The sequence below is a fragment of the Rhamphochromis longiceps genome, linkage group LG23, assembly GCF_057381845.1.
Source record: "Rhamphochromis longiceps isolate RC_006_pf linkage group LG23, R_longiceps_female_GT1.1, whole genome shotgun sequence".
Taxonomy (NCBI): Eukaryota; Metazoa; Chordata; class Actinopteri; order Cichliformes; family Cichlidae; genus Rhamphochromis; species Rhamphochromis longiceps.
In genome coordinates this window covers 14,388,540-14,532,718 of record NC_140578.1, presented here as the reverse complement: position 1 = coordinate 14,532,718, position 144,179 = coordinate 14,388,540, and the positions used below count along the sequence as shown (strand labels likewise).

The following is a 144,179-nucleotide window of genomic DNA, read 5'->3' as shown; positions in this document are numbered from 1 at the left end:
GTTTGCCAATAGTAATATCCAGTACATACAAATATTGGATTCCCAAACCTTTTTACCCAGCTTCCTGAGGTCCATTAGTAGAGTGAGTAGAGTGACTTTGAGTCAGGACATCAGCCTGCAAAAAGGTAAAGGATATTTAGTCTGTACAATAGTAGATTCAGTTCTGTTTGCACCCCTCAACCTTTTTTAAGAAATATGTTAATTTAAAAAAAAAATAAACTTTTTACAGCTGCACAGAAAAAAACAAATCTGATCTTCTTTGCCAAACTATGCTATTGCAAACTATGTTTTGATGGCGATCGTGGCTCAAGAGTTAGGAGTTCCCCTTGTAATTGGAAGATTGCCGGTTCAAGCCCCGGCTCGGACAGTCCCGGTCGTTGTGTCCTTGGGCAAGACACTTCACCCGTTACCTACTGGTGGCCCGGTGGCGCCAGTGTCCGGCAGCCTCACCTCTGTCAGTGTGCCCCAGGGTGGCTGTGGCTACAATGTAGCTTGGCATCACCAGTGTGTGAATGGGTGGATGACTGGATGTGTAAAGCGCTTTGGGGTCCTTAGGGACTAGTAAAGCGCTATACAAATACAGGCCATTTAAAACATGTCCATATACAGATATGGTACTTTTGCACCGTTTGATCACATTGCATAACAACATTTTTAGGCAGTGCATCAGTGAAGTCTTGATGGAAGCCTGTACTACTTCTTCAGAAATTACTTGTGCTGTGTGTGCATGTTGATTCGCACAGCATGTTTCAATCAGGCTACTTATGTGGCCATAATAAAAAGGAGAAAGGTCATGTTCCTGTATAGAAATATGTTGTGCTTGTCATGAGTCTTTCAGTTTAATACTGTGGATGTTGGGCTTAGTTTGGCTTTGTTTTGTTTTTTCTTATTGCAGTGCATTAACAGTTACACTAACAAAAACCCAGTGAAACTCTGTGGGATATTTCTGTCTCATTCCTTTACTGTGGAATGTCACAAAGATTGCAAACTCAGCTCCTGTGATGCTATAGCAAGTGTAATTTAGCTTGAATCATAATAGTGGAAAGACAACCTTTAGTCAACAAGAGTTAAAGCCAAATCCATGATTTTCTCCAGGTCCATAAGTATTCATGTTAAATAATCTCAATATTTTCCTAATAATTATCAAGATCAAGAAGCCTTACTTTGGACAGATACCTGGAATTTATTTAGTATAAAACTGGCCCAGGTTTTTCCTAGTTTATGATTATTTTTGGCGACAACACAAGCATGCCAAATTGCTATAAGTTTTCCTTATCAGCAACGTTTGCTGCAACTCCGATGCTATGCAAGTTATTTTCCTCTGGGCAAATTACATGTTATGTGTCCAAGCAGCATATCTAAGCATGAAAGCAAAGCGAGGTTATCTCAACCTTCACTCCTTTAATCCAAAATACAGTAACGGGGTTTAGTAGGATGTTGTCGCGTCTCCACAGAATTGTATCGTCTAATTTGCTCTGGCTGTTGGCTTTGCATTACCTCAGGCTACATATTTGCATAATGAGCATTTGGAGTTGGAGTGTTGCATTGTTGAGTGAAGTGCACAGAGGTGAGGCCAACATCGCTTTTGTAAGGCTTTTATTGAGATAGGACAGTGGAGAGAAGGCAATAGCCTGACCGCATATAGGTCACTTCCTCAACCTGATGAACTTTACGGTGCCCTCCTTGGATATCATTTTTAAAAGAGGGGGGCACTCAAAAGAGCACAAATAGGGAACATAATCTCCTGGTTTTGTTTTACAGACTACATTTTTAAGATCTTCTGGCATGACAGAAAACAAAAAAACATTTTTTTATTGAAGTAGTTGCTCATTCTGTTTTTGCTAATTAAATTTCCACTTAATTAAGAAGAACTAAATTAGGTTTGGCCTTTCACTATGATGATTCAATTACTCATTCCTTGCAGGTCAACATAAGTTTTAGGCCACCAAGTAGACTAACAATTTATTTCACTTTAACAATTTTTAAATGCATAAACAAACAAATGAAAAAATAAAAGGAGAAATACATTTTTGTTTGCAGTGTTTTATAGGGTTGCAATGGTACTCCAGTTATTGCTCGGAAGTTAAATGAACTTTAAGGATCTTCAGAAGCCTCGCTTGTTAGCTGCAAACCTTTACTGTTGTGCTGTGTTGATATAATCTAAGAAAGATTGTGGGAGGCAGGCAGAAACAAACAAATGAAGGAAAGAATCAGAGTTGAATCTGGGATGACAGACTGATGTAAGTGGAATGTAAATATAGCACTTGTCCACTCTACTCAAGCACCCAAAGCACTTTATACAACAGCCTTGTTTACCCATTCACACCAGTTCATACACGCGCATTAGACAGCAGCTCGGGGTTCACTATCTTACCCAAGGATGCTTTGCCATGCAGACTGGAGCCTCAGGGATTGAATCGCCAACAGACCCCGACCTTCTTCTTACCTACCTACTGAGCTACAGCCACCCCATGATGTCTGACCACTTTCAGGTGGGAGTCCTTCTCATGAGTGAAAACCATGAATCAGACAGTAGTTTGTGTTTATTAATTAATCCTTGGCCTTTGTATTAAAACTCCATGGCCACAGTGTCATCCCTGGTGAAATACCGGGCAGGAATGCCATTCAGCTCTCAAGACATTGTCTTTGTGGTTAAGCATGCGTTGCTTCTAAGTGAAATGTATCACTCTAACAGTTTATAAACAGGCTTGAGGAAACTGGTGCCAGCTGTAAGGTTGCTAATAGTGTGCTGATTACAGTGCTTTGCTTGCTACAGCAGCTTCGTATCAGGGCAGTTTACCCTGCAGCTCTCTTTCGCTGTCTCAGCTCAACTCCATCCTCTATCTGGGGACAGTCACCTGCAGAGGGGCAGATGGTCTCATTTCTCCCACTGGGATAGTCTCTCTCACGTGCGGCAGTGTTGCGGTGCTTTCTTTTGCGAAATCTTGCTTAGAACAAATAATTTAACTTACAGTTTTGATGGATTCCCTGGACTGTGTATCACCTGTGAAAATGGACTTGGAAGCAGTTGGTGCAAGGGCTGACCTATTTTGGCAAGCATAAAAAATAGGCTGTTGGTCAAGTCAGCTAATGTTGTAGGTATGTCCCACAAAATACTGCATGCCAGCAACATGACCTGCAAGTATATCCATCTCAGAGAGAGCGTATGTTCCCCAGCAGTAAAGAAGCACTCTGCTGTGATATTGTTTTTCAGCTTCCTGTCTGCACCACGGTATTTGTTTTATTAGGCTGGTATTTGTTGCCTGTGACCTCTTTATGCTTATATTTGATTTAGAATTGCATTGCTTTAATAATTTAACATACAGTGAAGTGCAGAGATTTATTGTTATTTTGTTTTTCACAAACACTAACCGCTGTTACAGTGTTGTGGACTGGCCTGGGACCAGCTCATTTTACTCTGACCGGGTCACTCATGCCCACAACTGTTAATTGTTGTTTGTGTGTTTCCCAGTGTTTAGTGTGTTAATGCAGTATTTCTGTTCAACACATCACTTTCATGTGAAAGTTCATATTAAACTTTTTTGGGATCTAAAAAAACACAAAATCTACATTTCGTCAACGTTTCATTCCCTTAAATTTTTCTAATTTTTAAATAAATAACACATGAAAAGAATATGTTCTTGTAACGTGTATTATTATTTTCACCAGATCTCTACAGTGAATGGAGTTAATGGGAAGATAACAAAGAAGCATGCTTCTGTGCTATCTGCTATCTTCTTTCCTCATGAATGTTTTCACATCTCTTTTGAATTCATCCTTTCAAAGAAAAAAAAAAACACGTTGATATAAATTTATCTTGATTTTTGACCTGAGCAAAATAAAATTTTAACCCTAATAAGTTCATTCACTCATTTTCTTCTGCTTATCCAATCCTGGTTTCATGGTGGGGTTGGAGTCTATCCTAGTTGCTATCCGGTCCTAAGTCTGACGTCATTAGCCATTTCCAGGTCCAAACTCCGCTTCAGGTGCCAAAGTCAAACAAACACTGCGGAGTTCAAAACTATTTCAACTAGTAAAAAAATTCCTTCTTGTTGTGCAGTGACAACCCATCAGATGGAATTATTTCCTAAAGTCAGAAATGAAGAAGAAACTGCTGTTTGAGGGCAGCTGGAATTGTTGAACTGAACTTTTAGAATGGGACAGGTGAAAGGAGATGTCTTGGAGAAAAGTGTGCAAAACTGAAGGACTTAATTGCAAGTTTTCAAAATCTGTTTCTGTAACTTGATTTTAGCTATTGGTTGTGCTCCTCCTCGGGCTGATGGCCATCAAGGGCAAATATTTGTGTTTCCGGTGTGACTGAAATTATGTTAGTAACACTAGGTGAAATTTTGCTTCATGTTTGTTGCAAATGCACCTTTACACGCCTCATTTCAGAAATGGCTTAAAGCTTAATAGTTTACCTCATCATTCCTAGTTTCTCTAGATCCAGACACAAAAATAATCCCCCCTCTTTTGCAAGCTGGACAAGAACAGGAGACACAAACCCTCACATATTTTTGTGAAATCAAAATTCTTGATTAAAATATGATTTTGGTCTACATGCAGTGGCCAACTTGCCTTGCATGGGTCTCAACGCCTCATTAATATTGCATGATCTTGTTAGTGTCTACTTTTCCCCTCTGCACCACCCCCTCCAACCTCATCAGTTGCAGAAACTGGAGGGTACATCTGAAAGTCAGCTTGCATCTCCTGCTTTTACTAGACTTGCCGACACGGGATAGGCTCATATCCATCCAAGGATTATCCTCCACTGTCTTCCTTCCTTCCAAAAAAAAAAAGAAAATACATATATGGAAGTGTCAAAGAAATGAGATTAGTTCCTGCGTCTTTCCTCTCTGTGGTGGAAAAATACATTTTATGTGTGATTTTCCCCCAAATAAGCCGGGGGTACAGATGAGTAGCTTCTTGACAGCTATGAATGAGGACCTTGCTGCATTAAGGCAATGACAGAAGGAGGAGCAATTGCAGGTTTCAAAGAGCACTGGAATGAGTCTCCGTCATCTGTGTTATGGGCTCAACACCCAGTCACTTGATCCCGGGTTACCCTCGTCACTATAGATGGAGGCGTTCGTTTAAAACATTTCCCACTGAGCTGTTGTCGATGTAAAAAGCTTCTCTCCCATTACAGCAGGCAGTGAGGGGAGCAGCATCTAAATGACCGCACGGAGGCCAGGGGATGAGGCTACAGAAGAGCAGGAGGAGAGGAAAAACAGGTGGAGTGCTGGGAGAACAAGGTCAATACTTGAAGTGGAATAATGAAAAGAACTAACATCAGTGTTATTAAATAACATCTGCTGAACAGTTTCAAATACACAGTGACTGCTGGAGCCTTTTAAAGTACCCTGGGCATTACCCTGAACATCAGTATGCATCTGTGTGAGTTATTATCAGTGCCTAGCCAATCATCTGGCTAAGATAACTTGTATTTCTTCAAATAAGATTAAGCTGAAAGCTCCAATCTATAGCTATAAATTGCAGTTGTTAGCATTGGGTGCAGACTTACAACATTTGGCAGGATCCTGTGGTTCATGGGCAATTAATTAGTTTTACACTTCAGCCAGTCTTCCAAAGAAGAGTTCCTGACAAGTGAAACTCCTTTAGGATTGGCTCTTCAGCACCACAGTTACGTACAGTATGCTGATATTAGTTTTGATAAAAGAAGACTCCGATTTTGCATGAAATCAAAAAGTATTGAGACAGAAAATGTTGTGTGTACGGTAGATTCATAATTAAGGGGTAGTTTTGTCAATGATTAATCTTTCAATATTTGTCTTCAAATGTATTGTTTTGTTGGACCAAACTGGGCAAAACCCCCAAATATTCTATTTGCAATCACATAAAACTAAAAAAAATCTTAAACCCTCAGAAATAAGAGGCTGGTATCAAAGAACAAAGGACATAATTTGAAGCTGGGTACTGACGATTGAGCTGCTTCTTACACTGTGGCTACGGAAAATGTGCAGTAAATGCAAATCGTTTGTATGTCAGACACATAGCATTTACTTTTTAGTGGTGTCTTTTACTTTGACAAACAATGTTGTTTCATTTTCCTTCTTTTTTAATGATAGTGACATTTAATGGCATTACATTTCCAAAAACTGTTTCTTAATAACTAATATAGAGAAAAAAATGAATTCATGAGGACACGGAGAGAAAAGATGACCAAAAACACGACTGTATGCTCAACAAAGCTTGACCAAACAAGACACCACCTGTCCAATCAAGCTACGACAGCCGAAGATATTTATATATTAGGTAATGTATATTTTTGGTCAAAACATATTATTTTGGATTATGATTGCATTTTATTCCCACAATATTTCAGCCAGAGTTTCAGACTTGGGAAAATTTCTCCTGCAATATGATCAGAAGTCATAAAAAGTCTTCGAATGGGTGACTTTTTCGTCCTACTTCTAACCCAACAATGCTTACCAGTACTGAATGTGAATTTATTGTTATAGTAATTAATCTGTCCTTGTTCTAATCTGTCAAAATGGTGTTCAACCTTTATGTTCTTCCATCATTGTTCATAAATGTGGCCTGTGTGCATCAGCAGTGATAAGGCAACGCAAGACGGACATGTGCGCTGCTCTAGCACCCTTCATTGATTATAGTGGAACTGTAATTGGGCAGGATACATTAATGTTTAGCGTAGCAACGGTGTTATTTGTGGCAGCTCTAGAATCATATAACAAAGAAAGTTTGCAGCATTTAAACTTTTTATAATCTATCAAAGAGAGAATAAAATAGATTTTTGAAATCACAGTGTTAAGACTCAAGTTCATAATTAGCCCCAACTGTTTAAAGTATACGCAGTCGTTGGGTTGCTTTTTCTTCACCCAGAGGCACATGTGCATTTTTTATTTGATAAATAAGACAGTGTTTTCTTAATGGTTTCTCTTTATTTTTAATCTCTCAGCACTTTGTTTTATGCATATTGTGTTTTTGTGTTATTGCTTTATTATTTACTTTTCCTAAACTTTTTCGTTTTGTTGGTATGTAACTTTTTATTTATTAATAGGTTAAAATTGTTTTAAATTTGTCTCATTAGCTTGTCACTGATGTATAAGGCACGCTGAACTGAAGTAATCTGCATGAAAAGTTTGATTATTAGTCCTAAGAGATCTTTTTGTCAAATATGCATTTGTAATGCAGAACAACAAATTTTAACCCTGTGAATGATTTCTGCTGCGATGATGTCCTGCTGCCTGTTTTAAAATACTTTTGTTTACTCTGATGGTGTCTCCATTCTTGGTTTCTGTAGATATAAAATCCCATAAAGAATGTGATGGACTGGTGACCTATCCAGGGAGCATGCTGCCATGCACTGGCGTGGCAAAGAAAATGGATGGATGAATGGATCATGCCATTAATCTTTAACAAAAACATATGCATATACACTATGTTACAGTCTGCACCTTTAGTATTGAACATAATTTACTGTTTTTGTATAGTGAGTGTTGATTAATGACTGTAGACCATTAGTGTCTCTGGACACATACTGCAAGATGAAGGGGCTTATATGACTGAGATGGAAACTAGCAGAAAAGCTGTTTTCACTGGCACAAGGTGCAAAACGTGAGACTGCTTCATTAACTGTAGGCTCGGTCGTTTCTAACTTTGGCTTGTACAAATATCTGCTTTGCTAGAGCAAACAAACTGGGTTCAGGTAATATTTAAAAATGACTCTTAAAGCACAGTAATTCTTTTATAACTATCAAAGCATCAGTGAAATGATAAGCACTGAAGGACAGCACACCAAACAAGGTATTACCTTTTCCATGAGCGCATGTTTAAATGTGGGGGGAGAATTCAGAGAACTCTTTGGAGATTAAATTTTGTTAATTGCCATCATCCATCAAGTATAACATTCATAAATGGAATAGCCATTGGACATTTAAGATAATGCTCAACTATTATGATGGATCACAGTTTCAGTGCTCGTGTTCAATCTGGTTAATGTCTGAGATAATCATTTGGCTTTAATCAGTCTCATTTTGTATATTTGAAATCCCCACCACCTCCTGAGGCACAGTTGTGGTCCACCACTAATAACGCAATGGCTTAAAGCGCACATAATGGACTTCGGTATTTGCTGTAGAAATTTGATCCCCCACAGCCTGATATGATAAATAATAATATATGTTAATACATCTCAAATGACAATGCAGTAGATAATGTTGAACACAGTACACAGGGTCAGTTTGCCTTTATAGTGAGAATATTTACACTTAAATATGTGCAAAGGATCCCCTCCAGACAGGTTTTAATATAATTTGTATTTGAGCTTTTTCCACATTTAATTACAAGCACTACTTGTTCCTCCCTGGAAAAATCTTATAGTCCAATATGCAAAAATTGTTCATTTCAAACATTGGATGCACGTGTTTACCTCACCGATTAATTCTTAGTATATGGGTTCTTTAGTTTTCCACATTATGCTGGTCTAAGTTGCGTATCAGACCATGACTGGCTTCAGACTTATCATGTTTGTGGGCATACATACAGCACAAGTATTAAGTGTTAATTTTGTATTTTGGACAAAAGGTTTATTGGTTTTAAAGCAAGGCAAGTTTATTTATATAGCACAATTCAACAACAAGGTGACTCAAAGTGCTTTACAGAGACATTAAAAAACAAAAACAATAAAAAGCATGATTTAAAATTGATTTAAAAAAACAGTAGATAAAATCAGAACAGTAGATAAAATCAGTAGTTAAAATGTAAGTTTTGAATTTTAAGCTTAAAAGTGTGGATTTGGTGTTTTATTCAAATGCAGCTGAGAATTAAATAAACTGAGTGTTTCAGCTGATCTGAGGCTTTCTGGGAGTTTGTTCCAGATATATGGAGCATAAAAGCTGAATGCAGCTTCTCCGTGTCTGGTTCTGACACTGGGATCTGATAAAAGACCGGATCCAGATGACCTGAGGGATCTGGAAGGTTCATACTGGGTCAGGAGGTCACTGATGTATTTTGGTCCTAAACCATTCAGAGCTTTATAGACCAGCATCAGAACTTTAAAGTCTATCCTCTGACAGACAGGCAGCCAGTGTAAAGACCTCAGAGCTGGACTGATGTGGTCCACTTTTTTGGTCTTAGTGAGGACTCGAGCAGCAGAGTTCTGAATGAGCTGTAGTTGCCTGACTGATTTTTTTAGGTAGACCTGTAAAGATGCTGTTACAGTAATAAAGCCTAAAGATGAATGCATGGACTAGTTTTTCCAGTTCCTGTTGAGACATCAGATCTTTTATCCTTGATATATTCTTGAGGTGATAGTAAGCTGATTTTGTTATTGTCTTAATGTGTTTTTCTAAGTTTAGGTCTGCATCCATCACTACACCCAAATTTCTCGCCTGGTTTGTGGTTTTTAGCTGTATAGATTGAAGTTCTCTGGTGACCTGCAATCGTTTTTCTTTGGCACCAAAGACTATTACTTCAGTTTTGTTTTTGTTTAGCTGGAGAAAATTGCGGCACAAACAGTCATTAATTTCCTCAATGCATTTACCAAGAGCCTGTACAGGGCCTCGGTCCCCTGGTGACATTGTGATGTATATTTGTGTGTCATCTGCATAGCTATGATAGTTTATTTTGTTGTTCTTTATAATCTGTGCCAGTGGGAGCATGTAAATATTAAACAGATGGGGTCCCAAGATGGAACCTTGGGGAACTCCACATGTGATACTTGTCTGCTCAGATGTGAAGTTACCTATTGATACAAAGTATTTCCTGTTTTCTAAGTATGTTTTGAACCAGTTTAGTACAGTTCCTGAAAGACCTGCCCAGTTCTCCAGTCGTTTGAGTAATATGTTGTGGTCAACTGAATCAAATGCTGCACTGAGATCCAGTAAAACTAAGACTGACATTGTTCCATTGTCTGTATTCAGACACAGGCAGAGTTGGCTTGCTGAGGCCGGGTTGATTGCCAGCCTACTACTTACAGCAGGCCTGTCCAAAGTCCGGCCCAGGGGCCAATCACAGGTCAGATCTTATATGGCCCCTTTAGTCCTATCTTAAAATGTTTTTTGTTTTTTTTATCCAGTCGTTAAGTCTAACGTCACTAGCCGTGTCTGGGCCTACACTCCGCTGCAGGTCCATATATCAAACGATCACTATGGCATTACTGAGAGTTGACAAACTGTCTAATGTCTTTCATCTTTAATAAAATGATCAGCGTTCTGCTCTACCAGGTGTAACAATTGAGTTTAACATCCAGGCATCCATGAAAACGGAATTTATGACATTTAACGGAGTTAGAAGTTAGCAGGAAGTTAGCTTGCTAGCTTCTATCTAAATACAATATAGCATGTCCTGACTGCGGGGTTTTTGAAACAAATTCAAACGTACAGCTCTGTTATCACTTCCAACATAAATGAAGACAGAAAACTAAACAGCAGCGACGTTGATGTGCTACGTGACCGCTAGCGACACAGCTATGTTAGCATAATATAAACAAGCTAACTTTTTTTGCACTCGATAAAAGTTAACGTGAGTGTTCTCGGTGGTCAGGAACAAATGTAATCGCATGGCAGGATGCTGTAAAAGGACCAAAGGACCAAAAAGGACCAAACTTCTTTTTGAGCTTTTTGAGATTAAATAGAAGAAAATACAAAACATTAAACATGTTAACAACACAAAAGCCATATTAAACGCAGACTACTTTAGGCCCGGAAGTAGGATTTGTCACGTCATCACTTAACGACTGGATTGCCCGCTATCACAAAAACAATTAATAAAGTGTAATTTGTCTTTTCACCTCATGGTGGCAGCACCATGTGGCATAACAAATGAATGTATAAAAGTTCTATACACGCTCACAAGAGTACATCTCGTTTAAAATGAACCTGTGATACTGATATTCAGCAGCTTCACTGAAGTTTCAGGCATTCCGGATAGTTTGATCTTTGTTATTTTTTTCTCCATATGTGAATGAAAAGGAGATTTATTTTATAATGACAACTCTCATGTTACTCAAAATAAAATTTAAAAAAGCATAACATTTATGCTTCAAAAAAAGGCACAAAGAATTGTTGGGCCCTGGGTGATATTAATAAATATGGCACTCTTGAAAATAAGTTTGGACACCCCCCTGACTTACAGGGGCACTGAGTCTTGGAGGACAACTGCTGTTCCCCGTTGAAGTTGTCAACATGCAAAATGTAACTGATTTGTGGCATAGCAGGCCCTGGCCTGTAGTTTTTCTTTTTTTTTCTGCAAGTTGGCTATGGATATGGTTATTGTAGCAGATTATTGAATGATTATTTTCCTTTTGATCTGCACAATTTAACTAATAATTTACATTTTAGGATTTTAGCGGTTGTCATCTTTTGCCCACAGCTGAGACTGTTTGTCAAACTTAGTATCTGTTTGTGTTACAACCATGTTTTACATGCCATCCATCCATCCATCCATCCATCCATCATTCCATCCATCGTCATCCAATTCTGGGTCACATTTGGCTGGAGCCTTTCAGAGCTGCCATAGGGCGAGATACAGGGTATATCACCATGCCACTGTGCTGCCCATAGTACACCCCATCAGACTGTAAGCTTACCCCTGCCTGCTGTCGGCTTCGAGGTGACAGGAAGATGGACCTCTGCTGTTAGTGTGGAGCAAGTTTACGCTAAAGCTTGTTGATCAGCTTGTGTGATTATAGGACTCTTATCAGTGTTTTCTTTTAATATAATTACAGTAAAACAAAAAAAATGGTGTTTATTAGCAATGTTTTCCTTCAGTCAGTTTGCTTAACAGGTGAACTCATAACTGCTGTTGGCAGAAAATCCATCACTTACCCCAACATGCCAGAAGGGGCCAATCAACTTGGCCTGCATACTTTTTCACTGGCCGCAGGTTATATCGAACCTTGGAACATGAACAACATTAATGCAGTGACATTTCTTTTGCAAATGTCTTATGGATGGTTTTGATGGTGCGCAACAACTAAACCTGGAAGTGAATTATTCCTTTGGTTACAACGTGAAAGCTTTTAAAACAAGTAAATGTAACTTTGCCTGATAATTCAACTTACTCCTGAATAAACTCCTGCCTGCATCACCCCCCGTAAAGTTGATTCTGTTCATCTGGACGTAGCGTTTTCAGTTAGAGAAACGTCTACTTACGTGTTTTGGGGTATTTTGTAGCTGCCTTTTCGTCAATTTATCTAAGTTTAGTTACAAAACCTGAAATGAATGATACAATTCAAGACCCAGTGACATCAGTCAGTTTTATAGAGAGAATACTTCTGAGTGCAGGATGCTTCTGATAAATGGGTAAGCAGAAGAAATTACTTCCACTCATGCTGTAAGTCCCTCTGAATTGCCTTAATGTCAATTCATTCACCTTAAACTTTTGGTTTGTGTTAAAAAAAATCATTCTCATCACAAAGTATTAATCAACTACTATTTTTGAATAAATAATACAGAGCACACATAGAAACTTTCCACTTTCAGTAGATTATTTCTCAAAAATCACAGTAAAAATAAAAACAATAAAACACACATTTGTTTGTTTACTTGCAATGAAGCTGTGTTGTATATGTTAAAGTGTAAGATTTGTATTCATGTGAAGGATCAATGCCTACTTTTAGGGGGAAAAGCACTAGCGACTTACTGATTTAGTGTGTATTTGATGGAGCTCTGAGCGTCTCAGTTCTTCTGTCTGATTTATATGTTAAATTTCAAAGCTGAGCAGTGAAACACACTTTCCTTTTAGGCATCAAACCTCATAGTATACATAAATCCATCATTTACCTCTTTGCATTTTCTTCTTTTGCGTCAGTGCTCGTATTTCCCTCTTTGACTTCTTTGTCACAGGAAACATAATGCACTGTGCGTGGTATATATAATAGGGTGTCAAAGGTTACACATACAGACATACACCATTGCAGTTTGACTTTCAAAAGATGTCAGTGTCGATAAATGACAAGCAGGTGGAGCTGTGAGCAAAGTAAAGCTCAGAAAACCTCCGGCAACATTACTTTTAGGTTTTTTTTTCCCTCTTCTGAAGAGGGACGTGTTGGTGCTTTATTCCTGAGAAGGTTCCTCAGAGAGAGATTATTACTGCGCAGCCTTCTTCCACATAGATAAGTCTGTGTAACATCAAGACCTCCACTCTCCACACTTAGCCCATATCTATTATAACTAGAGGCTAATAGTCTCATTCTAATTGATGTTACTTCCACATCTCTGCTTCTTCCTGTGTACTCCGATGCTGCTGCTGCTGCTGCTGCTGCTGGTTGGTAGTGTAAGTGACAGCGTGGAAAGGCACTTCTAATCCGGAGGTGGCAAATAATCAGAATAATTTGGACTCTGTGTGTGTTTGTGTGGGGCGATGGCCTGTATGTACTGCTTGTCATTTTTTCAATTACTCGAGCTGTGGTTAAATGTTCATTTTCAGCAGTCAGCCCGGAGCGAAAAACTACTGAGCCCCATTAGGTTTTACCCACAGCCTCGCACTCATTAGTTTTCTCCGGTCAGACGAGAGTGAGGGAGAAGCTGGGAAGGCCTCTCTAAAGAGGTCAGGGTGGAGTCTTGTGCAGCCACAGTAGAGATTGTTAAGGAGTTTTCAGCCAGTATGCTACAATGGGAAGATTGCTGTGAAGACTCGGGCGACCTTTTTAAGGCCAATCGCACACGCAGCCATATCTCTTTTCTCTTTCTCTCACACATGCAGGAAACTACTGACCTATGAGAAAACTCAATAAACATGACAGCACAAACATGGGTATTATACTTATGTTTAAATCTAGATTCTGGGAAATGTGCACTGTCCTCACTGCTAATAGTTACAAGGCTTTTATCTTCCCTGTTGCATCATTAACCAGCGTCCTCTGTTTCCATTGACCTGAGGGATCCTGTCTTGATTTTGTGCCGCTACGGCTCTGCCAGCTAAATGGAGGTTGCAGGAAGATGGCATCCATTATTGAGGTATTCAATTCAAATGTCACCCGTTTCCACTTGGCACTGTTTTCTCTTCCCTAATGTTTGCTCGGGGCATGTGGGAGGGAGGAGGGGCACTGGTTTTTCAGTGTTCTCTCAGCACTTGGGAAGGACTTTTCACAGACATTAGCAGGGAAAAGATGCAAGGTGACACTGTTGTAAGTCCCGCCACTTCACCTTGCACTCTGACACCTGGACGGTTTCTCCCTGCATTGTTAGTATCCTCCTGAGCACAGGCCTAAAACAAGGCTGATTGTAACTATTCATCATCCAGCCTCTGCTTAATTGGACCAAAAGTAGATTGCATGTAGGGCGCCATGAGTCTCTCAGGTGGGTGTGGACAGAATACAGTTCAGATAAGAGCTGGAAATACTTCAGGTGCTCACATGGAATAAACCCAGTTTCTCTCTAAGTGCAGGTTACTTATTTGGCCACTACAGACTCGACTTTCATTACCCGGTTACCCTCCTGTCAGTGTAATTCACTCCTATCATCCCTCAACCCAGTTGAAATTAACAGGTAATTTGTAAATGTCACTTTGGGTTAGACACCTCATTTTCTTCCTTTTCCAACAATCCAGCACCCGTGAGCTATTTTTTTCTCGTCTTTTGAATAAGGTTTTCATTCACAAATAGAGTTATGGTCCACTAAATAAATGAGAGTAATTGATGAGGGGGAAAAAACGTGATTTACCGTAACCTATTAGAGTCAATCAGTGACATACCACCCAGGATTCTTTTAGTTACCCTAATGCTGCATGTCAGCTGAAATTCTGAAGAAGTTCATTTTAGGAGTGAAATGAACTGTGATGAGATGGTAAAAAAGCTGTATTATGTATATTGTTTCCACACAACCCCACAAAAACACTCAAAGATTATTTATATAATTTCTTTTTTTTTACCTAAATAGAAAAAATATTGTTGAGCTCTTTTTATACTTACATACAGTCTATATTTGCAAAGTGATCTTTAATTAAAAAACACATTTATTTACATTGGAAGTAGTTCAGAAAAATCACCCTGCCCTCCCAAATGTTACAGTTGTTATCATAAAGTTAAATAAATAAAAAAAAATCTAGTTGCTTGCCAGTCATTTAATACACATATATATATTGACTATTGACTGTTTTATTGTATTTTTTTAATCTGTATTGCTCCAAATGTTTTAAAACTCTTGACTGTTTTAGTCTGAGTGTTTGCTAGAAAGCAGTGCTGTTCTGAGTGTGGTTTGGCATAAGCAAGGTTTTCTGGCCATAGGATATGTCCCTCCAAATATGTATCATTTAGCTTTAATGGTGTCTTCACAGACATGCAAGTTTCCATTGCCATGTGTATCACGACTCTGACATACCATCGCACTGGGTGACTTTTGAACAGTCTGAATACAGTCTGTGTGTGAGTGCCCTGAGTGATGGGGGTTACTCAGACCGTGGCTCAGATTGTTGAGGTGGGCAGGGGTAAAGTGTGGGGTGATCGTGTTTGTTAACAGTTTAAATGGCCCAGGGGAGGAAGCTGTTTGTGAGTCTGAAGTTGTGGGACCTGATTTACCAGAGGGCGGCGAGTCAAACAGATGGTGGGCGAGGTGCAAGGGGTCACCTATGGAGGGCCCTGGTTTTCCTGAGGTTCTGTCCTCCAGAACATTCCTGTTCTCAGTAGTGGCACCTCTGTACCAAACACCCAGGCAGTAGGAGAGCACGCTCTCCAACTTCTTCTTTACCAGGGTGTTGGTGTTGTGGGCCCAGGTAAGATCAGCGGCGATGTGGGTGTCCAGGTCTTTGGGGATCCGGTGATGAGTGACAGTGGGGGGAGAGAGGTGGGAGCCAAGTCTGACTGATTGAGGTTGGTTTGTGAGGAAGTCTTTGATCCAGGAACAGGTGACTGGGGGGATCTGAAGGTGGTCCAGTTTGTTGGCCAAGATGTCTGGGATTATGGTATTGAACACTGAGTTGTAGTCCACGAAAAGCATCCTCACGTAGCTCTTCCTGTTCTCCAGATGGCTCAGCACTTTGCTCTATCACAGGTGGGGGTCGAGGGAAGGGGCTAAAGAGTCTGTGATGTGCTGAGACACTATCCACTTGAAACACTTCATGACTACAGATGTGAGGGCTATAGGTCTGTAGTCACTGAGGCTGTATATTCCAGTCTTTTTAGGGATGGGAATGATGATGGTGGCCTTCAGACAGGTGGGAACGGTGGCACGAGTCAGGGAGAAGTGGAACAGCCTGGTGGAACAGCCCTACCAATTCAATTCAATTCAATTTTATTTATATAGCACCAAATCACAACAAAAGTGGCCTCAAGGCGCTTCATAAGCGGAAGTTGGTCCTCAGAGGCTTTAACCACAACCCCAGGGATGCCGACAGGGGTTAACCTCTATCTCCTCCTGACTTTTAATATTGGATTAGTTTTACTATTTTTTTTTTAAATTAGTTTTACTATTTTAAAATTAAACCTGTAGTTGTGGATTTTTGTATTTTGGTTACTTGGTAAAACTTTATTTTTGTAATTTACACTTTGCCACCATCATAGCTGGTCTTGCATCTCAAGATACTGTATATAAGAAAACTTGCCTTAATGTGTCAGTGAAGTATTACATCGATATAGTCCCAGCAGGTCCCTGAGGTCATGTAATCAGGGCCTGCTGGCTGTGCATCATACCAGGCTGAAAGGTAAAGGAGACAGAGCTCTTGGAACAGTGCCCCCCTCCCCAGACTGTTGAACCCTTTCCCTCTGAACTCTGGACTGTTACCTCTTACTGGCACATACCCTCTATTGAACGTTACCTCAGCTGTTCATGCAGCATTGAAGAGTTATTCAACTTTTTGTTTTAGACAGCTTGTTTCTGGGGCATTTAGCTGCTGAAAAGCCAGATTCTTCCTCCAGGACTTCTTTGGTTTTAAGGAGGTGGAGACCCAAGGAGAGTTAAGAATGTGAATCCTGTACTTTTTTAGGTGGCCAGGACCACCGACTCCAAAGTCATGTTCCTGCTTTTTGACTGTTAAACAAGGGCATCCGACAAAAATTTCCAGAACCTTTCTTTTTTTCTTTACACAAAATTAAAATTCCTTAGTCTCCCAGCTGAGATTTCCTCTACTGTTTCTCAAACAGGAAGTAACTTTATTACTTCAGTGATGCATTTAAATGTTATGCTTTTACAAAGCCCATCTTCAGAGTGGTATTGCTGAGTTGTACTGTCCCAAATGTAGGACATACCTGATTATAAGGCATTTTGAAAACAGTCACTAAACCACAATATGCAAGGCACTTTGTAAAAGTCTGTAGTTGGTTCTTTACAATAATATTGGTCTTATCAATATTCTTCTGAAGGAACTGGCCACAAGTGGTGCAAATAGGTTTGCTCAAGATTTTTGGACAGTCCTGTATTTAGCATCACTCTTCCTCCCAAAATCTGATGCAGATTCAGTTTAAAACTGTGGCTTTAACAGGCTTATAAAACATGCTGAGATGGTGGCATTGAGTTACACAAAGCTAAGTTGATATAACGCTGGTTTACAATTTTTCAAAAGTCGTCTACTTTGGAAATACAGTGTAGTATTTATCAATCACGCTCAGTCCAAACATACACTGTGACATGGACAAACACTGGTTTCATTTCATTCATTTCACATTATAGCATCTGAATATGTTGGTTTCATCACTTGGCTACATTTCTGCCTCTGGCTGTCACCACTAACATAATATTATTTAATTATTTAACAACGAAGGGCACCAGTTGAAAGAATGCAAGAGCTTTTATAAGTCACAGTGCCAGCATGTTGTGAAAGAAAAATAATATAAAACTTGTTGGATATATTAACACAGTTTTTGAAAACATGTTTGACCTTCTAGAAAGAACAAATCTATGTTGAAATAGAGTCCAAAAGTTCAAGTAGATATAGTATAGGTTTAGAATTTCACACTTGCATTTCTTATTTGGTTTGAATTCCAATTAATACAAGCCCTTTTAAAAAATATATATATAAAAATGAGAGAAATAGTTTTGGAAGAATGACAATCTGAAAATGAGCCCCCACACCTATTTGCCAAATTTCAGGGCTAAAAATATATTTTATTTATTTGGATTTCAGTTATAAAACTTGTGGTTCTAAAACTGACCTATTACGATATCACAGAAACTGAAGCCAACCAATAGTTTTCAACCTTATTCAGTTTCTCAGTTTCAGTGACCCAGAACTGGGATTATGTTAATTTCAGAAGCATTTTGGCTGTAGACCAATATCGACAACATAAAAGCAATATTAACTACAGTGTTAACAACGTTAATTTAAAAAAAGACATATTTCTGCTTTATATAAGAGTATGCACAGACAATGAACATTTGTAGGTATAATGATTTTTACACAAAGGCCTCAGTGCAGGCATCACTGGTTTCTGGTCAGAAGGATATTCTGTATTTCTGTCTGTATGTTTGTGGCTTTATGCCCAAACAGAGACTTTCTGATCAAGAAAAGCAATTTCGTCCGTATATTGACAAAATACAATATTACCACCTTCGCATAATTAATGCGACTGTGTTTTGAGGACAGATGTTATTGCTTTTGTAAGATATTAAAGGTTTTTGAACTGATCATTAGGAAAATGGAATTGAAATGATGGCCAAGCAGGTGGAGGGATTCGTGTTTCATTTGACTCAGCTAGAGGAGTCTAATAAGGAAAATTGTTCCATTAACTGTAATGCAGCCTTTAGTACCAGGAAAAGGCAACATTTAGGATACATCGCAATATTACAACAGCCAAAATCCCTGATAATATCTACTTTCATTTTAGGCTATTATATTACTAAGTCGCAAGGCTCCAGGTGGCATGAGCACAAAAAAATTATAGCAATAACTCTATTAAGACAAAGCATCACTGGCTTTCATACATAATTTATTAGTTATTGAGGGATCAAAAAATTTGGGAAAATTTCACGTTGAAAAGCATGCAGGTAATGTCTGCCTTTTCAGTGGCCAGGGGTGAAATGTAAATAAACATTACACACTTTAATTTATAAATAGTATACAGTTTTAGTTTTGTTCGTATAGCTGTCTTGGCTGTTGCAGTGCCATCATTCAAAATAGCATTCAAGCTAATTCCTCAATCAGTCAGAGCACCGGCTAAGTGGAATTCAAGACTGATTTCACCATGTGATACCCATGTGCCTCCAGCCTAAAAGCCTCTGTGTGACTGATAAAAAGGAGAATTGAGGAGACATTTCGACTGGGAAAAGGCCCCTCTCATTAAAAATATGGTGTTCGTAATGAAGAGGAAATAGAATTAGCACTGAAAAGGATGAAGGGGAGCAAATTGATGTAAATATTGTAAAGACTGATTGGCAACCTCCTCTTCCAGCCACAGCAGAAAGTCATTATGTGGGTTTTGGGTATAGGTTCCCCATGACCGCATATTTATTATCTATCTAAATAGAATCACTTACCTCTGATGCTGCCTCTGATAGCCAGTCACCACAAATATCAGTTCCCCTGGTGCCTCTGCCGGCAGTTTTACATAAGGCCAAATGATTATATGTGAAACCAGACAGGATTGCATTTTGTTGTTAACTTGATTCCTGTTTTCCTGTGAGAAATAACCATTTGTGGGGGAGATTTTTTCCCTTTTAAGAGTGTAAATTCAACACTGTTTGACATCCTCCATGGTGGAAAATGAGGTCAGTGGTAGAAAGGCAGGATACTTTGTAAAAGCAGAGGCAGAAAACCGCTGTGGCCAAAATCCCTATCTGTGGTCCGATATCTTTATTCACTGCAGTCTGCTGTAATTTAGCATGGTTGTTTTTCTGCGCCGCCATTGTTCAGGCGTTAAGGCAATAAATATATGTATTACGACCGGGGATGCGGCACAATGCCTATTCATGAAGGCAACATATGCAGTGCTCAAAAGCATGTATGCACATAGGTATTGGCCCATTTGTCAAGCCAGGAGAACTAATTATCTCATACCGTGTGATATTGTTTTCAAGCCATGCATTTCATTTTGCAACATTAAAACACACGTGGTAGAGGCAGCAGAAATGGTTTCCATGAGTATGAATGCATTAGAAAATTTTGGGAGGGGATGTTGTATTAGAACTCCACAGGGATATCAGCATGCTACACCTCTTTCGGTTTGTCATTCATCTTCTTCCGCGAGGGCGGAGAAAGAACTGGTGGGTAGTGACGCCTTCAGCCAACTTGGCAGGTTAATGAAGGTAATTTGATTTCATGCATAATGGCTGCCCGTGCCACATTGGGCTTAATTGCGCGCGGTGTCTGGCCGTCATTTCGTGGTACCAGCCGAGGCCCTGCGTATTTCCTGAAGGTTGTGCAGAGGCAAACAAGTTCCTGATTCATGTGAGATGGAACTGATAGCTCAGTTTCATCTGCTAATAGTTTATCTTATTTCCCAGGCAGCTGTGAGCTCTGCCGTCACAGTGTGATGGCAGCGGCTCGGTTTTAGTGAATCGCGCAAGTTCATTACTACATGGCAAACAAACACCATAGTAGGTCGTACAGTCCCAGGATGACTCTAAAGGAACATGCTGGTGTTAACTCTGTCCTATTTGTTACACCTTGATATGATATTATCCATGTGGAAACTGATTTAGCTCTTTTTAAGAGCTGATAACTTTTGTCAGCTGTATGGTATAGTACTGTAAGGTGAGATTGTCCTGATACCTTTGTGGTTATTAGGAAATATTTATGGGAAGGTCAGTTTTGCTGACAATCAAATCTTATTTACCGTCAAGCAACCAAGTGACTGAGATTGTTTATAAATCCATTATATTTTATCTAGAGAAAATATTCCAAAATCATAGTTTCTAAACACTTTTATGCAAATACAAGAATGTAAGCACACATGTACCATGCCATAAAAGTCAGATAATCTCAAACTGGTTTGTTGAACGTGTAAACATTGTACTGAAATAGCTTCCACAGTCACCAGATCTCAATCCAATAGAGCACCTTGATAGACCACTTCATATATATATACAGATATACAACCAACAAATCTGCAGCAACTGTGTGATGATGTCATGTGAACGTGGACAAAAATCCACTGGGACTAGCATTGAATATAGCGTTATAAGATTCGATACGGACAAAAATTCAGTTTAATGTAAATCTGAAGCATTTAACATTTAATTTTTAAGTCTTTGCACATTATCAAATCTGTCTTATTTTTACCGTCAAAGTATGTGGAATAGTTTATGTAGACATATATCTGTTCCACGTATTTTGTTGTCATTATTCATTTTACTTTTCTTTTAGCGGTGTTATAAAATAAGAAACTGTGGAAATAGAACACTTTTAAAAGTTGCTTCTTTGAATAAATAAATACAGGGATGCATAAATGTAACTTTTTCCAACATTTGATGTAAATACTTTTGATGTAAAAAAATTATTTTCTTTTTTTTAAATTAAAAATGCCAAGAATAAATAACATGTTCATATATATGTCTGTGAAGCTTCTCCTTTGCAAGCTCCTTTGACATGTTCATATATATTATATATCATATCTATAATACTTATTATGTTATTGCATTATATTAAGCCTGCATTTTAAAAATAAGCTTGACTATATGGGTTGTGCCCATGAAAAACACTCTCTATTGACTCTGCTATTTCTTTACTTCTTTTGCTGAGTTTCTATAATTCTTTTCATCTGTAGTTCTTCATATTGGTCTCACCATTACTTTTTGTACATCTTAAGTATCCAAGTCTTTCTCAGTTTCTCTCTCTCTCTCTCTTTGGACAGAATTTTCTATCTTCTCAAGTGAATGAGAAAAACGATGCATTTAAGTAATGTGGAAAAAATAAAGTATGCATTTAAAATAGTATTTTCAGCAGTTAGCCCTAATCAGGTTTTTCCGAATAAAATAAAAACAATCTGAGAAAAACCCCTGCCTTTCTCCTCCAAACCAGATCAAATCACAAAACAATGGGAACTACAGGCCATTCTAAAATTAATTAGATTTTGTTTCCCACCCTATAATTGGATCCTAATTAGAATTGGGGTTCAATCTATTTTCCTAAGACCTCTTCACTTGATTATTATCTACAAAGCCGGTGTAGATATTATAGGTCATATTCCTTACTCTGCCATACAATCTAAATGGATCTTGTTTCAAAGCCTCAAGGACAGTCTGAGATGAGCTTGACTAGATTGCACTTTCCCCCTTATCTTCATCTGCACAGATGTCTGTAAACAACATAATGCAGAGATCAAAAAAATGTTGTGTTGCACAAAATGATCCTCAAGAAATTCAAAAATTATTCAAATATATTTCCAAGGAAACATCCACAGTCCATATGAGATATTGAATCACGTATAACTGTTTCAATTTGTCTGTGGAGTTATTCTGCCTCAGATGTGGCCTCCTCAGTTTGGGCTTATAAAAACTGCTTTCCAGTGGCAAACAGTGAAGCTGCAAAGCGACAAAAACAATTTGGCTCATTCAGCGCACTTTGACGGCAGCTTTATGACAAATATAAAGCTGTATCTTCCTTAATTGCTGTTACCGGTACATCTACCCATTAATGGGCTCGTAGGCTGTAGTTCCTGATATCTTTCTGTGGTCATCTTGCCTACCAAACAGGTCTGTATGTTCTAGTTTGAATGTTTACATTAGATTGGCAAAAAATTGTGTGAAAATTATATCTTCCATTTTCACACAAAGGCCAAAAAAACATCACACTGAGGTGATAAAATGAGGAGATGGAAAAAGCTCTTCCTACAGGAACGCCTCACTTTAACACACAAAGACGTAGCTCCACACCGTTTTCAAATTACAGGAGGAACACACTGAAAAACAGTAGGCAATTTCGCTTGTAATTATTGCTGGGGAGGGAGTGAAAAATTACCTGCATTCACACCCCATACGGGATTACAATCACTGTCCAGGGCAGGCAATATTAAAATCACCCCATAAAATCTTATCCAAATGGAGCTTTAGAACAGCAGTGACAAGGAGCCTGAATGAATGGCTAAAAAAAGATCCAAAACAACAACAAAAAAAAGACGTGCAGAACTCTTAAAATGTGCAGTCGCTTTATTTAGCAACTTCTGAAAATGGTTGAAGAAAGTTTAAAGTGTTGATGTTTCGTTGTAGTAACAGTTTTGTCTTTGATTATACAGTTTGCTGAACATGCCAGCACGCAGGAGTCTAGAGCTGCTGTATGGCTGCATGTTACCTTTGACCACATCAGTTATGCACAGAAATGCTTCAAAGTGCTGTTTTCATTGGTCAGTCTCACTCTGCTCTGTCTGTAAAACAATTTTCACTCGGTGCCAGAAAGCTGAGTGGAAAAGCGCTCCTACAAATGCTCATAATATGGAGCTAAAAGCCTAGTTCTTCCTCAGCTCACTGCCAGCCTTTACTAGTGGCTGCACAATTAGCAATAATGGTCCCTCACATAAAGTGTGTGCCTGCCAGGATGAACACTGACCACCCACATTTTATAGGTGGGTGTTTAACTGTTATAGACTAAGAGGGGTTCTCAACTACCAACATTATAAGAATGAAGACATGATATGAACCGAGCACCTTCAAGTTTCCCTGTAATTGCAGTAGGGTGACTGTGTAAGAGAAAATACAATAGATGAAGATAAATGGCGTATGCATGTGTACATGTACTTGGTAGTGCTACAGAAGCATGTTGTGGATATTTATTTTAACGTTTTACTCAGTTTGACAAAACATTATGAGTGGTTTACTACTGGACAATCCCCTCCCTCTTATTTTGAAAGCTCAGTTGCTGTTAGCAAGCGAGCTCCTGTCTTTCCTGTCCTGTGTTTCCTTACTAGCACTCTGGTTTGGTCACTGTAGTGGCAGTCCTCAGAGAGGACATTTGGGACTGCAGTGGGCGATACTCCAACCAGAACGTGAAGGAGGTGGAGACCAGAGCTTTACTTCACCAAGGCTGAAGAACAGAAACATTGTTGTCCAACATGTAACATAAAATGAAGTATGATGGAACTTCCTTTCATGCCTTGGACAATATTTAAAGATAGACATGGGTGATGACTCCTACAGCTGCAGAAAGACCTCTGGTTGTGTGGAAGTCTATCCGGTCGTTAAGTCTGACGTCACTCCGCTGCAGGTCCATATATCAAACGATCACTATGGCATTACTGAGAGTTGACAAACTGTCTAATGTCTTTCATCTTTAATAAAATGATCAGCGTTCTGCTCTACCAGGTGTAACAATTGAGTTTAACATCCAGGCATCCATGAAAACGGAATTTATGACATTTAACGGATTAGAAGTTAGCAGGAAGTTAGCTCACTAGCTTCTATCTAAATACAATATAGCATGTCCTGACTGCGGGGTTTTTGAAACAAATTCAAACGTACAGCTCTGTTATCACTTCCAGCATAAATGAAGACAGAAAACTAAACAGCAGTGACGTTTGTAGGGTTACTGAAGTTTGGCTAGCTGGTATATAATGATGTACTACGTGACCGCTAGCGACACAGCTATGTTAGCATAATATAAACAAGCTAACTTTTTTTGCACTCGATAAAAGTTTTTTTTTTTTTTTTTTTTTTTTTTTTTTTGCCTGTCCCATTTGGTTCTTTAGCCATCAGAATTGTTGTCTGAAGACCAACAAGGATACCCAATGGATTTACTTTGCCAAATGGATCATCGTGGCATTGCCGTATTGGTCCATTTGGTCGATCTTTGTTTTTATTATTTATTATATTTTATTTTCAGATGTTACAGACGGGACAGACATGAGTGAGGGATAGGAAAGGGAGAAAGAAAGAGGAAGGAAAGGAAAAACAGAAGGGGAGAGGGACAGTGAGAAAGGGGGGGAGAAAAAAAATAAAAATCTCCTGGATCACCTGTTGAGAGAAGAATAGAAAACAAGCAGAAAAAAAAAACAAAGCAACATACTAAACACAACACCATCGCATTAATCTAGCTAAGTGTAAACAGCAGTAAATACTAAATATTCAATGTTGTTGTGCAGCACGCAGGACAGATGTGCTTCGAAGTAGCAGCCAAGAAAGGTGTAATTTGGGTCTACGAGCAGTGAACACCCGTGTGCATACCTGTGTGGATACCTGTGTGGATCCGCGCGCTTGCATTCCAAAGGTTTCTCCATGTAATGATCTGCTAGGGAGTGTGTGGGGGGGCCACAGCCCCGTCCTCCGGGGTGTGAAGCGGGTATGGAGGAGATCAAAACTCCAGACATCCAGAGGCCCCCAGAACACAAGAGACCATGGAAGACCAACAGAGGGGCAGCCGCGCCACTGTTCCAGTAAGAGCTGAGGAGAGTCCCAGATGAGGGCTCACTCAGCAGCCGCGGAGCAGAAGCCAGGGGGAGTTGCAGTGACGCGCCCATGAGCTCCGCCGGCCCCCAGCTGTGCCTGAGTGACCGAGCCCCAGGCCGAGAGGCCGGGGGCACCCAACCTCCGAAGGGGCCCAAGCGAGCCCTAGGCTCCAGGCCCCGATAAGCGGCCGCCAAGGAGTGAGCCGGTGTGTACCTGGACGCCCACCCCCAGACACAAAGAACCACCAACGCACCGACACCTGAGGGAGTCCGCCACTGGCAGGGGAAGTGGTGGTGGGCGGAGATAGGCCTCCAAACCTTGGAGGGCCTGAGGTGTCCCCAGAGAGGTGGCGTCTGATACCCAACCTGACATATAGACACAGACATACAGGCACACACAGACACAAACATGCACTCGATAAAAGTTAACGTGAGTGTTCTCGGTGGTCAGGAACAAATGTAATCACATGGCAGGATGCTGTAAAAGGACCAAACTTCAGCCAGGAGAACAACTGAGATAATCCATCCACAATACGAGGTTAGTCATTCATATACTGCTGCATGGGCTGGGCTGTAGTTACATCCTAAGGTTTTAAAAACTGAGCTTAAATAAATGATTAGTGGTAATAAAAGCCGAGGGAGGTCAACAGTGATCACTAACTGTTTTAGGAGCTTTTTTAGATTAAATAGAAGAAAATACAAAACATTAAACATGTTAACAACACAAAAGCCATATTAAACGCAGACTACTTTAGGCCCGGAAGTAGGATTCGTCACGTTACCACTTAACGACCGGATAGTAAAGCAGTCTTCTGCTCCATCGCTTTGTGACCTTACTAAAAACTTCCCTGATGATTTTATGGGCTTATTCCAAGAGTTGGGAAAATTATCCAGGATATTGTCATTGGCTGGTGACTTGTCAATCATAAGCTGTTAACTAATAAGCATTCATTTTTAGAGTCAGATCCAAACCTTGCTTGTCACTGGTTTCTAAACGCTAAGATGGCAACAATGAAAATGCTTAGCTCAAGGCATTGAAATGGCTCATGCATGTCACCATGACTACAGCCATCTGTTTCACAGGCGCACACACTAGCGTACAAGTGCAGGCTTTGTCCTGGACAGTGTATCTCTTTCTTTCAGTTCTGTGGGAAATATTTATTATTATTAACTATTTTTGTCTTCAAAGTCTAGTTGAGTATGGCACTGTACACGTTGAATGCCTAGTTATGAACTTTCTTTGATTTTAGCTTAGTAAAACAAATCTCGTCCTTGTTTATGCAAAAATCTTTCATGGCTCTCCTTCTCACTTTGAAATGTGTTACCCTCTCAACTCAGACATTATCTCCACCTTGTTTGAAGAGGTTGGGATGATCCAATTGCACTTGGCTTTAACAGATCGAGGCTATCCAGCAAAAGGCTGCTGGGCAGCTGAGATCGCTGTGGGAAATTTAGATGCTCTGTTTAGATAGATATTATACAACATAATATTAGAGAAAAGAACAGGACAAATCAGCACAGATCTGCATCACAATCACAACAAAATACTCCCCTGCTGTGCATTGATGTGTTTGTCTGTGTTTTTTTTAATATACAGGTTGTGGGTTCTATACACAGTTACTATCTTACCAGCGTTCCTTGTGAAGCTTTGCCTTTCTTCTTGGCCCTGTTACTGGGTAGTCATGTCAGGCTGCCTGCTTTTCAAATATAGAAACTTTCCTTTTATAAGGTCAACATTTATGATTGTTTGGCTCCATAATCTACCATAAAGCCAAAGCCAAAGTCCACTTCTGAAAATGGCTCATTAAGATTTTGATCAATCTTGTGCTTTCGGTGAGACAGACTTAGGAAATGCCATCAGAAAATTGCATTTCCCAATGACATTAGGCGCCCAGTTGACCATCCAATTCCATGTGTTTCTATTGAGATGTTAAGATCTGATATCATTTGGGTCAGAAGACCTGCTTTTTTCTCTAAGTGAGGCAATTAAATTTCCTTGATGGTCTCTGAGAGCACTTAGCTTAAGAGAATACACTTCTAAATCAAAAAGCTTTCAATCATCTCAAATCATATTTGGGAGAAATCTGCCCCCGAGTGTAGTGTCACATGCAATGCCATTGAGCATGTGACAGACTTGTGCTGAGATAGGCGATGTTGGGAAAGGTTATTGTGCGTGTCTCTGTGGGCTGTGCATTGGTTGCGACATGTTGTTTGTCGGAGATCCAGTGTAACTTCATATCAAAGACAGGATGGGAGAAGAGAGACTAACCTTAACTGAGAACAGGCCTGCCAAATTGAGACAGAAGATATCAAAGGACATAAATGAGAAGAGAAATACTTACAGCCTGCTGAATTTATTAAATTTTTTTTCCTCACACACCACAAGTAAATTTGGCAGTTGATGTATTAAGAGTAGCATTAAGAATGACTGCAAGTTTTAAACAGTCATCTAATTAACGATTTAGATTGATTTGCCTTTAAAAGCTCACTACAACACCTGCCGTGGATGAAAGCATAGGCCATAAACATTTATGCCTAAAAGAACATTACCTTGCCAAACACATTTATATGCATGTGCTTATGAGTCTTTATCCTTTGCTCATATAAAACTTCCAAATTGAGTACAAACAGTGAACTTCTAACATACAGCCACTGATTCATGTTCAAATTTAAAAAGCAAAAATTCACATCAATTTTAAAAGATAAATAAGGTCAAATTAAGAGACTAAAATGCAATTGAAGAAATAGTTTAGCAGACAGAGCCTAAATAGACTCAATCATCTGTTCAGGCTCCATCATCTATCATAAAGCTCTGCCATGGTAAAAAAAAATATGTGGATAAAGACTGGCTAAAGCAACAAGAAATATTTTTTAGAAGTTGAGTCTACTTTGGCACAGCATTGTTCTTTTATTGTAGAAGTAGCAGATTATTATAATTTGTTTTTGTTTTTTTTAATCATTTTTGAGTTTGTTGGCCCTTTTTCATGTGGTTTTTATTGTTTGAAAAGGTTATGTTTAGCTTTTAATAGTGTTACTGTTAGTTTAGTCTTTTTAAATTATCTTACTATAGGAAGTAAAGTTTTCATGAATGCCTTGACATATTTGTAACACTTCCAAAAACAGTCAGAAAACTCTTGAACCTTGTTGCATTTGGACAAGTGAAAAGCACTGCTAAAACTCGAGACATAAAATAAGACAAAAAACTAAATACTAACAAAGTTTGTTGGGTGTAATGATGTACTATGGTCAATATAAATCTTTAGCTTGTGGAAAACAGAGGATGAAGGTTAGGTTATTATCAGTTAAAAACAGTAGCATGACTAATTGGAGACGTTGTACATTTGGAAGATGGTAACTGGCGTCTCTTTTTTATGGCTCTGTCACACTAGAATAGAAACAGGACAAAGCACTCTTTACGATTGTGCAATCGGTTGTTCTCTGGTGATTGCAATGACGTTTTTTGTATTTGGTGACCAATTGCAAGTAGTTACCGTGACCGCTTTTGATTGCAAGACAATTGCACAGGTCTGGTCACGGGAGACAAACAATCTTTAAAGAATCGAGGTCCAACTTGGACTGACTATCACTGCTATCACTCTGACAGATTGGCAGTGGTTTGCAAATAATTTCTGTTTAATTTATAAAAGCCCACAGATTGCCAACACGTTAAAGTCAGTCAAAGGAAATTTTGAATGATGTCAATTTTTTGCAGATTATTATGAGTTAAACTGACTCTGTGTTATTGCTCTTTTATTGATGTTTTGAGACAAAGTTGCTTTAAAGTTGCTTTGAAGACAACAACTAACTGCAGCTGGTCGTAGTCCTGGTTCACATCTTTTAATAAAACCATTTCAAAAGTAAGAAGATCACATTCCACATGGTCAAAGTAATTTCGACGGTGCCACAGTCTCCAGCAACTGTTCCCTAGTATGACCTTAGCATTAGAAAGGGATTTCAAATATACTAGGATCATGTGACCAATAAATTATTGGTAACATGAATAATAATAATAATTATTATTATTCACTAAAAAACCCAAGTAATTCTGGATACTTGATTTAAAAAAAAATAATTCAGTACAATTCATTAGAATTTTTAAAATAATTGGTGACTGAATTTTCTAATTCAAAATAGGGAAAAAAATAAAATCTTTGAATATTATAATATAAAAAATTATTTTTCTTTGCTGCACAGTTGAGCATTAGGTCAAATAAATGTAACACATAAAGATCTTTAGTTAATAAAAGTGAAAAATATGCAAGGAGGCCATCTGGAGAGTGAGAAATAAAATCCTTAATTCTTTGTAACTACCTGCTCGCTGGTTTACCGTTCAGCTCTGTTTTACGACAGCTAATTAGGCTGGTTTTATAACCAGGTTTACTTAACTCTGTCATGCAAGGATAAATTACCATTTTGCACTTCTCACTTAATCATTTTAATTACCACAGGCAATTTATCAGGCTGTCTTCAGGGCATGAATAATTGGAAATATTATTAGATGAGAATATATACTGGATATATCAAAGTAAGCTGCATATGTATGCAGAAGAATATATGGTACACTTTAAGGAGATACAATGTATGTTGCTTTTTATATTTATAGTATAAAATGCATTACAGATGGGCAGGTAATAGGTTATGGCTTCATGCTCTTATATATCTTTTATATAGTCATTCATTGGCTCTGTGTTTGGAAGAGGCTGACCCTTTGCTGACTTTGTCCACGTTCATTCTCACACTATATCAGCAACAAAAGTGGGAGGCAGCAGCCACCCCTTCCACACAGATCAAAGTGGGGTGTGCCGTGCTGCTATGGTGCTTACTTGAGAGACTACCAACATGAAAATACCACATCCCAGTTCTCAGCAGGGGGCTGGTCTGTAATTGTGTCTTGTCAGACCTCCAGAGTCGCTCTCACAGCTTCGTACCTGACATTTTCCTCCAAAGAATTTATTTTTCATTCTCTGGTATTTTTGCAGTTGTGCCACTTGTGACCAAATTTAGCTCCTTTTTTCCCCTCTTCACCATGTGCACTGTGAGCCAGTGATAAAACTATGTGTGAAAATTGCACTTTTTATGAAAAGAGAGCATTACCCTCATCAAGAAAAGGTCACATCGTGTAACTGATGAGCGGCCAAATGCACCAGTGTTTTATGAGATTGTAATTCATCACTTTAGATGTCTGTGTGTGTGTGTGTGTGTGTGTGTGTGTGTGTGTGTGTGTGTGTGTGTGTGTGTGTGTGTGTGTGTGTGTGTGTGTGTGTGTGTATTTTATCCAAGATAGAAATGGGCATAAAATTATAAACACTATGGTTTGAAGAAAATCAAATTTCCCACAAAGCCCTTTTAATGTAAACAACCAAAACCACGAAGGACGTGTACGATGTGTTGTCTCTTCAGCTGTCGTTGCATAAAGTGTGCCTTGGTTATAAAAGAAGGCATTGTCCACGACACAGATCCCAACCTCTAACCATCATAACAGACAATTACCTGTCTTTAAAGGCAAACGATAACGGTGATACTAAATACAGATATGCTGTTTTTAGTTTTGTTGAACTCATTCCCTTGGGATCATCCTGAAGAAGGCTGGATCATACACCTGAGTCACTAGCATCCACCTCCACATGCAAAAATCTAGAGCAGCAAAGAACAGCAAACTGGATAGACGAGCTTTGGTTATTTTTGTATCTGTCAGAGTGCTTTTGTGAGGCTGTGCAACTGTGTTATGCTATTGTCTAGTTTAGGTTCCACTTTACCGTATTATTTTGTTTGCTTCTCTTATGCTAATTCATCCTTTGTTTTCATCTTTTCGTGTTAACCTTGCCAGAGAAAGCTTGAAAGGAGCGCTGCCATTTTCCCCTCTTCTCTTTTCTTTGAGTTGCTAGGAGGTTTAGTTGCAGTTTTTCTTTTGTTTAGTTGACGATGATTTTGTTTTAACTATGGGTCTTATCTGTTGCTTTGGTTTGACCTTTGGCTGCCCTGTCACCAGCTTAGGGATAAACTTGGATTCATTAGAATGAACACTTTCAGTGTTGGAGGAGGTCAGGGTTGGACGCAAATGCTCAGAAAGTAGATACAAAAGCACAGAGACTAAATCAAATCAAATAATTTGCCTGTATGGAGACTAGAATATGTAAATATCTGGATAAAACATAGCAGAAGTGACTTTATTGTAGGTTTTTTAGTCAATCTGAGGCTTTAACAGTAACTTAAGCTGTTACTGTTAAAGCTTAACAGTAACAGTAATCCATACCAATCCATACATTGGTATGGATTAGTGTTGGTCCTGTTGATGACACTGGCGATGTGAATGTGTAATATTTATATGATTTGTCCCACTAATTTTGTGCTGGCTAAATGATTGACAGATGTGTGAAGAAGAACTTCTAGACCAGCCCGTTGTACCACTCTAATGTACCGTTCTCTTGTGGTAAAGATAGGGTTTAGCACTAAAGCAACGAACCACGAGCTGCGGCTCATGACCAAAAGGATAAGACTGAAGATAATGTACAAGCTGCATAGATGAGCTTCATCGAAAGGGTGTCTGGGGTCGGTCTTACAAATCAGATGAGGAGCTTGATGATTCAGAAGAAGCTCAGAGTAGAGCTGATACTCCTCCACATTAGAAGGAGGTGATAGATGTAGATCAGCATTTGGCCAGGATGCTTCCTAGGTGAGGTGTTTTGGACTCGTCTAACTGGAAGGAAACTGTCGAACAGACCCAGGAGATGCTGGAAAGATGATCTCTCTCAGCTGTTTTGGGAATGCCTCCCACATCCCCACCCCCACCCCAAAATTATAGCTGGGGGTGGTGTCTCCAGACAGGGAGGTCTGGGCATCTTTGCCCCGACCCATCCCCCGATCTGGATCTGGACCAGGGGCACAGAATTGTTTTGTTTTTTTGTTTTGTTTTTTACAGTGACAATTTGCTCGTTTCCCGGGGACAAAAAGTTAAATAAATTTAAAAAAAAAATCTAAATACTGGGGAAAAAATGGTGTTGGTTATCAGCCAAATTGTTATTTTAAACATCGGCAACGAATTTCACAATCTGTGCATCCCTGCTAATAACGTCTGTCCGACTGGGAAATAAACACGGAACTAATGTACCAATACACTGATGTGAAATACCAACAAAGCATGTGTATAATACACATCATATTATACAGATATGGTTTTCCCTGTGCTGTTTATTATTTCGGTTGCAATTCATTTCATTGGCTTTTTAAAAAAAAAAATTATTTTGTGTTTTCGTATTATTTTCTTATAGATGTTAAAATGTTGTCATTGTGTTTTTTTTATGATTTCAGTCATGTAATGTTATGACAGCCCAAACTGTAGGCAGTCTGAGTTGTAGGAGAACGCAAACACACGCTGTAGGCCGTCTCATAGCACACCTCTTACTGTAGTGCTCCTTGAAAGCTCCCCGTGCTAACATGCTGCATGTTACCGAGAGGACTGAAGATTAGCATATGACATGACAGATTACATTAAATCATGTCTGCGCCGTACTTTATGACATTAGCCTCTTAGCCCAGGCATACAGATGCATGCTAATGCTCCCTCAAACCCTCTTATTTAAATCTGCTGCATGACATGGCACCTTTGATATGATTATTAGTCATCTAAGCGACTTGACTTCACCCTCATCAGATAGAAGGTGTCAGCAAAGGTGAGAAATGATGGCCACTTTGAACACGAACCTTGATGAGCTGCGGAAAAATGGTGAAAATCAGACGAGCGACTGAAGACGTTATTTAACAAAGGACGGCCATGTGGGCGGAGGGGGGAGGGCCTCCGACCCGTCCGTGCTGACGTTATGAAAAAAAATGTTGTTAAAAAAGTTGAGCAGAAAGTGTCGCCACCTCCTCAAATATCACAAAAGGAGAAAGTTGTTGAAAATGTGGTTGTTCATTTCATGCTGGCCAACTCATTAGCAACAGAAGTCAGTCTGTCTCAGTCGTAACTGCTGCCCAGATGGCTCTCCAATCTGCCCTGTGTAAAGAGCGAATAGTCATAATAATACATAATCTTCTGTTTAACACATGCCTTTTGCTTCATTTTTTTGAACTGAACTAGTACAGTAATACATAAATCAAGCTCTCCCTTTTTTTTAACATCCTGAAGCGACACAGAGATCGTGAGTTATCACGCTTTCTGAAAGACGTCAGCGATTGTGGTATTTCAAGCTCATTCCGATTGTCAGTCACACCCAGTGTTTGCATATAGTGATACCCACATTCGCCTGCTCTTTAGGGAGGTAGGGATTGTAGATACTTCTCTCCAATTATTCCCAGTATCATCAGAGAAGCCCCCAACACCACTCGAGTGTCTTGTCTGTGCTCTGTGGTCTTTAATCTTAATTATAAAGCTATCATTACAGCATGAACCCTGGGCTGCCAACAGTGGAGCCCTGGGCTCATCTGCTCTGAATCAATCAAACTAAGTTCTGCACTGGAGGACTTTTTTTCTCTTTTTTTCAATCAGGTCATTTTGATTCTCCCTTATCTCATTTTCATAATTATGCTTGTCCCTTCTCTAATGGAGTGAAAATGCTCTACCTCCTGAAGCTTTACATGGTCAAGTCTGAATATTAAAACCGTGCGGCAACCTTGAACGTCTGACCTTGCTTTAGAACTTTGTGACAATAAAATGCTTTTTTTGTTTTTCAGCGGCAAGCAAAAGCCTCTGTGAGCAATCCGAAAGATTAGAATTTGTTCCCTGCTGCGCTTGTTAATAACGCCTCGTTAATAGAGAAGGATGAGACAAGAACAAAATAACTTCGGCAATTTATTGTTTATGAGAAGGTGTTAGATGTGGAGTTATGTGTCTGCGAAACACCCTCATTCACACTTAAATTGCTGGCGTCTGCTGTAAATCAAGGCAGTGAAATTGGATGACGGAGAGAAGGCTGGCTGCAGCCAATGACAAATTCTCCCTATCTCAAACACAGCTGACATCTTAGAGCTGTGATCAAGTGGAATGATCAAAGGCATTCAGTACTGCATTTAGAGGTACTGCGTGTGTGTGAGCGTGAGAACGGGGTGACAGTGTCAGGAGGTTTATTTAATGTCAGACCGAGACTTTATACTCGTTTCATACAAACTCGTCGTGTTTGCGCACTCGTGGTCAAAACTGTGACTGCCATAAAGAGGAATTCTGAATGTATTTGTCACTTCTGCTTGAATTTACAGTTCATCTGACAATGTTGGTACTGGTAATTGGTAGTTTTATTGATGCAATGTCTGTGTGGGCAAGCACTAAAAATAGTTTGACAGCAATTTCAAGAGCACACAGGCTGTTAATCAGCTTGAGGGGTGATGTTGTTAGCAGCTGCTTAGTCCCATCTGTGATATGAGCACTCTTTGTGTTAGAGTATTGATTTGATTTTTTTTAATGTATGCACCTTTCCTAATTATCGTATATGGAGTGTGTGACAACAATGCAGCAGTATTAGAATTTGTTCAACTTTGAACTTTTGCCAATCACCCGTGACAACAGCTTGAACTGACAGCTAATTAGACTTATTTCGCAGCTCCCAGTCCTTATAGCACTCACTGATGAGCATACTTCTTAATATTAATGAGAGCATGTTGGAAAACACAATTTATATGCTACCATACACTGTATTTCTTTATTTATAGGAAGATATCACCACAGAATAAATAAAATATCACAAAATTTTACAGAAACCAGACCTACAAAAACCAATCGGACTGTGTCATATTCCCAGTAATTATTCTTTTCTAAAATGTAGTTTATTAAATAGTTTCTGACACATAAACTGCAAATAAGAGCTGAGAGCTTCTACACACATACCGTGCGTTTTGGATCACTGTCAGATGCTTTGTCATGTGGCCATTGGAGGAACTGCAGTTTTTACTTTGACGTAGGCGTCATTTTCTAGCTGTTTGATTTTCATAAATCTTCATCAAGATAACATTTTCTTTATTTCACATGTTATTTTATTGTCATGTTGAATGTGGAGTGCCATTTTGTTATGAAAGTTTCTTGTACTACTCCGAAAAAGCAGCAGTCATGCTGTGTACTGTAGGGCTGTAGGCATTTTATTGTGATGTAGGGTATAGCTAGGAGAGTGAAACCAGAGTTTCAGTGCAAACTCCTTTAAAATAGTAACATTAGTAATAATAGTTGTTATACTTTTTTTTTTATTGTGCTCCAATGTTGGGAAGGCTTGCTAAGGTGGCTGGAGTTGGGGACATTTGCTTCAGAAGTTTATCAGTGCCTTCAGAACTGTCATAAGATAAAGGTGATCATGAAGAACAATTACACATTGATTTGCTGTGAGGCCTCTCTCTCATTGGATCACTGGAATCCAAAAATTCAATGTTTTTCATTTAATTTGTCACCAATTTTGAAATGGTTTTATTTTGCAAACACAGTCATAGTTACTCTATTTATTCAATACTTTTTAGTGTATATTTATTTTTTCATGTATATTTAGTGACCGTTATGTATAGTATATATTTTGTATAGCATGTACAGGTTTTACAAAATGTTGGTCAATGGAAGTTGGAACTTACGTGCATTAGATGAAATACTGTCCTTCATTAAAAAAAAATAAAAATGTGGAGAATTAAGATTTCAGTTGAGCTGTAGTGTAACATAATAGCATAAATGTGTATCAACTGCACCGATCAGTTTCTTGTCAAAATTCTTGAAAGGTTCAATTTGCAGATCCAGAGCTAAAGTTTAACCGAGAGTGAACTTTTTGTCTCCGGTGGAGAAATTCAAACAAAATCTTACACAAAGACAACCTGTAAGTCACGTTATTCATCATTAAAGACGATAAAACAGATCAAAGAGTAGATGAATCGAGCTTTTCAACTTTTAACAAGCAGAGCAGGTAGGGTATTACTTCCCACTGTCCGTGGCACCCAATCCTAGCACAATGGGGAAACGAGCCTGACAACTGAGCATAAGGCAGAGAAGATTATGTGGAGTTCATAGGTCACAGTTCTTTAATGCGCAAACCCTCCAGAATACCTTTTTATTGCTGTCTGGGAGAAAGCGAAAGCCTCGGTTTAATGCGACAGAACTGAGGTCCTCATCGGTGTTAAAATATGCAAAGCAGTACATGCTAACATTAACCAGTGCCTACATTATTTATCCTCCTGAAAAGTGTTTTATCAGCACTAGGCCTGCTTTACTTCACTTTAAAATATTCAAATTAGAGCAGAACTAAAATATCCACCTTGCAAAAATCAGCGCTTTTTAACTCTGGATTTGAAAATTAAGCTCACAATTCTCATATATTTGGTTAAAATACAGTTTGGTGCATTGCAAATTCTGTAGCACCGCAGTTATTAAAGGAATTGCCGAAGGCTCAGCGCTCCACAATAATCAATAGTTTTCCCTCTGAAATACAGTCAAGTACTGACAACTGTTCACGTTTTTCACAAAGTTAAAGTTTGACTTTAGACTGAAGTGGAGCTGAAACGAAGTCACACAGTAAAAATGTCTCTAATGATCATTTTTGTGAAATATTTGGACGCCAACATTACTTCATGAAACCAAGGCTGCATTTTTAAAATTATGTTCCACTTTGGGCACTTGGGCTTCAAATCCACTTCATAGTGTATGTTAGGTAAGAGAGCTGCGTGAGAAACATAACAAATGAACATATTAATTTCTCAAAAGTTACTTAGCGTTCATTTCTTAGACTTTGGTGTTTGATTCTTCCCCTGATGTGGTCTTTATTTACATGGCAGGGGGTTTTAGAGGGAGAGGGAAAAGCTTTTACTGTGGTTTACGTTGGCCATGTATCATTGGGCTTACTAAAAACTAAAGAGCTGCTTTGCTTTTTAGCACTCAGTCTCCCCCTCCACGCTCTTTATTCCCTAACACCCATCGCAAATTTGGTCTGGTATGTGACTGCTAATTTATCCTTTCAATGTATGATATCCTGTCATCTCCTCATTTGTCCCTGAGTGTTTCTAATCTGAGATAATCCCAGTCAAATCCTTTGATTGTGTGTTTGGACCAGATCCATCTCTAAAGAAGCAATTTAATGGGCTTCATGGCACTTGGTGTAAAGTCATTTATCTAGTGGATTGGATGTGAATGCTTGTTTTAATAAGTGCTCTTCATGAATAGTAGGAGACGTGCCATTTAATTAGGCAGAGTGTAGACCTAGCTCATCCTCACAACTTCTCCAATGTGTTTTATTTTTTTCCATATATATATTTTTATTACTATTTCTGAAGCTGAGTGCTTCGTTATAACAGGTATGAGACTCTTCAGATTTCTGTATAAAGAAATAAACTGTGTGATCTGGTGTTTTAAAACACGGCTGCACGATTTAAACTATATAAACGCTGGTAAGAAAAATCGTCTTTTTGCCAAACATATTCCAGACATTTAGGAGCCAAGAATGCATTAACGTCATCTGACAACACCCCAGACTACTTGTTTTCTACCAGGTTTAGACTGGGAAAGTAGAAATAAGAAAAGGTGAGCTATAAACGATTTAAGTTTTATTATTTCTTCTTGATTCAAGTTGGGAAGAGTTGGATCGTGTCTGCATCTTGCAGTGAATATTTGGATGTTCTGTATCACGTCGTGCTTTGTCTGGTACTTGTCCTGCTGACCTTTCATTCATACATTATGAAATAAGCAGTTATAAAACCTTTACTAACACACTGACAACTAGCTCATTTTATAATGAGTTTTTGCTTCTCATTCATTTGATGTGCTTCTTAACTTGAAATGTTATAACCTTGCATTTACTTGCTTCTACCCAGAGACACTGACAGATAAACTGAAAATCTTTATTCCCTTGTGTCTGTGACAGCTGTAACATTTTGTGTGTGTTTCATGGCCTGGCCTCACTTTCAAAAAGGAAACTGCAGGAGATCTATCAAAATGCAGCAGTAAAGGGACAAGTAAATGTCACAAACTGCTGGTGAGGAACTTTCCATCGATGAATGTGTTCCGACACAATGCAGAAAGACGTGTGGGGAAATTCCAGAACCTGTTAATCATTTCCCAGCAGGGACTGTACACGACGGTTTGTTGCAACTCTGGTGTTTTTTGGAAAAAGTCTCATCCACTTCATGCTCCTCCCTCACCATGAAACAATGCTCACTGTAAATCATTTTACTCTAAACAAGCAAACAGACAAGCACCTTTGTGCTGTGTGAGTCATCACTTTATCGCCAGCAGCATCTGTTTTTTAGACCTTCTTGAAAGCAACACAATGAAATCCAGCGGAGAGCCCCCCTCTCCAGCTCTCTCTCTCTCTTCCGCTTTCTCTCTCCCCTTTTTTTCTTTCATGTGGCTTCCTGTCGTGACGTGCTGCAGCTCACGGCTGTAATTGGCTGCTCACTTTCACAACTTCCGTTCAAACAAAAACACAGCTTATCAGCTGACCGAGTGCAGCAGCAGAAAGTGGAGCTATGCTGTGCTAAATTTCTGTTCTGACATGTCAATTCGTCTCTAAATGTTCATCCGTCTTCAGCGAGGGAAAAAAGAGGAATGCCAACAGGAAGTAGAGCAACTTGCTGGTATCTGAAAACAGTCAGAGGAGAGTGGAAGGAGTTGTTTCTCAACACAGAGTGAGACATGGGCTCCGAGTACCGACCTCTGTCTCCGGCAGAGTCATGTAGAAGCTTGTTTATAGGTATGTGCTTGACGTTTGATGATATGTTACAATTTTCAGTTTATGTGTTCAAACAGAAATGATAGATTGGCTTTTTTTCTTGGAAATGAAATGAAACAGCTGGCTGTCCATTTCTGACAGCCAGATGTTTCAGAACAGAAACCACAGCCTGTGTCATTGGGCTGTTTCTTCCAGGGAGGGAGTCTATGTGCTGTTGTCAAAGCACGCTGGCACAAAGCGCATATTTGAACACATTCATACAAGTTTTTATAACCAAGTTATCAAAGTTACCTTTAAAGATAATACGTTCAGGTTGTTTAAAAAAACAGTTGGTCTCAGTCTGCATCACTGTGTGAGGTAGCATAACGTAAACAGCATCAGCAGACTAAGTATACTTTATTTCTGGCATCTACCACAAAACAATCAACCTGGTACGCAAAAATCCCACTTGCTTTATACAGGACTTTACCCACACCTGAACCTCGTTAGTCTCTACCATTGAAAGAAATAGGTCAGACCAAACAATACAATTCTAAACAAAGAACAGGAATAAGATTATGCATGAAACTGACAAACACATTTACTCAGCTAAATGGTTTGAAAAGTAAAACACTACATACAATACAACTCAAAAGGCTACTTTAAAGAAAATAAACAATACTAAACAAAATGAAAAACCCTTCATTTGGTTGCACCCAGTGATGCGCGCAGTGACCTCATGACCCTATATAAACAGGAAGTACTGAGGCGGCCCTTCCCATATACTTGCCTTAAATACAGGACCTGAATAAATGGACAAACATGGTAAGTATAACCGAAGAAACATAATTTACCAGACATTTGCCTGTGAACAGAAGAAAATTCAAGTGACCTGATGGTTAGCAGTGTTTGCTTTAAAAAACATGTGCATGGATGTAATGGATGTAACTACTGCTACCACAAACAAACCCGGGATAGTGTGTTAAGCAAAGTTACACCAGCAATGTCTAAATTAAAGCATTATGGCTGACTGTAAAATAACAAGGAAATACATTATCAATATGGTCAAGGGACCAGTGGTAAATGAGCATGTAGCATGTAAAGCTTGTTTTCTTGGTTTAAACATTATAAGAAATCTATCATCACTTTGTCCTAAGCTAAACACAAAAATAAAGTGCAGATTCATTTTTTATAGCTAACTGACAGTGACTAACCAATGCAATTCTCTAAGCTTTATATATGTATGATACACACATATATGATGTGCTGTTTGCATATAAGTGTGTGAAACAAAGTCAGGATCTGCCTTTGTCTCTGTCCTGCTCTGACATCAGATTCAAATGTTTGAAGCAGCAAGAACATGAATTTCATTCTTCTGTTATCAGACTTTTGGAGATAAGTTTTCTAATTTGCCGGAAAAAGCAAATGAAAAACAAATAAAGAGCTTAAATATCATTGACATTTAATAATAAGCTATTATTATTAAATGTCAGTGGGCAGCTTCTTAAGGTCACAGTGAGGAGATTTAAATCAGGTCCTTCACATCGATTTGATTGCTCAAAAGTCTACGTCAGTTAGCATTTATATGGGAGTATAGAGGTGTAGTGGGCAAATTCACTGAAAGGCTGCCTTCTGTATAACTACAGTGGATGTTGTGCTTGATTTCTCTTTTACCAAATTTGGAGGAGTTGCAGTTGAGAAAATGTATTTGAACAACAGCAGAGCCAAAGTTTTATGGCTGTTTTTTAAATTTTACATACCTCGAAGCATCAGTGGTTATTGACTGTTGTGATATTTTTTTTTTAGTTTTCTTTTGAGTTTTAGTTTTGATATTGATTTGGTTTCACTTTTGCTTGTTTCGGTAAGTGTTTACTGTTTGAAAATGGCGAGCTGTCATTGGTTTCACTTTTACTTTTAAAATTCAGAACCCATAATATATTTCAAGCACAGCATTTGACTCAGTCATGTAGACATCCCACCTCACTGAACAAAGCCTCCTTGCACTGGTTGTGTTGAGGAATTTGTCTAAATTTAAAAATGTAAATATAAATGTTAACCAAAATGCTTTTTCCCACCTAATTTTAGTTTTTGGTTTAGTTTAACTTAACTATGGCCACACCCAGTTTGCACCCATTTAGCAGTGTTGGAAACGACACTGCAAAATGAATTTATCATTGAATTTTTATTACCAGAGTCCAACAGCCAGTAATTATTACACTATGTGAGGTGGTGGTCTTCCCATTGCAAAGATTTTGGTTTTACCTGTCTTAGGCCAGTCATAAAACACTACAATGTCAGGTGTTTAAGGACGATACAGTGTTTTTAGGTGTGCATAAATGCACTCTGTGTTTGATGTATAATGGATATTATACTGTATATTGCAATTACCTACAAATAGACCTAAATGCTGAGAAAAGTCATTGAGCTCTTGTCCAGTATTAGTAATATTTTCTCTCATTTTCAGACTTTGGTCACATTTTCAGTAATTAAAGAGAAAAATGTCGAATTTACACTTGTTTAGTAAAACACCACTAACTTCCATCTAGAGGTGCTCTAGGTCTGCACTTGGAAGTTGCGATGGTCGTGGTGTTAGCTTACAAGTTCCCCAACCCCCATCGCAACCCCCCCTAACCATTGTAGCCAGATGGCTGTCACACAGGCGGTTCCTCGCCCAGACCATGCTGATTTCCCATCATTCTTTTGTTAATGAGGTCGTTAGCAATGCAGTGGACAATTAAATTATCCCAATCTGGCATTTTCCTCATTTGTTTACTTTGTAGTGCACTGTACAGTGTTTCAACCTCGAGTAACACTGCTCAGTTTGCCTCTGTTGACATTATGGTTTCCATCCTTCTGTCGTTTTCTCTCAGGTTTCATGTGTGATGCTGAGCAGCGGTGAATTAAAACATCACTGACATGCCTTGCAACTGAAGCTGGTTTCACAGTCAAGTAGCATAAACAGAGCTTTTGACAGAGTGTTGGTACTTTCTGCTTTGTGATAAGATCATCACCCTGTATGGAAGCGCACAGCTGAGAGCTGCTGCTGCTGTACAGAGCAAGTTTTGTTGGCTGTTAAATCGTGCAGAGAGGAGGACTTCAGCCAGTTAGTGGAGCACCCACCTTCATGTGAAACTCTGCTGAACGCTGACACCACTGACAGTTAATTATGGGAGTCACAGATCACGCAGACGTTCCAGCTCGACTACGATTGACACACTGCATGTTTACATCTCTGTTGTAATGTTGTTTTCTAGTTATTTTCCCAGCAGTAGTGCTGTTATTTAGCTCCAGAAGTGCCCCAGGGCTTGCCATAATGATCGTAAAAGCAGCACAGATTCGGGGGAGTGAAATGTTAAAAAGGACTTGTGCGTATAATTGGTGAACCTGCCATCACAGTAACTTTGGCAATATTTTTGGTCAGGCTGTTGAATCACTCAGACTGCCTGTTAGCTAGATTGTCATTCTCTATAGGTATGTCTGTACATGGCTCCATTATTTTCTGCAAACTCTTCAGCACATACAAACTTATTTTGACAGTGACTGAAAACCAACTAAACTTGCTATACTGTTAGGAAGGCAGACTAAAGGCGAGCAAACAGATGAATGTTGACATACTAGTATGTGGAAAGTGTGTCAGTGGAAGCAGTAGGCCAGTTGCTTGCTGTCAATAACAGCGAGTTAAAGCAAGCAGCTAAACACCAGACATTTATCTCGAAGTGCCAGCTTTGGGACTGAATCAAAAATAAAAGTTTAGGGTTTCCTCCTTTACACAGCCTGTCTCAGAGATCTTAATGCAAAGTGAAATATATGCATGGTCAGTAATAAAATCTGCTTACGCAGATCGTGATGGGTTGCATTAAAGACTCTTCCTTTGATTAAAAGATTTTTCATCTGAGGATAGATTTTCACCTGAAGCAATGCAGATCAGCGAGAGGCCCAAAAGAGACAGGAGCTTCTGAGGCAGCAGTTCATCCTCCTATCAGGCGAGAGCACAGATGACAGCTAGCCCTCGCTGCCGTCTCTCAGTGTTTTTCTGGGATGAAACCAGCGGACCTGGCTTCTAGCTACTGTCCAATATTTAGCTTCAAAGCTGCTGCTTGGGAATCATCACTGACGGACGGTCCTGGCGAAGTGTGCTGTTAAATCAGAGGTGCTGGTTGCAGCACAATGGGGCCTAAAGCGCTGGATGGATGTTGTGGCTAACCCCAGCCTAGGGCCAGGACCGCATGTCTGGCAGCTCGCACATGATGTATTCTTCTCTACTTTTATGCCCACCCCTAATTGAACCGGGACGGATCATTTTACTGCGAGACTTTAGGCTTTGCTTCAGCTGTGCGCTCAAAGCAGCTGTTAGGAGTTTTGATGGCAGCAGATGAAGTGTTGTTGTTAACAATTAGCAGCTCCTGACCTTTCTTTACATCCTGTTGCTTAACACAGTCTTGCATGAGGACCGAAGCAATGGAAATTTGGGGTTTTAGAATGTGTGGTACTAACCTCGGCACTACAGGGGGCAAAACACCACCTTAGCTTAGATTAACGTATATTTCCACAACTTTGTTGTATATGTACAATGACAATAAAGGGCTATTCTATTCTATATAAGGGTCGGTTCAGATTTCAGATTGTAAGGACCCGTGGTTGTTGCAAACATATATATATAACATATGAACATAGCAGTTAAGATACATTCACAAATGAAATTATTATTTTTCACCAAGAAGGAATCAAAGTTAGAAGATGAGCCTGCTATCAAAATATAGGGTAAAACGAGTCCTTCCATATCCTGCCTATTGCACATGATGATGCAAACCCTGAAAGTTTACCTAAAATACATTTTTTCAAGTTTTCTCCAGTGAGTTGTGAGATCAAACAATCAGGGTACCAATGCTTGTTTCTGTTCCTCTACGTCATAGAGATTAAACTGGTGCAGTTTTGCTGTTGAAGCTATGAGGTATTCCATGACAGTGATGCTCAGGGTTGGTCAGAAAGAAAAATGCAAGAAACAAAACAAATGTGACGCTTGGTGTAAAATCGATCTGGTTTTAGAAGCCCTGAAAATTTCATGTCATGAGTTATGATGCAGAAAGAAATACAGGAAAATGCTACATTTTGACCCACCTTTACGTACCTTGGGGACATGTAACTTGAAACATATTTGCAGTATGAAAGGAATATTACGCATGGCTTCATTTATTATACTTGAGTTACTACACAAAAACAACATCAGCTGATTCTGATGGGGTCAGGTGGGAGGGATCGGGTTTTCGTGAAATGACCCGTGAATGTTTTACGTGGTATAATCACACTTATAGCTACAGCTGCATCGGGATTTTTATAGTGACAGGAGGTTATGCAAAAGATGCCAGACTCACAGAGTTGTCACCTGACTGCAATTAATGGAGTTTTTAGCATGTGTGAGCTCATTATTTTGGTTTTATGCCTCAGTGCTCTCATGCGCATTGCTGCCAATAGGAAAATAGTGGAAAAAAAACCTCCCTTATCCCCAGTGTATGCTAACTGCCCAGCCCCAAACTGCAGACAGATTTAGCAGCTAGCTGGTGAATTTTGTGGAACATTTAAAAACTGAAATGTTTCTCCAGATATTTCTTTCAGTAGTTCTTCAAGGTGAGTGTATTCTTTTTTCAACTTCAGCCCGGTTTTCCAGCAGTGCTAATATTGTTAGTTCTGAAAGTGGCCAGTGTTCACCTTCTGTATACTTTTAAGCTAAAATCAGTTTTTTTAAATGAATTTTTTAGGCTAAATGTGGCTTTGATGCAATGTGAAAACTTCCAAACTGACTTTTGAATGAGAATTACTCTTACCTTTTGTTTTTGTTATTTGCACGCACTAGTTGAACTTTGTAAAAGCTGCTCTAACTGAATAGTGTCATCATGGTAAACCCAGTGAACCCAGTTCATGCTTAAAATCCAGTTTACTGTGTAGAAATACAGGTTTAAATAGATTGTCCCTTTAATGTTCCCTTAATGACTAAATAGAAAACAACATTGTTGTTGTTTTTCATCTCTTTATTGAGTTGGATTTGATGTATTTTCTGTACTTTCTATATTGTCTCTAGCTTATCAAAAATAATCCAAAGTTCAGAGGTAAGCCACCAGGACGTTTGATAAAGGCCTGTCAGTTGACTCTTCTACCACCTAACATGCACACATTGGTATGACAATGTTTTACGTCCTGAGAATTCTCAAAGTTGAAAACGCCCAGACTGCTTTTGACTGCCGACTGTGGGGCAACCAATCTGTAGAATAACTTTGTAAAGCTTTTATTGTTTTAGAAAGAAGCTGCCGTTTTTCTACCAACTAAATATACGTATACTTAAACGCTGATACAGGGAGTGCAGAATTATTAGGCAAGTTGTATTTTTGAGGAATAATTTTATTATTGAACAACAACCATGTTCTCAATGAACCCAAAAAACTCATTAATATCAAAGCTGAATGTTTTTGGAAGTAGTTTTTAGTTTGTTTTTAGTTTTAGCTATTTTAGGGGGATATCTGTGTGTGCAGGTGACTATTACTGTGCATAATTATTAGGCAACTTAACAAAAAACAAATATATACCCATTTCAATTATTTATTTTTACCAGTGAAACCAATATAACATCTCCACATTCACAAATATACATTTCTGACATTCAAAAACAAAACAACAACAAATCAGCGACCAATATAGCCACCTTTCTTTGCAAGGACACTCAAAAGCCTGCCATCCATGGATTCTGTCAGTGTTTTGATCTGTTCACCATCAACATTGCGTGCAGCAATCTGACATTTGATGATGGACCACAGGTTCTCAATGGGGTTCAGATCAGGTGAACAAGGAGGCCATGTCATTAGTTTTTCTTCTTTTATACCCTTTCTTGCCAGCCACGCTGTGGAGTACTTGGACGCGTGTGATGGAGCATTGTCCTGCATGAAAATCATGTTTTTCTTGAAGGATGCAGACTTCTTCCTGTACCACTGCTTGAAGAAGGTGTCTTCCAGAAACTGGCAGTAGGACTGGGAGTTGAGCTTGACTCCATCCTCAACCCGAAAAGGCCCCACAAGCTCATCTTTGATGATACCAGCCCAAACCAGTACTCCACCTCCACCTTGCTGGCGTCTGAGTCGGACTGGAGCTCTCTGCCCTTTACCAATCCAGCCACGGGCCCGTCCATCTGGCCCATCAAGACTCACTCTCATTTCATCAGTCCATAAAACCTTAGAAAAATCAGTCTTGAGATATTTCTTGGCCCAGTCTTGACGTTTCAGCTTGTGTGTCTTGTTCAGTGGTGGTCGTCTTTCAGCCTTTCTTACCTTGGCCATGTCTCTGAGTATTGCACACCTTGTGCTTTTGGGCACTCCAGTGATGTTGCAGCTCTGAAATATGGCCAAACTGGTGGCAAATGGTATCTTGGCAGCTGCACGCTTGACTTTTCTCAGTTCATGGGCAGTTATTTTGCGCCTTGGTTTTTCCACACGCTTCTTGCGACCCGGTTGACTTTTTTGAATGAAACGCTTGATTGTTCGATGATCACGCTTCAGAAGCTTTGCAATTTTGAGACTGCTGCATCCCTCTGCAAGATATCTCACTATTTTTGACTTTTCTGAGCCTGTCAAGTCCTTCTTTTGACCCATTTTGCCAAAGGAAAGGAAGTTGCCTAATAATTATGCACACCTGATATAGGGTGTTGATGTCATTAGACCACACCCCTTCTCATTACAGAGATGCACATCACCTAATATGCTTAATTGGTAGTAGGCTTTCGAGCCTATACAGCTTGGAGTAAGACAACATGCATGAATAGGATGATGTGGACAAAATACTCATTTGCCAAATAATTCTGCACTCCCTGTACAGTTGAAGCTTTTTAAAGTTCACAGTTAACTCTTACTCCTTATTGGCTGCCCCTCGAAAGCAGACAGTTGTGTCTGACCATATTAGGATATCTGCTAACACTGACATCATGCAAAAAACTCTCTGAAACTTCATATTTATAGCAGTCTCAATCCTGAACTTTTAACTAACAGGGATGACTTGTAAATATTCGGACCTCATTATCTGAAACTGTGGCCGTATTTAATGTGAGCATGCACTATTTTAATAGTTTATATGTGGCAGAAAATAATGAAAAAGCATCATAAGCCCACATTCCCTTCTCTGCGTTCCCACTGGGAATAACATGAATGTCTAATGCTCTGTGGAACCGTACTGTGTGTGTTGAAAGGGAAATAAGTATCGCTATACATGGATGAATATTTGATATGAATCTTAACGCGAATCAGGGATTAGCCTTTGATCCAATGTGAAACCATTCATAATCTCCATCTTCTGCTCGTCTTCCACAGAGACATCAGAGTGCTTTATATGCAGGGATGGTGAACTTAAAGCCAGTGACCCGCTGAGGAATTTCTGCGACTGCAAGAATTTACTTGCCCATCACGTGTGTCTGTCCACATGGATCCAGAGGGTAAGACAGACTTTCCATGTAGGGAACTGTGATATTTTTGAATTGCCATCAGCTGTTTGTTAAAGTGTAAGCGGTGAAATGTCTGTGCTGGTTTTCCAAAATTGACTAAATGTATTTGCCGTCTCGCCTTATTGAGACAAAACATTGCTTGCCTAATGAGCTACCTTTCAAATAGAAATACCAATTAGTTTTAATGAGGGTTGCTAACAATGGTGACGCGTCATCGTTATACAGTTGAAACACGGAGGCCAAGACAGTGAGAAGTACCTCTTAATGGACTGGCTGAAATCCAGGAAGCTATCAAGTGCCCAGCACAGGTCACCTACCACAGAGGAGCTCATTAACATCTGTAGTCCTTCTTGAACCAGCAGTTGTACTAACACATTGGTCGGGGAGCCGGTGTTTTTGGACTGCACCTCCCAAAAGCTCACTTTACACTCTTCTCAGTTGATAAAATCTAAGGTTCCGTAGGTGGCATACATTTCTCTTTCTGTTCAGTCATGGAGCTTCTTTCTGCTCATGCTAATTACTCTTCCACCATTAATTCCCAACAAACTGCTGCTGCTGTCGCTGCCAGAAATTGGATTGCCAGAATGTATAATTACCGCTGTGTACCAAGTATTTTCCCAGAAATAAAAGATAAAAGCTAAAAAGCGAGTGAAGAGGTGTGTTGATGTGAAAATGTAAATTCAGCAGCGGACTTTAACACCTCAGCTGCAGTCTTTCACAGAAGTAAAAAACCTTCTCTGTATGCAAATGAGTTTTTATGTCACAGGACATGAAAGTGCACTTTACGAGCTTGTTACTTTGCTTGGACAGATGCACTGATGCGCTGTTCAGTTTTACATAATGTGATCACTGTACAACTGCCTTAAAGGGCGTCATACAGCAGTAATCACAATATGACTCTAAAAGTACTGGTTGTTAGCTCTGAGAATCGTAGCAGACGGCACTGTGAAAGTTAAAGCTCTAATTTAATGTTTGAAGTGAAAAACAGATTGAATGGCTATGTGTTGTGTGTAATGACTCTCTCTTAGGCTAGGAGCTGTGGTTTTATAATGTAGCATTTTTAGCGCTTCCATTTAGCTGTCTTACCAACCTTGTAGCAGCAGGTAGCTCTGATAAACCCCCTGAACGTCACCAACATGCAGACTGACAGTTTTAGGAAAAAGCTGGTAAATATATTTAAGCATTTAGCAGTTAAAGAGCCACATTTTCCTAAACTGTGGGTGGCAACTAGGGGCTGCTTTTGCTAGTCAGCTAATCAGTTAAACAAAGTATTCTTACTTTATTAAGATGGTATGATGCCACGCACCATTAACAGGGTCTGCAGCCCCCACAGACGGCTTTAATGGGAAGTTGTAAATGAGCGCGGTGGAAAGTAAGCAGACAGCTGTGCAAATCGGTGCAGTGCTGCAGTATTTGGATTTCAAAAGTGAACATAACCATTTGACTGAAACATTCCATAAACTACATCCTGCGCAGGCGTGTGGATGCTAGTCTGCAGTAAGACAAGGCAACTAACAGCTAACGTTAGCCACACAAAATAATCTGATGCACACAAATTGATGAGTGATGCATTTCAGGAAAAAGTATATTTTGTGTAGGGACGACATCACCATGGCAACCATGAGCACAATGATGCGGACCGTTTTTTATAACTAAACTTAAGTTAAATATGTAAGTTTAACCTTGTCATGAAGTTCTGTCACCATTAGGGATGCTCCCAAAAACAACAACAACAAAAAAAAGCAGAAGATAATTTCAATAAATTAGAAAGTCAAACGGTGGAAAAAAATCTTCCTAAAATGTTCCACGTTTTCTGCTTTTTCAAATAAAATCTATTCTCAAGTTGAATAAATACACACACGGACAACTATAAAGACTACACAGTTGCATGGTGGGAAATGTAGTAGGCTTCAGTCTGTGTGGCGTTTACGCCTTCTAGAGAGTTAAATGTGAGGATGTGTCGGCACAAATTTCAACCATCTGATTTCGGATTTGACTGTAGAGCCAAAGAGCAAATAAACTGAAAAGTAATTTCATCTGTGTCACTAATGCACATTTGGATAGTGCTTGATTCCATTTGAGGTATAAACAAATTCCAGCTGTATATAAATGCATCAAGATCTAATTCTGCATCATAATGTATGCACTTCACAGCATACTGATGCTTGTAGATTAATCAAAGAAAAATGTGCGTAAGCTTGTTGTGTCGTCCACTCCAGAGAGCTTTGGGTCTCTTTGGATACTCCACAAGTGGTAGACAACATGCTACAGCAGACCTTTCATCTGCACCACCCAGCTGTCAGAGTGAAGAGCCTCTTCCATTAAGTGTGTGTCTTCCCACTATACAATTATATACAGACATACACACAGGCTTATGAAACGGGCATGCTACACACTCTGGGATGAGTGTGTGTGCCGAGTACTTTTAACGTGAGTGTGTGTGTGTGTGTGTGTGTGTGAGAGAGAGAGAGAAGCAGACACAGAGAGAGGGGGGAACATGCATCCATTTAGAGTGCTCAGGGTTGGGAGCCCCTTTCCCTTTTTACGGAACAGAAATCAGCAATTGACCTGTCACTTTTGCTCTGATAGCCATCTCTGGAAAGCAGGTCATGCACATATGTCTAAAGTGCCTCTTAACCGCATTTTATGAAGCCAGAAAATGTAATCCAATAATGATTTGACTTGAGAGAGACAGAGCTAGCCAGCTGGGAGTGATAGCATGCACAGTTACCACTCCTCTAAAAGCAGCTTGTACGGGGAGGGGGAAAAAAAAAAATCCACGTCCTTATTTAATTTCAGCCACAACAGTATCACACAGATGTTGTCACTAAAGAGTGGGCACGCAGAATTCAAACACGGCGAAACACCACTGGCATTCATTTCAGCTGTTGATACATACTTCAGCATGTTTGCAGCAGAGGACTGTCTGAGTGATTATCGTCTCCACTGAGGCAAAACATACGCTATCTTTTTTTAGGGCTGCCTCATTTGGCTCCCTCCCCCTTCTCCTCCTCCTCCTCCTCTTCACTCAGGTTCCTAAAGACAAATAGCATGGCACAGAACTAATTAGTAACCAGGAACTAGTTAGGAGATGCCCTTTGAAAAACATGTCCTGAGGCAGGATTTAAATATAGGGACAGAGTCAGTGACTGAGTGTGCCTGGGAGATCCCGGCCTCCAGGCACGGCAGCACTTTGACCTCTGACCCTCATTATAGGGAGTGCATTCCTAGAGGGGTGAAACCCCTCAAAGCACGAAGTACAAGGGCATGAGTAGACTGTATAGCACCAGCTGAGTGTGGACTGGTGTGAGCACTGCCTGCCCACTCACTGACAGCTTGAGTACTTGACTAGGATCTCTACAGATAAATTCTTATTTTTTTTATCCATCTGGTTTCATTATATTGAGGTTAATCAGAAAAAAAATGCTCTTTAGAATTTGTAATTCCAACCGTTTGAAAAAACGCAGAGGAAAAAAGAAGTCACGCTGAATAGTTAAATATAGAACCAATTCAATGGAGAATGTGTGAAGTGATGAAAAACATAATGAGATGTGCAGAAAATGAGTTTAGTTTCTGACGTACGTTAGATATGTTTCTCATTTGTGATAAATTTGTTTGGGTGCATGACTATGTCTCCTTTTAATTGCGAGTTAAGCGTCTAACCCTCTTCTCTCCCTTTCACTCTCATTGGCTGACATCTCTGCAAACAGACCTGGTTTACATTCATCAAACCAACACTTGCAGCAATCAGGCCACAGTGCCAGGGGCAATGGTCCTCTTTATAAAATCACATTGCCTAATAGCAGTGTTCTATAATTATATGCCATTAACATCTATCAAAATGTGCTCCTGCATGCCATGCATGTTAGTGGTTTGTGTACGCACAAATGCTTTTCTTGTTATTAGCGTGTTTAGCGAGCGAGCACCAGCTTAAAGATTGTTAAACATGTTACTGGATGCGTGCTTCTGTCATATGAAGTGATGCATTTAGTCTAAGCGTTAAATACGCGCACGTGTTCATGCTATTTATTGTAGTTAGAGGAGGCCTCGTGTGCAAACCAGCCAAAAAAAAACACAATCAGTAAAACAACAAGAGTGCGGTGTCTGAAATATTGCTTTCGGTTTGATGTGTTTTTTGAGTTTTGTGAAATATTGATGTTTCATATTTTGTTGTTTTGTCAAAGGTTGTTTTCTGATCCTTTGTGTTTTTAATGCATTTTTTGAATTGTGTTCTCTCCTTTGTCCTTGTGTCTTGTGAAATGCTTTTGTTAGTGTTATTTTTACGATTTGTGTTTTTTTTTTTTTATACAGTGTTGGTTTTCTGTATGATTTTTTTTTGGCTAATGCTTATTTAAAAAAAAAAAGAAGTTGTGTTTTTGCTCCTCAAGGCCACCATACTATAAAGGCTTTTAAGCAATTTAATTAAATTAGCATTGTTATGCATAGTGCACCTTTGGGTTTAAAATAGTGCACCATTTCCCCAACAAACTTAATTAGTTTATTGATCAAAACAACAAACAAATGATTCGTTGTTCATGCGTGTCATTCAGGAACTTTGGAGCCGCTGTTTTCACGGCTCATTGTCACTAAATTACTTTTAAATATCCTTTTCCTTACAGGGATGTGGGAGTGAAGACAGAGCGCGATGCATCATCTGCAAGGCCAAGGTAAGTGTATCGACGAGCATGTGTGTTTTGAAAAGGGGGCCGTGATATCAAATTCAGTGAGATATCTGGTTATGTCTCATTCTTTTAATCTTTACTGTGTGAAATGTAGATGGTGCACATTTAAACAAACCCCAGTTAAGCCATTAAACAGTGTCTGCATCTCACAAGCAGATTTAAAGAGAGCAGATCTATAATACTAATGAGCAATCAGGTCTTTGTTTTGCTCTGTGATTTAGCTGATTTGCCAGCAGTTGTGTTGCTTATGAGCTGTAAGCTGTCTTTTATTCCTTATTATTGCAGCCGAACACTCGCTGCGGAAAAGGAGGGCGAAACATTATAATATTTGGCAGAGGATACAAGCCATGTAATGACAAAATCTGTATTCATTTCGTGAGCAGAAATTAATCATGCTTTCCTGTGTTACATTCCTAATGCAAATTTTCTGTCAACACATTGTGTCTCGTGTTTGTGAGTTTATTCGTTTGAAACGGCGGAGCTGATGTGTCATCACAGATGGGCCTGCATGCTGGAGAAGGTGGCCGCATTACTAACCATCTCAGATTAGGAAGTATGCCGTTGATGTGTTGTATGTATTCATGCTTGTGTCGTGGGTCAAAGCATCACAAGCTGGCTCTTGAGTGTTTTATTCATTGTTTGCTCTCCAGTGTCGGATTCGCTGTCTGGTCCTGTGTGTACGTATGGGAAGGATCCACTCTGTGGGAGAAAATGTCACAGTAACTTTGACGACGACCTTTCAGGTGTCGAAGATATTTTAAACATGAAATCGTGCGAGTGCACATCCACAGTCTCACTCTGAGCAAATTAAATGAAACATTTAGCTTGGGGTGGAAGTCTCGAGTGTGTGTCGTTGCCACTGTGGGGCTAAAAAAACAGTGAGATGTTGTTTTTTGGCAGCGGGGTGATGAGTATGTTTTTAAGGTCTTTTCATGGGTTTCACGTAAAAGAAGATGATAATCTAATAAGGCTGGTTTAAGAATTGTGTTCTTATTTCTTTTGTTTTTCTCCTTAAAAATGAGCATTTCTTGCTTCTGAACGAGGAATTCTCATTGAAGCATTTTCGAGCTGAGATTGTATATGAAGATGGTCGATGTCGACGGGCTGTCACCCTACTCTGGTAAAGCGATTTCTAACAAACTGCAGTTGTGGTATTGAGGTCCTATTTTTGCTGGAAAGTCCCTTGAATGAAGAACTCTTAGAGTAACTGCTAATGTTTCTGATTTTAGGTGTTGTGCTCCTGACTCACCAGCTAAAGCAAAATTATCTTGTCAGTTCAGCTGGCCTTCAAAAGTCAAACTAACTTTCTAAACAGAAGAAAAAAGAAAAGAAGAAAAAAGCAAAATCCCTCAGAGTCTCAGTTAGTGCAGTTTGCTGCAGAGCAACTTTCTTGGAGGTTGGAGAGAGGTGACAAATCACAAGGTGCCAAAAAAGGAGCCGTCCTTTATGTTCTTATGTCTAATTTCAAAGGTCTGCAGATGCCTCCAGGTGTACTTCATTCAATCAGCAATGTTGCAGTTTTTGGCATCAAATAACTAATCAAACACAAGACTGACTTGAGGAAAATGAACATTAGAACAAACATAAAAGTACTCAGTATCACAGAAACCATATTTGTCCCAATGCCTTTTAGCTTTCAAAGGGTCGAATTCTGCCATTTTTTTTTTTTTACAAAAGGTGTCCTCTGTCATCAGCAGTATTACATGCCGGGAGCAAACTGTACACTTTTTGCAGTGTGTATTTGGAGATTGGCAAGGTGGCAGTGCCATAAATTCTATGACTATTAACCAGGCAATGGCTGTTTAAGTCCCATTTGGGAGCTCTGCGTTTTTCACTCACTGTTTACTCTGACTTTCACTCCCTGGTCAAAGAAACACGGCACTTAAAGACCAAGTGTCCTTATTTTCCGACTTGTCAGTGTTGCTGTGGCACCAACAACAGGGGAACTTCTCCTTTCTGACCTATTTAAACATGCTGATTCATACACTTTCAATTACATTTTCATTTCAGTTTATCCTTTAGCACAAATCCTGCTGCTCTGTTGTCCTACAGATATAATCATGCACCTGACTGTGGGGCTGTGAGTTACCGATTTGCTGTATAAAATGAAGTCGCCATGATATATAAAGAGAAGTTATGGAAGCACTACTGCGAGCTGTCACACTACCCTGCAGACTATCACCTGACTGTAATAATGTAATCCAGTGTTGAGGCCATTTTCATTACTTTCCTTCTTCCCTGACAGTATCTGGCTGCAGGCAAACGCATTTTTTTAGGTGTTACAACCATCCCTCCCCTTCTTTTAGCTACGAGGGGACATTTCTCGCACTTCTGCAGCATCTCCAACTGACTGTTGCATTTGTCCTCGCCTATTGTACCGATGGCATCATTGTCAATTATTAATGCCGAGGAGTAAGTGTCTGAGAGACATCCCACTGAGAGACCAAACAGCCACGAACAGGGGTTAGTGGCAGGGCCAGGGAGTGCTGCGAGTGGCAGCTGCACCATTTAGAGAGTGATTGTTGGGAAGCTCCTACTATATATTGATATGAACTCTGCTACAGTAAGTTAATGCATCAGTATAATAACATTTTAATGTCTGCAGTGGCATGGGCATTTAATATTTGTCCACAGAGAGATGTATATGTAGATCTGCAATGACTCTAATGATGGTGATAATCATTTTGTCCTGCGCAGCTATCGCTCTATAATGCATTACTGCAATCACCCTTGGTTAACATTAAGAGGCTTTAGCCATTACGACTTTGAGCGAGCAGTGCTCATCATAGTCTCCGATTCAATGCGCCAGCCATTTCATTTTGCATCTTTATTTTTATTCTTCAAGCTTCTTTTTCCTGTATGTTGTTTTCCCCTTATTGCAACGGGGTCTCAAATGTGGGCCATTTGTATGAGTTATGCTAATTTGTTGGGGCAATGAATGCATTAATTTCATTAGCACATGGCCTCAAAGCAATAATTACCAGAGTAGGTGTGTCAGAAGCAATCATGTTAAAATTTGCCAGTTAATTATTAAGATTTTGTTCTGAGGGACCTGAATTTGACATGAGTCGCCGAGGGAAAAAAAAAAGAGAGGAGAAAGTTAATGCATTCCAGTGGCCGAGGCTAGCTGCTTGTTGTTGAACACAGTGGGGGTGTCTGCGACATTGTGGGCCTACTGGCACGATTTTTTGCATGTTGACAGCTCACATTCTGGACTAATTACCAGAAATAGCAGAGGGTTAGCTGGTGCTTGGTCAATCCAGGAGGGTGTAATTTTAAAGAAAAGGAGGTCCGGTAGTTCCAGGCCGTCTAATGGCCCCTGCTCCGTCAGATTGCAGTCCAGTGTAGATGATATTGGTCATGACTTGTGATGAACAGATTCACAGCTCACTTCGTTGGTCCTAAATTGGATCAGGAATATATATTTGCAGCTTCACTGTGGCAGTAGTGATCTGTTGGGGTGTTACAAGGCTTTGTAACAGTAAAGTATAACAGCTTTATTACAGCATGTGAATAATACAGGGTAACAAAGGCAAATAATATTTCTGTGTATGTGGATGCCTTAAATCAGTAGTATGAAGCTTCTTAATAGCTTTGATTGTGTTGATTATAACAGGAATGATTTTAATTCATTGCATGGATCCAATATAACTGTTTGATATCTTTATTTATATTTTATGTCTATCAATTTTATTTAAATATGATGCATGTGTTTGAAATATCTGTCAAATTATTTGCTGCTCAAACATATGAATACCCCAGAAAACAAGAAATAAAGATACAGAGCATGCTTTGTGAGATGCTGTGGCTTTATACTTGGAACAAGAGTTGGGTTTTTCCATGGCAACTAATGCACAGTACATGATGACAAGGATTGGACCATTTAGAAAAGTGGTTTTAAGTCATTCAACAAACACTGGAGTCTCTTGCTGAATGCTCTCTGAGGCCACGATGCCACATAAATTTAGGGTGACTCAGAGGTTTTAAAAATGCACGAGGTATACAGTGCATATTAATCAAATATGTGCACGCTAATAACTTAAGGAATCCTCTTCGAAACTTAAAATGCCACATTTTTTATGTCCAGCAGTTTTTGGACGCTTATCTCGATCTGGGTCACGGAGGCAGCAGTCAAAAGCTAAATTTATGGTCCTGCAAATGCGTCCGTCTGCATACACGTTGCCATTTGGACAGCTCCAGCGCAGTCCTCCAAAATCCGAGCTGCACAGTGCTGGATGTGGATGACCTACGCGTCGGTCAAATGCTTATTGGTTGACAAGTGGTTTGGAATAAGGAAGGGAGCAACAGAGTTCACCAGGAATGGGAGAAATGCAAAACATAATCAAATATTTTTACACCATGAAAATCACAGACAGTGAATGCAGTGAATACTTTTTATTGTTTTAGCACTCAGTGTGACTTCAGCTCTTTGTATGCTATAACTTCACTCTATTCCACGGCGGACTGATGGACCAACAGCACAAACTAGAGTATCATATTTACTGCATATTTTGTCCACTCCATTGACAGCAAACACTCTCTGCAGTTGGACTGCGTCTGCACTAACCCCGCTCAAGCATAAATCAGCAGAAACCCCGCCCACCTCCTCCAGCTCTTCTGGTGGTGTAGATGTTCCCTAGCCACCCAAGAGACATAATTTTTCTATCGTGCCTCCTCCCTGTTCATTCAGGGAAACGCCTCACCTGCCCAGGAGGGAACCTGTTCAGATGCTTGAACCACCTCAACTGCCTCCTTTCGATGTGGAGGAGCAGCTATTTACGCTCCTCTCTAAGGAAGAGCCCAGGCGCCCTTCGGAGGAAGCTTGCTTCCATCGCCTGTCCCAGATTGACTATCATATCCCGCTTTTCACTACAACTCATTAGTAGCATAAGTTTAAATGGACATTAATTTTTTTTGTGGGAAAAAGGTTTTGTTTTCCAAAACAGGGCTAAATCAGCATGAACATTGTGGGACTTAAGAAATGTTGTGAAATTAGATTCTCCAGCAACATTTCTAGTATATAGAGCAATTTTGTCATATACTGAGCTTGTGTCCTTCATAAAATTAGATTTTTCCATTGCTTTAACAGTAATTATCATCAACCAAGGACAGGCCAAACTATAACCTGCTAAGCTCTAAGCTGTAGCAGATTGTAGAGAGCTCCTCCAGCCATACTAAATTTTCTAGTTTGGTTTTTACACCCTGATATAAAAAAGCTGCTCTGCTGTGGTTGTCCTTCATTTATATATGAAATAATGACTTCAGTGTAAATACATTTTTACGTTCCCTCTGTGTATAATGCTGACATTACACATTTCTCTGCTTCTGCTTCTTTGTCATTATCTATGCTTTTCACATGTGCAAAGGTGGGTAATGGTAGCACTCAGTTTGAATCATGTACAGGAGCCTATTGTGTGATTGGTGTTTTGTTTGAAATTAATCCTGATTACGATAAAATGAAATTCCTAATTCAGAAGTGAGCCTAAACAGAGCAGCTCTCTAACCTGAGAGCCTCAAATCTTCCAGCACCACTCTGCACTTTTAGCGAACCTTCCCCGCCTCTTGTCTCTCAAGTGTCTCCTTAAAGGTGCTAGCATTTATGCTCCCACCCTCCCCCTCTGGGGGGGAAAAAAGTTAATCATCACTTGATTTTATATGGAAAGCAGATTATCCTTTGATTTTGATGAATGCAGCAGCTGCCAGACACTTCATTTGACTAAAAGCAGGACATTGTGCCGAGGCCTCTCGTATGTCACTAAGCCTCTGTCAGGACAGCACTGTGACAGGAGATGACACATGAAAGGAATTCCTCCTTGTGGCTCTCCCAGGACAATGGAGTATGGCCTTGAGGTAAAACGCGTGCGCATGTGAACACACACACACACACACACACACACACCATGCTTAGCTGCCAAGAATAAGCACACAGCAGCATTTCTTTGTAAATCTCTTCAGACACTTTCTTTTTTCTTTAATTTTGATAATTGCTTTAATAAGTATGGATTGGAATGTAGTTCAGTTCATAAATCTATTTAACCTTCAAGTGACCAATTGGAGTCATTTAAGACCCCACCCTTGTATTCATGCGCACAGTTACGATTTCTTAATCATAAAAATCTTTCCAACCGTGAATTCGCCAATGTATTTTTCCTGCAGCTTTTCATAGCTTTTCACTGGAACTGGCCCTTTGGTGTAGCAATGATAATGGAAAGCTGTGTGGAAATATACTGGGTTTTTAAAAAAACATTATAGGGTTTGATTTCATTGTAATTTTCCACTTGTAGTCAGTACATTGTACTAAACCAAAAGTAGCAAGACTTACTGCCGTTAAGGGTTTCTCCACAAAATATTTAAAGATTACTACAAACCAGATGTCCCACTACGACTTCATTGATCAACATATTAGAGTCTGTAAAACCTGTTCACAGAAACATATCTTACATTATAAATGAAATTGTTTTTCTTCGATTACTTAACCAAATAAATTGGTTTATTAGAAGTAACAGAAAAGGCAGTCAAAATAAGTGTCATTTTTGTGCCTATTAACTGCTTTGTGCATGAAAAAAACCTAATAATGAGATTACTTACTTTTGGAACATGAATCATAGGTAAAAGAGACCAGAACCATCTTTAAAATACTCGCTGCAGGGTTAAATCTGTGTGCTTCTTATTAATGGCAGCAAAAACAGGTCAAAACAAATAATTTTAAAAAGTGTTTTAATCAAAACCATAAACCTTCAGCAGGGTATTCACAAAAACATGTTTAAAGCCTGTCATATAGTAGGTTTTGAGGACTGTGGCTACTTTTCCTATTTATGGTAAATTTGAATAGACAGAATTTTGATGTAAAGTTGCAGATTTAGTTCATATATGAAATTTTTATAATCATTGTGCCAAGTAAATTGCTCCTGATAACATCAATACAGCAGATCAAACAGATATTCAACTAACATGAGATCATGTTTTTAGACATTCCCAGTCCAGTCAGCAGGTTAACAGCTGGTTAACCATGCTGACAGGTGACCTGCTAGTCAGCCTCAGATTGGCCTGCACTGCAGCCTGACATACACATCTCTATAAATGTATAGATGCTTATTGCTGCAATGGAAACTATTATTGGTCCGCTTGGAACCAATATGCTATATACACAAACCATATTGTTCAGCATTTATTAGCTCCATCTCCAGCTGTGTAAAATAAAAGACTTAAAGCGTGACGCAGGCATGGGGAAAAGAGGTGATTATACTGCAGTTCAATGTCAGTGCATTTTACCAATAAAAGCTCAGTGCAGTATCTCAAAAGAAAGTTAAAATAAATAACTGGGCATATTTTATATTGTAATGTGAACAGAAATTTAAAATTACATTTTAAAAAGTTTGATTTTTTTATGTTGTCAATCATATTTGTTAAATGGAAAATCTGAAGCGGTATGTCAGCATTTAAAAATTCTGAATAATCTCTCACACAGAGGCAGCAGTGGGGAATTTTCATTTTTGAGGCTGTAATTACTTTTTCATTTAGTTTTTACTCATTAGCAAATAAAGTGAAGCATTTTGTCACTTCTCGCTCTGAAATGCAACTTGTGTTTCTCATTCTCCCTGGCTGTCAATAACTATTTTCTCCGGATTTGCTCACATGAGGAACAGAGAGGACTTTAAGGTGGACATTTTCAATTTTGTCAATTCATCGCCGAGATCGTTGTTGAGGTTTACGCTTGTATACTAAAGCTACTACAGGTAACAAACTAATAGAGGCTAATACGAGTTTGGAATTTTTTTTGTAGACCCCGTCTGTCGACAGCTACAGCATGTGGTTTGGCAGGATGTAGTTGCAAATGCAATTTAATTCACATCATAGCAGGGTCAGATTCTAACCATTATTCTGAGCAAAGACTGGGACTCTTGGTAATTTTACCCTCCTTATTTAACCTCCGTGCCCTCCTCCTCCTCTCTCCTGCCATCCGTCGCCAAACACAATTCATTTGAGTTCCTGTTCAGGAGGGTGATTCAATTATGTTCTCCTTTAATTGGCTTTCAGGCATCTAAACTGAAACTGATGGGGAATTAATAACAGCTCCACTAGGTCTCCAAACTGTTTGCAACCCTGGAAACATTCTAAGAGCCTGAGTTGGTCCCATTTTCCATGTGTCTGTTTTGGACGTTTGATAATGCAGCTGCAAAAACTTGGTCACAGTTGCTGTGTGGTCCTCGCTCTCGGTATGCACTTTGTCTCTTTGTCAACACCCTAGACGTTTGGTGCAAACTTTGTACCCATAAAAACAAAGCAGATGCCAAAGAAAGCTCAGCGTAAGTATAGTGTATCTTATTTTTCCTCCCTGACCTAAAAGATGCATGTGGTTTGAAAACATTTACTTCTCTCCAAATCAGTCGGTTAGCGACGTGAGATGGAAAAAAAAAAATCTCTGCATTCCTCTTAAGCCTTCGCTGTACGTTCTCTCCTATTTGTTATTCATTTAAGCACGTGTTGTACACAGCAAACACAAGATGGAAAAGCAGCGATATTTCTGCCTCTCCGTGGGTACGGCTCTCTTTGGAGTCCAAAGAAAGAGAAATCACTCGCAGATGCGTTACTATTTAGGTAGCTAACAAAAGAAGAGTTGTGAAATGGCAGGAAATGATGGCTGCTAAAATGAAGGTTTGAAGTTCACATGTCATTAACGTCCATGAAATCAACTTTTTCCTCTGAATGTACTCTTCCCCCAGAGTCTGCCTTTGTCTTCAAACAGCGCCAAAGCAATCATTATGCTCAGACATAATGCACCATAATGACAGTAATTTCAGTATCAAATTTTCAAATGTTAGGCTTTAATTCATTGTGGTTAAGTAGCTTAGTTGTAATTCACATTTCCTACCCGTCTTAGCAGAGTGCTCAAGGAATGAGACGTCTAAAGCAGGACATGGGAGCACCGCATGAAGGAACATTTTAAAGCCTTCATTCATTTAAATACTGTCTAAAATACATGAGAAAATTCAGTGACATTTGGGAGGCAACAAAAAACATTCTGCAGTCTCTCTGTTTAACTCTGGTATCTAATTTTAACAATTTTAACATAAATCCAGATCTGGAATCATTCCTATCCCGTAATGTCAACATCAGCTTGCAGCTTTCAAATCTTTCATGTAGTTTTCAGTTGGAGCAATTATAGCCTGTGTAAATGTAAAATTAATTGGCGACGCTTTTGATAAAAGATTACACTGAAGGAATTGTCAAAGCAAAAATAGCAAAATATTCAGATTCCTCTGATTCAAATCAACTAGTTTCGTGTTCTCGTTAGATGACTTGAGAAAACAAATTCTTTCATCAGGAATGAAAATCTTTAATTGCAGCACTAATGATTTAGCTCAGGATAAAACTCATTGCTCCCCCTCTGAGGGCTTTCTGACTCTCCTACCTTGTCTGACAGTTCCTGTTGAAGTCTTTAAAAGCACACCGTGTACTTTCATCGTTGATGAAAGGCTGGGAACGTAGGGCTGACTTACATTTTCCTCGCACATGTACAGAAAAACCAGTAACCAATGAGAGGGTGTGTCCAGGTGTGTAGCCAAAATGGCTTGTTAGCACAGAAATTTAATACAGGAATTTCATTTGTCAGATATTAAAATACTTTAAGGCTACATTCACACTGCAGGCGAAAGCGCATCAAATCCAATTTTTTTTGACCCTATGCAACCCATATCCGATCATGTTATGACAGTGTGAACGGCACAAATCCGATATTTTCAAATCCAACCTGGGTCACTTTCGTATGTGGTACTGAATCCGATACATATCCGATGTTTTAGAAAGCGACTGCTGTTTGAACGGTCATGTCGCATTAAATCCGTCTTTTACGTCACTGACACAAGCCAATTATCAGCTCCGGAGAAACGCCCGAGAAGACATTGCGAACGCTTCCTGGCCATCCAGTGTAGATGTTAGTGAAACTGCTGGGAAGACAACGTTGGACAACGTTGAACATTTTATTTGTACTGCATAATCTGCAGATTCTGACAGAAATCTGCAGCTATCCTTTGAAGCACCGCTCCTCTCTAAAACAGCAATAAGGATAATAATTATTAGTAGTATTGTAGTGTGAACAAGCAGACAAAAAAATCGGATTTGATCAAAAAATCAGAATTGAGCATTAAGACCTGCAGTGTGAACGTAGCCTTAGAGACACAAAGAAGGTTCAAGAAGTCCTGTCATTGACTCTGATGAGTGTAGACCTGCAAGGCTGCTGTTGGCCTTTACAAAATCAAAGTTAAAAGCCTTTCAATTAAGTTTTCATATGAAACAAGCTCTAAATATGTTTATTGCTCTGGCCATCGGAGGAACGATGACCAGAGCGATTCACCGCTGCCATGAACACATTAACCAAACTACTAATATGTCCCAAATCCAACTGCCAATTTCTGTTGGGGCACACTTTTCATTGTGCTGTTTTCTCAGTGAAGCTGACCATTAAATTAGCAAATTACAACAAGAAAAAGGATACAAAAAAAAAACAGTCATGGACTCGACAGCTGATGTAATCTTTAGTACTACCAAATCAGGGCACTGTAGTTGTAGCTGCAATTACTCAGCTTGGCTGCGGATAAAGATACCGAGGACTCGGTCAGATTGCTGTGTCCTGGTTGTGTGTGTGTGTGCGCGCGGGTGTGTTAATCATAAATATAATATAGTAAATATGGCATCAGTTTCCTTTCCTTTGTGTTTTCTTTCAACTTGGAGTCAGACAATATGAGACCATTTGGCGGTGGCCTCATTACTGTGATTTGCTGGCATTAAAAACTCACACATAACACCTCCTTATAACTGAAGCTGACACTTGGGCAGAAGGCCCAAAGCCTATATAAGAGAGAGCAGTTACCTTAGCAACTAAAAGCGATCGAAAGAAAACTGCAGTTAATTGAACTATTTCAGCATTATTTTTGTGCTGCTTTTGACCAGCGCTAACCTTTCACATATGTACTTGTTCATTAACATTTTCCTCACAGCGGACCTTGCTAGTGAGGATCAGTATATTCATTATGAGGGTCCCCACAGCCATTATGCACCGAATCTTTTGGTTCCAAACTGAGCTGTAAATTTTGAGAGAATCTGACACCCCTGCCCGAGGGTTACAGCAGAATGCTAACGAGGCCACGGCGACATTTCCATCACCATACAGTCAGTCGCACCATACATCAGCTCAGCGCCGAACATCTCCCAGAGACGCATGAAGTCAGTGACAATTTCAGACGTAACACTTTATTAGTATCCCTCCCATCTCCGCCGTGTAATGAATGAGGCCATTTAGACAGGATTTACGATATCTTTAAAACTTGATTGCTTAGAATTTGAGAATTATTCATAAGACTAAAGCATCATTTGTCATACAGCGAGTGCTGTTTTGGTGGAAACAAATGGTTTTGTTGTAGTTTTTCAAATGAACTCCTTTTCATGCACTCTTCAAATAAGCCATTTGTATGCATATATGTCCATGTAGAGGCTGTAATTAAAGGGAATGTGGCTCAGGTGACAACTCGCAATCAAGTTTTCTCCGTAATGTGTTGTGCCACTATGGAGCTGAGGTAACGGATACGGATGCAAATGATTAGGAATACACACACGTATTGGATTACACCGCATCTTTTGCTGAAACAAAGAGTTCGCTGTTCACATGCACTCCTATTACTGTACTTTGGAGGTGTCGGGGATGCATAATTCATGTCAGATTTTACTTTGCTTAAAGGTAACCTCTGCTGAACTTCTGATTGAACGATACGCTGAAATAATTAAATTATTCCCCCTTGAGTTTCCTTATTTCCATCACGGGAGGAGTGAGTGAGAGAGAAAGAGAAGTGTCCTCGCCTTGTTACAAAGATTATTGTGTTCACTTCCTGAGGCGGTGTGGCCACGCTTTGTGTGCGATGCCCAGATCCTCTCTCAATTACACAAGGATCCCGAGGCAGAGGGTGGGGACCCAAGCAAAGGACCAGTTATGTCCACACACACTCTTGTTCACTCTCTCTCTCTCTCTCAAACACACACGCGCACACACACACACACACACACTGCTATTGCTCGGAGGCATGGCTTACTATAGCCACAGCCAAGAATGAGGCCTCTCAGGATAGATTTACACACAAATAAAACCAGTCTTATCTTGGCCCACATGTGAACGAGAACTGATTACACGGTCTACATTTCAATGCTCAGATTAAATAGAGTCAATTTCCTATGGCCTATTTAAACCAAATCCAACCTGCAAACATAATGAAACCAAATCCAATATTACTGAACTAAGACCTCAAATAAGTTCAACTGTCCACTGAGAAACAGTTGAGAAACATTTCTGGCTGACAATGTGCATAGCAAGCATTGGAAGGTAATGTTAGACACATGGAAATGCAAACCAAAGTGAAAATGATTTAGTCAAATAATGCAGTGGAAGTTGAAATTTAATATAACTCAAAAAGACAGCATTTTTCTTACATAACAGCTCCCATTTGTTAACACGGTAATTACCTTTATTCCAGGCACAGCGTGGTATTGTTTTCCTACTTTCCTTTAATCATTTTCACGCTGTTATCTAACGCACACAGGCTTCAGGTTTTAACAAGTTATGAGTTTATGCATTAAAACATGTTCATGTAGTCATCTTTTTCACATTGATGAGATAATCTTAGTTTAGAAATGTAAAATAAATCTTCATTTGAGTCATTTTATTTCACAAATAATAAAAAAACAAGAATCTTGGTACCTGTCCAAAGCATCTGTGTCCACAGCTTCCGATCCGAAGCAGTCAGGAATCCTACAAAAAAGAAAACTCACCTGACTAGATTTAAAATACAAGTACCAGCATTTAATTGTTTATCCAAACAGCTGCATTTTTTAAAGGACGTTTAACTTTAGCTGTCAGGTAATTGCTAAAATGAAGTCTAAGTCCTTTATGTCACATGTCTTCATTTCTCTGCATTTTATTTCCTCTCCTCTTGACAGCCCTGATCTAATTACATGTGCGATAGAATGTGTTTTAATTGTTTCCTGGACTAATCAAAGACTGCTTGGTTAAAATTTGAAGTACTCATCCACAGAGTGAGCAAACTACTGATAAGTTATCTACAAGGTAAAATCAGAAAAAGTTCTGAGATGGAACATCTCTGGCAGCGGTAGCTTATGTTTCACAACTCAGCATGATATTGCGCAAGGAACATCAGGAGTTGTGTTACAAGCATTTTTGTGCACATTTACAGCCCAGGGATGATCCAACCTTCATAGCAAAGAGTTTGGAGTCCAAACGGCAAACTTTTTGCCATAGAAGAGCTGGCTGCACCGAAACAGCTGTTGCTGTCCACCACTCGCCTAAATTTGGTTTCCTGTGGCTTTGTGTTCTTCCCCCAAAAGCTCAAGGGCTTCCACGTTGCCACCACGGAGGAAGTCCAGAGCCTTAGATGGCCCTTGATGCTCATACTGAACAGAACTTTCTAACCACAGCAGGAAGGCTGGGAGCTTTGCTACTGCATGGAAGTGGGTGAAGGTGAAATTTAAACTAGGCTAAGACTTTGTCTCTTATTACAACATTTGCACTGTAGCTTTTTCCATGTTTATAATTTTATATTAAACAATTAGCAATTAGTTGACATCTGCCAAACGACTTTAATGAGCTTTATCTTGTTATTTTAATGATATACAAAAAAAGCTCACGTAGAATAAAATACATACTGATAACTTTACTGGAAGAATCCATGTGAAGCAGCTCATTTTTGGAAGGTAATTATTAGACTGTGCTGTTTATTAAAAATAAGGATGTTTAATCGCTTATAGGTTGAACTTTAGAGCTGTTTGAAAATAAAACAAATGACAAGTCTTATAGATTGGCTACTGCATTTTTCTGACGTTAGCTAACTCAAACCACCAGAAGCTGCTGGTCATACCAGACCAAGTAAGGCCGTGGAAGCAAAACGCTGAGAGAAATGAAGCACAGTGGAAGGGAGAATATTATTCCTAATAAAGTAAAGCTTCTCCGTTATACATGGCTCAATTGTGTAAATTCGTGTTACATTTTATAGAACTTCTCACACCAGTTTAATTACAATTAAAGCTTCTGACATATTTTGTAATACGTTTAAATATTAAACATCCTTTTTGGGGGTTTAACAGGCTGCATGCGAGTGGATGTAGACTGTATTTTTCTTTGAGGACATCTCTAAGCACCACTTGGAAAAGGATGATACCATGACAATGTGAAAAAATTAGTTGGGTTTTTTTTACTCAAAAAGCCTGTATAGTGTCCGTATATTACACAGAAGTACGAATTTCCTGTGGTCTTTGTGTATCTACTCCCCTGATTTTTCAATTATTTTGAAGGCCAAAATCAATGATTCTACTTTCTTTTTTAAAAATCACAGAGCACCAAAGATCATTCTGATGTTCATAGAATTTATAAAAATGAAACTTCTACATTTTTAATCATTAGTTTAATTAATCCTGGACTCACAAAGGTAGGTTTGAGACAGGAAGAGCTCGTAAATGCTATCTACATTGCCACTTGTTTTGCACATATTCAACTCTGTATATTTTATATATTTTATTATTATTATTATTATTTTATTTTATTTTTTTACTATTTAATTTGTAAAAATGTGTATACACACACACACACACACACACACACACGTAGGAAAATATTTAGTATACACATCCAGAAATGCATACACTATTATATATTGTACATATATTTATTAGTTTCAGGTTGGCCATTCTTGTATTTTGCTCGTTTGTGTTGTTGTGTTTGCACATCTCTGTTGCTTGTGGGGCTCGCACACAAGAATTTCACTCGCATGTGCTGTGCCAGTGTGCCTGCACATGTGATGTGACAATAAAAAGTGATTTGATTTGATTTGATTTACAAGTGGTTATGATTGATGCAATCAAACCTGCCAAACACTCGAGAAGTTTGACGGAGGTGGAAGGTTAAGTTAAACTTTTCAAAATTTTCAATCTACAGAGGTTAAGAACACAAGCGGATCACAGCACTCGGGGTCTTTTGAGTATATTACAATTACTCTAAATCACATGAAACTATTCCAAACACGGAGGTGATTTATTACATTAGCGGCGAGTGGTGGAGACCAGCACAAAGGGAGATTGTATGAAGATTACAGTGATGAAATAGTCAAATTTATTATCTTGACAGCTGGATATTCCAATTTCTTTGCCGCTGAGCCATGTAGATTTTCCAGAGTGCAAACACGTTTAAGTACTTCTTCAGAGTCAATTAAATCAGATACTAGTTAAATTACCATTTTTATTAACCTACAGGTTCATATTTTTGTAATTTTAATCACTATTGGAAAGACTATTAGAACGTCTTTCCTATGAAGACAGAACCATGGGTCATTTAGAGAGCAGCTGAATTAATCACACATTGTCACTTCAAATCTACCTTTCAGTTCTCTTCAAAGCTCGCTCTGTGATTTACATGTGCATGGAGAATTATCTGCAGTTAGTTAAAGGAGAGATTAGGAGTGACGTCGGGCTGCACCCACCTCTAGGAAACTTGAGCATCACACCTTCAGCCAAAGTGAGATTATGAAAATGAAGCACGGAGAGTGTTTCAGAAGACTTACAAAGTTCAACTACTGTCAATATCATGCCACAAATCACTTGTACCTGTGGCTTCTCCCGTCCTCCCCCTGCTGTGCGTGGTGGGAGCCAGCCTCAGCAGACAGTGTGGACAGTAAATAATATACCGAGACAACATTAACCTTTAGTTGTGGTGTTAAGATGGAACCTCAATTAACAAGAGTAAATAATCCTTGTGATTACTTTTGGCTGGCCTTTATCTCATACATAACCTAATTAAATGGACCATCCAAACATAAAACCGCAACTAATCAAGGGCTTTGCTGAGGCACTGCACTATGGCTGTGTGGGATTTTAAAAACACACCCACGCATGTGCGACCATCCATGCGTCTCTACACACACACACGCACACACACACACAGTTTGAAAAGACTTAATGACTAATAAAGAGTTTTAGTTTTGGCATAACTTCCCAAATGTGCTTAATTAAATATAGAAGAGTTTCACTTTAAACATACAATAGTTTTTAATTAGTTAAACTGTAATTTAATCTGAATTAACCAGCCTTTACCATTTGGTACGTGGCGCAGCACATTGACAGAAGAGACTGCTACTGCTGCTCCTGTTACTCCGAAATGAATGTTGGATTTATTTTCTATATCGCAAAAATTTGGGTAAAGTTGCAGAATTTTTTAAAGCAGGTGCCACATTATCGTTTCTACATTTTAATTTTGTGCAAATAAACTTGTAACATGTTCAAATTTCTCTCTTGACTGATAATAAGAAAAAGTGTCTCTTTTTTATTTTATCCTTAAGTTTTGCATCTCATTTCTTCTGATCCGTGCACTGTTTGACTTCCAACTTTTGAGATTTGTATAGTCTGCATAAGGGGACACATTCCAATGGAAAATGAGATTGGGTTGACTTAATGGGAAACAAAAATCTACAAACCTCTATGGTCCGTTAAGCATAAACTTTTGAGGCAGTGTCTGGTGTCATCTTTCTAAGATTTCATACAAATTCTGTTCTCCTTCTTTCCACAGAGCACATTATCTCTTTTATATCTTTCATTTATTTTCATTGGTTTAAATTCAAATGTGGAGCTCTCCAGTTAAAATCTGCAGCTTTACTTTTTTTGTTTCTTTAACAGCAGATATTACATGTCTGTGTATATTTATATTTGGGGAAATGTTTCCACATTCGGGTTTAATTGTTTAAGTTTCCAGCGCTTCACCCTTCTGTTGTTAACTCTCAAGTCTCCCTCCACTGTGAATCGGTTTGACGAAATGTTTGACACAGACAACTACACAAAATATTTTTGTCACAAATTAAAACTATTTTTAAAATTTTAGAAACACAATTAGTGTTCAAGACAAAAGAAAATATGTGGGGTTTTTTGTCTTTGTCAATTTGCAAGTACTAAGCACTGCTATTAAAAAGATGTGTGAGGATTATTATTGAATTACTTAAATTACCGACTTTGCTCTAGTCTCTGTTTCAAGACAATAAATATCTAACTAATCTGTATATAAAGCATTGGCAAGATCTAATATGTTAAAAGAGAAAGCTATACAAAATTTAAAAATACCTCTGATAGTAAATCTTTCTCATAGGATTATTTCATAAACATATATATATATTCATAAACATAACATATATATATATTGCAGGTTCACACTATAGGTCTTTTTAAGATAACGGATATTATTATAACTAATACAACAACTTCTGGTGCTTTGGGATTAAAAACACTAAAAACACAACTTTTCTGTTTTCAGATGTGTGTTATTATTTATTAATTGCATGTACATTGCTCATAATAAGGAGGCTAAAATAAGTTGTGTCTGTGGTGTGTGATTGTGGATCCCCGCAAGGCTTGATATTCCTTTCAGGAGCACTTTTTTTTTCATTTCTTATTTATATGATGCCAAAAATATGCTCCCAGGACTATCATTTTTCTGTGCCTGTTTGCGAAAGCCGAGAGCTAAGAGGATTTATCTTCTTGACCCATCACACAAAGACAATGAGCTGCAGAATAGTGGTGTCCAACTGGGAGGACTGAGGGTGGGCACACCCAGCCGTCCTCGGGCCTCGTTCTAAAGGCAGAATCATGTTACAGGCGGAGAAACCCATTACTCCTGTCTGTATCAGCTCTCAGTGCCTTTGTAAAAAGCCTGGCGCATGTGAGTTGGTTGCAGGGATTACTGTATGTCAGTAATATTCTGTATCTCTGGCTTGTTTTGACCAGCTTGGACTTCAGGTTCAGGACAGTAAATGGCATTAGATATCTGCAGTGGCAGTAAACACCAGCACAGTTTAGCCTTTGCATTGAGACTAAGTAGGAAAATGGTGTTGCAGAACTCTCTACTTTTTAGGAGTCGTTTACCCCCGGGCTATGGCTAATGGTTTACTCACTGCCCGACATGCCCTCGGGCTCCAGGTAGTCTCACATTGTCAAGCTGCTCTCATTAACTCCTATAACTCCTGGAGAGATAAGCGTCAGACAGTCACACACTGGAGGCCTTACAAGTGGAAGTGCAACGGACTGACAAACACGTTTACAGGCTAAAGGACACGAGCAACTTATAGTTGTGTGTTGGAGGCAACTTTTTACCCATGAAGTGCTGTTCCAACAAGCATTTTGTAATTTATTCCTGACTGCTTTATTATGCAGCATAGCTACTGTTCAGCCAATTAAATATGCCGTAAATCTATCATTATATTTTCCCACAGGCCAAATTGATATTGTCACAGGGCCCAAAATATTCAGTTTACTGTCGAGATACAAAAAACAAAACAAACATGAAACCCTCATGGTGGAGACACTGAAAGCAGCAGGGTTTTGTTAAGAAACCGACTAAAATGAAACTTCTTTTAATTTATCTAATCCTAATTCACTAATTAATTATTTAGTTAATTGTCGAGGTGCTAGAAATACTCTAGTGCAAGCTGAGTTGCTGTGAGTGAAATATGACTAAAAATTTAGGCTGTCATGTGTCTATCGTAATACATCTTGCTTAAATCATATAATATTATATTAAGTAAAATATTTTATACTATAATATTTAGTTGCATTTGAGAAATGTGATATATTAATTAAAGTAGAAGAAATGTGATAATAATAATAACGTTCCTTAGCTTTGGATAAATACACTTTTTCTTTCTTTTCTCTGTAGGAAAAAATGTAACTATGTAAAATGCATCCAGTATAAATTTACTGAATTGGTATTATATTAATGACAAAAAGAACAAAATAAACCAAAAAAAAAAAAAAAATAATTATCTAATTTATTTGCCCTGGTCTCATTTCAGCTTAGTGTGGGAGTCTTTACTATGTGCTACTGTTTTTTGTACTCTGATTAGTTTCTCCTTTCTTCGCTATCGTGACGATATGTCTTCACACATGAAGTAGAGTGGACAAGACACAGAAGAAATGAGAAAGGTTTGTAGTTTAGTCAAAATCTCTAAATATGGCAAGCGGTTTGAATTGCTTTTAAATTGCTGTACTTTTGCTGTTAGCTTCCTCCATGCTATGTTAGCTCTCATGCTAACAGCTGATGTGCTACATTTAGAAAAAACAGAATTCAAATGAGAAATTCCTAATTATTATTGCTGCTACAGCTTCTTTACAGTGTTGGTGTGGGGCGTAGGAGGTGGTTGTATTTTTATTCCTTTTACTAAGGTGCTGTAATAAGGGAGTGGAACTAGCTCTCTGTTCTTACATTTTGTGGTGTTCTTGTAAACTGGAGACCTGAAAATGTGTGGCAGCTTGGTGTGAGGCGCTTAGGTTCAGCAATCCTAGATTCCTTTGAAAACTTTGTACATTAACTCAGACCTCTTTCTCCAAATATTTCATCTTTTTGTTTATTAATTTTGTGTTTCCAGTTACTACAGTATGATAACATCTCTTATATTTATTCTTGCATTTTCATCATTTTATTAGTCATGGCAAAACCCCAATAAAATCTGGTCTGTATTGCTAACAGTCTAACTGAAAGCTCCCTTATTTACGTCTACGTAAGATTCCTAACTTAAAAACAGCAACAGTCTAGACCAGGGGTGTCAAACTCAAATACACAGTGGGCCAAAATTCAAAACTGGAACAAAGTCGCCGGCTAACATTAATATTTATTGAAAAAAAAATCTTCCTCTAGATATAAGAATGAGTCTTTTCTTATGGACTCAAACACGTTTTGCTGAAAAACTGAATATGGAACAAGCAAAGCTTAATACTAAACAATATATACATTAGCTGTATAATACCAGTAGGCCAGCTCTAATAGTAATTTGGTATGGCTTCGCGGGCCAAATATAATTAGGCTGCGGGCCAAATTTGGCCCGCGGGCCAGAGTTTGACACCTATAGTCTAGACTTAAAAATGCAGCAGCTTGCAGATCTTTAGTTTCAACTGTTCGCTATAAGACGGTTATTTTGATGAGGTGTCATGAGGACCAGATCTTGTCCTGGGTACTTTCACTGTCACCTCATACACTCTTTTCTCCTTTAATCTTGATTAAATATCTTTTTTGTTTGACAATGTTTGAGCCGTTGGACCGTCAGGACTGTTGAGTGAATTATATACTGCTAAGCCGCTATCGTGGATGGAAGCAGCCCTTTTTTTCTCCATGTACGTCACTACGAAGATTTATTCAAAGTTTCTTCTATATTAGATATTCATCTGGATGCCAAGTTAAAGTCATGTTTACTATGCAGATAGCTCAGATCTATAGAGTAGACACAGCTGTCAGCATAAGTTTGATCAAGATGCCAGTCAATAAACCAAGATGTATGCAGCATTAAGTTAAAAAGCAACACATTAAAATTAGTTTAATCCAATTTTTAATCCATTCATCCCTCTATTAAGACTTTACATTTTACAATGAGATATATTTAAATTTTTATAACTATACATTAGAAATCGACCAATAGTTTTGGAGTCATAATTGAGACACATCCATTTACATTTCTGGCAGAAATCATAGCATTGCCTTCAGAGGTCCCATTTATGCCACCATCATCTATTAATTAGGATATGGTCATATTTGTCCTCCATTTAGATATCATGAAGTTTAAACGCCGTAACTGCCAATTCAGTTGACATAATACATTAAATGACATTTTAATAAAGATAAAAACGTCACAAGTTTGTTAACGTTTTGGCTGAGAGGCGTTAAGAATTTGTAGAATTTGACGCGGTAATTTGCGGTGGTGGTGTTATACTGTTTGCATTATACTGCAACTGTAAAGTTGAAAATAACTGTCATTTTTTAAGACTGCAAATTTCCAGTTTTAGAGGTTCTACGTGTTAATTGAGGAGCCCGAGAACCCCTGAGATCTATGTATTTTGCACTGGGTATACCTAATAAATTGTACTGTAGAGGGGGGAACTCAAATGACTGGAGTTAAGTTCCATTTGTGCAATCTGTGTTTTTATTTGCTGAATTGAATTGTTCCTAAAGATGATAATGAGTGCTAACAAGAGTAAAATGCCACAGCTCAGGAAAACATAACAAAACAAAAGGTTATGAACAACTGGTCTTTTAAAGTAAACAGTCCATAATTCTAACATTTAAAGCACTCAGTGCTCTCAGTTGGGGAAAAAATGAACAAAACAATGACACTAAAATCAACAATGATTCATCATAAGACTGATATATTCTCAAGATTAAAGCATATAAAATCTACACGTCCATTTAGAATGTTGATAATTGCATTATACGAACCATTACAAGTAGAAATGCGCAGTTCGTCACTTTTTTGTCACCACAGAGGAAGCAGCCGTTTAGCTTGATTAGACACTGTGGGGATTTTCAGTGGAAAAAAGCGAGTATTTAGCACTGTGAGCTCCATATTTTGGATGGTTGATTGAACAACCAGAAATTTCAGGTTTTGATTGAAAGAAAGGATGATTAAAATGTGTAATGGCTTAACATATCATACATCGAGATTTTCTGAAGCATGTTATACTTTTCCGGGATACTTTTCCGCCCTTTTCAAAGCAAATTTTCTGTTCGCCTATAGTTCACGTTTGCTATTTCGACACATAAGATTAAGATTGAAAACTGTAAACAAGTAATGCATGTGTTATAAAAGGTGGAGTGTAGAGATTTGAGAGACAAGGACACAAATGGCAGACTAATCCAGCAAAAATGAACTTTAATAGCTGAGTTCAAAATCAAAAACAAGGCAGTAGAAACATAAGAAAACAGGACACAGACACATATATATAGATAGATAGATAGATAGATAGATAGACAAACTGAGGATAGAATAATCAACAAGGAACACTAGAAAGCAGATCACAAGTGAAAAACAATCAGGAAACGATGGGAAAAGGAAGTAAAACTAACACGGACAAGAAAAGAAAAGAAGAACTAGCGGCAAAGAAGAACTGAGGGGAAAAAACATGAATGCAGAAAGAGGAGACGGGGATCAGAAACACTGAGGGAACCAAATAAATGAGAAATAACAAACTTAAAATGGGAAGTTTTCAAAATGAACACTGGAACAGTAAAGCCATAAAACAGGAGCCAAACAAAAGCTCAGCATTTACAAGACTGATGAAGACGACAGGACAGAAATCCAAAGCCTAACAAACATGAAAAGCAAACTTTAGATGCAAGAATAACAATATGACCTAAACTTAAATAGATTAATTCAGAATTCAAGACCAAAACCCACAAAAAAACAGTGTGCCGGTGATATAAACTGTTAGTTTTCTTCCACCCCTGTGCTATACTTCCTATCAGGGTTATTATCCTTTTCTGTTTACTTTCACTTAGTTTCCACAGTAGCTTTGCTTGTTTCAGTTTAGTGTTTATTAGTTTCTGTTACTCTTTTTCTTTTTCGTTAACTAGCATGTTTTCACACTTTGCCTTATTTTTAGGTTTAATTTTAGCTGTTCTCTATAATAGTCTTGCTTCCTGTTAGTGAGGGAGGTGGTTAATAAACCCCCTGCTGTTCCTCTCTCGTGTGTCTCACGGGCAGCAGTTTGCCTGTTCAGAGGAGCCGTACCTATACAGGGGACAGGCTTGGATGACCAGGGGGAAAGTAAAGAGAGAATCAATATTAATTATTATGTATAATTATTAGTTATTTAGTGGAGTTTGCTGTCATTGGGACAATAATCCTTTATTATTTCAGTGAATATAATTTGCTTTCCGTTTTTATTTGCTTCTACCATAAAAATCAGTTTATTTGTGGTGGGGAAATTAACTTTGTAACTTGGACCCTAAACCTAGAAGCCTCTAAAGGCATCTGACTGAAGGGTGCACAGCCCCGCTGCCTCACTGCGCTCGACTAGTCTCCAAGATTTGAATTTTTTCTTCTGGGAAACAAAAATAGGAGCACATTTAAAAAAAAAAAAATCACCTATATTACACATGCTTCTCTCTTCTCTTCTTGCACTTGTGCTTGTTGAGAATGGTTTGAAAAAAGAAAAGATTAGGGGAAAATAGTGCATCATAAACTGGCTGCAGGCCTCAGGGCAACAGTGTCTGCTCTAAAGCTGGATAATCTCATATCAGTGTGGCGTGTTCATTTAGCTTAGAAGATAGGACCGTTTTAGAAGCACCTCCTTAGGTTATTATGAAGCTTTTCATACTCAAGATGATAAACTCATTCTGGCACCTGTGTAATTTACTAATGACACATGATTTTAGCCCTGCGCTGACTGCGAGCCGGGGAGGAATTACAGTGCAGTGCAGAGCCTCTGCAGATATGCCAGCTGCTGACATTGAGGCAGAACCAGGTTGGGCTGTTTTAACTTCTTTAATTAGGTGTGTTTACTCTGTATTTTATTTGCAGAGATCATGGAAGAGCCTGGGGAAAGGTAGATTTAATTAAGGGACACTGATGAAAGCACACAGCTCACACAATCTCCAAAGTGTTTCCTCTGATATTGCTGCAAAATATCCTGATGACAGGTGGTGCTGGGGAGGAGTTGACACGGCTGCGAAATAGAACGATTTGGATTCATTCTCACCATGTGTAGGTGGGAAAGTGTTATAGGTCTTCTGTTATATATCGCTGCATTCAATTTAACTGCCAAATAAAATCCATTTAAATACACAATCTGACTTACGTAGGAGAGTGGGATTTCAGAGGTGGAAACACAACAAAAAAAGATGATGTGATTGCACATAACTGAATTCTGATGGTCGGTGGGAGAGTGGAAATGTACAAGCAGCTTTGCAATTAGCAAGTGCAGGCCTGCCACATTGTCAAATGCCCTCATGCTCCGTCTCTGCGATAATTGTCACAGCCCCGCTCTTTTATTACAATCTGTCATAGAGTCAACCATATTCATTATGAATTCTTATCTGCTGGTGCTTTAACATTTGCCAGATGGCACGTTGGTATCAAAAGCTAATAATGATGTAGTAAGGAAATTAAGACTTTATCAAAAGCTACTTAATGCCGGAAAAAAGGAAAATCAAAATACACTGATGCATCAGTTGATCCTCGATGATCCCATCTGTGAACGTATAAAAGATGAATCATCTATCTTATAGCCACAGAATATGCAAATTACTGTCGAGAGCAAAGCTGAAATTAGATTGGGTTTAGCTTAACTAATCTTCTTTGGTCACAATTTAGCTCTAATGTTGAAATAAATCTTATTTTATACACACTGATCTAATCTCACTCTCCAACCTACAGTATAGAATCCACTGGCAGGAAATGGAAAGACCATAAAATAAAATGTGTACAGTAAGATGTTAGCGCATGGGCAGGAGCTCTCAGACATTTTACCCACCTGCCACTTCCAAACAAAGGGATTTACCTTTGCCACCTGCTACAAATGCACCAGCCTAATTAATCATGATCAGAATACTGAAATCTCCCTTTAACAGAGCAACAAAAGAAGACGTGCATGTGATCCAACACATAAGATCAAGAGATTTTGGAAAGCAGTACGTAGATAAAAAAAGAAGAAATAAAAGCAGATTTAATTTGATTAACCACTTGTGTCTGAAAATTGCTTATCGGGAGGCCTCATGTACCCCTCGGTGTACTCTGAATTTAAATGGTTTGAGCTCAGCGGTACTTTTGAGTCACTGAGCGAAAGGAATCTGCATCAGGGCTGTCAGATTATAGTGTTTGTTGTCAAGTAGCGTGCTCTTACTTGAAGAAGAGATTCCTAAAGCATGCCTTCGTCAGGCAGCAACCTCCAGGACGGAAATGTTCCAGAAACTCCACTTCCTCTACTGACCACTTGATGCTGAATTCCAAAAGTGAGTCAGTCTTCACAGATTTGGACTATCTGGACTTTTGGAATATTTTAATCAAAATACCTGACTCCCAATATGACTTGATGAGCAATTACCAGACAAGTAGTCAGTGCATCAGTGTCGATGTCTGAAAATTAGAATGTTTTTTGGACGTTATTTAGCATTAATTAAGCAGTTGCACCCATACAGTTTACAAATGAAAGTTCTAACCAAACTAGCTTTAGCTGATAACTTGGTGTCTCACTCTGTCATCCAAATATGGTCACTTCTGGACCAAAAAATACCACAAATGTGTCATCAGTGTGAAATCACTATAGGTATGTGTATTCATGTGGTCTACGGCCTTCATTTTCCCCTTATTTTTTTTATTCCATGACTGCTTCACAGAGGCTAAGGGGGCACAGTGGTGTTGTGATATGTGAAGCAGCTTTTTCCCATTTCCCCTGCCCTCATAACTTCCCATTGTGAGAGTGTGACCGTGCTTTCATACCGGAGTGTTCCACTAATGTTAGGATTCACTAGCTAGCTTAGATCTTTTTACTGTAATTTTAAATGGGATAGAAATTTTTATATGTTGAAAAAGAGGCATAAAACAAAAAGTACTTACAGAAAAAGACTCTTCAGAGTGTCCTTTAGTACACACCTGCATAATTGAAGGCTTGAAGTACTATTTAAAAAGGTGAGTTGTTTAAAAGTCATGCTAGTTCATTCATCCTGAGTGGATGAAAATGGCTGTAGAGATGAATGTTTTTGAAACAGGCTGTAAACATTGTTATTACTCCTGCAAAGTTGGGTGTTTTAACATGGGAGTCTTTGGGGATTGGAGCCTGCTTCAAGTAGCCATTAGATGAACTGTGCTTTCGCCTAGAGGTTACTTTCATACTATCATTAGAATAGAAGTTTTTGAAATCCATGCACTTGATTAATTTCATATATTTTGGTATTGATGATGGCTTGCTATTTAAATTTAAATACAAATGTATTAATATAGTGATTGCTCCATTGGCTTCTGCTGGGGGATAGCTCCTATGGCAGAAATCTGCCCAGGAGCTGGCTGTCTGCAGCCCAGATTTGATGGACCATATTCAGACCACACAAAATATTTGTCAGTCAACACACAATCTGTCAATATCATATTTGCATTAAGATGTTTGCCCTAATATGTATAACAGTCAAATTTCCTAGACCGTACAAGACTGCAAAATGTATATGTACTATTAAAACCTCTTAACTGTATTGTTCACTGGCACTGTGTGCATAAAACAAACATAATTCCAGCTATGCATCAAATTCTGGTATTTATTAGGTGCATGATGAATAGTCCAGCTTTGTACATGATGTCTTACGCAGCGTACTTTGCTTTCATACTGTTTCATACTTGGCTTTGATAATGCAATAAAAATGAACTGGAAAGAAGCTGATGATATGAATGTTTTATTGTTCTCTAATTTACTTCAGTCACACAGTAACTTTCAGTAGTGAAAGTCTCATCTTGTTCCTGCTGCCTCCTCCATCCTTTTCCTTTCTTGTTCCAGTCGTTGAATTGAAGAATACTTTAGGAGTTTGCATGCTTTCCCTGTGCTTGCGGGGGTTTGCTCTGGGCCTCCTCCCACAGTCCAAAGACATGATGATTCTAATTTGGCTGTAGGTGTGAATAGTTATGTCTCTCTGTGTTAGCCCTGTGATAGACTGTAGCAACCTGTCCATGGTGTACCCTGCATGTTGCCCAATCCCAGTTGAAATAAGCAAAATATTCAAAAGTAAAATGCTCACGTTTACATTTTTGTTTTGTTGTACAGTTGTAAATGATGACTTTCTTTTTTTTTTTTTGACTACTCAAATGAAATTTTGCATTGTGCCACTAGATAAGCCCTGGAAAAGGTCAACCGTGCAACACTGGAAAATAAGAAAAATATTGAGTTTTCAGTTAGTTCATTTAGGAGCACGATGAAGCACTCACTCCTTTAATATTTATGCGTCTTTGCCACTGTCTTCATCATCACCACTTGCAGAGTAAATCCATTATCTTGGCACAGTTTCTGTTGTCGTTTTTGTATCATAAATTTTCATATTCTATCTATGTTGCAGCAACAAACGCTAAATATGAACAGCCTAAATTCTTCCAGTCATGATTCAGTTCAGTTCAATTCAGGTTTATTTATTTGTTATTTAGCAACAAATCACAGCAACAGTCACCTCAAGGTACTTTATACTATAAGGTGAAGTCCCAACGGTATTTGGGAGAAAAATCCAGCAGTCAGATGATCGTCTATGGGCAAACATTGTGATGGTGGGATGGAAAAACTCCTTTTTAATAGGAAGAAACCTCCAAAAGGGCCAGGCTATGGGAGGGTAGGCCATCTGTTGTGACTGGTTGGGGGAGAGCGGAAAGAGAAGAGAAAAGAAAAAAGCGCATGATGACAACTGCTGGTTTTCCTTTCATCTCACTCTGTTTAATATGAAATCTGGAATTTCCATATATAGCATACACGATGCTGATAACACCTTGTTTCTGTGTAGTACAAGCCAATAAACAAACCTTAATTTATAGTTAAAACTCAATAAATTCTGGACTTCAGACTCCTCCAAACTCTCCATCTCACTCATTTCAGGCAATTGTTTCGACGTCTGCAAGGCTCTGTATAAGAGAATTACTGATTAGTTTGAATTGTCAGTGATGCAAAACAATTATTGTAGAAGAACTCCAGGAGTAAAAATATGGAGGTGGACGATTTGTAGTCTAGTTTAATGAGCCATGACAACATCCTGTGTTTTGACTTCTCCAACTGCACATATTTACTTTGTCCTAAAAAGTGACCCCACCAAGTGCAACTCTCCAATGAAATTAGTTGACTTGGCCACAAAATGTATTCACCATAGTGGTTTGAGTGCCCGTTTCAAATAAAACAATATTTTTAAATCACTAATTGATTACTTCAACTCAACTCGTCAGTGCAGGTGTTTGAAATTAAAAGCCCTTCAAACATAGATTTTTATCCTCAGAGCTGTTTGAATGCTTTTAATGTGAAACATTCTTTGATGGTAACTTAACCTCACTTAAAAAAAGAAAGAAAACCGAAGAGAAGAGAAACAGAGCTGCTGAGGTTTTTAGTATGACATGATTTCGTTTTAATTATGCCTATGGAAGTGTATATTACATTGAATTTATCAAGATAACAGGGAAAGTATCTAGTTTGCCAACATCAACAGCAAATCAGAATATGACCATATCTTAGAAACATGGGAACTGTCTTACTAATATATGAGATAAAACAGAGGAAATTAGAAATAATGGCCTCTGTTATACCAGACTGTTGCGAGGCTTACGCCTGGGATGCTGTCATTACTTTTATCTAAAATGTAAGTAAAGCCGGTTATTAATGTCTTTAGTCTTGAAAAGTAGGCCCTGAAAAAAGGCAGAATTTGAGCAATGCACAATAAATAGTGGAGGCGATGAGGCTCATGGGAACAACGGCTCCGGCCCTAGATTTCCCTCCCTGGTGACATCTTGAGTAGTTCAGGAGTTATGTGCAAAAGTTGTGGAAGATAATGTCTGGTGACATGGACTTGTTGTCACATTTTTCATCCACTGATATCCAGTCCTATTGCATTCAGATCACACCTCTTCAGGCAGATAACTATTTCCTCAGGATTAATGTCCCAATTTCTGCATCCTCCAGCACATCACAGTTAATGACCTTGATTTAAATCCCAAGAAGGTTTGTTGGAACTCATATTACTTCCAAACAAGAAAATAGATCAGCCTTTAGGTGTTGTTTTAGTGTGGCCCGGTGCTGCAAAAGTTTTGCCCTCCAGCTATTGGCGAAATAGCCGATTGCCTGTACTCTTTGATTGATTCAGTGCTAGTTTAAAAAGCCGAGACTCCTCGCTTACGCACATACTGTTTCCCATTTTTCAGCGTAAAGTAAAATACCCACTGCATTTGCTGTTTGATTGCCGAAGCTTAAACAGTTTGACATGCTGAATAAATCGCCTAGGTTATGTTGCTTTACAAAAGTGAAAGGTGTGATAAGCTCGTAGGATGAATTAGTGCTGCTTTAAAGCTTGCCGCACGGTTTCAAAATTTCCAATAATTCCCGGCATCTAGGTTAAGCTGATGACAACATCACACAAATGACAAAAGTCAAGGCAACCTGCTTACAGGCCTATAAATGATTTTAGGCTCAGAGGGAGAGGGGGAGGCGGTCCTGATACGTGTCAGTCACAGTGCGAATACACATTCCCCTTAAAAAGCTCCAATATGCGAAACATAGTCCCAGATTTTTCTTGGATGACTCTCTGCATCTTATTAAGCATAACTGAATGTACATTTTACATCACCGCTTTGCTAATGAACATCAAACTGCAAGAAGAAAAAATGGGGCATTAAGAATGATGTTCTTGAGGAAATATCTTAAATCTTGTATAGATCACTCAGTAAATGCATGCTATTGGGGAAACTATCAGCCTTGGCGGAGATATGCACCTTCGGATTGCTCTTATTTTATCGTGTAGGAAGTTTGAAAAGTTTTCAAAGATTTAGCAGGCTGAAGTGACGTGTGTGTGACGCAGTTGAGTTCAGTGAAATTCAGTTCCTGCACATAATCAATAGACAGCAGCTTTATTTGGACCACTGAAGACATTTATGTCTGCGAGACGAATGACTAACATTCATGAGTCACATGTGTTGGACACCAGCTTTAGCCTCGAAATGTGATGTTAGTGTGCTACTCTATAAAAACCATGGCTGCTAGGCTGTTAGGCAGCATATTTAGAAATCAATATGAGTAGATAATGTTTTCCCTGTTTTATTTTTTGCAGAGTTCAAGATATAGATGGGTTGTTTAAATTCACATAGCTGCAAACAAACAGACATCTGGACTTAATCTATATAAGGCCCGAGGACTCTGACTAATCACCTGAGTAACCCGAGTAAACTATTGCAGATGTGAGATAATTGCAGATGCAGGCTCTCGAAATAACTGCATTTAGATTTTCATAAGTCATTCTGTCAGCACGAGTGGTGATAGGCAGTTGACCCATCTCGTTCCCCTCCTTCCCCTCAGTGCAACTTGACCTGCCGGGGGTGCAGGGATATGTGCTGTTACAGAGCACAAAGGTATGTTCAAAGTTCTGTGTTGATGTTCTAATTTAATTTAACACACTTTAAAACTGGGTCTTTGTTGTTAGCTGGAGAATGTGTGCTGACACACATGCAGAGGATTTTGAAAGACAAACTTGCTCAGACAACACAAACAATAGAGCCTGGACTTTGAAGTGCAAGCTGCAAGGAATCCTCATTAATTGTGTAAAATGGGTTTCTCTCCAACAAAGTGACAGAAATGGTGTAATGGCATGCTTCATGGGTAGATATGCTGGCTAATTGGCTCTTTAAAATAAGGTTAAGGCATTTTAAAGGCCTCAAATTGGTCTTTTCTCCTTCAGAACAAGTTTGGAGTGCCAAAAATAATTAGGGTGGTGCTGATTGTTATGGACCCCATATCACACTAAGGCGAAACAGACAGCAGGGAGGATGCCAAGGGAAGCTTTATGAGTCTCATTTGAGGTAAGCTGAACTGACGCTCATTATAAACTGTATGAGTTCTGTGAGCCATACAGATTACATAACTATCTGGAGCTTTTAAAACAACCATTTTCACTTTGTAAGTTGGTATTAGTGGAATTGAATATCTCTAAGGAAACACTTGTGCGCAGTGATGTCTCAAACCGCGAGCAGCCCTGAATGCAGAATCAAAAGACTTTACCAGGAAAAATCAGCATGGTTTGTTTGTTGACCTGGTTAAAGCAGCAGTGCATTTCTTTTTTGGCACAGTGGAACAAGCTGTAAACACAAATGTGAAATAATACCACCTCATGAAGGTACACTTGGCTGTTTACACATCCCGTAGGAACAATCATTTGGGCTGACGTTTCTGCTTGTTGCCAACTAAATAGCAATGGGCACAGCTCCTTGTTCTCTGAATTAAACCCAGAAGCGGAAGGTTAAGAAACCCAGTTGAAAACACTTTGCTCTTCTTTCTTTCCTTGTATTAATTAAACTCCCCCAAACTCATCTGCTCATTACAATTGCACACTACCATTCAGAAGTTGGAAGTCAAGAAAGCATGTTTTATCTAATATATGTAATATATTAGATAATAGATACTGCTTTTAAACAGTAGTGGGTTTAAAAAGTTGTTTCTTTCATAGACATAACACTAACCCACATAGCAAACAGGTGGCTGACTTCTGGCATGGTAACTGGTATGTCATCCAGATATGGGCCAGGCCTGGCATAGATGGCACTGTTTATGTGACGGCATGCCACATCTGCCTCGATTGTGGTTTGGTTTATGTGATCCAGCCTCATAGAAAACAGGTCTGGCCCGGATCTGGCATCAAGCTGGCACTTCTGACTGACTAGTGTTATGGCAGGGTGTATGTCAACCAGATGTGGGCCAGGTCTGGCAATGATGGCACTATTTATGTTCCTATTTTCCTACTTTAGTTAGAAGACCCAAATGCCATGTAGGTTTACAGGTTTGTGAGTGTACACTTTATGCAAAACCTATTGAGGGTTTACTCATGTTTACCACTGGGTGGCTGTAGTTCAGGAGGTAGAGCAGGTCACCTAGTGATCGGAAGGTTCGTGGTTCGATCCCTGGCTCCTCCAGTCTGCATGTCAAGAGTGTGAATATATATGAATTTAGTTAGGAAGCACTCGGTTTAGAGAAAGTGTGTGAATGAGTAAATGTTGTACTTTGAGTACTCTGGGAGAGTAGAAAAGCGCTATACAAGAATCAATCCATTCACTGTCTGAACAGAGTTTCCTCAAGTTACTTTTACACTATTATGTTCCGGCATATGTTGTTATTACATGGATTGATTAAGGTACACAATAGGCTGACATCTGGGGCCAGAGCTGAAACTGTTCTGGGCCGACACAGGACCACCAGTGTGTCTGCTGCTGGCCCATGTGTGGGCCACCTCTGTCTGGGCCACCAAAGGGCCGTCATTCTTTGCGGGATGTGGGCAATGTGTAACGACATTGTGTGGGCCAGATCCGGGCCATACCTATTTTGCTATGTGGGAAACCTTTACATTTTGAGTTTTTGCAATACAACTTAAAAATAATCAAATAAATCTGAGCCGCAATCTTCAGCCATTTCCTGCATTTTCTGTGTATATGAGCCTCAAAAAATCTCTTGCAAAATGCAAAGACATGCAGTGTCGTTCCACACTGCCAAAATGCATTTTCTGTTGAGCAGGAGAGTAAAGGTCTCCTGCCACTGGAACACAGAGAGGTTCCTGTGAGTCAGGAGAGAGTCGTCATATGCAAAGTAATTTAAGCCATGTATGCTAGCAGCGACTTACTACCTACTTAAGATCAGACAGAATGTCCCAAGATTAAAATTCTTTACAGTACTCTGAGTATATAGTTTAAAATGTGGCATAAAACTTGACAATCTTCCCATAAAGATATTTAACAGTATTTACATATGAATAATTGCAGGATAGATCTAAAATGCTCAATGTGACCTGCTCCCCCATCTCTAGCTAACTGCTAAATGCACTATTATTTTCAGCAGACGGTTGGTAACTTTGCCAGCCACACAGAATTTTCCCTCCATGCTGCTTTTGATATGTAAAAAAGGTTGATGAGAACAATAATAGTGCATAAAATCAGTGAAAATTGTAAAAATGGTGGAACTAAAGTAAGGCCCCAGTGACACAGGCCTAGAGACCTGGTGACCTTGGTGAACATCTGGTAAGCACTTGTTGTTCCCCGACTGGTTTGCTGGAGGTTGCTAGGAGCTGCTGTGAAATAGATTGCTAAAGTCCCATTCAATCAGCCCTGGAAAACAGTCAGTAAAAATAAAAACACTGGTCATTTTTACACAAAAGTGTGTATTCCACAAATGGTTGACAGTGCTCTGCTATGTTACCAACTTATTACTAATACTACCTGATTTGTCTTAAATACTTCAGGGAACTAATTCCCCTAGCAGACCTTAAAGCTTTATAAGCTTATTTTCCAGATAATATTGGAACTTGTGGTCATGTAAGCGGAGGTTGTTTTGACTGAATATGTTTCCATGTTATTGTGTAACCATGCAAATTGGTCTCATACAAAGTTAGAGACTGTTTAAAAGAGGGAAAAAAAGTCTTTCATATAACAAGCAGTATTTATTTGTATAGAGCTTTTCACAGGAAGGGGTCACAAAGTGCTTCACAGAAATGATCTAAAGCAATTCAGTGTTTTAATTAAATGTAGAAAACTGCAGAGCAGTAAAAAGAACTCAAAGACAAAATGTAATGTATTGCATAAAAAGCAGAAGTGAAGCAAACATAACTCAACAGAGATGTATTTAGCTGACTTAAGAGTCTATAGAATTGGTACAAAGCTGAGATGAACTGCAAAGTTGGCTTTGGTAATTCAGTTCAATTCAATTCAGGTTTATTTATGTGGCGTCAAATCACAATACAAGTCACCTCAAGCTGCTTCATACTGTAAGGGAGAGACCCTACATTGTTCTAGAAAGAAACCTGACAATCAATCCTTTACAGCAAGCACTTTGTGACAGTGTGAAGGAAAAACTCCCTTTTGACAGGAAGAAATCTTCTTCATAACAAGGTTTAGGGAAGGACAGCCTTCTGCCATGACCAGAGGGGGTTATGGAAAAGAAAGAAAACAGTGCATAGGGAGATAAGACAAAGCAAAGACTATGGTGGAGAAGATACAAATCTGAAATGCTGCAGTGGTGTATAAACACATAGGTAGAAGAAAGAAGGAGGAAAAGTGTTCATTGCAACAGAGGAACATCGGGAGCAGCCTGAGCATATAGCAGCATAAATAAAGGGAGGATTCAGGGTCTCCTGATCCAGCTCAAAGAATGAGCTTTATCAGAAAGGAAAGTTTTGAGTGTAACTTTAAAAGTAGAGACTGTGTCTGTCTCCTGAATCTAGGTGGGAGCTGGTTCCGTGGGAGAGGGGTCTGATAGCTAAAGGGGCTGCCTCCCATTCTACTCTTTAAAACTATAGGAAAGCCTGCAAAGAGAGAAGTGCTCTGTTGGGATAATATTTTATACTATGAGGTATTTAAAATATGATGAAACCTGATTATTCAAGACTGCGTGCATGAGGAGAAAATTTTTAATTGAATCCTGGATTTAACAAGTAGAAGTGAAGAGAAGCCAGAATGGGAGCAAGTATGATCTCTCTTTCTCATCCCTGTTATTAGTCTGGCTGCAGTGATGTGGATTAACTGTGTTTTTTAGGGGACTTTTAGAACAACTTGATAAAAAATAATTGCAATGGTCCGAAACTACAAGTAATAAAAGCAAGAACTAGTCTTTCAGCATCACATTGAGACAGGAGATTTCTAATTTTAGAGATATTGCATGGATAAAAGAAAGCAGTCATTTGTGCACGTTGAAGGATACATCAAAAGTGCATCAAAAATGTGCTGATCAAAAGTGCTGCTGTCGGCCAAGGTAATGCCACACAAAGACACCATGTTTCTGAGATTTTCTCAGATTTTTAGTGCTGTGTATTATCATTTTAGTTTGCTGCAAGAAATAGAAAATTAGAGTTAATACATGTTTTTAAGGCATGTCTGTAGTTGAACTAATTGGTTTGCATCATCTGGCTCCATTATAAATAAAGCAGGATATCCACGGCATATCAGTGAGAATGCATGCAGTTTTTTTTAATACTATTACCTAAGGAAAGCATGTATAATGCAAAAATTATTGATCCTATCACAGAACCTTGTGGAACAGTGAGACTAACTTTTTTTGTGTGAAGAAGACTCCCCATTTGCATGCACAAATTGGAGTTCATCAGATGGATCTGATTAAAACCAGTGTAACTGCAGTGCAAGTCCTTCAATACCACCAGTGCGTTCTAGTGTCTCTATTAAAATGTTATGATCAGTGTTTCAAATGCTGCACTGAAGTCTAACAGGACAAGCACAGAGATGAGACCAGTGTCAGAGGTGAAAAGAAGATCATTAGTAACCTGCACTCGTGATACTTCAGTGCTCTGATGAACGCTATATCCTGACTGAAACTCTTCATATAAACCATTTCTATTCAAATGATCAGTTAGCTGTTTGACAACTATTTTCAAGTGTTTTTAAAATAAGAGGAAGGTTGGAGATTGGTCTATAATTAGCTAAGACAAAGACAGCCACCTCAAAAGCCTGTGGTACATATCCTTTTGGTAGATGTAACTGATCGTATTTGGAATTGTTGTCTTTATTAATGGTGAGAGTTCCTTAAACAGTCTTGCAGCAGTGGGATCTTAAAGACACGCTGATATGTTTATGATGGAAGAGACGAAGGAGAAATTATTGTAGTTTGGAAAGATTGATAGGACAGAAACTGTAAGTAAATATCAGGAGTTATTAGGGTTACTGTACTTAATTATATGTCTGTGATACAACTGTTAATATTTTTTTCTCCAGTTTTATTTGTGAAGAAATCCATGCTCAAGCTCAAGTTAAAGGAATACTCGTAGCACTTTAAAGACAAATAAAAAAAGTGAAATTGGCTCTAAGCAAGACTGATCTACTCTAACTTTTAATCAAAAATACTTTTGTTCTTCAAACAAAACAATTCAGCAATAGTTAAAAATGTAACCAAGACTATTTTTATTGCTTTTTTGTTTTTTGGCAAAGATCAAGCATTAGTCGTCAGCCCCCTACTCTGAATACTCATTCCTGTGTTGCAGTTGTTTGGGGACCTCCACATTGTGAGGGTCGCTTGCACTGACGTGGAAGCATGGTGAGCAGTCGGATGTCCTAGTAGCCTCATTCTCCCTGCTAGCAGAGCATGTCCCAACTGTTGTCAATTTATCAATGTATCGTGCACTAGTGGGCACAGTTTGAGCCACCATTAGGACAGGTGCCTCCATCCATCATGGCCAAGTCACTTATTCCACCTTGTCAGGGGAAACTAAATGGAGCCTTTGAGGAAATGTAAACAACTCTCAGTGGACAATCGGAGGGCCCATCTCAACACTCCCGACCAGAGAGCCGAGGACAGAGAGGGTTCGGTCTCTCGTTACCACCCTAATGTATTCCCATATGTCCTTTAATTGCACGCTGAGACAGGCTGATATGCCGCACGTTAAATGCAGCATGTTTTCTTCAAGCTGTAATTATCCTATTGTCATGATTACCCAGAAAATCACTCAGCTCGGTTATACGAGAGCTTTCCATCTCAAAAATGTCACATTTTTAAAAAGCAACCAATCTGAGATGATTTTTAGCGCAAGATTTTTTTTTTGTGGCGGACCTCCTTTCTGCCAAATACTGTAAATTATGAAAGAAGGAGAGAAAAAAAACTGAAAAATGTCTCATTCTCCAAAGACACTTACTGTGGCATTTATGATTTAAAAGCATGGATTAATAATGCAACAATAACAAAAATATTATGCATGTATTCACTGTACAAGGGAACTCACTATCTAATTCATGTTTGAACATTTGTTTTTCTCCAGCTTATTTTGGACAGTTTCATCTTGACAATTATAATCTTATGAGGATTGCTCTTACCCCCCTAGGGATGCACTTCATTCGATTTTGTTATACTGATGCACAGTACACCCAGAGGTGAAGTGAACAAGGATTAATTAAAAGACAAAAAAAGAAACAGAAGCAGGGGGTGCAAAAAGCTGTTAATCAGTCCCCACCAATCAGCCACGATCATGATTGATAACTGTTTTTTCTTTTTACTTGCATGCATTCTGTTATTAAAGCTTTTATTTTCCTAAATTAGGCCTTTTCTCTAAATACACTGCGCTCATTATATTACAGATGTTCCTGTCACAGACATGGCTCTTGTAAAATGTTAAAAGTTGCATCAAGTTGAAGAGAGAGCACCAGTTATAGTCTGTAGTTGTTTTTAGAAGAAATTGTGTGAAGGACTTGAACTACAGTTGAATTGCTTCTAAAAACTAAAGCCTGCTGTATTTGAGATTGTTCCTCTGTGCTGCAGAGCTCTATTGTGGTCCCAAAACTATTACAAACACACCAGTGAACCACACCATTGCACTGAGTGACATGTTTCTTTATTGACATTAATATGGACACTAGGGCTGTCACTTTTCATTTGAAATTCAAACGGCCTTTTAAACATAGGAAACTGTTAAATATTTGATCTACAATCATCTGTTTGAAAATTTTACACAATTAATTAAAAGATGCATTCAATAAATGCAGGAATACCATGTTGGTGCTGTAGTTGTTTTTACCATAATCATTTCAGAAGAACGGTATTGTGTCTCCATGGACTCTTATTTTGACTTCTTCAACTCCTCTTTGCAGCTTGAAGCAACATCCCTCAAAGATAGAGTTTGTATATATTTTGTGATGAAGACCAGCATCTGGAAATCACTGGCATCGACTTAATTATGGACAGTGGAGCAGTAATTCCCACTGGGATTCTTGTTTTACCTTAAGCTTGTACTGTGGAATGGATTCTGATTACTGGTTTCATTCTGGATTCAGTTCCAAGTTTGTAAAATTCACAGATTTATTCATTCCTGCATCCCATATAGAACCTTCTTCTTCTTCTTTGCTACTTTGCTCATAGATGGGAGGAGGGATTCCAAACGATTCTGATTCAATAAACAGATTTGAAACTAGATTTAGAGCCAATGAAATGCTGCTGAATTCCATTCTTATGGAAAGAGAGGGCTCTGAATGAATATATTTTAAAGTGTAAAATTTGTTCTTACTTTAAAAAGTGATTTTATCAAATTGTGTGTCAGTCACATAGTGCTTTATGCTTGAGTGAATATTAAGAAATCCAGTCTCGCCCTGCGGGATCTCTACCAGAGGCCTGGGATCTTGAGGGTCCTGCGCAGTGCCTTTGCTGTTCCTAGGACTCCTCTCTTCTCGACAAAGACCTTGAATGTTGTTCCTGGGATCTGCTGGAGCCTCGCGCCCACTGTTATCTTCACCCTCCACATCTTTTCAACTTCCTCTCTGAGCTCTTGGTACTTCTCAAGCTTCTCGTGTTCCTTTTTCCTGATGTTGACCTACATCTATCGTTATGGTCATCTTTTTCTGCGTGTCCACCACTACTATGTCCGGTTGGTTAGCCATCACCACTTTGTCCGTATCTGGAAGTTTCACAGGATCTTAGCTCGATCATTCTCAACCATCCTGGATTGTCTCAGGGGCATCTTTACACAGCCTGCACCTGGGGTCTTGCCTGGTGTGGTAGACCCCCCCGCCTTTATGGATCTTGTGCTCAGAGCTTGTTCCTGTGCAGCCATGATTAGTGCCTCTGTGCTGTCTTTACATGGGATCTGGTCCTTTTGTGTGTATACATGCTTGTGCTTACACTCCCTGCCTTGCTGCAGCCACAAAAAAGTGCTGAAAAGCTGAGCACTACTGTTAAGTAGCTCTGAAGCTTTTGTTAAGTCAGTGAAAGTCTTTACATGCATCACAGATATTGAATCATTTTGCAGAGCCCACATAATGTGTATATATTTATTAATAAACCCGAATTGCCTGAATTGAATGGAATTGAACTGACTTAATTAAAGTGCACAAAATTGTCTTTTCTAATTTCTAATTGTAATGACTATAGCTGTATAAATTAAAAGAATAGACTGCAAAATTATCCTCATCCAGACAGAAGGGGAAAAAAACTATCCCTCTTTTAATCCAGACATATTTCACCTCATTCTGATATATTGTTATGAAGTGAATTCAGTTCAACATGAAAGTAATTATATCAGCTATATTCAAACAAAATGTTGTAAACCTTTGGCGACGCTAATCACATCTTCTTTTATTCCAACTGAAGACTCGAGTTGGCTGTTTCTTTCCTTTCATATTTTATATGCTTATTATCTAATTTTCTTTTGAAGGCCTTGATTATTCCCCGTCTGAAAATGAACAATAATTGCTGCCCTACTGCTTACAAAGTCTGCCGAACAGAAGAATAAAAGAGTAGTCTTTTCAATGGTCAATCAGCAAAGAAGTACATTAATCATTATCTTGCATTACAGTTTCTTGTTTTGTGCCTGAAACATGGCTCTGTAAGAATTAAAATGTCTTTTACCCTCTCAATTACACGTGAGATTTGTATGGTCACTCTGAAACGTAATATGAACAACAAGCATAAAATAGAATTTACAAAGAGGAGAGCGCTTTGATCACATACTGTATGCCTTGAGGAGTCTTGCCTGAGAGTCTTTGATGTGAATCAGTGCATGAAAGACAGGTCCAATTGGCCTGGGGTCACCCTCAAATTTGCACTCTTTAATCATGTGTTCTATGTCAGGTGTATGAAAAAAAGAAAAAAAGCCCCTCGTGGTTTATGATTTTTCCTTTTTACCATTATTGCATGAGGCAAATTTCCTGTCAGACGAGTGCGAAAGCATTTGCTGGCCTTAAATATGGTTTTAGCTATTGCACAAAGCTCTGCGTGCTGTGAAAGACATTAAAGAGGACAGAGACAAGATGGGAGGAAAAGCCCAAACAGTTGTTGTGTTAATACCTTCATAAACACTGGGATCGCTGCACCTAATTACCATCAGATGGATGGAACTGAAAGGTCAGTCATAGCCTTTTTTAGCTACACAACCGAGGCAGCTCTAGGGACTTCGATGTTGGTCTGTCCGTCTCTCAGTCCAGTTTTTTAGTCCACATTAAAGTCTCTCAACAATGTGGAAAGATTTCTGTGATATTTGTTTAGGCATTCACAGTCCACAGAGAATAAATTCTAATTTCTTTTCTTCCTGATGTTTCTTCTTAAGCTTCCAGCAGGTTGGAGTGTGCATCATCTCATTTGTATTTTGAGTTTGATAATACTGTTGTTTAGTGATGTGCTGATCATTTTTAATAAAACGCTCAACCTGAAGAAAAACACACATATAGCAGCAAGGTGATATCTTCCAGGCAAAGAAAGGAGGTAAATGCTACACACATTCAAAACTCAGATGTGGCCATTTATGCTCAAAATTAGCAACGGCAGCAACATTGACGCACTTCCAAAGAAAGCACAGCTAAAATAATCAGAGTGCGGCTGAAGCTAAAGTTTGACAAACCTTTTCTGGCCTCAAAAGGGCCATTTTTTTATAGTGTCCTTGAAAATTTAACAGTATATAAATGATCCAGAAGGCAATTTTGCATGGTTGTCCTCTGAGAATCTATATGATTTTAGTTTGCTGTGGGGGCCAGGCTTCCAGTCCTTGGTTTCTCCCGATGCCAGGGGACAGGGGAGGAGATGTGGAAGGCTAAGAAAAAGCCCCAGCTGTGTGACGTTCCCATTCCTGCTCTACAATCATGCTTTGGACTATTATTTTTGCTGTTGCATCCATTGGCTACCTGTCCTTCAGCATCATGGATTGACACTTTTCTTTCAGCTACTCCCTTTAGGGTTCACCATAAGGAATCAAAATCATAACTAGGGATGTTCCTGGCGATTTTTCTTAGCTGACTAACCATGAAAAAAATTAGACTAACTGACTAGTTTAAAACTAAGAAGCATACATGTCCTGCACCACTCTCACGTACTTCTCTACCACTTCTGACTGCTTCGTGCAATACCACAAATCCACTCTAGGCACCTATCACTTATCACATGCTTTCTTTGGATCAACAAAGGCATCGTTCAACTCCTTTTGACCTTCTCTATACATCTCTGTTAACACTCTCAAAGCAATATGGCTTCATGCTTTTTATCAGCATGAAGCCATATTGCTGCTCACTGATTGTCACCTCTTTACCTAACCAAGTTTAACAACTCTCTCCCATATCTTCATGCTATGTCTCTACAGCTTTATCCCACTTACTACATTATAGCTCTGTACCGGTACACATTTTTCTCCATTCTTCAGGCATCCTCTCACTCTCTAAGACTATGTTAAACAGTCCAGGTAAAAAGTTCACTGCCTTTTCAACTGGACATCTCCATAACTCTCCATGTCATCTGGACATACCTGTGTTATCTTCTCCCTTGATGTCCAGCTTCACGTACAGCTCACTAAATGTGCATTGGAGCCACTTGTGTTTGGGTCTGGGGTTTCACTGCCATGCAACACATAAATCATTGTCGGTAATATATTGAGTAAAGCGATTGGCCAAAACAAGACCTCAACAACTTTTCCTAGGAAGGCAACCCCAGGCTCCCGCAGGGGTCTTGCTTTTCTGAGATATTTTCAGCTTGTTGTGCACATCCCGAATCAGCAACGCTATTAAGCTACCTAATGAGCTAAGTGCAGAAAGTTTTTCCAGGAAGTCATCCAAACTGTTGGCAACTCAGGCCCACTACTTACACTATTTCCCGACCTCCATAAGAATTGAGTCGCAGGGTAACCAGGGTATAAAATCCAAATCTGCAGGTCACACAAGTAAACAAATCAGCATGCGCTGGTCTGGTTAACCTCCCCAATCAGTCTCCCTAATCAGTTATCAACAACGCTGTACCAAAAATATCTGACACACCAACTCCTTCAACGCAGTAAGAAACAATTCGAAATTCCAAAATAAAATTGCTGCAATTTTAGTTTGTCAAAGAACAATTGGGCTGAACTTAGCTACAGTTGGAATAATGACAGAAACTCTTGCAGTGAAGGCACTCTAGTTCTGTAGCACAACAAACAACAAAGTATTAGCCCTCATTGCTCTCTGTGTTCTTCAGAGCATTTGATCCTGTTTTATCTAACTTTGTGCCACAAGTTTTAAGCAACAGGAAATAAACTCACCCTCAGATTTACCTGCTTTGGTCTATCTACTGTACGTTTCTGCTTCTTTGATTCGGGCTTTGACACGGTGACAGTAGTTTTCTCTGGCTGTTCTTCTGGCATGCAGTATGTTGCAAACAGCCCAAAGAACCAATAAATGTTTCAGAAATACTTTCTTTTCCGCATCACTATTTTGACTGGTTTAGAATGAAAAACCTACATATGGGCCTCTTAGTCTTGACATGGGGATTGCAAATTATCTGTCTAGAAATTTAATTCTGTTGCAGTCGCAGTATAGACATTCCTGTGTGATTTAATAGGGTCTTATTTCTATATGGAGATAGAATTGGAAGACAAATAGGATTTAAGGAAACATATTACCTCTTGTCCCTCTCTGAATACAAAGGGCAGACCTCAGTGCTATCACAAAGAAAACAGCTTAGCAGCAGTGCATTTGTTTTCCCATTCAGCGAGAGAAGCACTTTGTCTTTCCAATCGTTACCTGTCTGTGAATCAGTTGCTCCATTATGGAGGGCCTAAAGAGGGAGGTGCTGTCTAGGGCTAAATTGCAATTAGTCGGCCTGCAAGTGAGGCTGGCACCAGTTAACTTGGGATATTGGAGTGCAAGGGCCTCGTAATCAGGCCTTGGTCATGTAGAACAATGCATAAAATTAAATTGACATTAATGAATAATTGTATAATGAAAATGGACGAGTAGAGTTAATTGCATGTTACAGTGAGTGTAATGCCCAGATAACCTTGTGTCTAATGCTATTCTTAGTCTGACTGCCAAGGCTCTCACCGTGGCTCCTCTCGGCGGGAAGTCATTAAAGCAAGGGAGTAGATAATGCCAGTGAGCCGAAACCCAGAGTAGCTACAATCTCGCAAAGACTTTCTTTCACAGGCTTTTTTTCCTAAGTGGGCTATGCTGCAGTCATTTGTACACAGTCTGAATGAAATTAAAGGTCACCAGTGCTGCGCATCTATGTCTGGATGGGCTTTTAGAGTGGGGCCCACTCACAAAGGGGGCTGTCACATGGTAGAATGAACACCTTGAGATGGCTTGGAGGACGAGGGTATTTGCAACAGATGAGGACTTGAGTGACAGCTGCTGTGCCTAATTCATAAGCGCACCCCATGTTGAACCACACCTTCCATTTAAAAATTATTCCAACCATTAAACACTTTGTTCAGAATTTCAATATGGCTTGAACTTTATTACAATACCTGACTAACATTACCATACTTATTTTAAAATGTCACTGGTTTTTCAGCCTCATTAAACATATAAGAGGACATAGTTATTACACTGCGCTGTCCAACATGCAGGTTGGGATCCCTTCCGGGGGTCCAAGATTAATATTTGGGGTCCCAGTATGGTTAATAGGATGGTGAAGTTCAGAGAGATGTTTGTCTCATGAGCGTTTTTGCAACTGGTGAATTATGTTTTTTTCACCCTCACTGGCATCTAAAAAATATTGTAGTTATACATAATTTTACAAACCTTTCAGTTTCATTTACTTGCCTTTAAATTCCTAATTTCAGAGACAAGAAATATATATACGTCATTCAAACAGTTTCCACTGGTCAGTATTTAGTGTAAATGTAAGTGCAGCATAAAGTTTGATGGATCATCTTATTCAGTCACAGGGCGAGACAGTTGATTACAGGAAGTAGGATAGATTTTTTTTCCAGGAAATAATAGTCTAGTTAACAAAAAATGTGTTTTTATTATAACTGGCTATAACTGAGAATCAGTAATTAACACATATTATACAATGTTTATCTTAGAATGTCGTAAACCAGGGGTGTCAAACTCATATTAGTTCATGAGTCACATGTAGGCAATCCATTGTCTTTCACTTATTCAGTTCAGGGTCACAGTGGTTCACGCTCATGTTCACACTTCTGGCCAAGTTGTAGTTAGGTTCACTAATTAAGCTAACATCCTTGTCTTTGGGGTGAGGGAGGAAGCCAGAGTATCTGGAGAGAACCCACACAGGCATGGTGAGAACTTGCAAACTCTTCCCAGAAAGGCCTAAACAGGCTGGTGGATTCAAACCCAGGACCTTTTTGCTGTGAGGCGATCGTGCTAAACAGCACATTCTAAAAATGTTCATATTTAATGAAGCATCCATTTAGAGGCAGATGAACACAGTGAGATGTCTTAAGAACAAGAGAAATTTGAACAGTGTGTTTGAGGTCTGCTACGCACATTCTCGGATTACGAAGAAATGCTACTGGTCCTTATTTTTGTGTGGCATGTGAGGCCATGAGCACCGTCTTTGATAGTAAGAAGCATGTAAGTGTGATGATGAAGCAGATGATTATGAAACAGACAGGTTTTATACTATCATGATGTAATAGCATGTGCTTTGGAAAACAGCCTGATTGGAACCTTTGGCAGGGACATTATGGCCCCCTGGGCATATGTTTGAAACCCCTGTTACGAACTACAAGAACCACTTACATACTTGAAATAATAAGAAAAAATGTCCTAAACACTAATTAAACTGTTAAGTTATTTTTAAGAGCATATAAGTTTCCACAGAAAATAACTGCCTCCATTTGTTTTGTACTGAAGTGACACAAATGCCCACCAGGGCCTAGCAGCAGCTTCCCATAGGGAAATTCACTGAAAACAACAGCAATGTATCAATTTACTAGCTGCTAATTTACCGTTGTCTCAGCTCATTAGGTTGAAATGCATCACTAACATCACATTAACACAGAACCAATGCAATAAATAAAGCTAAGGAGGCAATAGAAGCAATTTACCTGATCATTTCTGGTAATCACAGATTTGTTTGTTGATTGCTTTTTGCTATTGATGAACAGAATGTATGTTATCCAATCATCTGATAAGGGGGCCCAGGAAAGAGTGAAAATGGTAAGCAACAGGGTCACTGTTATTTTTTTCGGCAATGACACTGCAAAAGTGTGTCGCATCAAAATATGATAAGCAGAATTTAAAGGAACAACAATACAAGAGTTCATCCTTAAATCTGATGTCCCTTTCCTGTAGCAAGATGTGATATTTATTTATACTTGATCTCCAAGGAAACCTTTTTCCAGATGTCCAGACCCAAAGTATTAAGATTGTCTCCTAACAGTGGTTCATCTCGAGACCTGGAATATCTACATTATTGGACATTAAATGAACAGTCAGTTCTCTCCATCAGAATATCAGATGTGGGGGGGAAGGGGGGGTTAAACTTGAGCAACTATGGCAATGCCAAAATGTGTATCTCCAGGTTTGGGAATTTGCTAAATATCAAGGCTTGTGGGCTTGATTTTGTGAGCAGCAGTCTGACAAACCATGAACCTGTGGCAGTATGGTTGAACATGTGCTGGAGCAGGTTTGTTCTACAATAGCTTAAACTCAAACTCACAAATTAGAATTTAACAGATGTGCTGTTAATGTTTTGTTGCCAGATACCACAAGGTCAAAGGTCTCGTAGAGCCCATGCCTCAGCTGCTGGCAGCCGTTTTAGCAGAACATAATGGACCAACACCACATCATTCCAAGATGGCATAGTGTTTTGACTCATAAAGTCACATGCATGAAAAGGAAGACTGGCAGTCTTTTGCAGTAATCAGCAGCGATTTTCGACTGTGGTTTTGATCCTCTCTATAGTACATGCAGTTAAAAATGTCTGGTGTTTCTCTGCGTTTAGAAAAATAACCAAACTTCCAGCAATAACTCATTTCCTCCAGATACTCCTGTACTGTATTTCACTGCATTCTTTCTTTGTGGCTAAGTTTTCACAAAGAGAGACTGTATGTATATGTAATTCACATTGATGCAGGGCCAAATACTTTGTAATATTAATAATAATAATAATAATAATAATAATACATTTATTTATAAAGCGCTTTCAGACAAAGTGCTGTACAGCTATTTGAAAATAAAGAGATAAATAAATAAAAGTGATGCATAGCAATACAAAAACGATAAAAAGGATTTAAAAAAAAACTAAAAGGCAAAGAATTAAGACATGTACGATAGGGTGAACAAGTGGATGTTCAACTTAGCTTTAAAAACCTCCACAGAGCATGCCTGCCTAATATCTTGAGGGAGGTTGTTCCACAAAAACGGGGCACGAAAAGAAGAAGCACGTTCCCCGATATATTTTTTTTCTGGCTCTAGGAATCTTTAAAAGGCCAGAATCCTGGGATCGGAGAGCACGGGATGGAACATAAGGGTGCAAAAGATCAGAGAGGTGCCAAACTATTTAAAGCCTTGTAGGTGAGCAGCAGGACCTTGTAAGTGTTTGTAGAACCACCACAAAAATAAAAAAGGAGACATTGTAAGCCATGCTAGTTTGTTTGTATCAAAAAGTATCTGTAGTTTTGGGGAATGGGAATTGGCATTGGCATGAACTGTAGTTAGCAATGAACTGAACTTCCCTTTTCCCCCCACTTCTTACGTTTTACATTTGTTGCTCTACTATTTGTGGCACTTGTGTGCTACATTATTATCATCGCCTCAGAAAGCTGCCTGAAATGTGTGGCAGTGTTCATGTACAAGACTCTTAAAGGTAATATATATGCCACAATGTGGAGTTTTAGTTATTTTAGTTAGTTACTTTTTTCTAGTTCTCTATCCTCGTCTTAGTCCCTTCGTTTTTTATTTAGAAATCTCCATTTCTCGTATACTTCAGTTAGCTGAAATTCCATACTTTGTTCTTTTGTGCTGTTTCAGTCATAATCAGCTTTGCTCTCCAAGATCGTCTTTTTCGCATACTTTGGCTTTTCCTTTGTGATATTATTTATCTCTCTGTGTTTGACTTTTCGGACTTCTTGTGGATTTTGCCTTCTGCCTGTACTTTACTGGATTTGTTTGCCCTACTGCCTGATAGCCTTGGCCTATTTTATGATTAAAGATTTGGATTTTGGCCTTTTTTGCTTCTCCCTGCTACCCCTTGAGCATTTTTGCTGTCACCATCATGGTGTTTTGAAACCAGACATGACGTGCAGGGGGGGAACTGATGAGTTTTTAAAAGCATGCCCATTGGCTAATGAGCATAGCCCATAATTGAGACCATAAAGTGATCAGTAAAATGCTTATGGAGGAAGAAACCCTTTGGGCTGTTTTCCCTTAAGTTCTCTCTAAGTCTTTTTGCAACCACAAGAGTCTCCCCCTACTGACCATTAAATAATTTCAAATTTAAGCATTTCTGATTTGGTTTCACTTCAGACCCAGAAGCTATGCCCATCTTTTAAACTATCTATGCCTCGGAATAAACATAGGGATATGGGAATAAGACTGGGAATGGAGACAAGTCAGAACGTGTAGACAGGGAAAAGAAAAACCTTATCCTCTACTTGTGTGGTATACACACTGAACACGTTGGTGAATGAATCAGAATTAGTATGCAAGTGAACTGAAGCAGTGTCCCAGATCGTTCCCATCGATAATGTGCAGCGTTATCCACATTTTGAACACTCTTTGTCATGACTACAAGTCATTATCATTAGTTCTTAGAAGCAATGCATTTTCTGTATTTCATATGAATTCAACAAACAATGCCTTTTTGCTATATACAGTGGTATTCACAGGATAACTTTAGCACTTTATTGTTTCTGCAGTAGATCTAAGAAGCTTTTTAGACACAAGTAGCATCAATAGGCCTGATGTCATTGTATTTAGTTTCATATTTCCATGCTCTATAGGTCTGGATGCTATGGCCTAGATAGGTTTACCTAGTTATGTCAATCTATCCTTTTCTGTAGTTTAGCGTTTCACTGGAATGGCTTTTAGCTCATCCAGGGAGAGATCAAAAACAGCTGTTAGCTTAGAGGCATTAACCTGCATAGTGATAGTGCACAGAGATATACCACGGCATGATGTCATGTTTTCTGTCTTATCATAGGCACTTAGTGTACAGCATGAGGCCCCTTGTGTCCTGTACTGTGTGTGTTTGGCTTCATTACAGATTGTGGTGATGAGGCAGTGTTACCTCCAACAAGCCTTATCATGTACAGTTTTACAGTTTCCTTGTTTCATTGGTGGAAGTATGAGAAGTGGGGTGTCACACTAGAGGAAGTAGGCCAATTAATCTCCAGAACCCACCACCACATTTTTCACTGTTACCCACTAACCAGGAGTTTCTCAAAGTGGAATCCCTGGAGAGTTTGTAGTGGCTGTTTGCTTGGGGGGAGGATCCTGATGCGCTGGTTTGAGGCATGTATGAGTTCTAGTGCTGTCTCCTGTCCAAACCCTCAACCAAACAGTTTCAGGGTTCGAATATATATATATATATATATATATATATATATATATATATATATATATATATATATATATATATATTCATGTAACAGATTGGTCTTATTTTACATCATAATAAACATTGTAAGCCCAGCCACAAACAAAAATGCTGCTAATTCGGGATATAATCTCAGTAATTACATTTGCCCAGGGCTGTACATTTGATCTATTTGAAATTATACTCAGCGTAAACATTTGTTTGCTTTCTCACTGGTACTCGAAACCGATATCTGTGCACTGTTTGAAAAATATATGTTTACGTTTATATGATACCAGCCAAATTTAAACACATAAAATAAACATCTAAATATTAGACATCCATCGTGTATGAATTTTAGATGCTTGGACGTGGAACTTGCCATCGGACATCACTTTTTGTCTCACCTGTAATTTACACTGAATACGTCCCATTATGAACACATTATGCTTTAACATCACCTAGGCTGTGCTTTACACATGCAGCAAGCTTTAAATGTATGTGTACTATGTTTTATGAAATGTTGACCTATGTGGATAATTTTTCATGAAGTTTGGCCTTTATTCACCTCAACTTCAGAAAGCAGCTGACCTTTATTTGAACCAGGTTTGTATGAGAGGCAGGCTTTTAAGTCCATTTCATTGATTGGAATAAATGGACATGGTTAAGTAGAAAGCCTCACTCTGATACACCTCCTTTAGCTCTTTTAGATTAGAAATTGAAAAGATGCGTCGGCCTTTTTTTATAAGAGCAGCGTATTTCTGTGTATAAATATATGGTCATCATACCAACTACCCAACTCACCCAGGGTGTCACGTCTTTCCTAGTATACTTTTAAGGTTAACATAACATATCATTTCTTTATATGTGAAGAAAATGGGAATGGGAATCCAGGTTAACGGGTTGTAACTTCTCATAACAGTGATAAGATTTATTTCTTCATCATTTTCTAAGGTTTCACTTAGAGTCAAAGCAGAGCTGCCCCTGTACAGTCCTCACTGCCCTGTGGCTCCCATTTGTGCTGGTACAGGACAATAAATCATAATGATTGACAGTTCTTGGTATAGCATTTCTTTGAGAATTAAATATGTTTTCAAACTGAAACTCGCAGTTTTAAAATTGGAATACAGTAAAACAGCACTGTGGTCTCAGATCATCTTCACTCTGTCCACATACCAAGGAGTATCTTGTGGTCAAACTATTTGATGTAATATTTCATACATTTCTGATGCTGTTATCAAGCGGCTAGAGTACATCAAAGGGGGCCACTACTGGTCTTTAGATTGACTGCCTGCTGGTGTCCACATTGTTTTTAATAGGCTCTTTGCAGCGGGCAGCAATACTACCGTTTGTGTTTCTCGGCCCTTCTCCTCGACTCCCTGATGCTTCCTGTGTTCTGTGTCTGTAACTAAAACTGAAAGAATACAGAGGTTTTCCTACTAGAGGGCTGCGTTAGTCCATTTGATCAGGAGTCTTGTTCATGTCTGTTACATCAAAGCAAAACAAACTGTATAGTTAATAGTAAATAGTTATGGGGGTTTTGATAAAGTCCAAAGCAGAAATATACAATAAGGAAGCATTGAAATGGGCAGCATGATGACACGGTGGTTAGCACTGCTGCATCATAGCAAGAAGGTCTTGAGTTCAACGCCACCATTTAGCTGTGGCCTTTCTGTGTGGGGTTTGCGTGCTATCCCCACGCACTTTGACTTTGTCCCACTGTTCAAAGAGATGCAATCAGTGGGGTGGGTTAGTTTTTGATTCTTACCCATAGGTGTGAATGTGTGTGGGAATGGTTACCTCTGTCTCTATGTTAGCACTGGGTCAGATTGGCAACCTGTCCAGGGTGCACCCATATCTGTACCTACCTCTTACCCTTATGTAGCTGGGATTGGCTTCAGCCCACCCGTGACCCTGAATTGGATAAACGGAAGAGAATGGATGGATGAATGGAAACAATGTAACAAAACTATAACACAAGTACCTGTGGTTGGTTTTGAGCCTTGAAGAGACAAAAATAAAAGAGTCTGCAGCATGCGTTGGTATGTGTTTGTATTTCTTGGTAATTTCTGATGATAAACCATTCCACGTTTTCAGCTCTCAGTACATAACAGTGACAGGAAGTGCAAAACAATTTCTGGATGAGATGTTATAGCTGTGGCCAGTCAGAAATGGGCTTTATTTTGAACTTTTTGTAGATTATTTTTTAATTACTTGATCACAACACATACAATACTTGTTTTTGTTAATAATAAAAAGCTTTTTTTATTTGCAGCCAGTATAGATAATTCCCAGTTTACAGTGCAGGTAAATATAGTATATTTATCATTTGCATGCATAGCTGTCCCTTCTTGATATGAAACAAGAGGAAAATCGGTGAAGTGGCCCTTAAAAGCATTTTGTGGGTCAACAGGTAATTGTTAAATTCGAATTGTAATTTAATTGCAATAGAATGAAAATGCGTAGTGATTAGTATGAAATCTTAGGGCTAAGAAAATATAATTCACTCAAACACATTGACTTAGTGCAGTGTAGCACCAAGCTTCACTCTTAAGAGGAGCAATATACTGCTGTGAGTTTTAAGTATTCCCTCTGATCCAGTCAACTGAAAACCTGCCCTGAGTGAATTTTCGGAATTTCTCAATGTATGCCAATATTCATGAACGGGTAAGTCCGAATTGACCAGATGGGAAAGTTGCTAATGTAAACCTTTAATTTTGATGTAAATCAAATTAATTGAAAAAACTCAGGAGAAGCAAAAAAAAAAGAAGGAAAAAAAAACTTCTGGAGCTCAAGGCTATGCTAGCTTTACCTGTCTAAAAGGGAGCAATGAATAATTTGATCACATTTTTCATCTCGCCCGAGTGCTGAACAAACAGGAATCTGTGATTAACAGTTTTAATTAGGATTCTAACTTGACAAATTCTTACAGCCTCGCAACGTTCCTAAGATGTATAAATCACTGGCCTGGGATCATCAAGCTGCCTCTTAAGTGAATGTGCCTCAAGATTACTTTGTGATTCCACAAACTGTGAGTCAGCCAAGGCTGAGCGTGTGTAACTAATCCTCTTCCCACCACATGTCAGGTGGAGGAAGTTTATGTCCACTCAATGAGCTGACTACCCTGCTCAGGTATTGGACCCTGGTGTTTTTTTCCCCCTCTCTGTTTCTTCTTCGACTCTTGAAAGCTCGATGTCAAAACTGAGAGGAGCCCGTGTTCCTTTGCCTCCAGAGTGTCAGATGTCTACACACCTGGATTATGAGGTCACTGGGGAAAAAAATAGTGGACTGGTAGATGAGGATCATTTACAGATGCCAGTTAGGGTTAGAAAATATGAAATTGTCCTCTTTTTGATGAATTATTTAATCAGAGTTTTTAAAAAAAACCTAGTTCTTTTGAAATAAGTACTTTTTAAAGTAGGTTTTGATTTTATAAAATAGAAAGATATCTTTTTCCTGTAAACAATAGCTTTTACCCTAAGGGAATTTAAATTGAAATAAAGCCTAAAGCATTTTGTTTGAGCATAAAATCTATTCTTGTTCAACAAAACAGGATTAACGGTAAAATGCACAAACTTCTCTTATGTGAGGTAGCAAAGACTCATTCCCCTTAACCATATATGGACCAATCTTAATATTCGTATGTGCATAGTAACCTATCAAAGGCCCATTTGGAGCCATGAGAAGCTCTGGAGGGTCATAGAAAAAAACGACCCTCCAGTGTTTTCAATGTCCAAACACTTGAAACAAAAAAGTTTACAGAATTAAAACTCAGTAACCTCATTTTGTTTTCATCCTTTTGGTTTTTCAAGGTGATGTCGCATTAAGAGGGATTTCATCCTAAAAGAAAAATGAGAAAAACTGTGGCCCCAGACAACTTCCCTGTGGAACACCATACTGTAGCATACTTCACTCAGAAAAGCAAAAAAATTAAAGGTCGTGTTCCATCATATAATTAGTTTCTCAAGTTCAATAAAGAAAGCGAGGTCTGACCCGTTAACTACTGATTACATTAATTGAAACTCTGCTGGAATATGAATGAATTAAATTAAATTTAAATCTTTGAATTAAATTAAAGATTTGGTGTTCAACTTGTTTATTCCCAATTATGGAGCAGAGCACTTTTTTCCTACTTTTCCCTTTAATCACTGTGCACTAAGTGTAAATTTATAGCTATAAAAAGTGCTGCACTGTAATTTTGCAGCACTTTGGTTAGTAATGGATGAAGACACACACCATCCCTCAGCCCCCATGACCCGCCCTAATGCCAAATTTAAACATCAGTAATGTGCACTGGTGTCTGAAATTCCATTGTGAAATGTTAAATTTAAATCTTGATGATATGCATCGTAACTATTGTAATCAGACACCCCAAGCTTCGCCTCCGTTATTAATTGTCCAAAGCATAATGATTTATTGTAGTCCTGCAGTAGGATTATTAATTTTCTGGTTGATTATACCTGTGGGCGGCAACAACGCTGTTCTGCATATAAGCATCTGCTAAATGAAAAAGTATTCTTCACATGAAAATATGTCCTTGGAGAAACAGCAGCTCATTTTTAGTTTAATCAAACATATGTAAAAGTACTGTTGGTTATGGATACAGTGGCATGTATTCAGAGGGGAAATGTATAATGAACATTACTTAATGATTTTTTTTCTTTGTTCAGACTTGTTATTGAAACAGAAACTTCATTGTGTATGCGGTTAACTCCAACTGTTGCTCTTTCCAATCAGTTGCACGCCGTGACTTGGCAAAGCCTTTCGGCCCTGCATCCCAAACTGCACCTGCACCGCAACAAAAACACGCAGCCCCAATATATGGCTCTGCTGTGACACTGGCGGTTTGCATTCCAAAGGAACGGCAGAGAGTGACAGAAGTGTGTGTACAATACAAACCGCTCGCAGCCAGGCAAGTCTGGGTACGCCCGGACTGCAAAATGCAGGCCAAGTTCAAACTTCACTCAAAGAAATCACTGGGATCTCAACACTTAGAGGAATGCACAGGTGCAGACACTCAGCAGCAGACAATCACAGCCAACACTTGATCAGTTTGACACTTTGCAGGGCCAGGGCCAGTGGCAAGTTCCTGTGGGAGTGTGATTGGGGCCCACGTAACAAAGGAAACAAGTCCACTGATGCCCCCCCAACCCTTCCCTGTATTTGTGCAATAACCTGGCTGGTTGAATCCATCTCCACTCTTCTGCTCATTTACAGCCACACAGCTGATGGTTGTGTAATAACACTTTTACTCTGATAAGCTTGGCATGAGTATCCACTGGCATATTAATCTGTCCATGTCCAATTAATCAATGCTGGATTACATGTTGATGCTCTTAGCTGCAGGCTTCCACTTACATTTACTGATATCAGGATGTTACTTTTAATAGAACAGAGCACATTGCGTTAATTTCTTTGGCACCAAATAGATGTTTTTGCACTTCATTTTGGTTTAACATGATCAGTCAGGAGAGAATGTATGAAGAGCTCTGTTTGCAGCTTCATTGATCACAAGAGATATTACTATCGATCAAATAAATTTTCTCATGACTTTCATTAACCAAATTAAATTAAATATGCAATTAACGAGCCTCCCCGATAAAATTGGGAGGAAGGGGACATGATGCAGTACTTTAATGATACTGATTAGGATTGCTGCTTAACATCGCAGCAGTCTTATGCTAAATCAGGCTTGTTTGCAATACCACATCTGACACATCAGTGCTGAGAAGGGAAGACAGCACAGTGCTCACCCCGTCCTCTCTGGCCACTAAGAAGGAGAGGCAGATTAATTAACAGACCTTTGCAGCCAATGAAGACAGGTGGCAATAATCCTGACAAGCGACAGATCTGAAGCCTCTCATACAAAACCAATTTCAACTGAGCTCCATTTTTCAAAAGCTCATCAGGGTGAAGAACGAGAGAGTTGAACCCGTGTGGCTGCAGAATTTGTTTCTCTCTGATTGCCTTGTCAGGATATCTTATCCGATGGCAGATGACCAAAACCCCACCCTTCATAGACAAACTCTCCCTCTTTCTGTCTCTCTGACACACAATCTGTTCCACACAATGCATCCTCTGTTTTCCCACTCACATGCGGTGCCTTACACTTCCCCACAAGGACGCACATTCAGCCACAATCAACCAGTCTCCAAGTTACTCATCAGTAGTTTGAGACTAGCAAGGGCATTTTGAAATGAATATGAGAAACAGACAGAGGCAGGCAACATCATTTTTTTTTTTGGAGACTTATATGACCAATATCACAGACAGGCTTCATCAACCTGAGCCAATACCATAATTAAGCTAAAGCTCGTTCGATGAGTTGTTTGAAAACAATGTCTCTCTCTACTCATTTTAACACACCAAGTCTGTGAAAGGGTGTTAAATATGCATGATACTGCGCTGCTGAGGTAAAAGAAAGGGAAATACATTAGTGGGTTTGTTGAAAGCTGGGCCTAATTAACCCTGCTATTATAATGTGGGAAAGAAATGTCAGATCATTGTAACGTGATGCCGTTTGGCTGATCTGTACAAACCGCATGGTTAGATTTATGCATTGTTGCTCACATTCTCACACAGTACGTGTCGGGTTTACACAATACAAGAGAAAAGGCTTAAAGAACCAGACAGTCGGGTTCGAATCTCAGGTAACAAGTACAGGAGGAGGTAAAAAGACCAGGTTGCATTGCAGTTCTGGCTCTCACACAGTGATCGTACTACAACCCCTGGCAAAAAATTTGGAGGATGTTCATTCAACTTTTTTTGCTTCATAGGAAATGACACAAAGCTATTTGGGACTTCAAACAAATTCAGTTATAATATTTCAATTAATGGTATGATTGGTTTTACAGATTAAGTAGAGGAAAAATTATGGAATCATCAAGAAAGACATCACTATCAGCTTTAACACTCTTTGCTTGAGACCAACTTCTATCGCTGGCATAGCAACAGTGTGAGCGAATGATTGCCATCTCTCCTGGTTTTTCACTTGACATCCAACCCATATCATAAACGAGCGGGTAAATGTGCATGTTTTTTATAGGCATGTCGCTTTAAGTTTGAGTTTTTTGCCACACTTTGTGTTGGATTTCCTTCTTGAAGGAGTTGTGTAACCCTTTCCATTGTTTCAGTCTGGTGCAAAATCATGTTAAGGTCTCTGAGATTATCATCTATACATTCAGGTATTTAGATTAGAAAAACACATTTCAATGTAACGCTGTCATTTTTTTCCTCAACACTGAGTGATTCAGTATTTTTTTTCCCTTCATGTGATCTAGAAAAGATTTCTGAATTACAATAATTTAATTTAAATTGATTCAGGAATGTTAGATTAAGCCAGGATGTTCATCAATAAAATAAAAATAGTTTTCTTTGATCTAATTGTTTCCTACAAAATAAAAGAGCCGAGTGAATATCCTACAAGTGTAGTGATTCTATCATTATTGTCAACTGCCGTACTTTTAATTTAACACTGAAGAGGTGGTGACCTCACGCTGAAGGAAAATCACCAGGACTGTGATAATAATTATCTTTAACATTGTAGGGTTTAATTTACTTGGGAATAAAATGCATTTTGTTTATCTAATTACTAGAAAGAAGTATGTCTGCACAGAATCAGTGGCTAAACTATGCGTGCATCAGTCCTGCTTCCGTGCACCTCCTAAAGGCTAATCTTGAGCCAGTTAAAACCCTGTAGCGTAGAAATAAAAAAAACACTTTGTTAGGAAATTTAAGAAAAATCTATCTGCCTGCCTAAGAAGGCTTTAGTGTATATATTTGTTGGTACTGGGATGACTGTGAGTAAACTGTGTTCACAAACTGTTTGTACTGTAGCACCTGGTCTGAACTTGTTTTGCACATGACAAATACACATATTGTTATTAATATAGAACTGAAACTATTGAAAAAAGCAACCAAAAATTAAACTTGATTAAAAATCAGAAAATAAAATGAATAAAGATTAATGAGTAAAATTCATACTTTTTCCTGTTATTTAAAGAATTACACTCCTTTTTAATTCATTACAAGTGCTGCTTTATAAACCTAAAATATCTGCAACATAAAAGTTGAAAAGAGTCAGCTGCAGTTTAAATTGAAGGCTCTGATTCTCACTGTTTATCTTGGTTGTTGTCTTTGATGTAATGAGATTATTTGTCTGGACAGAATGGACCCCAGTTGGTTTACTGCAGTGCAATCACCAGCACATTATAGTAATGTTACTATCCATTGGAAATTAAGTACATAATAATGTGCTGCACTTGCATTAATGTGATTGATCGTGTCTGTTGGGGATATGCATACATAACAGTCTTTGCTTCCCTTTTCGGCTCTTTAGCTAACCCTCCTCAGGAGAACCTCAGTGGTCGATGATAGGATCCACCCTGACTGTCCAAACACTGCTCCCTCTGGGACATTAATTTCCAGCCAGTCCAATGAGTGAGTCAAAAGAGACAGCGCTCACTAAGCATGAAGATTAGGGAGTCGGGATTCAAACTTCTCAATTAAAAAAGTCTCTTTTTTTCCCAGAGAGAAAGTATAATGGCAAATTAATTTCCCAGAGATTAATGTACAAGGTAAATATTTTAGTATAAGTAGTTATCTTCTAAAAAGTCAGAGGATCTACACCCCCTTTGCTCCCATCCCCCTCCCCTGCTCTCCCAGTGTGTGTTGAAAAGGCTCAGATGCATAAGGAGTCTAATGAGAGAAGAGATTCCAAGCAGCCTGATGGCTCTCATCAATCACCTTTCTCCTTTGGATGTGTGATGTCGGCCGGGGGATGGGGCCACGGAGGGGTGGGTGAGTGGGGAGGGAAGGCATCAGGCTTTTAATCTCAATAAGTTAATAGACTTTCGAGTTTGGTCATGCTAAGTAGAACTTCATCCTTGTTGCTTGCAAACAAGCAGCACTTACACGGGAGACGGTCTCAGGAGCTGCTTGGCATTTCCATGTTACAGAGTTAATTTGTGTCACACCTGAAATTAGGAGATCTAACTAGAGTTTGTCGATACACCTATAAAGGCCAGTTAAAGGTTACTAAATACTGACGCAGCTTGGGGAACCCAATCTAGATATCTACTGTAGCAAGAGTAATGGATCTTAATGTTAATTAGACACTGGCCTTTCCAAGCAAAATAACTGTAACATATTACTCCTGACTGTATAATACCATCCCATCTCTCTGTGTAACGTATTTAACAGCCCAGTGTCTGGTAGGTGAAAGCATGTCGTTTGATTTTTGTTGTCTAATGGCTGTCAGCAAACATCTTGTAGTTCTGGCAGTAGTAGCTCGTTGTATCGTTCCAGACACCAGTAAAAAACTAGCTGCATAAGCCTTTTTTTATGTGTGTTTGACAGTCAGTTTCCTAATATTAAGATTTTTGCCCAAAAAATCTCTGATTCCTTAGAAACACATTAGAACTTGAAAAAATTTGATTCCTCACAAAAAGTTTCAACAGTATAAAAAAAACAAAACACTTTATAATGTATTTAGCATTTTATGGATACTCATTCCTGTACTTTCAGCATTCAGCTAACCAACACATCATGACATTTTCTGCAGTATTTAACAACTAGAAGTGCACTTTACATTTTTTTAATCTTTATGTGATTTTACTGAAAACATGAAAAATTGCAATATTGCTAGAGCAGCTCTAAGGCTGTAAGTTTGTTTGTTTTTCTACTTGTAAGTGAAATCAAAGACTTCATTTCGCTTCTTGTCCTCTTTCTGAATGTAAACGCTGCGTAAAAACCTCGATGAAACAGAAAAACATACAGACCTGGATCAGATTATCTTCTGCCATATTACATCACCTGTAGCGGTTTGTTCCTCTCCAACACGTTATATTAAAACTTTGATGTTATTATTGGAGTTATGTGATGTAATATCGCCATGACAGTCCTTTAAATGATGGGCCAAACATTCTGACCATGACTTTATGAGGATTCTAACATATTTTTGTATAACACTGACGTGACAGCTGTGGTTCATTAATTATCTCCTTTGCTGGACATTGTGTATAAGTACTTCTGGAGGGAGAGGGGCTAATGTGGAAAATATGTAGAAAATGTATTTGGGTTGACAGTCGGGCTATTAATAATGATTGTGTTTGGATAAATAGTGCCCTACTTTCACAATCTGTAGAATCTAAATATTCCCAATAGGCTTCTTCCCTCCTGTATTGATTGATTAGTATAGTGTTTAAAGGTCATAGTCATAAAACATCAGGAGTAAATAACAGACTGATTTTTTTTTTTAATGTATTGCTTGTTGGGTTTTTAAATTATTGCTTCTCAGTGTAGTGTTTGGATTACCACGTGTTATTTGAATTTGGGATTGGCTGCAGAGCAAATGTAATTTCTGGCAAGACGGCGTTCCTCTCCATAAAGGGGCAGACCTGGGGGTAGATATCCTTTATGTACTGTGTTTGTAATCAGTTCCCTTCACGAAGACGATGCACCGCTGCGTCTCCTTTCTCTCTCCTCCCCAAAATACTCAAAACCTGCTTTCATTCTATGCAGAGTTACGTGGAGGTGAGACAGATGTGACTGGCTGTCTCCTTATTGTCGCCTTACTCAGCGTCTTCACAGATAATTAATTTGACGGAGAGCTTACAATAAAACACACTAAGACTGGTTTGGCCTTGATGTGACTAAAAGCTGCAGCTCGGTTGATGGATATGACGCTAACAGCTTCATTTCAGTCTGCCTTTTTAGGATTGTGTTCAAATGCTTTCAGTCTCGCAAACATTAAGGACTGACCACCACAACTGGGGTTTTTTTTTTAATAGCTTTCCTTATAAGGTTCCCAAAATAAAAGAAGATAGCCTTGGGAGTACAGTCATGTCTCGGTTTATGCAGACATTTATCTCAACGGCTGGAGTTTCTTTGGCAAGAACGATGGCTCGCAGTATTTTCTTTTTTTATTTGTATTAATAAAAACATTTTCACCAACAGATATTTAAGAAAATTCAATTTCAGAAGAAGTCATTTCTGAATAACTAAATTCACTGACTATATATATATATATATATATATATATATATATATATATATATATATACACACATATAAACCCCAAAAGGTGATTGGTTTTCATTTGGCTGCGACACTGCTCGACCTTGACAAGGAAAAAAAAAACACCACAAAAGAACCACGAGAGAACACGAGTGGAAACCATAACCCAGTAATTTAATCAGATCAACCGAAATCAAAGGAGGCAAAAGTTCAGGATTTGAATGCAATGAAATGTATCAGCTTCTTAGAACCTACTGACATTGCTCACTTGTGGAGGAGCAAGCCTCGACAGAAAGGGCTGAGTAATGAAGATGGATGCATTCTGTTATCAGCCAGCCACTTACTGGGGCCTGATGTAACCTTAAACATTGAGGATAGCTCAGTTGCACAAAGAATCTAATTAATGAATAACAGCCATGAAAGAGGACAAGGCAAGTGTGCATTTGCAGATGAATTCCAGACGCTAATCAAACACTGTTTAAGTGGTTTGGTTTGTCTCCAGAGCGAGGCAATATTTGGACAGGACTTAAGGCATGCACACTTAATGACTGCATGCATTTTTTAGTGCTTATATGTGTCTGTTGTGTGTGTGTGTGTGTGTGTGTGTGTGTGTGTGTGTGTGTGTGTGTGTGTGTGTGTGTGTGTGTGTGTGTGTGTGTGTGTGCTTTATCTTGCTTTCAGGTGTTATGTACAACCATGCCAAGCCTGAAGTAATGAAGCACTGAATGTGTAGAGCAGGTGTGAGGTTAAAGCATTAGTTTGAGTTTCTTCCAATATTAGGAGGTTTTGTTTAATCTCTATTACAGGGTCAAAGTGCAGTTACTGTACTAGGATTTGGATATGAAGAAACTGTGTTCTGCTGCTCAGTGTATGCTGACTGCTTTAAGCTGGGGACACATTTACAAGCTAGAGTGCCTCTAATTTCTACGAGGTGGACAGCTATTAATCTCTATAAACTGAGATCTTTGTATGGATATACCAGATCTGTGGCGATCGGGTCAACATTTTTGTACTTCCATTTGTAGTCCAAGTTGTATTGACCAATCACAGCTGAGTAAGCATTGGCTGCATTTAGGTATTTCCATGTGGGCTGCAGAAGTGGCGCGCAGTGCTATCTTGAGACCGTTCCCTATCGTCTAATGATGATTTATCCTTCATTCTTTCCCTTCGGGATGGTATTGCTCTCTCACTTATTCTCTGTTGTGGTCAATGACACATAAATCAGTCGCTAGATGTCAACAATGTTATGCGCAGTTTTTCTTAAATCTGTTTTTACACAAGTTACTGCAAACTTTTCACAATACAAGTGTTTTCTCTGAGAGCTTTTGATGTGAATTTGCACAGGAAAGGTTGGGTTGTTTTAATCCATGAAGTTAACAGAATGGGAGGAGATTGAAATGACAAAAATCTGCCAGTGTTTCCATGTTAAACAGAAGAAATAATGAAAGGATATCTATCTTCAGACAATTAAAGGTCCGTCTCTTAGTTTTGTTGGGATTTCACTGTTCCTGTTCGTGTTTTAATATTAATGCGTTAACCACAGCTGGTAGTTTTAACATGAAGTATGTTCTCCAGTGAATCAGTCAGCACACTCCAGGCACTTAAGTTAGGTTTGGACAAGCAGTAACAGGCCATTATTTTAGTCAGCTAGAGAAATTAAAAACAAACTAATCCAAATCTGTGGAGTGCCTGAACCTGTTTTTTATGCCATTTTTTATGCTAATAATATTCTTTTTAATATCATGTCCTTTCACAGCGCTCCTGCTGTTATAACACCTTATTAAGACATGTTTCAACGTTCGTTTTGCCTTTATTGGCTCTTGAAATTAACCAATAGATGAAATTAGCTTGAATGATGTTTGATGTCTAAAGTATGCTAAATGTGGGTATTTTATTTCCTCTTTTGGAGAATAAAGAAAGTACAGTGTTGTTTAGGTGCTCTCCAGAATTTATGGACTCAAGTCAAACATTTCATGTAAACTCAGAGAAAGTAATTTCCCCACAGGGATCAATAAAGTATACATTATTAAATGACAAAAATTTAAATTACAAACAATAAGATAAGAATGCAGATCATGTTATTGTGTTTCAAAATTGTGAGTCTCTATTTATGTAATCTTGCAAACTTCAGAGAAACAGCTTGAATTTGACTTTGGAGGATTTCACACTGAGCCAGAGCGCTCTGCACTTACCTGTCTGCGCTAACGTGGCGATAGTCATCGGCTCAGCTCACTTAACTCTTCGTGTCATAGATTTGCTGAGCTCATATTCAGGTAAACAAAACAACCTGAGCTACTGACTACAAAATATAATTTACCAAACCACTTAGAAGGACATAACGCATGCATAATATGCACACCCTTCACTTTCCAGGCGGGCAGTCTGGACATTATTAATAAACAGAGTGACGCTGACAGACAGGTTGACGGTTGGTCTTTGCTTTTACTTCATGTTCTCCTGTCTTTCTTGCATAATACTCTCAGCTTGACAGGACTCATTTTAATGCTTTCGTTTTATCCCTCACCAATAGCATGAATATGTTGATGTCACGCACACACAAGCTCACATTCAGTCGAAATGAGCACAGGGTAATTGTACTTTTAAGTGGTGCTTTTCATCCACACTGTAGTTGAAGTTGTTCCGAAATAATCAGGGTGCTAAATTAAAAAATGAAAGTGTCGCAGGAACGTTATTGTAGTATTAAATATGAAGTTTACGCAACTTGAGCTTTTTTTTACTGCTTTGAGCATTTAAAGTGGGTTCATCCAAACGTGATCACGGAGGTCAGAATCAAAAACATTTCTGCGTTTCTACATGTAGAATGAACGTTGTCATGAGGCTTCCTCTTTTGTGTCGTCCAGTACCAGCTGCAGAGGAGTTCCCCGTGGCGGTCGGTGAGCTTCCAGTGGCAGACGTGGCTCGTGCTGATCACAGCGACCGTTTTGATGAGTCTGGTGCCCTACGCTGTTTACTGCATGATGACGGCCTTCACCAGCCCTCCTCCTCCCAGCACCTTTAAAGTGGCAGCAATTTTCTTCGGTATACTGACAGAGACCCTGCTCATCAAGTGAGTGTGTTCTGTTTTACTGTGCATTTATTAACTAACTCATATGTGTACTGTTTTTTTCCCACCATGGAGTGCCCTTGGGCTGAACTCAGTCTAACACGGTCAGAATGATTAATGATTAAAATGGTGATAACATTCTTTCCGCACTCTTTCCACATTCTGTTCTGCTAAATGCATAAAACAATATTATCAAGTAACATTTCATTTTTATGTGAGTTTAAAAACAAGAAGCAGCGAGTGCCTGTGTCATCCAAATAATCATCTCTGAAAACATGTTGTTGTCTGACCCACAGCACCCTCCCACCTCTCTTGTTTTCACTTAGTCTCCTTTTCCATCTCTATATTGCTAATTGGAACGATGCCTGCGGTACTGTAAACCATTAGTAAATGAACAGTCTGTTTTTATTAACATCTTACTTGTAAATAATGCATTAGATTTCTGGCATAAACAATAACTACTCTCTGATTAGAAAGCAGCATATGGCAGGTCCTGTAATCAGATTACAGATACAGGTTATGTAACCTGTAATTGCCTAAATTAGTGATAAATATATAATGGGTTACTTCAAATTATATTTCCTAATAATATTTTTGAAAATCAAGCTATGTTTTTAATGTGGCTTTGCCGACTTTGCTTAATTAAACTGGATGCTGGGATTCAGACAAGCTCCCCTGCTTAATAACATACTTTCTAAAATATGATGGTGGCAGTGGAAGTGACCCTCCAATCACCCTAAACAGCTTTCTGTGCCAGTAGCAAAATTAAAACTTTGTGTTCTACATGTGTCCTTCCTCTAGTATTTGTTTTAACTTGGAGGAAAAAAAAAGGCAGGCTGTTTGTAATTAACTCAACAAGGCTTCTAACGTTTTTTTCCCCTTCCTCTCTCTCCATTAACCGCCCTTGCAAGGAATGTGGCTACTCAACTGGTAATTAATAAATATAGTGGTGGTAATGTGCTTCTGCATCATTATGTTGTTGAAGCCCTTATCCACACTAGTAATGAGCTGTAATTTTATGACAGGAAGTTGGTTTGTTTACAGCATGTTTGGCAGCGTCAGATGGGCTGCGTTCTCAGCAGATCTCAGCTGCAGGTATTTGCTCGATAATTAAGTCAAAAGAGGTTCAAATATGTTTTAGTTCAAATGCTCACACTCTTACAGGAACCATTCATGCTGACATGTGGTTTTCAGTGAGTAGCACATTGGAGCATCTCCTTTGTGCTATTCATGTTCCCATGTGTCTACATAACAAGTTAAACAGATGATCTGTTTAGGTCCATAATGTCCATAAGTATTTGGACAATGATGCATTGTCTTTTTTTGTAATTCTCGCCCCTGTACAGAGCTACAGTCAGTGGATGTTAAATTAAAAATCAATCAAAAATAAGACTGAAGTTCAGACTTTCAACTTTAACTCAAGTGGTTTAACAATCATAGTCATTTTTACACACAGCCAAACCACTTTCCAAGGTTTAAAAAAAAAAATTAAACTGTTGATGGACAAGCAGTTTGATATCCAAGTGAGCCTGCTTGCCTTGTATTTTCATGACAAAGTATGCAGATAAACAATCTGTAGTTGATTTCAAGTGTTGAAATTGAGGCCTAAAGAAATATCAGTGCTAGTGAGGAAGGCATTTGAACTATCATAGATTTAGTAAAAACGTCATGAGTGTCCAAATCAACAATCTGGGTCCTTCTTAAAAAGAGGCCTGTGCTGACCGGCTCAGTAACACCAACAGGTGTGAAAAAACTCAGTTCGATTAAAGTTGAACTACTAGTTATATTTTTCTGCTTTGATTGAAAGCCTACAACCAAGAAAGTGCAAACAACTTGTTACACCCAGGAAAAAGAAGGTAAGATTAGACAAACATCTAAAAGTGCCTGCACAGTTCTGTAAAACAGCCTTTGGACAGAAGCCAAGATGAAACTGGCACTGAAAGATGTACCAGAATGATGGGAAGAGAAAAACATGGAGAAGAAAAGGAACAGTTTGGGACCTGAAGCATACTACATCATCTGTAAAACATGATGTAATGTTATGGCATGGGCATGTATGGCTGCTAGTGGAACTGGGTCAGTAATGTTTTTATTGATGATGTCACTGCTGATAAAAGGAGCAGGATGAATTGTGAGGGGTACAGGGCAGCACTCTCTGCTCACGTTCACCCCAGTGCTGGAAAACTGGTGGGACGGCACTCATAGTGCAAATAGATAATAATCCAAAGCAAACCTTAAAAACAACCCAAGAGCTTCTCAAAGCAAAGAATTTAAAAATTCTTCAATGGACAAGTCAGTCATAAGATCTCAACCCAATGGATCAACTTTTCAGTCATCGAGTTTTCAGTTGAGCCTCTGGAAATGGGGCACTGTGTATAAAAAAGAAAGCTAATAAAATACTTTTTAAAAACCCTTTGAATTAATTAAAAGTGAATGTTAAAATCCACGTGGTGGTGTACAGAGGTAAAACTGCAAAAGTTGTTATTGTCTAAATAGTTAATGACCTAACTGTACATTATTACTGGTACAGTAAGAAGGTTAATGGGAGCCCTCATTAGGATTGGTGGTCTACACAGACCTTGTGTCTCATTGTGCTTGTGCTGCCTGGGATGTGCCAGTGTCCTGCTGCCCCTTGTCAGTGTGCATCTCAGTCACACTTCAGCCCCAAGGGTGGGAGCTCTAGTAAGGAACGACCCCAACTCACCCCCACCCACGACTCTGCCCGTTAGTCTGACAGACAGGGATAAGATGAAGATAAACAAGCAAACCGCTCAGAATGACCTTTTATTGTCTGCATCATGTTGGATCCTTGTTGTGAACTCATTTGCTTAATTTGAGTTCACAACAAAAAACCAATGGGAGAAAATAAGTGCAGGACACAGGTTCATCTTCTATGGGGTTAAGTGCTAATTAGGGGGTGTATTTGACCATAAAACCTCGTCTTGCAAGAAAATCCACCAGTCAGTCCCTGGTAGATTATGACACCAATGAGAGACTCAAGGGTGAGTGGACTTGCACATCTTGAGGGTCCTACTCAGTAGCTACAGGGTGAACAACAAAAGGCAGAAGCTATTTGTTGCCTGCTACCAAAAGTGACAGACCCCGGACGATCCAGAGACAAAGGCAGCTGCGGACGGACTCGCCAGATGTTGAACGACAAAAAGTTTTACTGCCCATAGAATGAAAAACCCAACAATCATATGACCCCCTATGAGCAAGCACTTTGGCGACAGTGGGAAGGAAAAACTCCCTTTTAGCAGGAAGAAACCTCCAGCAGAACCAGGCTCAGGGAGGGGCGGGGCCATCTGCTGCGACCGGTTGGGGTGAGAGAAGGAAAACAGGATAATCACTGGGAAGCAAAATGGAACTGAGATTAAAATCTGATTAATCACCCAGATCTGTGTAGTTGTTGTGTGTCAGCTACAGCATCTTTTGTTATGTAAGATTTATTTAGACGAAACCACGCAGCAGGTCCAGCTCCACATGTTAGCTCAACTTGACAATAATAATTTTATTTCACAGTTGAGTTCAAGAATACATTTTTGTTCATCTCATAAAAACTCGAACAATCCTTCTTTCAGCGATGCTCTGGCCTCCTTCCGGCATTTTGACCCTCCAAAATAATCTTCTTGCCTCCTCCTCGTGCTGCAGGTCTGTTATTGGACACATTCACAAAGTCACATGATATTTGTCAGACTTGAACTGCCTTTCAGAGGGCTGTCACACAGTATGCGCTCTCTCCTTCCTTTACTGTCATGGTGAGAGTTTGCGGCGCTGCGACAGTGCCCTGACCATGCAGCTCTGCGCTGTGAATTTTTATATGCCATTGCCTGGAGGTTAGAAACTCTCATTATGCCGTGTTAGATTTATTAAAATAGATTATGGAAATGTTAATTAAGTCATTAATTACATTATTTAAGCAGCATTGACAGATAAGGGAGTGTGTATGTGTGTGTGTGAGGGGGGGTGTCGAGCTCCCTGGGTGGTTTAAAAGGATGTGATTGGTGACAAGGGACACTGTGGAGATGGCGTCTAACCGCTAGCACTGACATGATACAAAGTGGCCTACACTGCTCTCTCACCTCACGCTACTGTCTACAGCAGTTTGCAGAGCTGCCTGAGGACGAATAGCTCATCGCCCTTTTACAGATTTAGAAGTGCACACAAGGCTACAAATGTGCTGCTTTTAAGTGGCCACTGCACGTAAGTTGAGCAGATTTGGAGACGAGTGCTCTGAGCGTACATTCTGCTTTACATTCTCGTTTTTTGTGAACGTTTGGACGAAGCATTCGCGCTGACATATGAGCAAAAGGCCTCAAACCAAATTTGCAAGCCGTTCCAAAGGAAAACACAACAGCACAATTGTAAGATGAATTACCCACGAGTTGATACCATGGACTCTCTTATCTGTTGACAGTTTAGTTACCACAAAGCACAAGAAATGTGTTTTCCAATTCTCTGAGAATTGAGCTTTTCTTTGTCCCATCAAACCTATATTAAGGGAGGGAAAATTGCTCTGATCACTCTTGATAAGAACAAATGATAGATGTTGTAAACAAGCCGAAGGCTTCAATTCTGATCTGAGGCATTGATTTGCCTCAGCAGCCAATTACTGTGGTGGACCGAGGTTATGCATTCAGTGTACTGGGAAAAGGATTTTTTTTGTTCACCTATTATTATTTTGTAAAATGCTAAATTAAAACAGTTTTTTTTTTTTTAATGGTGAAAAAATCCAGGTGGAAATAAGCAGTCTTCGCTTAGTTTTCGATCAGGTTGAAGGCAGCGCTGAAAGGTGAATGTCTTCATATTAAGTGGCTGCTGATTGTAGGAAATGATACAGTGTGTTGCTGCCTGGCCACGTCAGAGTCAAGCTATCATGATTAGCTTCTACATCAGTCACATGAACCCAATGATCAGTAACTGATTACTGAGATAGTTGGTATGCACTGTGCCTACAAGAACACACTCATGGAAGGTCTCCCAAGACTGAAACATGCTTTTTTTCCAGTGTCACAGTAGAATTTTACATTTTCAGCATTTTTTCTCTTTCTCTCTTTTTATGTATGTTGTATGTATGAATGTATGTATTTGTTGTCCACCACATCCACTCCAAAACAGACATGGGACACTTTGTTTTTCACTTGTCAAACATTCTCTGAGTCGCTGATGCTTAATGTGTAGGTGGGAGGTAAGGTGGAAAGAGCTAGTCTGGCTCCCATCACCAACTCCTCAAAGGTTTACCCATTAACATTTTATATTCAGATTAATTAAAAATTAAAGAAAAGACCACTGATGGCTTCTTTGGCATTGATTCTCTGTTGAGTTTCTGGAATTCAATTCGAGTTATAAATGCCACTCTACCAAAGCATATTTCTTAATTTGGTGTTTTGATGGTGAACACAGTCCAATGCACTGGCCCGTTATCTCTGGGTTGAGAGTTGGTTAATCTAAAAGCTTTATCATTTTTTTTATACTCATCAAGCCACTCGGTGACCCGTTGTGTCCACAGACATTATAGAAGATGAACATAGCCACTGAGATATTAGTGAAGACCTCTTATGAGTCTATTTTTCATTAGTATCTTGGTGGGTTGGATTTAATTGTTGTTCAAAGGAATTCTTCAACAATCTGCAGTGCAGGAGTATTGACTAAAGAGTTGTCATTGAGTTATTACTTAGTTAGCATGCCATAAATAATCCTCCTTTTTAGCTTTAATAATGAGGATAATTTATATTTACTGAAGTCAGAAAACGGGGGCGCCGAGGGCTGAAATCCCAGAGACTTTTATGCAACCGGAAGTCTTTTTTAGTGAAGGACCCCACTGGTCATTAAAAAGAATGAAAGTTTAAGCACTTCCTCACTGGATTCACCTTTAAGACCCGCGAGCTCTGTCCATCTTTTATACCCTAGTTTTGTGCTGTGGGCGGAGGAGATTGTCAACCTGGAAGCGATCTCTCCCTTCAGGAAAGAGTGTAGTATTTATTGTGCTGACCTTTATTTAAACAAAATTCAACTTGTATCTCATTTTGTTCATAAGCGGACTCAAACCATGTAAGCAAAATCCGCCCGCAGGACAACACAGGCACCAGATGCTCGCACAACAATACAACAATGCTCTCGTAACAACTGTTTGTGCATAGCAACTAAAAGGTGAGCGCAGTGGTTGGTGAGATCTTTTCAGATACATTTTGAGCTACTGTGCACAAAGAAGTACATCGTTTGTTTGTTTTTTAAAAAAAACATCCTCACAGTTCAGTTGGTCTCAGTTCAGCAGCAACAGTTTTTTGTAACACAAGGGCAAAAAGGTTTTGGTCATATTAGGTCACATGTGCTGTTTGCATGCAAGAGTCCAACAAACAAAGTGCTTCCAAGTTTTTATCCCTGTTTAATAAAGAGGGTGAATGTTAAGGAGTTAATGGCCCTGATGTACTCTAAAACACACAGACCTGGTTCTGTTAATACTTATTTCCATCTTCATGTGCCTGTTTACAAGAAGTTCACAACAGTAAATATTGAGCAGCATCCGGACACTCCTTGTGGACTTTCACAGAAACGGTATTTATTCATTTACACTCTTGCAGCTTTGTTGACCTCTCTGTGGAGTCCTGTTCTTTGGAATCTTAACTGCCCACACTGACCTCTTTCATACCTTTTCTCTGCAGTGCAGGAGTATTAAACATCCTGGCTTAGACGATCCGAGCAGTTTCTTCCAACATGTTTTTGACCAAGCAAAGACGTCTTGTATAGATGTTTTTGCAGGAGATGGTGCTGGATAGAAAAATGTGTAATTTCACTCCAGTGTAGCAGGTTCTGATTTACACAAATTAGCCAAATGATTACAAGAACTCGCAGAGGAAGTGAGTAATGATGATTGGCTCATGGCATGTTCAAAGGGTACGTGAACAGTTGGTTTGTGTAATCAGTATGTTGGATTTGGGAGACACGACCAGGTGTTAATCCCTGTAATCCAGACATAACGACTGATGACTAAGATTGATTGTTTCCAAAGTGGGAAAATTTGTGGGTCAACCGCAGGGTGAGGAGGGACAAACAGCCACAAGCTGTTTATATAATATATAATATAATGAAAAAAGTATGACCTGCGGCCCCTCAAGCTCTTAAGGAATCTGTTGCTAACGATGAGTCATGTAGGGATCGTGCCTCAGCTTGGATTCAGATGCTTAGCGGCAAGCAGAGGACCACAGCATATTTGGGTTAGTGGTCGTAAAAGTTTGGCTTATCGGTGTTTACTGATGCATCAAAAGAATTTTAATGTCAGCATGAGACGGTGAAGCTCGTGAATATTTTAAGACTGGGCTGTATGGGAGGCCCTCTGAATTCAGCTGCAGGCTTCCACGCTCTCTAACGACTAAGTTAATGGGAGGAGAGGGACTTAGTAATGAGATTAGGATTATGTTATTACACTAACAAAGTTATTTGGGATTTGCCAAAGTGCGAATGTAGCTAATTGGACTTTTTCGGCAAAATTATGTGGGATGAAGCAGTCAAACCTTGAGTCTTTTCCTAATCTTTGTGCTTTGGCTGGATTTTCTCAGGTGTCTGTGGAGTTACTTCAGCTCTCGGTACCGGCAGGCGGCGCAGAACTCCCTCGTAGTCCAGCCCAGAGACTCGACAGAAGACAGAAGCAACCCCGGCCTCTGGGATCGGCCTGAGGCCGCCTCGGCAGATCGCGCTTCATCAGCAGCCTCATCCACTCACATGGAGGAGAGGAAAGTGGATGTGTTGAAGAGTGGATGCCTCAGCCTTTTCTGAACCAACAACAGAAGGAGTTTACAGATTACAGGGTGAGAGTAAATCCTTGGGGAATTAGATGTGTCTGAGAGCCATTGAAGCTAACACATCAGTATATCAGTGTGGCATTTATAAGAACTTACACTTTAAAACCTATTTTTGAGGTGTCAAATATTCTTGTTTTCCTTACACTCTCACTCGTTTCAGTGGATATATTCACACATGTTGCAAATTGATAACAAGGAAGGGAATGCACGCAGGCAGCATGAGTGTATTCAGGCTCAGAGAGGGGGAAAAAAGCCTGAAATTACTCCCTTTCCTTAATGATGCCCACACAGAGACAATGGGGCGCCGCTCTGATTAGTGTCACCTGTCCTTGTGCATCTCATCAGCTCCATTATGGCTCCATCTCCCATGCTTCTTCTGCTAATTGAATAGCCTGTGAAGTGGTGACGAGGACGGGGGCGAGAGCAACGTCTGTCCCGCTGCTGCTTCAGAAATGAGACTAAAGCTTCCCAGAGAGACACTAGTTCTTAAAACATAAACCATTATTATACAGACAGAAAACGTGCTAACAAGTCGCTCTCATGTTATATTACCATCACACTGTCTGCACATTATTTTCACCTATACCTGCTTGGAATTAACATTTTGGGCCATTTGCAGCAAAAGAGATGGATGAGAGGAATGATAATCAAACACACATCTGTTTATTAAATATAAAATTATTGCTGGTTAGGTTAGCTTAGCACAAAGTCTGGGAACATAGAGCCTGGCTTTGATGAAATCTGCATACCAGGTGAGCTCTGAAGCTCGCCACCAACCCCCGATATGTTGTGTCTTTGGTCTCTTCCAAAACTGACGTTGTGGGCAGTTGAAAATGGTGTAAGACAGACATTAATCTATCAAGTGCATCTTTTTAGCCTACAGCTCCTGATGACTGTTACCAATCAGCTTTGCAGCTGCTAAATGAATCATGTAAAATATTAAATAGTACCGATTCCCATCTGCCATGGTTGCAGCCAGTGGGTCCTGGTGAATAAACTGCTTTTCTGGAGGAGAGACCTAACATGTTGATTGCACAATTACCTTGCTTGGTGTACGTTTGCATTACTTTCAAATAAAGTTTCCCATAGCAGCTTCCCACAAAACCTTTGAATAGTTCACTTTGAATAGTTTACATCAGAACAACCCACTCAGACATCAGCAGTTGCTCCTTCTTTATTCAAAGCAGCTGTCAGTCACAGCGATCTGTAATGAGGACAAATAATCTTATTATAGCATCAAATAACTTATAATCAGCAAACTGATAACAAAAAATATCAACATCAGTGTTATGGCAAGTTCCTGCAATAGGAAACTATTTGGTTTTGGGGGGAGGGGGTTAATTAAAGGTTATATAAAGGTTATTGCTGGAAGTAAATATACTGCAATTTTGGGAGATTGTCCGGGATTCGTTTACATGTTTTTAACGGGGGGAGAAACTGAAGTTCCCAGGAGGGAATTAGACCTGCACTCAGAAGGACTCTTAACCTCCAAGCTGTCACCCGAGTGATGACACGTTGATGACATCATCCAGGTTTTGAGTGGAGCTCTCCTTCAGTATTCGCTCAAATGTGCTGTAAATTGGTGTTCCTGTATAAATGTGTTTCATAGGAAACTGTCTTGTATATTAAACAGTCAAATAAGTGAGTGTTGTCCTTTGTTAAATCACTGTGTGTGTGTGGGGGGGGGGGGGGATTAAAGTAAATGAGAGTTATTATAAACTGAGGCGGGCCTCTATCTGATGTTTGTATTCAGTTGTTTTCAGGTCAGTCTATATTTAGTCAAAAGCAAAGACATGAGATATTATTCAGATGTGAAGACAAAACCTTGAAGTATAAAAAGCGCTCTTTTATTTTGATTGGATAAACATTGCCAGCTGTGATGCAGGGCTGCAGTGTTGGTGCCTCTCCTGCCAGGCAGGAGCTTTGCTGTTATCTGCATGTGCCCGAGGCTCAGCTAATGTAAAAAGATCCTCCTCGCTCTGCTCTGCTAGCAGTGAGCTCTGCAGGCTTATCCTGCTCAGTCCCTTTCCGTTTCACCTCCCAGTCACAGCCAAGTGACTCTCAGCTGTGCAGCGCCTCAGCTCGGGCATTCCTACAGACAGAATAGAAGAAGTACAGCAGTATCTCATGCTCTCGAATCTGTTAAATGCCACAACAACAGTGTCCCGACGCCTGTATGGGTTCTGGGACTTAATTTGAGTGCGTGGGACCAGATGGACACCTTCATGAGTGTACAAGTGTGGATTATTCTGTAGGCTACATCTGGGGCTCCACATGGCACAGCAGACTGCAGTAAGAGAGGCAAGTGGGCACATGGGGAGGGCACACCTCCAGTGGGCTCTCTTACATCTATACACACCGACAAGACATCTCCGCAAATGGCAGACTGAAAGGTTACGAGACCATCCTGCAAGACAAATGCCTTTCCGAATCCTGGCCGGTGTCCTCTTCTGTCCTTAACTTCCTGTGTGTCATCAGCATTCTGCTGCTTCCAGGTGACTTCAGGTTGTGTTTTTTTTTTCTTAGTTTGTTTCTGTTTGACGCTTTTGTCCAAAACATATTTCACCACATCCACATAGTGGGAATAATTTGGGTTAAAGTGTCTTGCTCAAGGACACTTTGTCATATGGACAAAAAGAGAGAGGGAATGGACTGCCACTCGTATGATTAATGGCCTGCCTACTCTACCACCTGAGCTACAGCTGCCCATAGTACTGTAGGAGCATACCACCACCATCAGCACATTATCACATTGTTCAGTATTTATCAGTGGTGGAAATAGTAAGATCATGTGATAACAGTAAGGGAGCAATATGCTGTGTAGCATTAGGAAAATCCACTGCTGAAATAACAACTCGGTAATTTGGTAGATTAATAAAAATTTAAATCTAATTAATGATTATTGTGTGATTGAGCTGTTGGTGAGTTCATTTTCTTAATCACCCTGAGAAAAGTTTAAAAAAAAAAAAAAAAAGATGAGGTGGTAGACGTCGATCTTTTAAAAATAGGTCATTCTAGCCTGTTGTTAGGTGGTTGCCAGGTAACCTAATTGGCGTTATAATGTATCATGAGTAACTGAAGCTTCGTGGATACAAATTATTACAAGTTATTGTGGTGAAATAAGCATGACACAATGCATAAAGGCTAAAATGGTTGGTAAGTAACTTAATGACTTAATATATTTCGTGTAGAGCGCACACACACACACACACACACACACACACACACACACACACACACACAGCAAGAGATTTTATGGAATATAGTAAATTGCACAATTCCAAATTTTAGTCAACAAATTTAACTATTATTTATTGCATAAATCTGCTGAATTACCATAGTAGCAAAGGGATAATGCAACTTTATAAAGTTGATATTGTAAAGCATGCTAACAGCTAATGTGTCCAATATTCATTTTACACTGAGCTCACTTTTGGTCTCCACCATTGCATGAAAATGTGTCTAGGTCTAGTTTGTGGATGCTCAACTATGTGCACTTGCTATTTTCTTTGTGTCATTTGCTGCTGTGTAATTGGATTTATCTGAGCTTGTAAACCAAATGACACTAAAATGCTCCACAACACCGAGAGGAATAGCAGTGCAGTGTATTTGTGGGTTCATGATTTCTAGGGATGTCTTTCACATTACGCACAGTTGGTGCTGCTGCTTTTCAGTATTGCAAATCAAACGTCTTTAGGGTTTAGACTGACTAATCTGAAGAAGTTGTATTGCAGTATTTTGGAGGGTTTTTTTTACATGATTTTTTACATGTGATACATTTTTTAAAATATATTGTTATAGTTACTCTGTGTGACATATGTTGCATACTCTATATATTGCGTTTGCACTGACTGCAGTAGCGAGGAAAGAAAGTGACTCGATTACCTGCCATTTCATTTCTTGTGACTCCTTTGTGCATAGGTAGGCAATCTAATTACAGCGTGGGAAGGACAGACTCTTCACTCCAATAAATTTGTACTAATATAAGGAGGATTTGCCTTTGATACTGGCATTTGATTTGTTAACAAGTGCATCACCTCTATAATCACCTTATGACACTGATACAATATGTGTTGCAGTTAAAAAGCGCTACCTACAAATGTCTAATTAGACCATAATATATCCAAGATGTGTATATTGTCACGTATCGGGGAACCCGAATCGTTCTGTTTCCTAATAAAAATTTTCCACGGAGCACATTCGCAAAACTCAACCCAAACTTATTAATGCCCCTCACTCATTAGATTGAACTCAAGCCCAGGGCTTTGTGAAATCAGAGCTCATTAGAAGAGTCCACCTCATTATGAGTGGCCAGATCCATCAGGAGAGATAAAGCTCCCGCTCTTCGCTGACTGAGATCCAGTCAAACACACCCGCAGCGCTTCAGACCACATGTGAACAAGATATTTGCTTTGAAGCGCCAACACACGGATTCGAATGAGCGTGTCAGAGCGCCAAATGTCCTAGGTTGCAAGTGACAGGGGATCCGCTTTAGAGCTGGCTACCTGTTGAGGAGGATTAAACAAAATACAGATGGTGTTTACATATTAAGCAAACAAAGGCAGGCTCTGCTCTGATGATGACAGGAGAGTGCTTTCATCATTTTAAAGTAGAACATTTTGATTTGTTGTTGTGACGCACTGCTTCTATACCTTTCCACGAGCCTCCAGAGTTTCACATTTGAGCAAGTGGCTGCAGATAGAAAGTCCTGAATGATGTTTCTGTGGCCCTGAGATCACCTCTGAAGGACGAAGGCTGCTGAGTGTCCGTCCGTGTACTCCAGCCATCAACACAACAGGAGCCCAGCGCGGTCTGATCCACCGCGGGTCGACTTGAATAAATTAAATGAATTACCAGCTGCCTCGTGCAAGTTCGCAGGATGCAGGGTGGCATGAGCACGCCATTACAACAATGATAAGGATATCTGCACGGCCTTGTGTTAAAGGAATTACGCATAGCATCCAGAGCCTCTAAGGGAGTGTGACAGTTTTGCGCACACTGGCAAGTTAGTATGACATGAAAATGTGTGTGGCTGCAGAACAGCACGGCTGCCACGTGGCCTGAGTCAGGGGCACGGAGCGCTCGCTGAGAAGTCAAAAAAAATGGAATCTTATTGTGATGCAAATGGACACCGTATTGTGCTTAAACAATGCATTAATCTGTCCCCTATTTGTGAAGATAACATCAGAAGACGCACAGTAACACAAAATGATATCCTGCGAGGTTATTTAAAGCGATATGACATCACATCCTGACACTGCGAGAAGTGCTTACTGCCCGTCCGGCTGGTTTTGTCTCCAGCTTTGATAAAAACTGATGAAGGATAGAACGCTGCTTTTGAGTCCCGGCCGCTATATTGGAGAGTCGATTTACATAATATTATGTATATTGTATTCCGCTGCGTCCTAATGTTTGAAAGTAAACTGAATTTAAGTGTTCAGCGGCTGGAAGAAGTGTTAAACGCAGGACACGTGGCGAGGTGTCCGATAGCTTTGTCTTCTACCTGTAATCTGATGCCGCGTGGAGAGGAGGGATCGGCCTCACTTCCCCTCAGAGTGATTTATGATTGAGGACATGTTAATAAAAATATCAAAACAATCTGAGCTCTGCTGGGGAAGATACCGGTCTGCTACGTACATCATGCTCGACAGGTCCATGCAGGGAATCGCCTGCTCGGTGATATTATGCTCATATGGATGCCCCGTTGCCCTGCTCTTGAATAGAATATGCAGCTGTTGTTGGGGGTCGGTGGGGGAAGTACTACTCACACAAGGTGACATTTGCATGAATGTATGCTCCTTGAGTGCAACTCTGCTCAATAGGTGAAGCTCCTCTTTAAAATCTTATGTCAACACTTGTATGTACCTATCAATCCATCAGGACGAGTTAAAAGTCATTAAATTTTGAGCTGCACGGGTCGCCTGCCCTTTTCAAGAGCACAGTGTGCTGTCATTTGACAGCCGGCGGTACAGGAGTGAAGAACACGCCGCTTTTACTGAGTAAACACCCATTTAAAATCTGCTTTTCCTAAAGGATTCATGTGTGAAATCACTGGAGAGACACGGCCCAAATTGTTCATTAAATGCCCTCAGTGGCTGAATGAAACCATGTAACTGCCACACCACCACCACAATCCCCTTTGATGGATTTATATCGAGTATGGGCGTGGACGCGCTGTAATTTAGTATGTGTTAGGAGCTGCTGCCGAGATGTAGCCGTAACACTCACTCAAATCCACTTCCAATATCCCTGTTCCTGAAATCTCAATGATTTTCTGTCTCTGCCCGAACACAGAATCATCACAAAGCACACCGTCAAACAGAAAATATTCTGAAACATGAAATCTTCTCCACAAACGCATTGGTGTTGTTGTCAGAAAGCACACGGTGCATTGATGCTGCTACGCTGTGAAAAACTTTAGTGAAGGGGGTGAAAGAAAATGCTGTAATAAGCATCGTGGATGTTGTCAGGTGCTTTAATACAGCAGATTGTTTCTTTCACTAGTCTCGCCGGGTCACTGGCTCCCATACGCGCACTGCTGGGTGTAGCAGCCATTCATAATTGTCTTATGTAGTCCATAATGGTCTATCCAGTGGAAGGTAGTGTTGTTTCGAGTTTTTCTTTCTTATTGGAAGTAATTAAGTGGATATTGTCAGATGTCAGAAGCAGATCGCCAGACAGGAGAGCAGCAAAGGCCGGGCTTCAAGCAGAGGAACTCAACAGACTTTGAGTGGGAGATCAGCCCTTCTTACACTGCTACAGTACAGTACACACGGGTTTGTGAACTTGGATGAGTAGATGGATGGGCAGAAGCGTTAAAGTTATTTTAAACAGGGTTTGTCTGTTAGATGAAAATAGGGACGAGATTACAATAAAGGATCTGGAATCTGGGGCGTGACTTTGGCTGTTGTTAAATTCACAAAATCAAGTTATAACATATATGAACTTTTATGCAATTCATTAACTCAAGCACAACCCACAAAGCCTAGTTGTAAAAGACACCGTTGAACTTTTACTGGCATTGCAAAATCTGTCAGTTTTAGTTTTACTTTCTTGAAAATCAGCAATGTAAATAGTTTTGAGGTAAAGGTCACGTCAAAGCCAAGCAACAAGAGACACTGCTTGGAATTGCAGAAGTAAGCTTCTCTAAAGCTTACTTCCTCTAAAGGGGCCCACTGTGCTAGCATGTAATAAACTCTACCCACGGGCTTCTACTCAGAAAGGGTCAAAAATTCTCTCAAATCAGTTTTTTATGCGAAAATTTGAGTGGTCAGTCATTTTGAATTCCTTAGTAAGAAGATATCAGGCTTTAATGATGTGCATATTTACAACATGACTGACTCCACTGACACGCCTCGCCTGGGAGAACAAATAGTTTGGACAGAGTCATTCACAGCTCACAGTTTGTTGTTTGTTATCCTGTTTTAAGAAAGTTCCAGGTCATCATAGTCATGTGTTGTGCTTTTATTAATTGAAGTAACAGACCCTCAGGTGTTTCCACCTGCAGGGCTGGCAGGTTGCTGTTGTTGTCCTCAATATCATTAAGCTGCCTCTCCAGTGAGCCCCTGATTCCACCATCTTGGATTACATGTGGTGATGGTAGTTCTTGTTTTGCCCTCCAGCAGTTTGCGCTGGAGGGACAGCAGGTAGAGAACCGGCTCATGTGAACTGATTCAACCTCCCAGAGGTCGCAGAGAACACATCTGCCCAGGAAGGAATAAGCCCAACGCCGTCGCCGCTCACTGAAGTGGCATTGAGGGCACCTGACCCACCCGACACTGGAGAAAAAATGAGAGAGGTCGTGTCGGGGTTAGCTGATTAGCAGAATTCAAAATAAAACACTTGAGTGTAAAACCTCAGCACGTCTCCTTTTATCTACCAGGAAACCAGGAGTTCAGTTAGGCGCCTTTTACTGATGTCGGAGCCAGTCGTAGTTTTGAATCAGTCTCCAAACAGTGCAGGAAAACATTCCTTCAAGACAAATTTTACCCAGCATGAGCTGTTGCACCCTGACACTGGCAAAGTTGTATAAATGTCAAGAGAGATGTGCCCCCCTTTTGTTCGCCGCAGAATTTGCCAGCAGCTCATTTCCTCCAGGAACGCATTAACAAAGCAGTTAATTCTATCATTAATTAAAAGGAATCACAATTCAGTGAACACTTCAAATTAATCTATTGAGATTTGCTCTCACACAAAGCTCACATTCTATTTTCTTTGTCTCATCAAAGAAACTGCAGCTCGAGAGACATGTTTTTTTTTTTTTTCCTTTCACTTGCGTCAGTCTGGTTGTGTGTAGCTCTGTTAGCAAAGCATGTCAGCGACGCTGCCAGGTTTAAGGGTTTGATTCCAAAGGATGCATCCATGCAGTAAATGAACACACTCGTGGCATTAGCAAGGCGCTAACACAGGAGCAGTTTGGCTGGAAAAAAAAAAAAAATATATATATATATATATATATATATATATATATATATATATATATATATATATATATATATATATATATATATATATATACACGCACCCCCTCCCACAACCCCCCAAGTCATCTCAGAGATGTATTATGATGACGCCTAAACTTGCCAAACAGAGCGGCCTCTGGAGCAGACAGTTCAGGTGAAAGTGATCTGAAAGGCGACGTCTCCTTTGTCTAGAACAATGCAGCTAAATAATTCTTTAACACCAGCAGAATGTTTGATCTGGCCATCGGCCACGCAGAGCTGTTTATCTCCTCAGTCACTGGGTTATAAATACTCGTGTGCTTGGCGTCTCCGCAGTATGGAGCTACTTGGAGGGTGATAAGGTGCTAATTAGCAACTGTTAGCACAAGTAAGAAAAAAAACGCAAAAGCACATCTTGCTGTTGCCACTGAATGTTCTGCCGCTGATCCTTTCTCCTCTTTCACCGAGACTTGAGAGATGTCTCTTATTAACACAGCGCCGCACGAGAAACTTGCCTTTTTTTTCCCCTTCCAGGCAAGCCAGGTCTGACAAATTAAGGCTGTGGAGTCATTAGATTAAGATAAGAACTTATCTTTTACTCTGAGACAGACTTTTATCTATTGTATTTTTCTTCCCTCCCATCTCTTTGGCCAGGCCCCCCCCCCCACCCCCCCTCCTCAACCGCCTCCCCCACCACCACCTCTTCCTCCATTCACTGTGAGATTGTTAAAGTAATTGGGATGTTATGTGACCAGAAAGGCCAGATAAGTTTTTAACCCTGTCATGGATTAACCTTTCGTGTCTGAGGTAGGTCACGAGAGGTGCAGCCCGAGACATGTTAAGACTCATTTAAAGGATTCTTGATGTATTATTGCGCGGACACGGCTTGTTTTTTCTGCAGGTACATGTGCCAGGAGGTCTCGAGATGACTTCTGTATGCTGTCAGGGGGTTATTAAAGCATAAAGTGTATTCTTTTGGGGGTCGCTGGGCGAGACTGGTCTTCATCTCAGAGTACATCATTTCCAAACGTTCAACCAGGTTTCATCACGTGCTCCCTGAAAGCTATTTTAAATGACCTTTTAAAGTTAATCACGGTCATGCTCTGTTGAACTAGTTTAAAGAGAATCAGCATCAAAAAAGAGAGGAGAAAGGAGGGGAAAAAAACTCCTTCATAATGTAATCCGCGGCAGGATAATTAGGAAAGTAGCTCTCCGAACATCAAATAAACAATCAGCATCAGATGCTTCATCTTTGTCTAAAAGCTGCGTATGGATTCAGCTGAATCTGATGCTTGTGTATACTTTTCTGCGTTATTAATATCTAAGGGAAGAGTCACAGCCTGGAGCAGCGTGATTAGAGCATCTAGATTTATTATTCTTCAAAGCAGAACACATGAAAACCACCTGAAATAAATGAGTTGGAGCCTTATGGCGGCAGCCAGCGCACTTCTGTGATGCCGGTGTTTAGAATCCTTTGTTTTAAAGGTCATTGCACCACCTCGTTGATATCCAGACATCTCTTTGTAGCGCTAATTGTGTCTACATTCTTGACCACTTTGTCAGACAACTCCGCACTAGAGCTGAGAATTCAGAGGAGTATATGCGGCTTGTTTACTGCGATCAAGATAACAAGGACAAGTCTGTGAAATAACGAAGGCCGGGGTTGATGCAGAAAACACTGTATTTTCCATTTTAATGGTGTTTAAGCGTGGAAGCTGGAGGAGAGAGAGCTTGAAAAATGTAACTAAAGGATCGGATTCAGTGGGATCCAAATGGCAAGGGTAGCTGTTGGGCACGATGACGTTCCTTTGATGTGAGCTATAACTAGCTTTAAGCTCAGCTCGGGCGCATCACGGCTGCATCCTGACTGATGTGGGTATTCCACTTAGATGAGATGGCCACTTTGTCGTGTGCGCCAACTGTACCTTTAATTTCAGATTCTCTAATGTCTCTGATGGGATGACATTAAAGGGTCGGGTCATTAGTTTATTGTAATGTTTGCCCGCAACTGTGTGAGCTGGACTGTCATCTTTTGGAATTTTTGTCACATTCATCAATGTTCTGCATAATGGGATGAGAAACTATTTACATATCGGATCAAAATTGCCAGAGGAGAGCATTAATTATTGAAAAAGTGACAGAATCAAAAGAGCTGCTTCCCCCCACCCCCTCGTAGTTTGTGGCCTGCGCTGACTGAAAGCCACTCTGTGCCCAGTAAACACAATTATCTCAATTTTAAAGACATTTGAGAGAACACGCTCAAGCACAAAGGCCGGAGCATCTTCAGTCGGTGCAGTAGAATGAAGGTTTACCCTTCACGCCGCACTTCCGCCAATAGGCTGTAACAAGCATGTGCGAGAGGGTGCAGCCTCTGGAGAGCCTCCTCGTCTGCTCTCTGCATCTTTGTTTGTGTGTCAGGCTGCTGAACAGAAAGTGCGTCGTATCGATCGGCGTCATTGAGCATCAGGCTTGTACGCACTTAATTATTGAAAATAAAACAAGTGTGCTAACAAGAAGCGCGGCGGATTGGTGTGCATAATCATCCCAGGTAGTCCACTTCCTTCAACCTGCTTCGTTCGCTTCCTCTGGCCTAAACTGTGATTTTACTGCACATTACTGAGATATATTATCAGAAACTGTATCCTGTACCTGCCTTGTTGTCTTGGCACCGCGAGCTGGAACTTTTGGATTTAGCTGTCATTATTTAATTTTTATGCTTGTTCCCTGTGGGGATCATTAAAATTTCATCTTGATCTTATCTTCTGAATCATAATCTTTAAATCTGTTTGAATCGTTGTAACCTGCTTTTCCACTGATGCAGTAAACTGCATCTATTTTTACGCTCTAAAAATGAAAATATATCTTTTTTTTTTAGGTGTCGCACACCCTAGACATCTGTTTCAACAGAGTCATAATGGCACATAATGAAGTTTGTTTTGCAGCACTGCCCTGATACATATACAGTAAATTATATGCATAGGCAACTGGGACAGTAAAGACTTGAAAATGCAGACGGATACATTTTACTGCATTTCCCCCCCCCCACCCCATCCACAGTGTCATCCCCTTAAGCTGCCAAGAGAGTGTAGGGGGGTGAATTCATGAGGGTCTTCTGTAATAGGCTGGCACACACACAGGCACAGCCTGTGGAACCTTACAGGCTGCTGAAGCTGGTCTTGGCATCGCTTTTGGCAGCTATGTGGTTATGCGCTCTCTCACACTACACATTCTTTCTGGAAAAAAAAAAAGTTTTAACTAGCTGGTCCTACCACTCCTTTATAAATGAGGAAGCCCTTGGCATAAATAGATCTACATGTTCATTTGGTATATTAAGAGAGACACACAGTTAAAGAGTGTTCATTACAATTGTAAATTTCTGCCCTCGGGCCCTTCGCCCGGCGCTAGATTACATGAGGTCTATGCTCACGGACAGCGCCTGGCATCTGATTGAGGGTCCAGTGCAGCTAATTAATTTCATTAGAAAGTGAAGTCATCTTCTAGCAGGAATTAATATTTGGAGCGTCATGTTGCTAATTTATTTCCAGATTTAATTAGCTCAGAGAAGAAATGTTGCTTGGGCAAGAGGACTTTTTAATTATCAGCTTGGATAAATTTGAAAATGTTGATGCCTAAGGGTTGAGTTAATTAAAACCTGCATTATTTTAACTTTAATTAGCTCCCATCTTTGTTTTTCTTCACCATATGGCCATGTCCTGTAGTCAAATTTAGTTAATTAAGCTAATTAAGCTAATCATTTTAATTACTCAAGACAATGTGATTGGATAGAGGATGACTACAAGTTTATAGCCAAGTACTTGTTTTTCATTAAGTTGAAGGGACAGAGTTATTTCTGATTGCAGTTGGCAAGCATAGCAGAGTAGTTTGAGAATGTGACAGCCTCTGAGATATTAAGGCTGAAGTCTAATTGCATTCCTTGATAATAAAAAAAAAGAAATCTTGTCACCAGCACAACTCTTTTTAAAGGAGAAATGGTTTTCTACAACATATTCGAGCTTTCTGCTCGTATGCTGATATCGGCCCCTTGTACTCCATCACATTAAATAATGTCTGCTCTTCCTCACGTTTAAAGAGGCTCGACTCCACAATAGATGCTCCCCACCGGGAGCATGTGGGAGACGAAATAACAGATATCATGATCTGCAGATAGAGTACGTGTTGTTTCTTTTGACCGCAGCAGGCTGGGAAATTGAATTGTAATTGGGTAATAGGGTGTGTGGTTGGTGGTGGGATAGTATGCTGCCCTTCCCATTTGTGACCCTGGAGTGTGGGATGGCCGGGGCGTGGGTCTGTGCGAGCTGCTAGCAGCTGTGCGTCAGTCTGGACACAAGCTGGGCCCATCCAGAAGCCAGGCCTAGCTGACAGATGCAGGGGCTAAACCCAATAATGAAATAATACTGGGAGACATCATGTCCGTGGTTTCCATCATTGTTAAAAGAGTTGTTTTTTTGTTTTTTTTTGTAGTGAGTACCCCCACTTAGGTAATTTGTTTCCATGTATAATCCTATTGCTCACTATTAAATTAAACCAACTGGTCATTTCAGTTTGAGGCTTATAAATAAACTGGTTGCTATGTGCACGGGCAGTATGTGGGACGTCTCATCTGATTAGAGGGGAAGCACTTAATAATTTCAACTGCAAGAGGTGACCTTCAGTGTCAGGTGACCTCAGTGGTCTGCCACACATATGGCCCTGTAATATTACTAATGTCCCTTCCTAATGTATTTTTACAATCCTCATGCTGGACCACTATCCACAAATTGTTTTTTATCCAAATGTTGATGTGCGTGGAGATGGCAGAGGGTGCTGCTGTGAGAGCTGTTTACATAGTTGAGAGCGGTGATGTAGTGGACCACGAACACACCGGTGAAGAGAGACAATAGGCCCCTCTCTGCTTTCATCAGAGCGAGGCTGGTTAGTCAACAGCGTGCGTTCGGGTTCTGGTCAACGCTGGAGGGGCGGAGCCCCTGGCCTTCTCGTAGTCGCACTGTAACTTAGAAAGCAACACGAGAGCTGAATTAGTCACCACGTCCCCAACAGGCATGCACATCCTTCACTAATGGTTTTTGTCACCACCTGCATCCTGTAAACGCTCCACCTGATCTGCTTGCACAGTTATGGCTTCCAGATGAAAATAAGTAGACAGGCCCTCAGTTACTCATTCCTTTCATTACTCTTAGAAATTATCTGTTGCTCTTAAACATTTTACAAACTAGAATATTTATTAGTCCGTTTGACATTTATGAATCAGTTCAGGATGGACAAGAGTGGTGCAAAGAAATCTGAAAGAAATTTTAATCACAAGTATCCTCTAAACAGTAAAATACAACTCTTTGCACACTGTCTCACTTTTAAAAACACATCTATCAGTCATGAGAAGTATCTATGTCCCCCTGCGGGGTGCAAGCTTCAAGCTCAGGCCCACCTGAGCAACTCTCCCAGTCGACGGGGTCACTGTCCCGACTGCATCAGTCTGCCCCACCGATAATGAGAGACTTTATCATGCGCTTTTAACTCTCAGATGTCTTAGAGTCTGCTGTTTTTAGAATATACTATGTACTGGTCATATTACATGGACAGCAATTACAAGTTACATCAGCTGAATAATTATGTAGCATAGAGTAGGACATCAAAAACATGGCAAGTCTGAGCAGATTTGAATGAATGTACGATACAACTGCATGATAATGTCAGGAGTATCTCAGGGAAGTGCAGGAGAATCGCAAGACTGTGGTGAGGTGTGCAGTAGGAGTGACAGATGGCTTCAAGGTGGAGGTGGGATTACATCAGGGATCTGAGCCCCTTCTTATTTGCAGTGGTGATGGACAGCTGACATATGAGGTCAGACAGTCTCCGTGGACTACGATGTTTGCAGACGACATTGTGATCTGCAGTAAGAGTTCAGAGGATGTGGAATAGAGCCTAGAGAGGTGGAGGTACGCTCTGGAGAGACGAGGAATTGCAGCAGAAGCAAGACAAGAATGCATGTGTGTGAGTGAGAAGGTGACAGGTGGAAAGGTGGACATGCAAGCAGAGGCAGTGAAGGTGGATGAGTTGGTTTGGTTTGGAAATGATAGGACTGGAAAATAAACAAGAGGCTGACCTGAATATGGCAGAGCTGAAGATGCTAAGAGTGATCAAGATGGACTGTATCAGAGGGAAAGCTCAGAGAGGCAAGGCTGAGGTGTTGTGGATATAATGTGAAGAGCAAAGATGAGGAGAGATGGTCAATAAATTGGAAAAGATGTTAAATATGGAGCTGCCAGGCAGAAGAAAAAGAGGAAAACGACCAAGCGTAAAGGACATGCAGAGGGTCAGTGTGACAGAGGAGAACGTTAGGGACAGGGTAAGAGGAAGGCAAGTGATCCACTGTGGTGACCCTAGCCGAAAGAGATGAATATCATGAATACACATGAATACCGTATAAATTCTCGGGTGCAAAAGCACTACAAAATTGGAGCACTCTCCACTGGTAACATTTGTTTCTTGTACTAGCTGGGATGCTAGCTTGTGGCTAGGATAATTACAGTTTTGTATGGACTGGATTTACTAGATTTCTCATTTACAGGCTAAGAAGGCTGGCCTATTATCAGTGTTAGCATTTGTGGCTAGGATTATAATACATTTTTTAGATGAATAAATACTTGCTAGAAGATATTAACACAGGAATGGGCTGACTGTTGTGTTTTAAGTATTATTTTTCAGGGCACAGCTAACTGGAAAAGTGGCATGTTAGCATGTAGCTAAAGTAATAGTGTCACGGCGAGTGAGAGGAGCCGTGTGGAGGAAATGAAGGGGGATCCAAACGCAGGCAGTAGTGGAGAGGTGAAGGTGGTTTATTGAACACAAAATGAGGACAAACAGCAAATGGAGCTCGAACTAAACTATACAGGGAAACAGCTAAACTATAGCGCAGAAACCAGAACATGAACATGAAGCAGGGCGAGCAGAAGCAGACGATGGTTAACAGCAGGGTGAACACACGAGCGAGACACGGTGGTTACACAGACGGACCAGCAACTACAATGACGGAGGACACGACTTAAATACACACAGAGAAACACGGGAATTACACACAGGTGGTGGACACAGCTGGGAATAATCCGTAAGACGAGACAGAGGTAAAACTGAACACTCACATAAGACGCAGACCTTCACAATAAAACATCACACGCAGGCTCGACATAGAGAGACAGACAGGAAATGACATATGAAACTAAGCCCACATCTTAAACCCAGACAAACAGAAACATGGAACTCTCATAATAGACATCATATTCATCACCATAACACGACAAGAGAACAAGAACACAATCCCTGATGCAAACTTAAATCAAAACACAATAAACTCAAAATACTGGGTCCAACGGACCCAGAACCGTGACAAATAGAGAATTTGTGATGCTCATTCAAGAAGATACTTACCCATTTCAAGATAGAAACCATCCAAAAATGTGCCTGAAGTAACTAAAAATGGCAAGTATGTTATAAATATGGGCATATGTGTTTGTTTTAGGTGGTAATTATTTGTTCATTTAAGAGGTGATCATCGGTAGTTCTGGCCACTATAACCTGGCAAGCTAACCATCCTGCTTGTAGCTAAACATAGTGTCCAGTTTTTATAAATTAAATTACTGATATCAAGAGTCCATTGCTGCTAAAGGGCATAAATTACACATCACCTTGACTACAGTATAGTAAAAAAAAATAAAAATAAAAGGGAGAAAAGTAAAGCTGAGTATAGCCAACTGTGGTTAAATTTAAGCTGGTGTTTAAAGGAAAGAAATACTTTTTAATTGCCTTAGTATACATCATGTGAATACACACAGCTTTACAATAAGAAATAGTAAATTATCTCCCCAAGGTTTTATTACATTTACATGAGCCCCAGAGCCTCAGCTAGATTAACTATTGCAGCCTACATTAGCCAGTTGTTTATTTTTATATTTGCTCACTTTTTCAGTCTTATTCACAACTTAACATTACAACATAACTATCATTTTCATTGATGGCATTATAGGATTCAATGCTTTTTAACTGTTGTCATTTGCTTGGGGAATTTTTAAGGGCACAATTCAGTTTAATGCTCAATGAAAAAACGTTAATTATTTTTACCTTATAATCTTAATATATCGGGGCGATCGCAGCTCAAAGAGTTGGCAGTTCGTCTTGTAACCGGAAGGTCTCGGTCGTTGTGTCCTTGGACAAGACACTTCACCTACCGCCTACTGGTGATGTCCAGAGGGGCCGATTGCGCGATATGGCAGCCTCGCTTCTGTCAGTCTGCCCCAGGGCAGCTGTGGCTACAACTGTAGCTCGCCTCCAACAGTGTGTGAATGCGAGAGTGAATGAATAGTGGAATTGTACAGTGCTTTGAGGGCCCCGAAAAGCGCTATATAAATGCAATCCATTATTATTAATATATATATATATATATATATATATATATATATATATATATATATGTGTGTGTGTGTGTGTACACTGGTGTGACCAACTGTCCAGTATAAGCTCCTCCACCAGCCAAGGAGCTCGGTGAGAAGCAGCTTAATAGCTTTAGATGAAAGGAGGGAGTCATGGAAGCTTCAACCAGCAGAGAGCGAGGAGAGCATCTGCTTAAAGGCCACCTCCCCACGCCCGGATCACCATCTCCAGAAGAACTCGGGCATGGAGCCTCCATCTCCACAGCTCCACACTAATTCCAGTGCCCCCACCACACGCAGACTAATTAAGGCCATGCATTTATTTATGACTGAGCTCATTAAACAGGGAAAAAGATGGTCGCCGCTCTGAAAACACATTAGTCCCCGAGGAAACCGCCTGTGAAGTCGCTCTCCTCAGGCTGTTTCAGGTCACAGATTCTGAATCTTTGTGACATATGAAGAAACAGCGAGCTGTAATGCCTTCAAAAAAAGAATAGGGGGTAAAAAAAAAAACATCAGTTGTGAGGCGATGAAGTGATAGTGCAGGACATTCTTCAGGGTATATTTGAAGCTGCTTGAACTGGTCCTGTAATTACATGTATAGGTCATTGACTGGGGGACGAAAAGAAATTTCACTTGCAGGACTTGTGCTTTGCATTTTTGTCTTCGGGTCTTTGTGAAATCTGTTCCCTTAATGACGCACTTCCTTTAATAGGATATGACAACTGCAGCAAAAAGATGGCGATGCAGTCATTAACAGACATAACTCAGTTTAGCTGCACACAGACTGTCCCCATCCTCAACCACAACTCACTGCTTCCACCCACTTTTTATATTACTATGGTATATAAGTTAATTTAGGACTCAGGCAGAGCTATGAAATCAAAGAGGATATCCTCAGGTGTATTTTCCTCTCCCTGGAGTGCTTGTCTTCTTACTCTCTCGCTCGCTCTGTGTGTGTGTGTGTGTGTGTGTGTGTGTGTGTGTAAAGGGCATAGACAGAGAGATCTTAGGCAGATCCAGCTCCCTTCCTTGTAATTGCAAAGATAATGCCAAATCACACAGTTCTTTGCTGGGACAACTGGAAACTTGATTTAGTGCTCTTTAATGGCTCCAACTTTTAAGACACTGAGAAATTCCTTCGCTCTGCTTGTAGGCTACCTTTGAGCTGCTTGTAGAGATGCTTAAAAGACAGCATTGTTATTAGTATAGTTTGAAGTGTAATGCCTCTGCTAGCAGTGGTCACAGTCTGGGTGAATTTCGCAAAGGAAGCAAAGGAACACTGAGGCAACATCAACAGTTAAAAATGGTCCAAATTATTTCGGCTTCATATAATTGAAGTGTGTCACTGTTCTCCCGCATGTTACAACAGTACAAAATAGTGCAAAAATACGCCATCATGTAGAAACCCACTGGTTTGTCGACTACTGTTTTGGCACCTGGGACAGATACCAAATATTAGGTCATAAGATTAGATCATCATTACATCATAAGTTTTTAAAATCTTAAAGACGTGCTAATACCCAGCACATACACTTAATTCAATGTGTAGCCTATTTATCGTAAAAATACTTGTCTGTCTTTATTTTTTGAGCCTTTGTCGTGCTAATATGTGACAGTGGTCATTTTACAACATTAGTGAGAAAGTGGGCTGAGTTATGTGCGACTGTGTCCTTTACAATATTGCTAAAGTTATCATTTCTGGCCACTGCTAGCTAGAAAATTCACAGATTGTGGTTAGAAATAAAGAAGAGGAAAAAGCCGGCATATTGTTCGCGCTCCTGGTTGCGTTTCAGGAAGCTAACACGTTGGCTGGTTTTTAGGATTATAACACTGCTGTGTTTGGTCATTTGAGGAAACCAATATGTTTCCTCAAATGACAAAATGACCAAAAAATTTGAGTTTTATTTTTTTAAACACCTTATCTATAGAACTAGCTGTCAAGACGTCACCCACTGATTTGTCGAGTACTGTTTTTAAGTCTTGAATTTTGTCCATCATCTTCTTGGGGGTTTTTTTGTTTTTTAAACTGAACCATAGCTGGACAAGACAGAAGAGTTCCCAAATTAAGCTCACTACTCCATACCAGGAAGTTCTATCTGGGCGACTAGATTAAAGTCAGAAATCTGAAATGTCTTTATTTGAACCGATATCATCATTTTAATCTTTCTTTAGTATCTTGTCTGCTGGAACCTGAAAAATTTGTGACATAATTTGCTTTAAAACTTTTTTGGCTTATCAGACTTTTTTAAAGTGAATTTTTCTTCTTTTTTGTCATTTTAATTAAATTATATGTCTTTCCTTCTCATATTGTGATTTAGGGGATTTTGTGGCAATTATAGGCCACAGTAATATAGAACAGATGGCGTTAAAGCTGGGGTGCCATAACCTTGCTTTTCTGTGTACCCCTGTGCTCCCCTGTAATAAAGGCATTAATGTCAAAAATAAAAATGTTTATCCACATATTGAATTATTACAGAAATTCACTTTCTTTACATCATATTTACAAAAACAAACAAAAACATATTGGTTGTAAGCTTGCCCAGTCATTAAGCCTACAGCCTTACTACTTTTATATTTTTTGCAGTATTTGCGTGGACATAATGATTATGGTGTGTTTGCGATGCCGCTCACTGTAGAGGGGCTAAAATCAATCCACAGGATACTCGCTCGGTGCTTCATTTCAGGATGGCTGATAAACAACAGCATTTGGTGACCTTTTGCTGTTCTTATGGGGGATTTAACCCCCTGCTCAGAGCTGCACCATGCTGGTGGCTCCAGCAGACAGAAGCACGATGAACGCTAAAACTCAGGTGGGACTCTTTCTGCAGGATGCCTGCACAAAAGCAACGATACCAGACGCAGAAGTCCTCAGATTCACCAGACAGCACGAGAGCCCGACGGTGTTTTTAGTTTCTTCACCTAGACTTGCAGATAGGAGCGTATTCTGCGTCTGTCTGTGAGTGTGTGCGTGTGCGAGGCAGAAAGAGAAGGGTGGGGGTGGGGGTGCCGAGGCAAACTCTCCACTCTCTGTAGGACTGTGTGTAAGATGCTTTCAACAGCAGGCAAACTGGTTCTGCACTTACTGTGAGAGGAAGCTCTGAGTGTTTAGAGTACTCAGCCCACTTAATGCATTATTATTGTTACTACATTCTTGAGGAGAATGGGGGAAAATGGAACAAGGAATGCTTTTCAAGAGTCAAACCAGTAAAAGGGGAGGAGATGGTGTGCGAGTGTGTGTGTGCGTGCGTGCACGAGAAAGTAAACATGACACGACTGTTGACTGTCTCATTCCTTTTGTATTTATCCTCTTTTTTTAATATGAGCCAGATGTCATGTTTGTAATATTCTCCTGTGAAATAAACATTTATGTCAGCAGAGAACGAGTGGCTCCCATTCCATTTGTGTGTTTATTTATTTATTTATTAAAAGAGACGCTGCAGTTTGAAGACAAAGAAATGTAATCCGTTTATAAGCAGCTAATAGTGTAATTTAAGGGAAAGCTTACAAAAAAATCTGAGATCAAGTTTAATAAGTGAAAAAAAGTCACGTTTATTGCTCATAAGAAAAAGCAATATTTATTTTTCATATGGTCTCAAAACACTTTGGTGTCTTCTGCCATGATTTGCCAAGGAGGTCATCTAATCGGTTCAGATTGTCTGTTTGTTTGTTAGCAGGATTACTCAAAAAGTTATGGACAGATTTGCATGAAAATCTTACAGAAGTTGGGACTTGGCCCAGCTTAGAAACAATTAACTTTTGGAATCGATTTGGATCTGGAGCCAGGAATTTTTGGAAGGATTCTTTACCATTGTGAGGTTGATTAAAATTGAGCATTTTGCATCACAGCTACACAAATACATATCAAATAGAAGTGAAGGGAAAAAAACATTAGGAAGCACTGTGTTAGAATATAACAAACTTTTACAAATCCAGATATACAAATCCTTCAGTAACTCAATTCATGCAAAGGTGATATGGAAGAATTTTCAGCCTCGGCATATGTTTAGCGTCTTGGATTGCTTCTTGTTACGGACATCAGTTATGACTCAAATTGAAATGTGTGAAAAATTCACTTTTAAATAAAAAAAAAACACAAAACAATTTGCTCTTTGATGGAGCTGTAAATTCTTCAAGTATTATTTGTTACTTTTCCAATTTCCACTTTGCCTAAAGGTGGCTTCAGGTCCTGCGTGCATGAGGTGCTTCATTTCTCTCATAGCATTACGAGTGCATTTCCACCGTGAAGGACATCTGAGTGTAAAGTGAACCTCTTCTGGTCAGTTAAAAGCAACGCTTTACCAGTGCACCTCGCACCACACTTCACAGCATGCATAATGGAGAGGATAGAGTTACCTGCTACTTTAGGCCAAACACAACTGCCAATAATCACCCCACTAATATTTGCATGTCCCTCTCTGTGTGTTATTGAACACCCGGCTAAGTAACTGAGCGCTGTGCCCAGGCATTATTTTCAGTTGTTTGCTGATTCCACAGTGGGCTGAAACAAGGCAATTATGAAGCGCATTTCACACCATGATGGTGTTTTTAAGGGGCTTCAGGTTTCACTGAAAGCTGAGATTCTGGTAACCTTTGTATGGATAGTCTATGGATGTCTGATGGTGTTAAAGTTAATGGAAATTAGACTTTCTAAGATACATTTATAGGTGAAGATTTGCCAAGTGCTGGCAGGAAACTGCATACACCTTTGAATCTTCACTGTGACCCGTAATCATTAGAAATCCGAGGGAAAAGATGCTTCACTTTCTCAAGTTTAGTGAAAGCCTGATAAATGGTTTATGAGATACAAGTGAACAAAGGAACAGACAAAACCCCTTGGACCTCATCAGTGTAATTACAGAAATGCTGGAACGTGAAAGTGAGATGCATAATTTTCACAGGTTTTGGCAAAATCTGATCAAGTCTGGCCAAGAAAACAGATGGCTGGATGAACTAATGAAGGAACAAATAAAGAAATGGAAGTTGAACGATGCTGTAGAGAACGTTCTGTTTAAGAAGTACAGGGAGTATCGGAGAAAGGAAGGGAAATTATTCACACAAACCTAACAAAAGATAAAATGAAAGAAAACAAACAAATAAGCTTTAGTCTAACACCGATTTAGTTCATCCTTCTGGAAGTGATGTTGATCCGTTTCCTGATGGTTTTATTGATTAGTTTGATAGATGTGAAACTGATCGCTTTAATATAGGTTCATTACACATCAGGCTACAATCAGCAGCTGTTTCCCAAAAATGGGAAAAGCTAGTAAAGCTTGACATAGTTTTTGAAACTTGAGAGCGTATGTAGGTTATAATTAATGAATTACTGTTAATTAATGGATTAATTAGGGTAGCACAATGGTTAGCACTGATGCCTCACAGCAAGAAGGTCCTGGGTTCAAATCCACCATCTGGCCGAGGCCTTTCTGTGTCTGCGTGGGTTCTCTCTGGGTACTCTCGCTTCCTCAGTTAGAGGGAATAGATTAACTGGTGATTCTAAATTGCCCAGAAGTGTGAATGTGAGTGTCAGTGGTTGTTTGTCTCTCCGTGTTAGCCCTGCAACAAACTGGCGGAGTGTCCAGTCCCTTCTCACCCTATGGCAGCTGCAACATGCTTCAGCTCCCCTACTAGATCGGTGGATGGATAATGGATTAATTAATGAACTTTAAAA

General features: G+C 39.5%; 2 protein-coding genes across 2 annotated transcripts; one reads left to right on the top strand and one right to left on the bottom strand.

Moving 5' to 3' along the window:
• Positions 1-24,514: 24,514 nt before the first annotated feature.
• Positions 24,515-25,619, bottom strand: LOC146641474 (uncharacterized). Its single transcript, XM_085399472.1, has 2 exons — positions 25,020-25,619; positions 24,515-24,797 (listed from the first exon to the last, which is right to left on the bottom strand). The coding sequence occupies exons 1-2, from the start codon at positions 25,613-25,615 to the stop codon at positions 24,794-24,796; spliced, it is 600 nt and encodes a 199-aa protein (XP_085255598.1). The 5' UTR covers positions 25,616-25,619; the 3' UTR covers positions 24,515-24,793.
• Positions 25,620-38,574: 12,955 nt separating this feature from the next.
• On the top strand, positions 38,575-123,256 carry LOC146641473 (uncharacterized). The gene is made up of 5 exons (XM_085399335.1): positions 38,575-38,868; positions 47,172-47,293; positions 51,922-51,969; positions 113,625-113,830; positions 121,384-123,256. The coding sequence occupies exons 1-5, from the start codon at positions 38,811-38,813 to the stop codon at positions 121,598-121,600; spliced, it is 651 nt and encodes a 216-aa protein (XP_085255461.1). The 5' UTR covers positions 38,575-38,810; the 3' UTR covers positions 121,601-123,256.
• The last annotated feature ends 20,923 nt before the right edge of the window (positions 123,257-144,179 follow it).

Excerpts from the sequence above, each read along its gene's own strand:
- LOC146641474 (XM_085399472.1), bottom strand. The coding sequence starts at position 25,615 with ATGTCTGTGTCTATATGTCAGGTTGGGTATCAGACGCCACCTCTCTGG.
- LOC146641473 (XM_085399335.1), top strand. The coding sequence starts at position 38,811 with ATGGGCTCCGAGTACCGACCTCTGTCTCCGGCAGAGTCATGTAGAAGC. Across the intron at positions 38,869-47,171 it reads ATGTAGAAGCTTGTTTATAG|AGACATCAGAGTGCTTTATA; the intron begins GTATGTGCTTGA and ends CGTCTTCCACAG. Across the intron at positions 47,294-51,921 it reads TGTCCACATGGATCCAGAGG|GGATGTGGGAGTGAAGACAG; the intron begins GTAAGACAGACT and ends TTTTCCTTACAG.